A 144179-nucleotide genomic window follows, 5' to 3' on the forward strand; every position below is an offset into this window, starting at 1 on the left:
GAAACGGATTGTTGAGATTATAAAACCATTCCTATGCCACTTTATGTCCTACTAATTGAGCTACTTGGATTGCGCGAGCAATATAATTTTATTTAGCAATTAGCAATTAGCATTATAAAATATAATTTTAGATAGAGTTTGTTTTAATAGAATTTTAATACAAGGCATATAGTTATAAGAATACATAATAACAAAAATTAGGAATATGCTACAAATGATGACCTCTCTTAACATTTTCACTAAGGAAAAATTGTCTCCAAATGATACCAGAAATCTGCCATTAAAACTTTACCGCCAGTTTCTGGAACACCCTGTATATATAACGGCCTCCAAAGTTGAAATCATTAAATAAAATCAAATAGAATTAAGCTCGTTAGGGTAATTATTATCTTTCCATTAGTTTACTCTGTAGTTGGACAGCGGGCAAAAAATAAACAACAAATTTTTGGACACATCTCGATATATATATATTATATATATATATATATATATATATATATATATAAACATATATATGTTTATATATATATTTTATTTAATGGTTCTACTTTTACCTTGAAATTTTCCCATTTAAATAATATGGGAAATGCGGTTTTTCTCAATAAATTAGTCTTTATCAAAATCAATTAACACACCTCAAAATTTGGTCTCAGTAGTTACTATAGACCGTGTTGATAATTACTATAATAAAGTAAACTAAGGACGAAGTGGTAAAATAAATATAAACTTATTTAAAGTATTAAAAAAGTGCATGATTTTTGCATTTTTTTATTTTTATTTATTTTTTTAACATAAATAATATGATTATTATTTAAACGGTTATTTCGCATATTTTAGTTTGCAAAAAAAAAAAAAAAAATTTTTTTTTTAAATATAAGTATAATTAAATTTTTATTATTGATGCATGCAGTCAGATCTTACTAAATAAAGTTTTGTAAATGTACAGAGGCATCGAATAGTAATACATCTAAATAATAATTATAAACAATAATTAAAGCAGTAAATAAAATAGTAAATATATAACATAAACATTACTTATATGAAGTATGTCCACGTATGCAAAGATGACATTTTTGATAACGACACATTATAGAATAAATCTTTCAAAATACTGCTTTCGTCTTCTGATTTGACCGTTCCGATTACTAATTTGTCTTAATATGTAGTCATATAAGTTAATCTTCTTTATCAAAATGTCACTCTAAAATAAATCGTTTTATTAATTATAAAATAATTAAACAAATTGTAATCTCATTCCGCATTTTAACAATGTAATATTGTATATAAAATAAAAAAAATTTGCACAATATAATCAACAATATATTTGATTTAAAACAAATAAGACATAAGTGAAAATAAGATTCAAGAATTGATAAGATTGGACAATATTTCTCTTTCTTTCGCTTTCCATAATAATATTTATTAAATTTACCTCTTTTATTTGATGTATTTCAAATAAACATTCTGTGTTATTCACTTTAATTACGTTAGCGTCGAAAATACGTCCAACATACACTAATATTCGCTACAATGCATTATTTTTCTAACATTATCAAAATTATTTTAAACGTTAAATAATAATAATTAATATCGCATTATTATCACATTTTGTATACATATTTAAACAAGTAAAATTTTTACCTGTAATAAATTGTCGGAATAATTATTATTAATAATAATAATTAATGCTGCAATTATATTAATCTCTCTATAAAAATAAAAAAACAGATGTATATATAATACACATAATAAACTTCTATATACAATAATTATAAAAATGTCACCTTACTTTGGTTTTACTTCATTAAAATGATCTAATATATACTTTAGTATAGTTGGATTCTTTGCATGCTTCGTAATAATATGTAAGAAACTGTTAACATCAAGTTGATATTCCCGTTTTATAGAATGGTACCGTTTATTTTTTAAATAATAGATGATGACATCAATATCTTCAGGGCAAGCCAAGTATTCCAAAAATTTAGCGTCAGATTTAAACACTCCTATAGCAAACACTAATTCCCAAGTGGTCTCGTTTATGGTAGTTATCATCAAACCATTACAATATATCCATTCCTGCTGCCATGGCAAAAAACTAAAACATAAAAAAATTAATTTTTCTTATTAAAGCTTAACATATCGATTTTTTGATTAAATTATTTGAACATTATAAGCGATACCTACAAGAAAATTTGAATAAAAAAGGTTAAAAATTTATAACAATATTTACCTGCGCAATTTTATATCTATGATATATTGTTTTAATTTATTGTTGGCTTCTTTCTTACAAGTGATATCACCGAAAAAACATGCCCATCTTGCAGCTTCATATCGTAAACAGTTTCTAAGAAAGGCTTGATCAACAACTTCGTATCGGATTTTTCTAAGTACATCGAATAATATGGCTCTTATTCTTTCCTAAAAATCGTTAAATATTTATTTCTCTGGTTAATTAATATATTTTAGATTTGCGTTTAGCTCAAGTGCAACTTTTGGTCGAACGTCCCTGGACTATGAATTATATTCCCTAAAATGTTGCGTCCGCGGACCGATTTTAATAAACACTCAAACCGTGCGACACAATTGGACCTCTCCTCAAAAATTAGATTAAATTTGTAAGAAATGTTTATAAGTATAAATCATTGACAAAGATTGTAAACACCATATCCAATAATCAAAAACAATGTCATATATATCAATAATATTGGCAGTAGTGAAAATCAAACACTTTGGGTCCTGTTCTTCACGTGAGTAATCATTTAATTTAATTTATTTGCACATTTATTTGCAACATAATTAATAGTATGCAAAAGTTTATCGTTGCGGTATATTATATATTTTTCTGAGTATTTGAACTTCTTGTAGTGAATGAATGTATATATGCAAATAACTGAAATATAACACTTTCATTGAAATCTATTAACATTTACCTTAACATTGTTACATTGTTCGCCAAACGCTGAAAAGGTACCGAACATGTATTCCAGAGCTTTAAACATAGGATACCAAGCTATATAATCTTCTTCTTGATGTAAATACCCTATGATATCCCAGAATATATATGATCCGAGTTGGTCTGCTATCATTAAATGAAATGCATCATCAATAATTTGGGCACGATTAAGAACATGAATTTTCGTGTAATTTTCAGAGTGTAGATAATGTGAAATCCTTTGCCAATTCTCGATATCGTAGTTCACGCGGTAATATCCTGTCGAATAGAATATAAATGTTAACAATTTTTATTGTTTTGAATAATTATAAAATTATGATAACATTATATTGTATTTATTTCCAAAAATGTCTGTTTCATACTTTTGTTTATGTAAATTTATATTAACAACGTATTAAAAATTTAATGTATATAAAAAGCATATACATGTAGAAAAGTTATTACAAATGAAAAATAAAATTGTACAAGATATTGTTAAATAGCATAAAATAAAATTGATTCTAATTGATCATAAATCATGTAATATTTATTTTATATTAATCAGTAAAATTTCTGTAACATATAACTTCACAAAAATTGTATGTTTTACTTGTTATTATTGTTTCACTAATTTTATAAAAATTGTTAATTTTTTATAATTTTTATTATAATTAGAATAAAATATTTGTAAACATATAACTTGAAAATTAATTGATATTATAATAGAAAACACCAATGTATAACATATAATTATATATGGTAATAATTTCATCAAACATATCTGGCTATAAGTAATATTTATTAACTAACAGTGAGTTCGTAACACATTATCATGACATTACATCACGTCATGACTTAAGATCAAATAAGTAGTGTTTGTTATAATAAGGCGGTATTATGTAGCACTTGATAAGGGTTAAAACCCATGGTCGAAACGTCATAAAATTTTAATAAATATTATTCATAGCCAGATATGGTTGATGAAATTAATACCATTTTTAATTATTAACTGGTGACTTCTTAGTTTATATATATATATATAATTATATATAGATAATGCAGATTATTACATAAAATATTTAAGAATTAACATAGTTATATAATGAATATCTCAGATTTTTATAGAACAATAAATATAATAGATAATAATATAGAATAATGTCAATTATGTGTGTGTAAAATAAAGACGAGAAATAAGTCATAATAAATTCCTTGGTCGATATTATTAAATAAAATACATTATCGACTTACCAACTTGTTGTACATTGAATATCATCCAACCAGGCTGATTAAATGCTAATGATAATTTTAAATTCTTTTTCACGCATAACATATGATGAGTAAAATTGTTAAAATTGGGAGACGCTTCCGTAGTAAAAGTTACAGGAAGGCAGTCAATTTTTAATGTGTCGGTATTCTGTATCAATACAATCACTTCGCTCACAAAATGCAAACTATGATCATCTGTATGATTACGTATTATTTTTATGATAGGACAATGCGTTTCTAATTGCCAATTATTTATTATTCGAATTGCAAAATGTGTTTTTCCTACAGCGGTATCAATTTCTTCCAAAAAATGCAGCAAACTTTGACTAAATTTACACAATATGTAAAATATATAAAAGAACATTAGAAATATGTTGAAATTGTCTGTATAATTATATATACATATATATATATATATATTTATATATATTTATTATTTATATTATGATTATAGAGAATATAACAATTTTGAATAAAATTTAATAATTTTATTAAATTTTTTATGCATTATTAGCATAATATATAATAGATTATCTTTAAGCAAAGTATTAAAAGAGTTATGAAATAATTAAAAGAAAAATAAAACACATTGGAAGTGACAAAACAAGAATTTAAACAATTAATATAAAAAACATTGATTTACAAAAGTCGAAAATAAAGACAGAGAAGTAATGGAAAAAAATATAAATTTTATATATTTAAAAATCTATTAAATAAAAAACATAAACAACAAATGTAGCACAAAATGCAATTATAAGAAACAAAATTACAAAAATTATAGACGATATAAAACATAAAAAAAATAATAAAAAAATAATAATAATAATTTATAAATATTATTTTAAAAAATAACAAATCAGGAAACAATAATAAAAGGGACAACAATAGATATGTAAATGAAAAAGTGACAAACACAACGATAAAACAACAGTTTCTTTCTGCAAAAGCAGTTTTGTAGTAAAAGTAATGAAATCAAATATAAATCTAATACAGGAGCTAGAAAAATAAAAAAAAAACTAAAAACTTGTTAAACTAAAGAAACTCTGAAATAATGTCAGAAGCTGAAAAATAAAATACATTTTACAAAACTAATATTATTATAAATTATTTAGGGTTTACACAATTTTATTTTTTTTTAATTTATATTCTATATTATATCACTTACTTGCTAAATGCATATGGGAGGACGCTTTTCCAAAATAATTCTTCGGTTAAGGCGTGTTGTATCATGCGCAGTAAAAAAGGTGCTACAATTTATATCAAAATTATAAATTAGAAATATTATAAATATTTAATTATTTTAAATGTTACATGTAAACATAATGATTATAAAAAGAAATTAAATTTTATATGTATACAAGGTAGTAATCGCGTAACAGTGAAATGAAATTTCTCTTTAATTCTGACGAAGATAGCAAGACATTAAAGGATCAATTTAATTAAATAATTTTCGAGTTATAAAGGTTAGAAGTTAAAGATTTTTTGACAAAATGTAAAATATCCTGCAAAATCATTCAGTTTGCGGTAATCATATTTCAATACATTTACGTATATATGAAATATATACATACATATATACAAACTATTTTATTATTAAATGTCCTTACAATGATTTCTTGAACAATTTATTTTGGAGAGAAACGTTTTATATAAAAATTGTATGATTTCTAATAAGAAACAAGTAAACACTACTGACATTTTTTAAAAGGTCAAGTTTTACGGTCATATAAAATTCACTTAATTTTTTTGAATGGATTTACTTTAATTTTTTTATATATCGATTTCTCGCAATATTCATTATTGAAACAATAAGTTGTAAGAATAAAATAATCATAAAGAAAATATTTTGTAGGATATTTTATACCTCTAACACATTATTTTACATAAACGTAAATATATCTCAAAAAATATTCATTTTTCCTTGTCATATCTTAATAATTTTGTATATAAAATACTGAGAATAATCAATATTTTAGCATAAAACCATATTATTTTGGAAGAAAACTATGTAGAGCTGTTAGTTTCAAATTACATACACACATCTATATTGTTTGTGCATTTTTATAAAATTGATATATTATTAATAAGAAAATAAAAGTAATTATCTTACAACTTTTACACATTTTTATAATTTCAATGATTAAAAAATTTACGCGGATTATTTTATTATATTACGTCTTACCCCTGATGGATTTGCGAATGTTAAATAAACTATCATCTCGTACAGAAGAATTCCACATATGATAATCACTATCCAAAGAAAAAGAATTATGTTGATTTTGAACAACAAATAAATTCATTATTCGATATCTTGGATAAATCTATAAAAAAAATTATTAAATATATCGATATAACTGTTTGGAAAATACTTGCAATAGTACCAAATACTAATATTATATTAATGTTCTTTATATGTTAATTAGAAAATTTAAAAAAAAAAACATAAATAAATATAATATATCTAAAATTTTGTATTAATATAATTAGCAATTAAATATTGTATACTTTAAAAATAATTATGTCATGATATTATGTAGCAGAGTTCTCTTTATCAAACTAATTAAAATAAATATCGTGTGTACTATTTTTAATTAATTAATTTAATTCTAGATTTTATATAAATTCTAAAATATTTAATAAAAAGGTGTTAAAAAATAAAAGTTTTAATAATTTACTTTATTATAATTATATGTATGTAACAGAGTGAGAAAAATATTTTTTAGAAAACAGATTAGTATTTTATATAATATTAAATATTTCTAAGATAATTTACAAAAAATTTATGTGCATTTTGTAAATAAAATTTGATATACGAACATCTTGCAATATAAATGCCTAAGGTTGTTATCATTTTCAAGAAAGTGGGAGCGAGATAGCTTTGAAGATAGAATTACCGTATCGACAGCAATTGTTGCAAGCAATCCAGTAAGACCTTCATTAAACCAAAAAGTCGACCGAAACGGATTGTTAAGATTATAAAACCATTCCTGTGCCACTTTATGTCCTACTAATTGAGCTACTTGGATTGCGCGAGCAACTGGATATAATACTGTATTAAAGATGATATCTACTTCCCTGAAAGTTACATTTAAATGTCAAGACTGAAAAGTTACATAAAAAATAAAACTTAATTTTTGTTACAATTTTTAATTTTAATCTAAAGTTACGATTTACAAACTCATGGGTACAATTTAGCACACCAGTATTGTAAATTGTCTAATAATTTTTTTTTTTAATTTTTAATTTAATATATAAAAAGATTACAAATTTGTGTTAATACGTATATCATTGATAAGAATTATTGGTCTAAATGAATAAAATATTGTGATTTCTTTTATAATTCTATTGTAATTTTAATATTTATTGTAGAGGGTACGATTTAGCATATATGCTTTTCCCTGTATGTACGTATTACAACGGTAAATTTCAACTTTCAGAATATTGCAAATAAATTAATTTTTATTTAAATTGTTTGTTTTTAACTTTTCTCATGCATACTTTCAAAAGTTTACAAAAACAACCTATATGTACATGTTTATAAATTTTATAAATTTCCATACTAATATAATTTTATTTTTTATGTAATCTCAAGCACTTATATTCACCTATAAAGAACAAGTCCGAATACTATGATGCTTTTATCATGGAAATTAGGAATTACAGCATGAGTGACGTGCGTAATACTGTTAGAACGATTCCAATAAGTTTGAAAATACAACGTGATATCTTCAGCTACACTTTCTGCATATTGTATGTCTAATCTAGATTCGCGTCTGCCCCACATGTTAATTCCTCGAGTTTTGTCATCAAGATTGATTAGATTATTAGATAGAAGCATTGTTACGAGATTAGGCGATATTGCACGTGTGGTATTGAAGTGTGTCCATAACACATTGTTCTTATCTCTTTCAATATTTGGCAATGGCATATTTGACAAAGCCACGCATTGATTACATTTTATAGATATGCTAAATGTTGCTTCTAATGAATATTGGTAATTCCAACATGGAATTAATTGTTGAGAGCCTATTATGTGGAAATGCAGAGCAGCTATCCTACTATGTTTCAAAGAAAATGAATTATTAAAACATTTAATAAACATGTAAATGTAATATGTATAAATGTAATATTAAAAATTTATTACATACGTTGTTTTTCTTTTCACATTAAAAATTCCGAAGCTTTTATCAAATTTACCAGAATATTCTATATATAAAGTATAATTTCCTGGTGATAATTCAACTCCAAAGACAATATTAATTGTGTCTTCATTACGATTATATGTTGGTTTATATACTGCATCTTTCTCATTCTCATAATTTCTATTATTTGTAAATAAATATATATTGTAAATACATAATTTTTCTAACTGCAAATATATGTGTTGCGTTTTGTTAAGAATGTTTATGCTGATATTGTATTCTCCATAGAAAATATTTTCTTCAATTTCTGATTTAAACTTGATATCGTAATGTATTGGTTTTACATATTTTGGTGGTTCATAACATCGAGATTCATTACGAATGAAAGCCGTCGCAGCGATAAAAATTAATCCGCTACTTAATAATAGTTTCAAGAATATCATCATGTCGGAAAAAAGTAATATGTATTTGAGATCTCGAAAACACACTCTGGAAAAGATAAATAAAGAATATATATTTAGCTTTAATGTATTTTTAAATAAATTTCGTATATAAACAAAAATTAAAACAATGAAAATATTAAAGTTTATAATAGAAGAACTATTCTAATTAATGAAATATTATATGGTGGAGAAGCAATACGCAAATTTTTATTTGCACAATCTTTTAATATGAAAATATATGTGTGTGTGTGTGTGTCGCGCGCGCGCGGGTGTGTGTGTGTGGAAAGGGGAGGTGTTGGTGTGGGTATGTGTATATTTCAGAGTCGCACATATTGTAATTGACAGAAATAAACAAAAATTAGATTTGTAATAATTTATATTTCTATAAATAATTATTCTTATTGTCAGATGATTATATACATCTAAAATTTTTAGAATATTATTTAGAAGGATTTGTAGTGTATAAAGTTTTTTGGCTGCGACAAATTATTTTTATAAACACAAGAGCCGTTATTTTTACATACATATATACCTGTGTCTACACTCATAACAATTGTTCTATTTTTTTATTTTATTTTTATTATATACGTTATCTTTAACAGCAAAATTATCTAATTCCTTTTCTTGGCAACAGATATTTTTTACTTAATGTTAGCACAACTTAAAATTATTCTAAGTAATAAAATACGCATATAGATATTTTTTTTATAAAAAATAAATTTAACAAATTGTAGAAAATAAAATTTTAATAATTTAATAATAAAAAGATAGTTAAAAGTGTCTATAATATTTATTATTGGTTATGTAAATTTTAGCATTTTTAAATTTAAATAATAATTAATTTATTATAAAACATTTGTAAATCCACGATTATTTTAACATTACATATCATTAAATATTATAATATATTACACTATTTGAAATTATAACTGGATTAAAATAACAAGATAATTTTGAATGTAACTATTCTTTTTATGCTTATTTGTTAGACTTTTTTTAAAATTCCGTTATACTCTATGATTAAATTCTTTTGTATTTGAAGACAAATATATGTTTTTATATTTTAAACTTATTTTGACTTACCTAATATTTCGGAATAGTATGTTAAATGCAAAATTATATTGAAAAAAATTATATATTTTTAAAATTACTGCAGCAAATTAATGCTTTAGCAGTATGCAATGGTCGAAGAATATATTTATTCACACACACTTTATTAAAATTATTGTATCTACCACGATGTGGTTCAAAAGACCACGAAAGGCTGACTGATTCTCTGTACGTGTCGTCATGATAAATATTTGTTAGGTCGACAAAACTTAAGAGGTCGTTATATATATATATACACAAAATATCCCAGGATTGGCAAAAATATTCTTAATGGCAGATTCATGGTATCATTTGGAGACGATTTTTCCTCAGCGAAAATATTGAGACACTTATAATTTTCGAATTATAATAATTGAAAATTAAAGCTTTTTGGAAACTAATATAAAATATTAACTGAACTACATTTTTCAGTTAATTTTAGATACAGTTTGCTTTAATAGATTTCTAATACAAGGCATATAGTTATAAAGATACATAATAACAAAAATTAGGAATAAGCTACAAATGATGACCTCTCTTAACATTTTCACTAAGGAAAAATTGTCTCCAAATGATACCAGAAATCTGCCATTAAAACTTTGCCGCCGGTCCTGGGACACTCAGTATATATAACGATTTCGGAAGTTGGAATCATTAAATAAAATCAATTAGAATTGGTTTGTTAGAGTAATTATTATTTTTCCATTAGTTAACTCTTTAGTGGACAGCGGGCAAAAAATAAACAACAAATTTTTGAACACACCCTGATATATATATATGTTTATATATATATTTTATTTAATGGTTCTACCTTTACCTTGAAATTTTCCCATTTAAATAATATGGGAAATGCGGTTTTTCTCAATAAATTAGTCTTCATCAGAATCAATCAAAGCACCTCAAAATTTGGTCTCAGTAGTTATTATAGACCGTGTTGATAATTACTATAACAAAGTAAACTAAGGACAAAGTGGTAAAATTAATATAAACTTATTTAAAGTATCAACAAAGGTGCATGATTTTTTAGTTTATATCTATTTTTTTAACATAAATAATACAACTTTTATTTAAACGGTTATTTTGCATATTTTAGTTTGGAGAAAGAATAAAAAAAAATTTTTTTTTTAAATATAAGTATAATTAAATTTATATTATTGATGCATACAGGTCATATCTTACTAAATAAAGTTTTGTAAATGTACAGTGGCATCGAATAGTAATACATCTAAATAATAATTATAAACAATAATTAAAGCAGTATAAGAAATAGTATATATAAAACATAAAATATTACTCATATGAAAAATGTCCACGTATGCAAAGATGACATTTTTTTACAACCACAGATTATACAAAAAATCTTCCATAATAATGTTTTTGTCTTTTGATTTGACTCTTCCGAATCATTATCTGGTCTAATATGTAGTCATATAAGTTAATCTTCTTTATCAGAATGTCACTCTAAAATAAATCGTTTTATTAATTATAAAATAATTAAACAAATTGTAATCTCATTCCGCATTTTAACAATGTAATATTGTATATAAAATAAAAAAAATTTGCACAATATAATCAACAATATTTTTGATTTAAAACAAATAAGACATAAGTGAAAATAAGATTCAAGAATTGATAAGATTGGACAATATTTCTCTTTCTTTCGCTTTCCATAATAATATTTATTAAATTTACCTCTTTTATTTGATGTATTTTAAATAAACCTTCTGTGTTATTCACTTCAACTAAGTTAGTGTTTAAAATACGTGCAACATACACTAATATGCGCTAAAATGCATTATTTTTCTAACATTATCAAAATTATTTTAAACGTTAAATAATAATAATTAATATCGCATTATTATCACATTTTGTATACATATTTAATCAAGTAAAATTTTTACCTGAAAAAGATTGTCTGAATAATCATTATTAATAATAATAATTAATGCTGCAATGAAATTAATCTCTCTATAAAAACAAAAAAAAACAGATGTATATATAATACACATATTAACTTCTGTACACAATATTTATAAAAATGTCACCCTACTTTGGTTTTATTTCATTAAAATGATCTAATATGTACTTCAGTATAGTTGGATTCTTTGCATGCTTCGTAATAATATGTAAGAAACTGTTAACATCAAGTTGATATTCCCGTTTTATAGAATGGTACCGTTTATTTTCTAAATAATAGACGATGACATCAATATCTTCAGGGCAAGCCAAGTATTCCAAAAATTTAGCGTCAGATTTATTCACTCCTATATCAAACACTGATTCCCAAGTGGTTTCGTTTATGGTAGTTATCATCAAACCTTTACAATATATCCATTCCTGCTTCCATGGCAATCGACTAAAACATAAAAAAATTAATTTTTCTTATTAAAGCTTAACATATCGATCTTTTGATTAAATTATTTGAACATTATAAGCGATACCTACAAGAAAATTTGATTAAGAAAGATTAAAAATGTATAACAACATTTACCCGCGCAATGTCAAATCTATGATATATTGTTTTAATATATTGTTGGCTTCTTTCTTACAAGTGATATCACCGAAAAAACATGCCCATCTTGCAGCTTCATATCGTAAACAGTTTTTAAGAAAGGCTTGATCAACAACTTCTTTGTATCGGATTTTTCTAAGTATACCGAATAATATGGCTCTTATTTTTTCCTAAAAATCGTTAAATATTTATTTCTCTGGTTAATTAATATATTTGAGATCCGCGTTTAGCTCAAGTGCAATTTGTGGTCAAATGTTGCTGAACTATAAATAACATCCCCTAAAATGTTGCGTCCGCGGACCTATTTCAATAAACACTCGGACTGTGCGACACAATTGAGGCTCTCCTCAAAAATTAGATTAAATTTGTGAGAAAGTTTTATAATTATAAATCATTTACAAAGATTGTAAACACCCAGCTACATATCCAAAAACATGTTATATATATCAATAATATTGGCAGTTGTAAAAATCAAACACTTTGGGACCTGTTCTTCACGTGAGTGATCATTTAACTGAATTTATTTGCACATTTATTTGCGACATAATTAATAGTATGTAAAAGTTTATCGTTGCGGTATATATTTTTTTGAGTATTTGAACTTTTTATAATGAATGTGTATATATGCAAATAACTAAAATATAACATTTTCATTGAAATCTGTTAACATTTACCTTAACATTGTTAAATTGTTCGCCCAACGCTGAAAAGGTACCGAACATGTATTCCAGAGCTTTAAACATAGGATACCAAGCTATATAATCTTCTTCTTGATGTAAATACCCTATGATATCCCAGAATATATATGATCCGAGTTGGCCTGCTATCATTAAATGAAATGCATCATCAATAATTTGGGCACGATTAAGAACATGAATTTTCGTGTAATTTTCAGAGTGTAGATAATGTGAAATCCTTTGCCAATTTTCGACATCGTAGTTCACGCGGTAATATCCTGTCGAATAGTAAATAAATGTTATCGATTTTTATTGTTTTGAATAATTATAACATTATATTGTATTTATTTTAAAAATTGTCTGTTTTATACTTTTGTTTATATAAATTTATATTGAAAACGTATTAAAAATTTAATGTATATAAAAAGCATATACATGTAGAAAAGTTATTAAAAATGAAAAATAAAACTGTACAAGGTATTGTTAAATAGCATGAAATAAAATTGATTCTAGTTGAGCATAAATCATGTAATATTTATTTTATATTAATCAGTAAAATTTCTGTTACATATAACTTCACGAAAATTGTATGTTTTACTTGTTATTATTGTTTCACTAATTTTATAAAAATTGTTAATTTTTTATAATTTTTATTATAATTAGAATAAAATATTTGTAAACATATAACTTGAAAATTAATTGATATTATAATAGAAAACACCAATGTATAACATATAATTATATATGGTAATAATTTCATCAAACATATCTGGCTATAAGTAATATTTATCAACTAACAGTGAGTTCGTAACACATTATCATGACATTACATCACGTCATGACCTAAGATCAAATAAGTAATGTTTGTTATAATAAGGCGGTATTATGTAGCACTTGATAAATGTTGAAACCCATGGTCGAAACGTCGTAAAATTTTAATAAATATTATTCATAGCCAGATATGGTTGATGAAATTAATACCATTTTTAATTATTAACTGGTGACTTATTAGTTTATATATATATATATATATATATATATATATAATTATATATAGATAATGCAGATTATTACATACAATATTTAAGAATTAACATAGTTATATAATGAAAATCTCAGATTTTTATAGAACAATAAATATAATAGATAATAATATAAAATAATGTCAATTATGTGTGTGTTAAATAAAAACGAAAAATAAGTCATAATAAGTCCTTTGGTCAATATTATTAAATAAAATGCATCATCGACTTACCAACTTGTTGTACATTAAATATCATCCAACCAGGCTGATTAAATGTTAATGACAATTTTAAATTCTTTTTCACGCATAACATATGATTAGTAAAATTGTTAAAATTGGGAGACGCTTCCGTAGTAAAAGTTACAGGAAGGCAGTCAATTTTTAATGTGTCGGTATTCTGTATCAATACAATCACTTCGCTCACAAAATGCAAACTATGATCATCTGTATGATTACGTATTATTTTTATGATAGGACAATGCGTTTCTAATTGCCAATTATTTATTATTCGAATTGCAAAATGTGTTTTTCCTACAGCGGTATCAATTTCTTCCAAAAAATGCAGCAAACTTTGACTAAATTTACACAATATGTAAAATATATAAAAGAACATTAGAAATATGTTGAAATTGTCTGTATAATTATATATACATATATATATAAATATATAAATATATATATATATTTATATATATTTATTATTCATATTATATATGATTATAGAGAATATAACAATTTTAAATAAAATTTAATAATTTTATTAAATTTTTTAGGCATTTATTAGACATATTATTAACATAATATATAATAGATTATTTTTAAGCAAAGTATTGTGAGAGTTATAAAATAATTAAAAGAAATTTGAAACATATTAAAAGTGACAAAACAAAAATTTAAACAAATAATATTAAAAACATTGATTTACGAAAATCGAAAATAAAGATAGAAAAGTAATGGAAAAAAATTTTTATATATTTTTAAAAAAAGTTTTATATATTTCAACATTTATTAAATAAAAAGATTAAAAAACAAATGTAGCACAAAATGCAATTATAAGAAAAGAAACTATAAGAATTATAGACGATATATAACATAAAAGAAATAATAAAACAAAAATAAAAATAAATTATAAATATTATTTTAAAAAATAACAAATCAGGAAACAAAAATAAAAGGAACAACGATGGATGTGTAAATGAAAACGTGACAAACACAACGATAAAACAACAGTTTCTTTCTGCAAAAACAGTTTTGTAGTAAAAGTAATGAAATTAAATATAAATCTAATACAGGAGCTAGAAAAATAAAGAAAAACTTAAAACTTGTAGAATTAAAAAAAATATAATATAATGTCAGAAGCTAAAATATAAAGGACATTTTACAAAACTGGCATTATTATAAATTATTTAAGGTTTACACATATTAATTTTTTTAAATTATATTCTATATTATATTACTTACTTGTCAAATGCATATGGGCGGACGCTTTTCCAAAATAATTCTTCGGTGAAGGCGTGTTGTACCATGCGCAGTAAAAAGGGTGCTAGAAATTACATCAAAATTATAAATTAGATATATTATAAATATGTAATTATTTTAAAGGTTACATGTAAACATAATGATTATAAAGAGAAATTAAATTTTATATGTATACAAAGTAGTAATCGCGTAACAGTGAAATGGAATTTCTCGTTAAATCTGACGAAGATAGCAAGACATTAAGGGATCAATTTAATTAAATAATTTTTGAGTTATAAAAGTTAGAAGTGAACAATTTTTTGACAAAGTGTAAAATATCCTGCAAATTTATTCAGTTTGCGGTAATCATATTTCAATACATTTACGTATATATGGAATATATATATACATATACACAAACTATTTCAATATAAAATGTTCTTACAATGATTTCTAGAATAATTTATATTAGAGGAAAACGTTTTATATAAAAGATGTATTATTTCTAAACAAGTAAACACTACTGCAAAAGGCCAAGTTTTTTGGTTAAATAGTATTCACTTAATTCTTTTGAAAGGATCTACCGTAATTTTTTTATAAATCGATTTCTCGCAATATTTATTATCGAAACAATAAGTTGTAAGGATAAGATAATTATAAAGAGAATATTTTGTAGGTTATTTTTTACTTCTAACACATTATTTTACATAAACGTAAATATATCTCAAAAAATATTTATTTTTCCTCGATCATATCTTAATAATTTTGTATATAAAATAATGAGAATAATCAATATTTTAGCATAAAACCGCATTATTTTGGAAGAAAATTATGTAGCTGTTAGTTGCAAATTACATACACACATCTATATTGTTTGTGTATTTTTATAAAATTAATATATTATTAAGATAAAAAAAAAGTAATTATTTTATAATTTTTATACATTTTTATAATTTTAATCATTAAAAATTTACGCGGACTATTTTATTATATTACGTCTTACCCCTGATGGATTTGCGAATGTTAAATAAACTATCATCTCGTAAAGAAGAATTCCACATATGATAATCACCATCCAAAGAAAAAGAATTATGTTGATTTTGAACAACAAATAAATTCATTATTCGATATCTTGGATTCATCTATAAAAAAAATTATTAAATTTATTGATATAATTGTTTAGAAAATACTTGCAATAGAAACAAATACTAATAATATATTAACGTTACTTCTTTGTTAATTAGAAAATTTTCTCATTTTAATAAAACACATATAAATAAATATAATAAATCTAAAATTTTGTATTGATATAATTAGCAATTAAATTTTATATACTTTTAAAATAATTATGTCATAATATTATATAGCAGAGTTCTCTGTATCAAACCAATTAAAATAAATGTCGTATGTACTATTTTTAATTAATTAATTTTATCTTAGATTTCATAAAAATTCAAAAATATTTAATAAAAAAGTGTTAAAAAATAAAAGTTTTAATACTTTACTTTATTATAATTATATGTATGTAACAGAGTGAAAAAAATATATTTTAGAAAACAGATTAGTATTGTATATAATGTTAAATATTTCTAAGATAATTTACAAAGAATTTATGTGCATTTTGTAAATAAAATTTGATATACAAACATCTTGCAATATAAATGCTTAAGTTTGTTATTATTTTCAAGAAAGTGGGAGCGAGATAGCGTTGAAAATAGAATTACCTTATCGACAGCAATTGTTGCAAGCAATCCAGTAAGACCTTCATTAAACCAAAAAGTCGACTGAAACGGATTGTTAAGATTATAAAACCATTCCTGTGCCACTTTATGTCCTACTAATTGAGCTACTTGGATTGCGCGAGCAACTGGATATAATACTTTATTAAAGATGATGTCTACTTCCCTGAAAGTTACATTTAAATGTCAAGACTAAAAAGTTACATAGAAAATAGAACTTAATTTTTGTTACAATTTTTAATTTTAATTTAAAGTTATGATTTACAAATTTATGGGTACAATTAAGCACACCAGTATTGTAAATTGTATCTAATAATCTTTTTTTTTTATTTTTTAATATAATATATAAAAAGATTATAAATTTGTGTTAATGCGTATATCATTGATAAGAATTATTGATCTAAATGAATAAAATATTGTCATTTCTTTTATAATTTTATTGTAATTTTAATATATATTGTAGGGGTTACGATTTGGCATATATGCTTTTCCCTGTATGTACGTATTACAACAGTAAATTTCAACTTTCTAAATATTGCAAATAAATTAATTTTTATTAAAATTGTTTGTTTTTAACGTTTCTCATGCATACTTTCGAAAGTTTACAGAAACAACCTATATGTTGATGTTTATAAATTTTATAAATTTGCATACTAATATAATTTTATTTTTAATGTAATTTAAAGCACTTATACTCACCTATAAAGAACAAGTCCAAAAACTATGATGCTTTTATCATGGAAATTAGGAATTACAGCATGAGTGACGTTCGTAATACTGTTAGAACGATTCCAATAAGTTTGAAAATACAACGTGATATCTTCAGCTACACTTTCTGCATATTGTATGTCTAATCTAGATTCGTGTCTGCCCCACATGTTAATTCCTCGAGTTTTGTTATTAAGATTGATTAGATTATTAGATAGAAGCATTGTTACGAGATGAGGCGATATTGCAGGTGTGGTATTGAAGTGTGTCCATAACACATTGTTCTCATCTCTTTCAATATTTGGCAATGGCATATTTGACAAAGCCACGCATTGATTACATTTTATAGATATGCTAAATGTTGTTTCTAATGAATATCGGTAATTCCAACATGGAATTAATTGTTGGGAGCCTATTATGTGAAAATGCAGAGCAGCTATCTTACTACGTTTCAAAGAAAATAAATTATTAAAACATTTAATAAACATGTAAATGTAATATGTATAAATCTAATATTAAAAGTTTATTACATACGTTCTTTTTCTTTCCACATTAAAAATTCCGAAGTTTTTATCAAATTTACCAGAATATTCTATATATAAAGTATAATTTCCTGGTGATAATTCAACTCCAAAGACAATATTAATTGTGTCTTCATTACGAATATATATTGGTTTATATACTGCATCTTTCTCATTCTCATAATTTCCATTATTTGTAAATAAATATATATTGTAAATACATAATGTTTCTAACTGCAAATATATGTGTTGCGTTTTGTTAAGAATGTTTATGCTGATATTGTATTCTCCATAGAAAATATTTTCTTCAATTTCTGATATAAACTTGATATGGTAATGTATTGGTTTTACATATTTTGGTGGTTCATAACATCGAGATTTATTACGAATGAAAGCTGTCGCAGCGATAAAAATTAATCCGCTATTTAATAATAGTTTCAAAAATACCATCATCTCAAAAAAAAGGAATATATATTTTAGATCTCGAAAACACACTCTGGAAAAGATAAATAAAGAAATTAAATATAGCTTTACTGTATTTTTAAATAATGATTGTACATAAACAAAAAATAAGACAATAAAAATATTAAAGTTATTAATAGAAAAACTATTCTAATTAATGAAATATTATATGGTGGAGAAGCAATACGCAAATTTTTATTTGCACAATCTTTTAATATGAAAATATATGTGTGTGTGTGTGTCGCGCGCGCGCGGGTGTGTGTGTGGAAAGGGGAGGTGTTGGTGTGGGTATGTGTATATTTCAATGTCGCACATATTGTAATTGACAGAAATAAACAAAAATTAAATTTGTAATATAATTTATATTTCTATAAATAATTATTCTCATTGTTAGATGATTATATACATCTAAAATTTTTAGAATATTAGTTAGAAGGATTTGTAGTTTATAAAGTTTTTTGGCTGCAACAAATTATTTTTATAAACACAAGAGCCGTTATTTATACATACATATATACCTGTGTCTTCACTCGAAGCAATTGTTCTATTTTTTTACTTTTTTTTATTATATACGTTATCTTTAACAGCAAAATTATTTAATTCTTTTTTTTGGCAACAGATATTTTTTACTTAATGTTAGCACAACCTAAAATAATTTTAAGTAATAATATATGCATATAGATATTTGTTTATAAAAAATAAATACGACAAATTGTAGAAAACATAATTTTAATAATCTAATAATGAAAGACCAGGTAAAAGTGTCTATAATATTTATTATTGGTTATGTAAATTATAGCATTTTTAAATTTAAGTATCAATTTATTTATTATAAAACATTTGTAAGTCCACGATTATTTCAACATTACGATTCATTAAATATTATAATATTGGCATTATTTGAAATTATATCTGAATTTAAATTTAAAGATAATTTCGAATGTAACTATTCTTTTTATGCTTATTTGTTAGATTTTTTTTTAAATTCCGTTATACTCTATGATTAAATTCTTTTGTATTTGAAGACAAATATATGTTTTTATATTTATAACTTATTTTGACTTACCTAATATTTCGGAACAGTATGTTAAATGCAAAATTATATTGAAAAAAATTATATATTTTTAAAATTACTGCAGCAAATTAATGCTTTAGCAGTATGCAATGGTCGAAGAATATATTTATTCACACACACTTTATTAGAATTATTGTATCTACGTCGATGTGGTTCAAAAGACGACGAAAGACTGACTGATTCTCTGTACGTGTCGTCATGATAAATATGTGTTAGGTCAACAAAACTTTGAGGGTCGTTATATATATATATATATATATATATATATATATATATATATATATATATACAAGGTATGCCAGAACTGGCGAAAATATTTTTAATGGCAGATTTATGGTATCATTTGGAGACAATTTTTCTTCAGCGAAAATGTTGAGACACTAATATTTTCAAATTATAAGCAGTTGAAAATTAAAGTTTTTTTGGAAACTAATATAAAATATTAACTAAACTACATTCTTCAGTTAATTTTAAAAAGATACATAATAGCAAAAATTAAGACTATGCTACAAATGATGACCTCTCTTAACTCTTTCATTAAGAAAAAATTGTCTCCAAATGATACCAAAAATCTGCCATTAAAACTTTGCCGCCAGTTCTGGGACACTCTGTATATATAACGATTTCGGAAGTTGGAATCATTAAATAAAATCAATTAGAATTGGTTTGTTAGAGTAATTATTATTTTTCCATTAGTTAACTCTTTATTGGACAGCGGGCAAAAAATAAACAACAAATTTTTGAACACACCCTGATATATATATATGTTTATATATATATTTCATTTAATGGTTCTACCTTTACCTTGAAATTTTCCCATTTAAATAATATGGGAAATGCGGTTTTTCTCAATAAATTAGTCTTTATCAAAATCAATTAAAGCACTTCAAAATTCGGTCTCAGTAGTTACTATAGACCGTGTTGATAATTACTATAACAAAGTAAACTAAGGACAAAGTGGTAAAAGTAAAATTAATAACAACTTATTTAAAGTATTAAAAAAAGTGCATGATTTTTGCATTTTTTAATTTTTATCTATTTTTTTAACATAAATAATACGACTATTATTTGAACGGTTATTTCGCATATTTTAGTTTAGAGAAAGAATAAAAAAAATTTTTTTTTTAAATATAAGTCATTTATTAAATATAAGTTTAATTAGTGTATTCAATTTTTTCGGTATACAATAAACGCTTTGCATGCCCATAGATTGTATTAATCTCGAAACATCTTTACTTAGTGCTTTGACGTACAGTAATTTTATGTTGCGGTCAAATTTTGCACTAACTAAATTATCATTGTCAACATTGCAATCGTCGTTATTTCGTGTCTTAAGCAATTTTAGCCTGTTTTTTACAAACTTATTAACAATATTCGACGGAAAACCATTGTTCATCAGTATTGATTTTACTTTAACAATGTTCACTTGATGAAAACTGTCGTTCGATAATAAAATCGCATGATCGACAAGACTAAAAATGGTATTCTTTTTGTATTTAAAAGGATGATTAGAATAATAATTGATATATCTACCCGAACAAGTGGGTTTTATAAACCAATTAGTTAATAAAATACCATTTTTTCTGATCACAGTAGTGTTTAAAAAATTAATCGAGTCGTCACTTTCAATTTTATGAGTTAATTTTAAACTCGGATGGTAATCATTAAAAACCGACAAAATTTCATCAACACTCCCACATGAGATAATTGTGAAAATATCATCCACGTATCTGTAAAACAACAGGGTTTTGAACCCCGAGGCACTTCTGGACCTAATTATGGAGTTTGTCCCAAACGTTGGTTTTTTTAGTATAATTTCCACACGGTATGTTAATTACTACACGACCCTCTTAAAATCTTGGATTATTACAAAAAAGAGGATTCTTATTTGTAACCAGCAGCTAATATTTTTACTACGATGCAGGACGTATGACATTCTACCATCACACGTCGATAATTTGAGAAACGGAATAAGTTTATATAGCGGCCATTTTTGTCGAAGGTTTGAGTGTAATTTTAAACATTATAAATTTAGATTATTGAGACTCGAGATAAAGGATATTAATGTTCACTTGAAATATTTACATACGAAAATAGCATATATCGAGCGTAGACTTTTTGACTACCTCGACAGTTACTTACAAATTTTATAGAACTTAATAGGGATAGAATTTTGGTTTTTAAAAATATGACAAAGAACAAATTAATTAACAAATTCAATGCATTGCTACGTAAATATAATGTAGTCGTGAATCCTTTCATTAATATTGACAAATCTAAGTGGATTGTTAATCTCAGTAATAAAGTATTATAATACCAGATAATGTATTTGACTTATTAAGCCTTGGCGATAGTTTCGGTTTACCAATACAACAAGGTGTTGAGAGGGATCGTGTTAGTACCGCACTTGAGATAGTTAAAAGTCTAGAGGTGAGTATTGACAAGATTCCTTCTAACTTACGTGAAACAACTGGGATTTCGGTAGCTAATTCTATCCGGAATTTTTTAATCACACAAAAGCATACTAATTGTATAGATAAATGTATCGTCAGATGTTTCTCTGAGTCAAAAAAATTTCTAAAGGATAACGACGATATTATTGTTACTAAGGCTGACAAAGGACAAACGACGGTGATTCTTAATAAAATCGACTACATGGAAAAAATGGAAGCTTTATTAAATGACGAATCGACTTATAGAAAAATTAATAAAAATCCTGTTAAAAAGTTAACTAACAAAATGCAATTCTCTTATTAAGTCTTGGCTCGATAATGAATTGATAGACATGACTACTTATAATTATTTAAACGTAACTAACGGGAATTTACCACGATGTTACGGGTTGTCGAAAATCCCCAAAATTGATTGTCCATTGCGAATTATAGTATCTTCATTATGTAACCCGTTATATAATCTGTCGAACTACATCCATAATATACTTACTAATTCTATTAAGAAACCGAGATCGTTTGTTAAAGATGGTTGGTCCTTTGTCGAGAATATTAAGAACAAGGTAATTATTGATGATGAAGTACTAATATCATTAGATGTTACCTCATTATTTACGAATATCCCGAAAGAGTTAGTAATTAGCGGCGTAAAAAAACGTTGGATGGATATTTCAACTAATACGAAATTCAATCTTTCCCAATTTTTATATGTGATTGAGTTCATTTTAGACTCTACACTTTACTCCGTGGCGTTTTGAATGGCGTGTAAAGTAATAAGTAACTGAGTTGTGGCGTGAATATTTATAAAGTCATCTATTTAACAGATTCAATAGTAAGCAATTTTCATTGTAATATTCAAAAAAATTTTTCCTAACAGTAGTCATTAAAAAGTGTGTCATTTTATATAGAAACGTATAACAATTAAGGGAAACTAAGACAATTCCACGCTTTCGAACGATGGAATGCCAAGAGTTTTCTCACCTTTAAAATCAGCATTGGAAATAATCCGCATTAACATCTTGAAATGATCCAAGAACAATATAGTGATGTATCCAGCCTCAAAATCGTACATGCTACACATCATCAAAAGTTGTAATCGTTCGCATCACCCAAGTTATTTTATATATGATGATAATTAACAGTAGAAATTGCAATCGTTAGCATTGTCGAAATGTTTTTTAAATTTTATAATTGACTAATATTATATGACTCCACTGATGAAGACTGCGTACAGTCGAAACGTTTGTGATTCAATTGTATTAATATGTTTTAAAGTTTTTTTATATGATATAATTGGGAAACAATAAAAATTTATAATATTCATTAACATCCTAATTATTTATGCTCTTAAGTTGGCCTGTACTTACATTAATTTTACAATTTATTTCGATATATAAGAGCGTTATAATTTTTACTAATTTATTATATTAATATTTATATTATATATTTCTTTTTCAAAGGAGAAAAATGCAGAGTACACCTAAATAAAATAGAAATCCAAGCATCTCATAATCATTTAATTCAATTTGTTACACGCAAAATTTTTAATTGATTAAATTATAAAAAAATAAATCATAAAAACAGAAAGCCTGTACATGAATCGCGATATACATATATTTCTTTCAATGATCTCTGACATTTATCTTTGACCTTTATTTCTATTTCGTTAAATAATTTCGATTAATTATATGCAAGGCATATTATCAGCGAGTCATTTGCTGATAAAAAATGATTCAATAGAGACTTAAAGTATCTATCTGTGTTTGCTTTTATTATTATTTTATATTTATTAAAAATAAGTATTTTGTTAACTAAAAAAATGCGCAACTATTATAATTTTAATTGTATGTTATAGATATGAGTGGTATATTAAGATTATTTTATCTTAATTATACACCTTTTTTCTATCTCTGTCTTTATCTTGAACATTTCGAATTTAAAATTACCCAGAAATTATCTCATGAGTTACGAATATTAATAAGGATGTTATTATATTGAGAAAGCCTATCTAACACAGTTGAAAAATGTGTTGTTTTATTAAACACGGTCTTCGTTAAATTTTTTGTATTAAATATTTAACATATTTATGTGTTAATTTAACTTATTATTGCTGTTGTTGTTAATTGAATTTAATTGTTAAATTATTATAACAACTGTGAAAAAAATGTGAATATAATACAATGTGTATCTATTTTTAATTTTAACAATAAATACGTTCCGTATTATTAGTGACAAGATTTATCTGTTAAAATTTTGAAAACATATTTTGATTTTATTTTACAATATAAGAACTGAAAAAAAGCAAAATTAACATTTTTTAATTAATTTTTACATTAAAACTCTATAACAATTTTACAAAAAATTGATTTTAAGTTTACTTGAAGCTTGAATTTATTCTATGTTAAAATATTGTAACACACTATTTATTATTATTATTATTATGTGTCACAATATTTAACATATTTAACATATTCGTATATTGTGTTAAATTAACACTAAAATTTCTGTGGATATTTAGGAGAATGGATCTTTTTATGATTTGTATTTTTAACATAAATTTTTCACCTGTAAATAATTAATTGTCTGTGTTGGAAAAAGGGAGGAATTGATTTTTTTCAAACCTAGAAATACACACTTGCGTGTACATACAAATAAATAAATATATATATATATATATATATATACATATTGTGTGTGTGGCATAAACATATAACATTATTAATTAACGTAAAAGAATTAAAAACAAATCAATATATAATTCAAATTAAATAGATGAACATTTAGGCGCGCTTATGATTTTACAAGCATATTAATACATTTATATTTACACATTTATATTATTATATTATGTCCAACAGTAAAATTTATTATAATATTATATGGCTATATATAAAACATAAAAAATTACTCATATGAAGTATGTACACGTATGCAAAGATGACATTTTTTTTAACAACCACAGATTATACAAAATATCTTTCAAAATACTGTTTTTGACTTCTGATTTGACCGTTCCGATTAATTATCTGTTTTAATATGTATTTATGTAAGTTATTCTTATTTATCAGAATGTCACTCTAAAATAAATCGTTTTATTAATTATAAAATAATTAAATAAATTGTAATTTTATTCCGCATTTTGATAATGTAATATTGTATATAAAATAAAAAAGATTTGCACAATAAAATCAACATATATTTGATTTATAACAAATAAAACATATGTAAAAATAAGATTCAGAAATTGATAAGATTGAACAATATTTCTCTTTCTTTGCTTTCCATAATAATATTTATTAAATTTACCTCTTTTATTTGTTGTATTTTAAATAAATCTTCTGTGTTATTCACTTCAACTAAGTTAGCGTCTAAAATACATCCAGTTAAGTTAGTTTGCAAAAAAAAATAAAAAAAATTTTTTTTTTTTAAATATAAGTATAATTAAATTTTTATTCTTGATGCATGCAGTCAGATCTTACTAAATAAAGTTTTGTAAATGTACAGAGGCATCGAATAGTAATACATCTAAATAATAATTATAAACAATAATTAAAGCAGTAAATAAAATAATATATATATAACATAAACATTACTCATATGAAGTATGTCCACGTATGCAAAGATGACATTTTTGATAACGACAAATTATACAACATATCTTTCAAAATACTGCTTTCGTCTTCTGATTTGACCGTTCCGATTAATTATTTGTCTTAATATGTAGTCATATAAGTTATTCTTCTTTATCAGAATGTCACTCTAAAATAAATCGTTTTATTAATTATAAAATAATTAAACAAATTGTAATCTCATTCCGCATTTTGACAATGTAATATTGTATATAAAATAGAAAAGATTTGCACAATAAGATCAACATACATTTCATTTATAACAAATAAAACATATGTAAAAATAAGATTCTGGAATTGATAAGATTGAACAATATTTTTTTTTCTTTTGCTTTCTATAACAATATTTATTAAATTTACCTCCTTTATTTGATGTTTGTTAAATAAATCTTTTGTGTTATTTACTTCAATTAAGTTATTGTTTAAAATACCTCTAACATTTCTTGATATTTGCTAAAAAATATTATTTTCTTAACATTATCAAAATTATTTTAAACATTAAATAATAATTATTAATATTGTATTATTATTACATATTGTATGCATATTTAAACAAGTAAAATTTTTACCTGAGATAAATTGTCGGAATATACGTTGTTGATTATAATAATTAATGCTGCATTTAAATTAATCTCTCTATAAAAACAAAGAAAAACATATGTATATATAATACACATAATAAACTTCTGTACACAATATTTATAAAAATGTCACCTTACTTTGGTTTTACTTCATTAAAATGATCTAATATGTACTTCAGTATAGTTGGATTCTTTGCATGCTTCGTAATAATATGTAAGAAACTGTTAACATCAAGTTGATATTCCCGTTTTATAGAATGATACCGTTTATTTTTTAAATAATAGACGATGACATCAATATCTTCAGGGCAAGCCAAGTATTCCAAAAATTTAGCGTCAGATTTACTCACTCCTATATCAAACACTGATTCCCAAATGGTCTCGTTTATGGTAGTTATCATCAAACCTTTACAATATATCCATTCCTGCTTCCATAGCAATCGACTAAAACATAAAAAAATTAATTTTTCTTATTAAAGCTTAACATATCGATTTTTTGATTAAATTATTTGAACATTATAAGCGATACCTACAAGAAAATTTGAATAAAAAAGGTTAAAAATTTATAACAATATTTACCTGCGCAATTTTATATCTATGATATATTGTTTTAATATATTGTTGGCTTCTGTCTTACAAGTGATATCACCGAAAAAACATGCCCATCTTGCAGCTTCATATCGTAAACAGTTTCTAAGAAAGGCTTGATCAACAACTTCTTTGTATCGGATTTTTCTAAGTACATCGAATAATATGGCTCTTATTCTTCCCTAAAAATCGTTAAATATTTATTTCTTTGGTTAATTAATATATTTTAAATTTGCGTTTAGCTCAAGTGCAACTTTCGGTCGAACGTCCCTGGACTATGAATTATATTCCCTAAAATGTTGCGTCCGCGGACCGATTTTAATAAACACTCAAACCGTGCGACACAATTGGACCTCTCCTTAAAAAGTAGATTAAATTTGTGAGAAATGTTTATAAGTATAAATCATTGACAAAGATTGTAAACACCATATCCAATAACCAAAAACAATGTCATATATATCAATAATATTGGCAGTAATGAAAATCAAACACTTTGAGTCCTGTTCTTCACGTGAGTAATCATTTAATTTAATTGATTTGCACATTTATTTGCAACATAATTAATAATGCAAAAGTTTATCGTTGCGGTATATATTTTTCTGAGTATTTAAACTTTTTGTAGTGAATGAGTGTATATATGCAAATAACTGAAATGTAACACCTTCATTGAAATCTATTAACATTTACCTTAACATTGTTAAATTGTTCGCCAAACGCTGAAAAGGTACCGAACATGTATTCCAGAGCTTTAAACATAGGATACCAAGCTATATAATCTTCTTCTCGATGTAGATACTCTATGATATCCCAGAATAGATATGATTCGAGTTGGCCTGCTATCATTAAATGAAATGCATCATCAATAATTTGGGCACGATTAAGAACATGAATTTTCGTGTAAGTTTCAGAGTTTAGATAATTTGAAATCCTTTGCCAATTCTCGATATCGTAGTGCACGCGGTAATATCCTGTCGAATAGAATATAAATGTTAACAATTTTTATTGTTTTGAATAATTATAACATTATGATAACATTATATTGTATTTATTTCCAAAAATGTCTGTTTCACACTTTTGTTTATATAAATTTATATTGAAAACGTATTAAAAATTTAATGTATATAAAAAGCATATACATGTAGAAAAGTTATTACAAATGAAAAATAAAACTGTACAAGGTATTGTTAAATAGCATAAAACAAAATTGATTCTAATTGAGCATAAATTATGTAATATTTATTTTATATTAATCAGTAAAATTTCTGTAACATATAACCTTACGAAAATTGTATGTTTTACTTGTTATTATTGTTTTACTAATTTTATAAAAATTGTTAACTTTTTATAATTTTTATTATAATTAGAATAAAATATTTGTAAACATATAACTTGAAAATTAATTGATATTATAATAGAAAACACCAATGTATAACATATAATTATATATGGTAATAATTTCATCAAACATATCTGGCTATAAGTAATATTTATTAACTAACAGTGAGTTCGTAACACATTATCATGACATTACATCACGTCATGACCTAAGATCAAATAAGTATAGTGTTTGTTATAATAAGGCGGTATTATGTAGCACTTGATAAGGGTTGAAACCCATGGTCGAAACGTCGTATAATTTTAATAAATATTATTCATAGCCTGATATGGTTGATGAAATTAATACCATTTTTAATTATCAACTGGTGACTTCTTAGTTTATATATATATATATATATATAATTATATATAGATAATGCAGATTATTACATAAAATATTTAAGAATTAACATAGTTATATAATGAATATCTCAGATTTTTATAAAACAATAAATATAATAGATAATAATATAGAATAATGTCAATTATGTGTGTGTAAAATAAAGACGAGAAATAAGTCATAATAAATTCCTTGGTCGATATTATTAAATAAAATACATTATCGACATACCAACTTGTTGTACATTGAATATTATCCAACCAGGCTGATCAAATGCTAATGATAATTTTAAATTCTTTTTCACGCATAACATATGATGAGTAAAATTGTTAAAATTGGGAGACGCTTCCGTAGTAAAAGTTACAGGAAAGCAGTCAATTTTTAATGTGTCGGTATTTTGTATCAATACAGTTACTTCGATCACAAAATGCACACGATGATAATCTTTATGATTACGTATTACTTTTATGATAGGACAATGCGTTTCTAATTGCCAATTATTTATTATTCGAATTGCAAAATGTATTTTTCCTACAGCAGTATCAATTTCTTCCAAAAGATGCAGCAAACTTTGACTAAATTTACACAATAGGTAAAATATATAAAAGAACATTAGAAATATGTTAAAATTGTCTGTATATATATATATATATATATATATTATATTTATCTTATGATAGTAAGGAATATAACAATTTTGAATAAAATTTAATAATTTTATTAAATTTTTTATGCATTATTAGCATAATATATAATAGATTATCTTTAAGCAAAGTATTAAAAGAGTTATGAAATAATTAAAAGAAAAATAAAACACATTGGAAGTGACAAAACAAGTATTTAAACAATAAATATAAAAAACATTGATTTACAAAAGTCAAAAATAAAGATAGAGAAGTAATGGAAAAAATATAAGTTTTATATATTTAAAAACCTATTAAATAAAAAACATAAACAACAAATGTAGCACAAAATGCAATTATAAGAAAATAAATTACAAAAATTATAGACGATATAAAACATGAAGGAAATAATAAAAAAAAATAATAATAATTTATAAATATTATTTTAAAAAATAACAAATCAGGAAACAATAATAAAAGAAACAACAATAGATATGTAAATGAAAAAGTGACAAACACAACGATAAAACAACAGTTCCTTTCTGCAAAAGCAGTTTTGTAGTAAAAGTAATGAAATCAAATATAAATCTAATACAGGAGCTAGAAAGATAAAGAAAAACTAAAAACTTGTAAAATTAAAAAAAATATGAAATAATGTCAGAAGCTAAATATAAAGGACATTTTACAAAACTAGCATTATTATAAATTATTTAAGGTTTACACAATTTAATTTTTTTAAATTATATTCTATATTATATTACTTACTTGTCAAATATATATGGGCGGACGCTTTTCCAAAATAATTCTTCGGTGAAGGCGTGTTGTACCATGCGCAGTAAAAAGGGTGCTAGAAATTACATTATACAAAATTATAAATTAGAAATATTATAAATATTTAATTATTTTAAATGTTACATGTAAACATAATGATTATAAAAAGAAATTAAATTTTATATGTATACAAGGTAGTAATCGCGTAACAGTGAAATGGAATTTCTCGTTAAATCTGACGAAGATAGCAAGACATTAAAAGATCAATTTTATTAAATAATTTTTGAGTTATAAAAGTTAGAAGTGAACAATTTTTTGACAAAGTGTAAAATATCCTGCAAAATTATTCAGTTTGCGGTAATCATATTTCAATACATTTACGTATATATGGAATATATATATACATATACACAAACTATTTCAATATAAAATGTTCTTACAATAATTTCTTGAACAATTTATATTAGAGGAAAACGTTTTATATAAAAGTTGTATTATTTCTAAACAAGTAAACACTACTGCAAAAGGCCAAGTTTTTTGGTTAAATAGTATTCACTTAATTCTTTTGAAAGGATCTACCGTAATTTTTTTATAAATCGATTTCTCGCAATATTCATTATCAAAACAATAAGTTGTAAGGATAAGATAATTATAAAGAGAATATTTTGTAGGTTATTTTTTACTTCTAACACATTATTTTACATAAACGTAAATATATCTCAAAAAATATTCATTTTTCCTCGATCATATCTTAATAATTTTGTATATAAAATAATGAGAATAATCAATATTTTAGCATAAAACCGCATTATTTTGGAAGAAAATTATGTAGTTGTTAGTTGCAAATTACATACACACATCTATATTGTTTGTGCACTTTTATAAAACTAATATATTATTAATATGAAAATAAAAGTAATTATTAATAGTAGATATCTTGTATCGCCAGTGATGAATAAAATTAAAAATAACTGTGAGACGACCCAACTGGCTTAATTTAATTCTTATTATTATTAGTTTGATTCCATATACAAGAAAAGACAACGTTTCGATTTTAGGTTTAGGTCCTTATCAAGTCTAAAATTAACATTAAAAAATACAATAGATGTACATGCAAGAATTTCGATTTTTAAGAAAGCAAAGCGCAAACCAAGATTGTAATAACAAATTAAAACGTACCTTACAAATTCTTTAGTGCAATATATACTTAATTTTTTTATTTTACATATTTCAATATAAATACTGTGTTACGTGAACGTTCAGTATGGATGGTAAAGACGAACTAAGTTAAACAGCTTTGATTATTCTATCATAGATCGGATTCAAGTCACTGGCGATACAAGATATCTACTATTAATTTTACTGCACATTGACCGAATGATGGTGCTTACACGGAGAGGTGGTTTTTTTTCAAACAATCTCCGATCATTATGGTTTTAACTACACATTATTGCTGAAATCATGGATTGATACTAAGAAGAAGCTATTTACATCGAAACATCAACTAATTTTCCTGCTTCGATGCAGAAGATTGGATTTACTTCCACCACACATCAAGAAATTGAAATTGAACATCTTTTTCTACAGTAATAGCGTAAACCAAAAATTTGATTATTTTTTCTAGACGAACTCGAATTAGATTGTTGAACTTAGAAATTAAAGATTTAAATTATAACATAAAGTTCTTACATTCCAAACTTTATAACATCGAAAAAAGGATGTCTGACTTACTTCCACGTACTTTAATTGACAGATTTTTTGAACTTAATTATCATAAATTATTTATTTTTAATAAAACGAAAAAGGATAACGCGATTAAAAAGTTCAATAATTTAATACGAAATAATAATGTTTCACTTAACCCCTTTAGTAAAATTGACAGATCGAAATGGATAGTAAATTTGAGTAATAAAATTATTCCAGAGAACATTCTAGATTTTTTAAGCTTAGGTGATAAATTCGGGTTGCCTGTCTCACAGAATTATAAGAATGACCGCACTAACATTGTTATCGATATAGCTAAAAACCTAGAAATTAATTGCACTAAGATTCCTAATGCTCTTGTTGAATCGACAAGAAACGAGGTAACTAAAGCGGCGTATGGATTTCTTAGCAAAAAGAAACACACTAGCTACATAGATAGATACATTATAAACAACTCTAAACAATGTCATAGTTATCTACGCGATAACGATGACATTTTAGTTACGACAGCCGATAAGGGTCAAACTACAGTTATTATGGACAAAAAAGACTATATTGACAAAATGAATGTTTCACTGAATGATCAATATACATATACTAAACTGAAAAAAGATCCGTTCAAGAAAGTTTCGGGTAGAATCAATTCTTTAATCAAATCATGGCGAGATAATAAATTGATTGATGAAATGACATATAAACGTCTTAATACCACGAATGGGAACCTTCCACGATGTTACGGTCTACCGAAAATTCACAAAGTTAACGCGCCCTTACGTATAATTGTTTCGTCACTTGGGAGCCCGGTTTACAGTATAGCGCGTTTTTTACATGATATATTGGAACGATCAGTTACGAAACCTACCTCACATATTAAAGACGGTTGGACGTTCGCAAATAAAATCAAGAATTTGAGTATTGAAGATAATGAAATGTTAATTTCTCTTGACGTCACATCTTTATTCACAAACGTTCCTAAGGAATTAGTTTTAAAAGCTATTGAAAAACGTTGGAGTGATATTTCATGTAACACAAATTTTAGTTTGGCACAATTTTTATATGGAATCGACGCTGTATTAGAATCTACTAGTTTTCGTTTCAACGATCAATTTTATGAACAGATACATGGTACGCCAATGGGATCCCCCCTTTCACCTATTTTAGCAGACTTATTGTTAGTTATGGCTGATCTTGAGACAGAATGTTTAAGCTCTTTACAATTTGACATTTCAGTTTATTATAGGTACGTTGATGATATTTTTACAAATAGTACCACGCAATAAAATGGATAACATTTTGACTACGTTTAATAAATACCATCACCGTTTGCAATTTACACATGAAACAGAGATAAATAACAAGATTAACTTTCTGGATACATTGGTTTTTAGAAACAATGGTAAACTATTGACTAGTTGGTACCAGAAACCCACCTTCTCTGGTAGATATTTAAACTACCATTCTAACCATCCGTTTAAATACAAAGTTAACACGATTAATAACTTAGTCGACCACGCTATTTTGTTATCGGATAAACGATTTCATAATGAGAACTTACAGATGGTTAAAAAAATCTTGTTGAATAATTGTTTCCCTAGGACGGTCATCGAGCGATATATGTATAAAAGAACATGTTTTTTAGAAAATTCTCATAACGTAGTTGACAAAAATAATGTATTTGATATTTCGTCTTGTATTTTAATGCCGTATGTTAAGAACCTAAGTGAGACTATTGAGAGATCTATTAAGAAAACAGGCTTAAGTGTTATTTATACGATTCCAAAAAAACTTGATACGTTTATTAAACCCCGAAAAGACAAATTACCTAAAGCCGATATGACCGAAATAGTTTATAAAGTTGACTGCAATGACTGTGACGCCACATACATCGGACAAACTAAAAGACACCTTAATACTCGGATTAAAGAACATATGAATAATATAAAAATGCATGTCAGCAATCAAAATGTTATAAGCAAACATAGAAATGATTTTTCGCATGACTTTAAATGGACAAACTTAAATATTTTACATCGAGAAACAAACACTAGGAAAAGAGAGATTGCTGAAATGTTTTTTATAAAAAAATTTAATAACACGATCAACCTACAGAAAGACACAGAGAATTTGAATCCGATCTATGATAGAATAATCAAAGCTGTTTAACTTAGTTCGTCTTTACCATCCATACTGAACGTTTACGTAACACAGTATTTATATTGAAATATGTAAAATAAAAAAATTAAGTATATATTGCACTAAAGAATTTGTAAGGTACGTTTTAATTTGTTATTACAATCTTGGTTTGCGCTTTGCTTTCTTAAAAATCGAAATTCTTGTATGTACATCTATTGTATTTTTTAATGTTAATTTTAGACTTGATAAGGACCTAAACCTAAGGTCGAAACGTTGTCTTTTCTTGTATATGGCATCAAACTAATAATAATAAGAATTAATTTAAGCCAGTTGGGTCGTCTCACAGTTATTTTTAAAATTAATTATCTTTTAATTTTTACACATTTTTATAATTTCAATGATTAAAAATTTACGCGGACTATTTTATTATATTACGTCTTACCCCTGATGGATTTGCGAATGTTAAATAAACTATCATCTCGTAATGAAGAGTTCCACATATGATAATCACCATCCAAAGAAAAAGAATTATGTTGATTTTGAACAACAAATAAATTCATTATTCGATATCTTGGATAAATCTATAAAAAAAATTATTAAATATATCGATATAATTGTTTGGAAAATACTTGCAATAGTACCAAATACTAATATTATATTAACGTTCCTTATATGTTAATTAGAAAATTAAAAAAAAAAACATATATAAATATAATATATTTAAAATTTTGTATTAATATAATTAGCAATTAAATATTGTATACTTTAAAAATAATTATGTCATGATATTATATAGCAGAGTTCTCTTTATCAAACCAATTAAAAGAAATATCGTGTGTACTATTTTTAATTAATTAATTTAATTCTAGATTTTATATAAATTCTAAAACATTTAATAAAAAAGTGTTAAAAAATAAAAGTTTTAATAATTTACTTTATTATAATTATATGTATGTAACAGAGTGAAAAAAATATTTTTTAGAAAACAGATTAGTATTTTATATAATATTAAATATTTATAAGATAATTTACAAAGAAATTATGTGCATTTTGTAAATAAAATTTGATATACAAACATCTTGCAATATAAATGCTTAAGTTTGTTATCATTTTCGAGAAAGTGGGAGCGAGATAGCGTTAATAATAGAATTACCTTATCGACAGCAATTGTTGCAAGCAATCCAGTAAGACCTTCATTAAACCAAAAAGTCGACCAAAAGTGATTGTTAAGATTATAAAACCATTCCTGTGCCACTTTATGTTCTACTAATTGAGCTACTTGGATTGCGCGAGCAACTGGATATAATACTGTATTAAAGATGATATCTACTTCCCTGAAAGTTACATTTAAATGTCAAGACTGAAAAGTTACATAAAAAATAAAACTTAATTTTTGTTACAATTTTTAATTTTAATCTAAAGTTACGATTTACAAACTCGGGGACAATTTAGCACACCAGTATTGTAAATTGTCTAATAATCTTTTTTTTTAATTTTTAATTTAATATATAAAAAGATTATAAATTTGTTTTAATGCGTACATCATTGATAAGAATTATTGGTCTAAATGAATAAAATATTGTGATTTCTTGTATAATTTTATTGTAATTTTAATATTTATTGTAGAGGGTACGATTTAGCATATATGCCTTTCTCTGTATGTACGTATTACAACGGTAAATTTCAACTTTCTGAATATTGCAAATAAATTTATTCTCATTAAAATTGTTTGTCTTGAACGTTTCTCATGCATACTTTCGAAAGTTTACAGAAACAAGCTATATGTACATGTTTATAAATTTTATAAATTTGCATACTAATATAATTTTATTTTTAATGTAATCTCAAGCACTTATATTCACCTATAAAGAACAAGTCCGAAAACTATGATGCTTTTATCATGGAAATTAGGAATTGCAGCATGAGTGACGTGCGTAATACTGTTAGAACGATTCCAATAAGTTTGAAAATACAACATGATATCTTCAGCTACACTTTCTGCATATTTTATGTCTAATCTAGATTCGCGTCTGCTCCACATGTTAATTCCTCGAGTTTCGTCATCAAGATTGATTAGATTATTAGATAGAAGCATTGTTACGAGATAAGGCGATATTGCAGGTGTGGTATTAAAGTGTGTCCATAACACATTGTTCTCATCTCTTTCAATATTTGGCAATGGCATATTTGACAAAGCCACGCATCGATTACATTTTATAGATATGCTAAATGTTGCTTCTAATGAATATCGGTAATTCCAACATGGAATTAATTGTTGGGAGCCTATTATGTGGAAATGCAGAGCAGCTATCCTACTACGTTTCAAAGAAAAGGAATTATTAAGACATTTAATAAACATGTAAATGTAATATGTAATAATATGTTTGAAAGACAAAGATTGTTTGTTTTTATAATTAAATTGCACGATATATAATAACTTTTTGCACATTTAATACATAAATATTATGTTAATTACAATGTTTTGTGTAATTGCATATTGTATACCATTTAATGAACATTTATTAAAAATTTATTACATACGTTGTTTTTTTTTTCGACGTTCAAAATTCCGAAGCTTTTATCAAATTTACCAGAATATTCTATATTTAAAGTATAATTTCCTGGTGATAATTCAACTCCAAAGACAATATTAATTGTGTCTCGACTACGATTATATGTTGGTTTATATACTGCATCTCTATCATTCTCATAATTTTCAATATTTGTAAATAAATATATATTGTAAATACATAATTTTTCTAACTGCAAATATATGTGTTGCGTTTTGTTAAGAATGTTTATGCTGATATTGTATTCTCCATAGAAAATATTTTCTTCAATTTCTGATGTAAACTTGATATCGTAATGTATTGGTTTTACATATTTTGGTGGTTTATAACATCGAGATTCATTACCAATGAAAGCCGTCGCAGCGATAAAAATTAATCCGCTATTTAATAATAGTTTCAAGAATATCATCATGTCGGAAAAAAGGAATATTTATTTGAGATCTCGAAAACACACTCTGGAAAAGATAAATAAAGAATATAAATTTAGCTTTAATGTATTTTTAAATAATTTTCGTATATATAAACAAAAAATAAAACAAAGAAAATATTAAAATTATTAATAGAAAAACTATTCTAATTAATAAAATATTATATGGTGGAGAAGCAATACGCAAATTTTTATTTGCACAATCTTTTAATATGAAGATATGTGTGTGTGTGTGTGTCGCGCGCGCGCGGGTGTGTGTGTGGGAAGGGGAGGTGTCGATGTGAGTATGTGTATATTTCAGTGTCGCACATATTGTAATTGACAGAAATAAACAAAAATTAAATTTGTAATATAATTTATATTTCTATAAATAATTATTCTCATTGTTAGATGATTATATACATCTAAAATTTTTAGAATATTAGTTAGAAGGATTTGTAGTTTATAAAGTTTTTTGGCTGCAACAAATTATTTTTATAAACACAAGAGCCGTTATTTTTACATACATATATACCTGTGTTTACATTTAAAGCAATTATCCTATTTTTTAATTTTTTTTTATTATCTACGTTATCTTTAACAGCAAAATTATTTAATTTTTCTTATATGTAACAGATATTTTTTACAATTTTAGCACACCTTAAAATTATTTTAAGTAATAAAATATGCATATAAATATTTTTTTTATAAAAAATAAATACGACAAATTGTAGAAAACATAATTTTAATAATCTAATAATGAAAGGATAGTTAAACGTGTCTATAATATTTATTATTGGTTATGTAAATTATAGCATTTTTAAATTTAAGTAATAATTTATTTATTATAAAACATTTGTAAGACCACGATTATTTCAACATTAAAATTTATTAAATATTATAATATTGGCATTATTTAAAATCCATATCTGGATTAAAATTTAAAGATAATTTCGAATGTAACTATTCTCTTTATGCTTATTTGTTAGACCTTTTTTAAAATTCCGTTATATGGTATGATAAAATTCTTTTGTATTTGAAGACAAATATATGTTTTTATATTTTTAACTTATTTTGACTTACCTAATATTTAAGAACAATATGTTAATTGTAAATTTATATTAAAAAGAATTTTATATTTTTAAAATTACTGCAGCAAATTAATGCTTTAGCAGTATGCAATGGTCGAAGAATATATTTATTCACACACACTTTATTAGAATTATTGTATCTACCACGATGTGGTTCAAAAGACCACGAAAGACTGACTGATTCTCTGTACGTGTCATCATGATAAATATGTGTTAGATCAACAAAACTTAAGAGGTCGTTATATATATATATATACAAGATATTCCAGAACTGGCGAAAAAGTTTTTAATGGCAGATTCATGGTATCATTCAGAGAGGATTTTTCCTCAGCAAAAAAGGTTGAGACACTAATAATTTTTGAATTATAAACAATTGAAAATTAAAGCATTTTTGGAAACTAATATAAAATATTAACTGAAGTACATTCTTGAGTTAATTTTAAATAGAGTTTGTTTTAATAAAATTTTAATACAAGGCATATAGTTATAAGAATACATAATAACAAAAATTAGGAATATGCTACAAATGATGACCTCTCTTAACATTTTCACTAAGAAAAAATTGTCTCCAAATAATACCAGAAATCTGCCATTAAAACTTTGCCGCCAGTTCTGGAACACTCTATATATATAACGGCCTCCGAAGTTGAAATCATTAAATAAAATCAATTAGAATTAGTTCGTTAGGGTAATTATTATCTTTCCATTAGTTTACTCTTTAGTTGGACAGCGGGCAAAAAATAAACAACAAATTTTTGGACACACCTTGATATATATATATATATGTTTATATATATATTTTATTTAATGGTTCTACCTTTACCTTGAAATTTTCCCATTTAAATAATATGGGAAATGCGGTTTTTCTCAATAAATTAGTCTTTATCAAAATCAACTAACACACCTCAAAATTTGGTCTCAGTAGTTACTATAGACCGTGTTGATAATTACTATAATAAAGTAAACTAAGGAGGAAGTGGTAAAATAAATATAAACTTATTTAAAGTATTAAAGAAGTGCATGATTTTTGCATTTTTATCTATTTTTTTAACATAAATAATACGATTATTATTTAAACGGTTATTTTGCATATTTTAGTTTGCAAAAAAAAAAAAAATTTTTTTTTAAATATAAGTATAATTAAATTTTTATTATTGATGCATGCAGTCAGATCTTACTAAATAAAGTTTTGTAAATGTACAGAGGCATCGAATAGTAATACATCTAAATAATAATTATAAACAATAATTAAAGCTGTAAATAAAATAGAGTATGTATAACATAAACATTACTCATATGAAGTATGTCCACGTATGCAAGATGACATTTTTGATAACGACAAATTATACAATAAATCTTTCAAAATATTGCTTTTGTCTTCTGATTTGACCGTTCCGATTACTAATTTGTCTTAATATGTAGTCATATAAGTTATTCTTCCTTATCAGAATGTCACTCTAAAATAAATCGTTTTATTAATTATAAAATAATTAAACAAATTGTAATCTCATTCCGCATTTTAACAATGTAATATTGTATATAAAATAAAAAAAATTTGCACAATATAATCAACAATATATTTGATTTAAAACAAATAAGACATAAGTGAAAATAAGATTCAAGAATTGATAAGATTGGACAATATTTCTCTTTCTTTCGCTTTCCATAATAATATTTATTAAATTTACCCTCTTTATTTGATGTATTTTAAATAAACCTTCTGTGTTATTCACTTCAACTAATCGTAAGTTAGTGTTTAAAATACGTTCAAGATACACTGATATTCGCTAAAATGCATTATTTTTCTAACATTATCAAAATTATTTTAAACGTTAAATAATAATAATTAATATCGCATTATTATCACATTTTGTATACATATTTAAACAAGTAAAACTTTTACCTGAGATAAATCGTCGGAATAATCATTATTAATAATAATAATTAATGCTGCAATTAAATTAATCTTTCTATAAAAACAAAAAAAAACAGATGTATAAATAATACACATATTAACTTTTGTACACTAAATTCATAAAAATGTCACCTTACTTTGGTTTTACTTCATTAAAATGATCTAATATGTACTTCAGTATAGGTGGATTCTTTGCATGCTTCGTAATAATATGTAAGAAACTGTTAACATCACGTTGATATTTCCGTTTTATAGAATGGTACCGTTCATTTTTTAAATAATGGATGATGACATCAATATCTTCAGGGCAAGCCAAGTATTCCAAAAATTTAGCGTCAGATTTACTCACTCCTATATCAAACACTGATTCCCAAATGGTCTCGTTTATGGTAGTTATCATCAAACCTTTACAATATATCCATTCCTGCTTCCATAGCAATCGACTAAAACATAAAAAAATTAATTTTTCTTATTAAAGCTTAACATATCGATTTTTTGATTAAATTATTTGAACATTATAAGCGATACCTACAAGAAAATTTGAATAAAAAAGGTTAAAAATTTATAACAATATTTACCTGCGCAATTTTATATCTATGATATATTGTTTTAATATATTGTTGGCTTCTGTCTTACAAGTGATATCACCGAAAAAACATGCCCATCTTGCAGCTTCATATCGTAAACAGTTTCTAAGAAAGGCTTGATCAACAACTTCTTTGTATCGGATTTTTCTAAGTACATCGAATAATATGGCTCTTATTCTTCCCTAAAAATCGTTAAATATTTATTTCTCTGGTTAATTAATATATTTGAGATCCGCGTTTAGCTCAAGTGCAATTTGTGGTCAAATGTTGCTGAACTATAAATTACATCCCCTAAAATGTTGCGTTCGCGGAACTATTTCAATAAACACTCGGACCGTGCGACACAATTGAGGCTCTTCTCATAAATTAGATTCAATTTGTGAGAAAGTTTTATAATTATAAATCATTTGCAAAGATTGTAAACACCCAGCTACATATCCAAAAACATGTTATATATATTAATAATATTGGCAGTTGTAAAAATCAAACACTTTGGGACCTGTTCTTTACGTGAGTGATCATTTAACTAAATTTATTTGCACATTTATTTGCGACATAATTAATAGTATGTAAAAGTTTATCGTTGCGGTATATATTTTTTTGAGTATTTGAACTTTTTATAATGAATGTGTATATATGTTATGCAAATAACTAAAATATAACATTTTCATTGAAATCTGTTAACATTTACCTTAACATTGTTAAATTGTTCGTCTAACGCTGAAAAGGTACCGAACATGTATTCCAAAGCTTTAAACATAGGATACCAAGCTATATAATCTTCTTCTCGATGCAGATACTTTATGATATTCCAGAATAGATATGAATCGAGTTGGCCTGCTATCATTAAATGAAATGCATCATCAATAATTTGGGCACGATTAAGAACATGAATTTTCGTGTAAGTTTCAGAGTTTAGATAATTTGAAATCCTTTGCCAATTCTCGAAATCGTAGTTCACTCGGTAATATCCTGTCGAATAGTAAATAAACGTTATCAATTTTTATTGTTTTGAATAATTATAACATTATGATAACATTATATTGTATTTATTTTAAAAACTGTCTGTTTCATACTTTTGTTTATATAAATTTATATTGAAAACGTATTAAAAATTTAATGTATATAAAAAGCATATACATGTAGAAAAGTTATTACAAATGAAAAATAAAACTGTACAAGATATTGTTAAATAGCATAAAATAAAATTGATTCTAATTGAGCATAAATCATGTAATATTTATTTTTTATTAAATCAGTAAAATTTCTGTAACATATAACTTCATGAAAATTGTATGTTTTACTTGTTATTATTGTTTCACTAATTTTATAAAAATTGTTAATTTTTTATAATTTTTATTATAATTAAAATAAAATATTTGTAAACATATAACTTGAAAATTAATTGATATTATAATAGAAAACACCAATGTATAACATATAATTATATATGGTAATAATTTCATCAAACATATCTGGCTATAAGTAATATTTATTAACTAACAGTTAGTTCGTAACACATTATCATGACATTACATCACGTCATGACCTAAGATCAAATAAGTAGTGTTTGTTATAATAAGGCGATATTATGTAGCACTTGATAAGAGTTGAAACCCATGGTCGAAACGTCGTAAAGTTTTAATAAATATTATTCATAGCCAGATATGGTTGATGAAATTAATACCATTTTTAATTATCAACTGGTGACTTCTTAGTTTATATATATATATATATATATATATATATATATATATATATAATTATATATAGTTAATGCAGATTATTACATACAATATTTAAGAATTAACATAGTTATATAATGAAAATCTCAGATTTTTATAGAACAATGAATATAATAGATAATAATATAAAATAATGTCAATTATGTGTGTGTTAAATAAAAACGAAAAATAAGTCATAATAAGTCCTTTGGTCAATATTATTAAATAAAATGCATCATCGACTTACCAACTTGTTGTACATTGAATATCATCCAACCAGGCTGATTAAATGTTAATGACAATTTTAAATTCTTTTTCACGCATAACATATGATTAGTAAAATTGTTAAAATTGGGAGACGCTTCCGTAGTAAAAGTTACAGGAAGGCAGTCAATTTTTAATGTGTCGGTATTCTGTATCAATACAATCACTTCGCTCACAAAATGCAAACTATGATCATCTTTATGATTACGTATTATTTTTATGATAGGACAATGCGTTTCTAATTGCCAATTATTTATTATTCGAATTGCAAAATGTGTTTTTCCTACAGCAGTATCAATTTCTTCCAAAAAATGCAGCAAACTTTGACTAAATTTACACAATATGTAAAATATATAAAAGAACATTAGAAATATGTTGAAATTGTCTGTATAATTATATATACATATATATATATTTATATATATTTATTATTTATATTATGATTATAGAGAATATAACAATTTTAAATAAAATTTAATAGTTTTATTAAATTTTTTAGGCATTTATTAGACATATTATTAACATAATATATAATAGATTATTTTTATGCAAAGTATTGTGAGAGTTATAAAATAGTTAAAAAAAATTTGAAACATATTAAAAGTAAAAAAACAAAAATTTAAACAAATAATATTAAAAACATTGATTTACGAAAATCGAAAATAAAGATAAAGAAGTAATGGAAAAAAATATAAGTTTTATATATTTAAACATTTATTAAATAAAAAGATTAAAAAACAAATGTAGCACAAAATGCAATTATAAGAGAAGAAATTATAAGAATTATAGACGATATATAACATAAAAGAAATAGTAAAACAAAAATAAAAATAAATTATAAATATTATTTTAAAAAATAACAAATCAGGAAACAAAAATAAAAGGAACAACAATGGATATGTAAATGAAAACGTGACAAACACAACGATAAAACAACAGTTTCTTTCTGCAAAAGCAGTTTTGTAGTAAAAGTAATGAAATTAAATATAAATCTAATACAGGAGCTAGAAAAATAAAGAAAAACTTAAAACTTGTAAAATTAAAAAAAATATGAAATAATGTCAGAAGCTAAATATAAAGGACATTTTACAAAACTAGCATTATTATAAATTATTTAAGGTTTACACAATTTAATTTTTTTAAATTATATTCTATATTATATTACTTACTTGTCAAATATATATGGGCGGACGCTTTTCCAAAATAATTCTTCGGTGAAGGCGTGTTGTACCATGCGCAGTAAAAAGGGTGCTAAAAATTACATTATACAAAATTATAAATTAGAAATATTATAAATATTTAATTATTTTAAATGTTACATGTAAACATAATGATTATAAAAAGAAATTAAATTTTATATGTATACAAGGTAGTAATCGCGTAACAGTGAAATGGAATTTCTCGTTAAATCTGACGAAGATAGCAAGACATTAAAAGATCAATTTTATTAAATAATTTTTGAGTTATAAAAGTTAGAAGTGAACAATTTTTTGACAAAGTGTAAAATATCCTGCAAAATTATTCAGTTTGCGGTAATCATATTTCAATACATTTACGTATATATGGAATATATATATACATATACACAAACTATTTCAATATAAAATGTTCTTAATAATTTCTTGAACAATTTATATTAGAGGAAAACGTTTTATATAAAAGTTGTATTATTTCTAAACAAGTAAACACTACTGCAAAAGGCCAAGTTTTTTGGTTAAATAGTATTCACTTAATTCTTTTGAAAGGATCTACCGTAATTTTTTTATAAATCGATTTCTCGCAATATTCATTATCGAAACAATAAGTTGTAAGGATAAGATAATTATAAAGAGAATATTTTGTAGGTTATTTTTTACTTCTAACACATTATTTTACATAAACGTAAATATATCTCAAAAAATATTCATTTTTCCTCGATTATATCTTAATAATTTTGTATATAAAATAATGAGAATAATCAATATTTTAGCATAAAACCACATTAGTTTGGAAAAAAACTATGTAGCTGTTAGTTGCAAATTACATACATACATCTATATTGTTTGTGTACCTTTATAAAATGTAATATATATTATTAAAATCAAAATAAAAATGTAATTATCTTATAACTTTTACACATATTTTTATAATATTAATAATTAAAAATTTACGCGGACTAATTTATTATATTACGTGTTACCTCTGATGGATTTGCGAATGTTAAATAAACTGTCATCTGGTAAAGGAGATTTCCACATATGATAATCACCATCCAAAGAAAAAGAATTATGTTGATTTTGAACAACAAATAAATTCATTATTCGATATCTTGGATAAATCTATAAAAAAAATTATTAAATATATCAAGTAATAATATATGCATATAGATATTTGTTTATAAAAAATAAATACGACAAATTGTAGAAAACATAATTTTAATAATCTAATAATGAAAGACCAGGTAAAAGTGTCTATAATATTTATTATTGGTTATTTAAATTATAGCATTTTTAAATTTAAGTATCAATTTATTTATTATAAAACATTTGTAAGTCCACGATTATTTCAACATTACGATTCATTAAATATTATAATATTGGCATTATTTGAAATTATATCTGAATCAAAATTTAAAGATATTTTCGAATGTAACTATTCTCTTTATGCTTATTTGTTAGACTTTTTTTAAAATTCCGTTATATTCTATGATTAAATTCTTTTGTATTTGAAGACAAATATATGTTTTTATATTTATAACTTATTTTGACTTACCTAATATTTCGAAACAGTATGTTAAATGCAAAATTATATTGAAAAAAATTATATATTTTTAAAATTACTGCAGCAAATTAATGCTTTAGCAGTATGCAATGGTCGAAGAATATATTTATTTACACACACTTTATTAGAATTATTGTATCTACGTCGATGTGGTTCAAAAGACGACGAAAGACTGACTGATTTTCTGTACGTGTCATCATGATAAATATGTGTTAGGTCAACAAAACTTTGAGGGTCGTTATATATATATATATATATATATATATATATATATATATATATATATATATACAAGGTATGCCAGAACTGGCGAAAATATTTTTAATGGCAGATTTATGGTATGATTTGGAGACAATTTTTCTTCAGCGAAATTGTTGAGACACTAATATTTTCAAATTATAAGCAGTTAAAAATTAAAGTTTTTTTGTAAACTAATATAAAATATTAACTAAATTACATTCTTCAGTTAATTTGAAAAAGATACATAATAGCAAAAATTAAGAATATGCTACAAATGATGACCTCTCTTAACTCTTTCATTAATGAAAAATTGTCTCCAAATGATACCAAAAATCTGCCATTAAAACTTTGCCTACAGTTCTGAGACACTCTGTATATATAACGACCTCGGAAGTTGGAATCATTAAATGAAATCAATTAGAATTGGTTTATTAGAGTAATTATTATCTTTCCATTAGTTAACTCTTTAGTGGACAGCGGGCAAAAAATAAACAACAAATTTTTGAACACACCCTGATATATATATATATATATATATGTTTATATATATATTTTATTTAATAGTTATACCTTTACCTTAAAATTTTCCCATTTAAATAAAATGGGAAATGCGGTTTTTTTCAATAAATTAGTCTTCATCAAAATCAATTAAAGCATCTCAAAATTCGGTCTCAGTAGTTACTATAGACCGTGTTGATAATTACTATACCAATAAGTAAACTAAGGACAAAGTGGTAGAAGTAAAATTAATAACAACTTATTTAAAGTATTAAAAAAAATGCATGATTTTTGCATTTTTTAAATTTTATCTATTTTTTTAACATAAATAATACGACTATTATTTGAACGGTTATTTTGCATATTTTAGTTTAGAGAAAGAATAAAAAAAAATTTTTTTTTTAAATATAAGTATTTTATTAAATATAAGTTTAATTAGTGTATTCAATTTTTTTGGTATACAATAAACGCATTGCATGCCCGTAGATTGCAATAATCTCGAAACGTCTTCACTTAATTCTTTGACGTATGGTAATTTTATAATGTGGTCAAATTTTTCACTGACTAAATTATTATTGTCAACATTGCGATCATCATTTTTTCGTGTCTCAAGTAATTTTAGCCTATTTTTTACATACTTATTAACCACATTCGACGGAAAACCATTGTTTATCAGTATCGATTTAACCCTAGCGATGTTTGCTGGATGAAAACTGTCGTCCGATAATAAAATCGCATGATCGACCAGACTAAAAATGGTATTCTTTTTGTATTTAAAGGGATGGTTTGAATAATAATTGATATATCTACCCGAACAAGTGGGTTTCATAAACCAATTAGTTAGTAGAATACCATTCTTTCTCATCACAGTAGTGTTCAAAAAATTAATCGAGTCGTTACTTTCAATTTCGTGAGTAAATTTTAATCTAGGATGGTAATCATTAAAAACCGACAAAATTTCATCAACACTCCCACATGAGATAATTGTGAAAATATCATCCACGTATCTGTAGAACAACAGGGTTTTGGACCCCGAGGCACTTCTGGACCTAATTATGGAGTTTGTCCCAAACGTTGGTTTTTTTTATATAATTTCCACACGGTATGTTAACTACTACACGACCCTCTTAAAATCTTGGATTAATACAAAAAAGAGGATTGTTATTTGCAACCAGCAGCTAATATTTTTACTACGATGCAGGACGTATGACATTCTACCACCACACATCGATAATTTGAGAAACGGAATAAGTTTATATAGCGGCCATTTTTGTCGAAGGTTTGAGTGTAATTTTAAACATTATAAATTTAGATTATTGAGACTCGAGATAAAGGACATTAATGTTCACTTGAAATATTTACATAAGAAAATAGCATATATCGAGCGTAGACTTTTTGACTACCTCGACAGTTATTTACAAATTTTATAGAACTTAATAGAGATAGAATTTTGGTTTTTAAAAATATGACAAAGAACAAATTAATTAACAAATTCAATGCATTGCTACGTAAATATAATGTAGTCGTGAATCCTTTCATTAATATTGACAAATCTAAGTGGATTGTTAATCTCAGTAATAAAGTATTATAATACCAGATAATGTATTTGACTTATTAAGCCTTGGCGATAGTTTCGGTTTACCAATACAACAAGGTGTTGAGAGGGATCGTGTTAGTACCGCACTTGAGATAGTTAAAAGTCTAGAGGTGAGTATTGACAAGATTCCTTCTAACTTACGTGAAACAACTGGGATTTCGGTACCTAATTCTATCCGGAATTTTTTAATCACACAAAAGCATACTAATTGTATAGATAAATGTATCGTCAGATGTTTCTCTGAGTCAAAAAATTTCTGAAGGATAACGACGATATTATTGTTACTAAGGCTGACAAAGGACAAACGACGGTGATTCTTAATAAAATCGACTACATGGAAAAAATGGAAGCTTTATTAAATGACGAATTGACTTATAGAAAAATTAATAAAAATCCTGTTAAAAAGTTAACTAACAAAATGCAATTCTCTTATTAAGTCTTGGCTCGATAATGAATTGATAGACATGACTACTTATAATTATTTAAACGTAACTAACGGGAATTTACCACGATGTTACGGGTTGTCGAAAATCCCCAAAATTGATTGTCCATTGCGAATTATAGTATCTTCATTATGTAACCCGTTATATAATCTGTCGAACTACATCCATAATATACTTACTAATTCTATTAAGAAACCGAGATCGTTTGTTAAAGATGGTTGGTCCTTTGTCGAGAATATTAAGAACAAGGTAATTATTGATGATGAAGTACTAATATCATTAGATGTTACCTCATTATTTACGAATATCCCGAAAGAGTTAGTAATTAGCAGCGTAAAAAAACGTTGGATGGATATTTCAACCAATACAAAATTCAATCTTTCCCAATTTTTATATGTGATTGAGTTCATTTTAGGCTCTACACTTTACTCCGTGGTGTTTTGAATGGCGTGTAAAGTAATAAGTAACTGAGTTGTGGCGTGAATATTTATAAAGTCATCTATTTAACAGATTCAATAGTAAGCAATTTTTATTGTAATATTCAAAAAAATTTTTCCTAACAGTAGTCATTAAAAAGTGTGTCATTTTATATAGAAACGTATAACAATTAAGGGAAACTAAGACAATTCCACGCTTTCGAACGATGAAATGTCAAGAGTTTTCTCACCTTTAAAATTAGCATTGGAAATAATCCGCATTAACATCTTGAAATGATCCAAGAACAATATAGTGATGTATCCAGCCTCAAAATCGTACATGCTACACATCATCAAAAGTTGTAATCGTTCGCATCACCCAAGTTATTTTATATATGATGATAATTAACAGTAAAAATTGCAATCGTTAGCATTGTCGAAATGTTTTTTCAATTTTATAATTGACTAATATTATATGACTCCACTGATGAAGACAGCGTACAGTCGAAACGTTTGTGATTTAATTGTATTAATATGTTTTAATGTTTTTTTATATGGTATAATTGGGAAACAATAAAAATTTATAATATTCATTAACATCCTAATTATTTATGCTCTTAAGTTGGCCTGTACTTACATTAATTTTACAATTTATTTCGATATATAAGAGCGTTATAATTTTTACTAATTTATTATATTAATATTTATATTATATATTTCTTTTTCAAAGGAAAAAAAATGCAAAGTACACCTAAATAAAATAGAAATCCAAGCATCTCATAATCATTTAATTCAATTTGTTACACGCAAGATTTTTAATTGATTAAATTATAAAAAAATAAATCATAGAAACAGAAAGCCTGTACATGAATCGCGATATACATATATTTCTTTCAATGATCTCTGACATTTATCTTTGACCTTTATTTCTTTTTCGTTAAATAATTTCGATTAATTATATGCAAGGCATATTATCAGCGAGTCATTTGCTGATAAAAAATGATTCAATAGAGACTTAAAGTATCTATCTGTGTTTGCTTTTATTATTATTTTATATTTATTAAAAATAAGTATTTTGTTAACTAAAAAAATGCGCAACTATTATAATTTTAATTGTATGTTATAGATATGAGTGGTATATTAAGATTATTTTATCTTAATTATACACCTTTTTTCTATCTCTGTCTTTATCTTGAACATTTCGAATTTAATATTACCCAGAAATTATCTCATGAATTACGAATATTAATAAGGATGTTATTATATTGAGAAAGCCTATCTAACACAGTTGAAAAATGTGTTGTTTTATTAAACACGGTCCCCGTTAAATTTTTTGTATTAAATATTTAACATATTTATGTGTTAATTTAACTTATTATTGCTGTTGTTGTTAATTGAATTTAATTGTTAAATTATTATAACAACTGTGAAAAAAATGTGAATATAATACAATGTGTATCTATTTTTAATTTTAACAATAAAAACGTTTCGTATTATTAGTGACAAGATTTATCTGTTAAAATTTTGAAAACATATTTTGATTTTATTTTACAATATAAGAGCTGAAAAAAAGTAAAATTAACATTTTTTAGTTAATTTTTACATTAAAACTCTATATCAATTTTACAAAAAATTGATTTTAAGTTTACTTGAAGCTTGAATTTATTCTATGTTAAAATATTGTAACACACTATTTATTATTATTATTATTATGTGTCACAATATTTAACATATTTAACATATCCGTATATTGTGTTAAATTAACACTAAAATTTTTGTGGATATTTAGGAGAATGGATCTTTTTATGATTTGTATTTTTAACATAAATTTTTCACCTGTAAATAATTAATTGTCTGTGTTGGAAAAAGGGAGGAATTGATTTTTTTCAAACCTAGAAATACACACTTGCGTGTACATACAAATAACTAAATATATATATATATATATATATATATATATATATATATATATATACATATTGTGTGTGTGGCATAAACATATAACATTATTAATTAACGTAAAAGAATTAAAAACAAATTAATATATAATTCAAATAAAATAGATGTATATTTAGGCGCGCTTATGATTTTACAAGCATATTAATACATTTATATTTACACATTTATATTATTATATTATATCCAACAGTAAAATTTATTATAATATTATATGGCTATATATAAAACATAAAAAATTACTCATATGAAGTATGTACACGTATGCAAAGATGACATTTTTTTTAACAACCACAGATTATACAAAATATCTTTTAAAATACTGTTTTTGTTTTTTGATTTGACCGATTAATTATCTGTTTTAATATGTATTCATGTAAGTTGTTCTTATTTATCAGAATGTCACTCTAAAATAAATCGTTTTATTAATTATAAAATAATTAAATAAATTGTAATCTTATTCCGCATTTTGATAATGTAATATTGTATATAAAATAAAAAAGATTTGCACAATAAAATCAACATATATTTGATTTATAACAAATATAACATATGTAAAAATAAGATTCAGAAATTGATAAGATTGGACAATATTTCTCTTTCTTTGCTTTCCATAATAATATTTATTAAATTTACCTCTTTTATTTGTTGTATTTTAAATAAATCTTCTGTGTTATTCACTTCAACTAAGTTAGCGTCTAAAATACGTCCAACATACACTAATATTTGCTAAAATGCATTATTTTTCTAACATTATCAAAATTATTTTAAACGTTACATAATAATTATTAATATCGCATTATTATCACATTTTGTATACATATTTAAACAAGTAAAATTTTTACCTCTAATAAATTGTTGGAATAATCATTATTAATAATAATAATTAATGCTGCAATTAAATTAATCTCTTTATAAAAATAAAAAAACAAATGCATATATAATACACATAATAAACTTCTCTCCTCAAAAATTAGATTAAATTTGTAAGAAATGTTTATAAGTATAAATCATTAACACAGATTGTAAACACCCAGCTACATATTCAAAAACATGTTATAAATATATATATATATATATATATATATATATATATCAATAATATTGGCAGTTGTAAAAATCGAACACTTTGGGGCCTGTTCTTCACGTGAGTGAATATTTAACTGAATTTATTTGCACATTTATTTGCGACATAATTAATAGTATGTAAAAGTTTATCGTTGCGGTATATATTTTTCTGAGTATTTGAACTTTTTATAGTAAATGTGTGTATATATGCAAATAACTGAAATATAACATTTTCATTGAAATCTATTAACATTTACTTTAACATTGTTAAATTGTTCGCCCAACGCTGAAAAGGTACCGAACATGTATTCCGGAGCTTTAAACATAGGATACCAAACTATATAACCTTCTTTTCGATGCAGATTCTGTATGATACCGTATGATATCCCAGAATAGATACCCTATGATATCCCAGAATAGATATGATTCGAGTTGGCCTGCTTTCATTAAATGAAATGCATCATCAATAATTTGGGCACGATTAAGAACATGAATTTTCGTGTAAGTTTCAGAGTTTAGATAATGTGAAATCCTTTGCCAATTCTCGATATCGTAGTTCACGCGGTAATATCCTGTCAAATAGTATATAAATGTTATCAATTTCTATTGTTTTGAATTATTTTATCATTATATTGTATTTATTTTCAAAAATGTCTGTTTTATACTTTTGTTTATATAAATTTATATTAAAAACGTATGAATACGTTAATATATATAAAACGCATATACATATAAAAAAATTATTATAAACGAAAAATACAACTGTGCAGGATATTATAGTATAGCATAAAATAAAATTGATTTTAGTTGAGCATAAATCATGTAATATTTATTTTATATTAATCAGTAAAATTTCTGTAACATATAATCGTAAAAAAACTGTATGTTTTACTTTTTATTATTATTTTACTAATTCTATAAAAATTGTTAACTTTTTATAATTTTTATTATAATTAGAATAAAATATTTATAAACATATAATATGAAAATTAATTGATATTATAATAGAAAACACCAATGTATAACATATAATTATATATAGATAATGCAGATTATTTCATAAAATATTTAAGAATTAACAAAGTTATATAATGAATATCTCAAATTTTTATTGAACAATGAATATAATATATAATAATGTCAATTATGTGTGTGTAAAATAAAGACGCGAAATGGGTCATAATAAGTGCCTTGGTCGATATTATTAAATAATATGCATTATCGACTTACCAACTTGTTGTACATTGAATATCATCCAACCAGGCCGATTAAATGTTAATGATAATTTTAAATTCTTTTTTACGCATAACATATGATGAGAAAAATGTTAAAATTGGGAGACGCTTTCGTAGTAAAAGTTACAGGAAGGCAGTCAATTTTTAATGTGTCGGTATTCTGTATCAATACAATCACTTCGCTCACAAAATGCAAACTATGATAATCTGTATAATTTCTTATTATTTTTATGATAGGACAATGCGTTTCTATTTGCCAATTATTTATTATTCGAAGTGCAAAATGTAGTTTTCCTACAGCAGTATCAATTTCTTCCAAAAAATGCGGCATACTTCGGCTAAATTTACACAATATGTAAAATATGTAAAAGAACAATAGAATTATGTTGAAATTGTCTGTATAATTATATATATATATATATATATATATATAATATTTATATTATAATAATAGAGAATATAACAATTTAAAAAAAAAATTAATAATTTTATTAAATATTTTAGGCATTTATTAGGCAAATTATTGGCATAATATATAATAGATTATATTTAAACAAAGTATTGAGAGTATTATAAAATAATTAAAAGAAAATTAAAACATATTGGAAATGACAAAACAAAAATTTAAACAAATAATATAAAAAACATTGATTTACGAAAATCGAAAATAAAAATGGAGAAGTAATGGACAAAAATTTTATATATTTAAAAATCTATTATATAAAAAAATTAAAACACAAATGTAGCATAAAATGCAATTATAAGAAAAGAAATTATAAGAATTATAGACAATATAAAACATAAAGGAAATAATAAATAAAAAATAAAAATAATTTATAAATATTATTTTAAAAAATAACAAATCAGAAAACATAAATAAAAAAAACTACAATGGATATGTAAATGAAAAAGTGACAAACACAACGATAAAACAACAGTTTCTTTCTGCGAAAGCAGTTTTGTAGTAAAAGTAATAAAATTAAATATAAATCTAATACAGGAGCTATATATATATAGAAAAATAAAGAAAAACTAAAAACTTGTAAAACTAAAAAAAATTTGAAATAATGTCAGAAGTTGAAAAATAAAGGACATTTTACAAAACTGGTATTATAATGAATTATTTAAGTTTTACACAATTTTAATTTTTTAAATTATATTTTGTATTATATTACTTACTTGCCAAATGCATATGAACGAACGCTTTTCCAAAATAATTCTTCGGTGAAGGCGTGTTGTACCATGCGCAGTAAAAAGGGTGCTACAATTTACATCAAATTTATAAATTAGAAATATTATAAATATGTAATTATTTTAAAGGTTACATGTGAACATAATGATTATAAAAAGAAATTAAATTTTATATGTATACAAGGTAGTAATCGTTTAACAGTGAAATGAAATTTTTCGTTAATTCTGACGAAGATAGCAAGACATTAAAAGATCAATTTAATTAAAAAATTTTCAAGTTATAAAGGTTAGAAGTTAACAATTTTTTGACAAAGTGTAAAATATCCTGCAAAATTATTCAATATGCGGTAATCATATTTCAATACATTTACGTATATATGAAATATATACATACATATACACAAACTGTTTTATTATAAAATGTCCTTACAATGATTTCTTGAACAATTTATTTTAGAGAAAAACGTTTTATATAAAAGTTGTATGATTTCTAAAGAGAAACAAGTAAAGATAAAGATACATAAAATCAAAAATTAGGAATATGCTACAAATGTTGACTTCTCTTAACATTTTCACTAAGGAAAAATTGTCTCCAAATGATACCAGAAATTTGCCATTAAAACTTTGCCGCCAGTTCTAGGACACTCTGTATATGTAACGACCTCTGAAGTTGGAATCATTAAGTATAATCAATTAAATATAAATTTAACGTATAAGACGGGCAACAAGAGCCAAATCGCGGATGACAATGCGTTATCCTAACGAAACTAAATAATTTTCCGTTAGAATTAAATACCGGTGCACAAGGCACCAAATTTTTACTTGGACACGGCCAAGATTTTAAATATGAAATAATCTCATATTTGAGATTTAATTTCAATACCCCCTTTAACAGTTTAGTTTCGTTAGGATAACGCATTGTCATCCGCGATTTGGCTCTTGTTGCCCGTCTTATACGTTAAATTTATATTTATATTACAGAGCCTTGTTAAAACTCTTATATAATCAATTAAAATTGATTTGTTAGGGTAATTATTATCTTTCCACTAGCTAACTCTTTAGTTGGACAGCGGGCAAAAAATAAACAACAAATTTTTGAACACACCCTGATATATATATATATATATATATATATATATATATATATGTATATATATATATATATATATATATATATGTATGTATATATATATTTTATTTAATGGTCCTATCTTTACCTTAAAATTTTCCCATTAAATAATATGGGAAATGCGGTTTTTCTCAATAAATTAGTCTTTATCAAAATCAATTAAAGCACCTCAAAATTCGTTTTCAGTAGTTACTATAGACAGTGTTGATAATTACTATAACAAAGTAAACTAAGGACGAAGTGGTAAAATTAATAAAAACTTATTTAAAGTATTAAAAAAAGTGCATGATTTTTGCATTTTTTAATTTTCATCTAATTTTTAACATAAATAATACGATTATTATTTGAACGGTTATTTCGCATATTTTAGTTTGGAGAAAGAATAAAAAAAATTTTTTTTTTTAAATATAAGTATAATTAAATTTATATTATTGATGCATGCAGTCATATCTTACTAAATAAAGTTTTGTAAATGTACAGAAGCATCGAAAAGTAATACATCTAAATAATAATTATAAACAATATGTAAAGCAATAAAAAAAATAATATATATAAAACATAAAAATTTACTCATATGAAGTATGTCCACGTATGCAAAAATGACATTTATTTCAAAACCACATATTATACAAAAAATCTTCCAAAATAATGTTTTTGTCTTTTGATTTGACTCTCCCGATTCATTATTTGTCTTAATATGTTGTCATATAAGTTATTCTTATTTATCAGAATGTTACTCTAAAATAAAACGTTTTATTAATTATAAGATAAAAAATAAATGTGAGACGACCCAACTGGCTTAAATTAATTCTTATTATTATTAGTTTGATGCCATGTACAAGAAAAGACAACGTTTCGACCTTAGGTTTAGGTCCTTATCAAGTCTAAAATTAACATTAAAAAATACAATAGATGTACATACAAGAATTTCGATTTTTAAGAAAGTAAAGCGCAAACCAAGATTATAATAACAATTTAAACGTACCTTACAAATTCTTAAGTGCAATATATAATTAATTTTGTTCCATTTTACATATTTCAATATAAATATTGTGTCACGTAAACGTTCGGTATGGATGGTAAAGACGAACTAAGTTAAACAGCTTTGATTATTCTATCATAGATCGGATTCAAATTCTCTGTGTCTTTCTGTAGGTTGGTCGTGTTATTAAATTTTTTTATAAAAAACATTTCAGCAATCTCTCTTTTCCTAGTGTTTGTTTCTCGATGTAAAATATTTAAGTTTGTCCATTTAAAGTCATGCGAAAAATCATTTCTATGTTTGCTTATAACATTTTGATTGCTGACATGCATTTTTATATTATTCATATGTTCTTTAATCCGAGTATTAAGGTGTCTTTTAGTTTGTCCGATGTATGTGGCGTCACAGTCATTGCAGTCAACTTTATAAACTATTTCGGTCATATCGGCTTTAGGTAATTTGTCTTTTCGGGGTTTAATAAACGTATCAAGTTTTTTTGGAATCGTATAAATAACACTTAAGCCTGTTTTCTTAATAGATCTCTCAATAGTCTCACTTAGGTTCTTAACATACGGCATTAAAATACAAGACGAAATATCAAATACATTATTTTTGTCAACTACGTTATGAGAATTTTCTAAAAAACATGTTCTTTTATACATATATCGCTCGATGACCGTCCTAGGGAAACAATTATTCAACAAGATTTTTTTAACCATCTGTAAGTTCTCATTATGAAATCGTTTATCCGATAACAAAATAGCGTGGTCGACTAAGTTATTAATCGTGTTAACTTTGTATTTAAACGGATGGTTAGAATGGTAGTTTAAATATCTACCAGAGAAGGTGGGTTTCTGGTACCAACTAGTCAATAGTTTACCATTGTTTCTAAAAACCAATGTATCCAGAAAGTTAATCTTGTTATTTATCTCTGTTTCATGTGTAAATTGCAAACGGTGATGGTATTTATTAAACGTAGTCAAAATGTTATCCATTTTATTGCGTGGTACTATTTGTAAAAATATCATCAACGTACCTATAATAAACTGAAATGTCAAATTGTAAAGAGCTTAAACATTCTGTCTCAAGATCAGCCATAACTAAGTCTGCTAAAATAGGTGAAAGGGGGGATCCCATTGGCGTACCATGTATCTGTTCATAAAATTGATCGTTGAAACGAAAACTAGTAGATTCTAATACAGCGTCGATTCCATATAAAAATTGTGTCAAACTAAAATTTGTGTTACATGAAATATCTTTCCAACGTTTTTCAATAGCTTTTATATACTAAACTGAAAAAAGATCCGCTCAAGAAATTGATACTGCTGTAGGAAAACTACATTTTGCACTTCGAATAATAAATAATTGGCAAATAGAAACGCATTGTCCTATCATAAAAATAATAAGAAATTACAGATTATCATAGTTTGCATTTTGTGAGCGAAGTGATTGTATTGATACAGAATACCAGTATAATTGAATTTTGTGCATGTTTCGTAACAATATGTAAGAAACTGTTAACATCAAGTTGATATTCCCGTTTTATAGAATGGTACCGTTTATTTTCTAAATAATAGACGATGACATCAATATCTTCAGGGCAAGCCAAGTATTCCAAAAATTTAGCGTCAGATTTATTCACTCCTATATCAAACACTAATTCCCTAGTGGTCTCGCTTATGGTAGTTATCATCAAACCTTTACAATATATCTATTCCTGCTGCCATGGCAAACGACTGACATAAAAAAAGTAATTTTTCTTATTATAGTTTAACATATCGATCTTTTGATTATAAATTATTTAAACATTATAAGCGATACCTACAAGAAAATTTGATTAAAAAAAGTTAAAAATGTATAACAACATTTACACGCGCAATTTTAAATCTATGATATATTGTTTTAATATATTGTTGGCTTCTGTCTTACAAGTGATATCACCAAAAAAACATGCCCATCTTGCAGCTTCATATCGTAAACAGTTTTTAAGAAAGGCTTGATCAACAACTTCGTATCGGATTTTTTTAAGTACATGAAATAATATGGCTCTTATTCTTCCCTAAAAATCGTTAAATATTTATTTTTCAGGTTAATTAATATATTTTAGATTTGCGTTTAGCTCAAGTGCAACTTTCGGTCGAACGTCCCTGGACTATGAATTATATTCCCTAAAATGTTGCGTCCGCGGACCGATTTTAATAAACATTCAAACCGTGCGACACAATTGGAGCTCTCCTTAAAAATTTGATTAAATTTGTGAGAAATGTTTATAAGTATAAATCATTGACAAAGATTGTAAACACCATATCCAATAACCAAAAACAATGTCATATATATCAATAATATTAACAGTAGTAAAAATCAAACACTTTGGGTCCTGTTCTTCACGTGAGTAATCATTTAATTTAATTTATTTGCACATTTATTTGCAACATAATTAATAGTATGCAAACGTTTATCGTTGCAGTATATATTTTTCTGAGTATTTGAACTTTTTGTAGTAAATGAGTGTATATATGCAAATAACAAAAATATAACACTTTCATTGAAATCTATTAACATTTACCTTAACATTGTTAAATTGTTCGCCAAACGCTGAAAAGGTACCGAACATGTATTCCAGAGCTTTAAACATAGGATACCAAGCTATATAATCTTCTTCTCGATGTAGATACTCTATGATATCCCAGAATAGATATGATTCGAGTTGGCCTGCTATCATTAAATGAAATGCATCATCAATAATTTGGGCACGATTAAGAACATGAATTTTCGTGTAATTTTCAGAGTGTAGATAATGTGAAATCCTTTGCCAATTCTCGACATCGTAGTTCACGCGGTAATATCCTGTCGAATAGTAAATAAATGTTATCAATTTTTATTGTTTTAAATATTTATAACATTATGATAACATTATATTGTATTTATTTTAAAAACTGTCTGTTTTATACTTTTGTTTATATAAATTTATATTGAAAACGTATTAAAAATTTAATGTATATAAAAAACATATACATGTAGAAAAGTTATTACAAATGAAAATAAAACTGTACAAGGTATTGTTAAATAGCATAAAATAAAATTGATTCTAGTTGAGCATAAATCAGTAAAATTTCTGTAACATATAACTTCACAAAAATTGTATGTTTTACTTGTTATTATTGTTTCACTAATTTTATAAAAATTGTTAATTTTTTATAATTTTTATTATAATTAAAATAAAATATTTGTAAACATATAACTTGAAAATTAATTGATATTATAATAGAAAACACCAATGTATAACATATAATTATATATGGTAATAATTTCATCAAACATATCTGGCTATAAGTAATATTTATCAACTAACAGTGAGTTCGTAACACATTATCATGACATTACATCACGTCATGACCTCAAGATGAAATAAGTAGTGTTTGTTATAATAAGGCGGTATTATGTAGCACTTGATAAAGGTTGAAACCCATGGTCGAAACGTCGTAAAATTTTAATAAATATTATTCATAGCCAGATATGGTTGATGAAATTAATACCATTTTTAATTATCAACTGGTGACTTCTTAGTTTTTATATATATATATATATATATATATAATTATATATAAATAATGCAGATTATTACATAAAATATTTAAGAATTAACATAGTTATATAATGAAGATCTCAGATTTTTATAGAACAATAAATATAATAGATAATAATATAGAATAATTTCAATTATGTGTGTGTAAAATAAAGACAAGAAATAAGTCATAATAAATTCCTTGGTCGATATTATTAAATAAAATACATTATCGACTTACCAACTTGTTGTACATTGAATATCATCCAACCAGGCTGATTAAATGCTAATGATAATTTTAAATTCTTTTTAACGCATAACATATGATGAGTAAAATTGTTAAAATTGGGAGACGCTTCCGTAGTAAAAGTTACAGGAAGGCAGTCAATTTTTAATGTGTCGGTATTCTGTATCAATACAATCACTTTGCTCACAAAATGCAAACTATGATAATCTGTATAATTTCTTATTATTTTTATGATAGGACAATGCGTTTCTAATTGCCAATTATTTATTATTCGAATTGCAAAATGTGTTTTTCCTACAGCAGTATCAATTTCTTCCAAAAGATGCAGCAAACTTTGACTAAATTTACACAATAGGTAAAATATATAAAAAAACATTCGAAATATGTTGAAATTGTCTTTATAATTATATATATATATATATATATATATATATATTATATTTATCTTATGATAGTAAGGAATATAACAATTTTGAATAAAATTTAATAATTTTATTAAATTTTTTATGCATTATTAGCATAATATATAATAGATTATCTTTAAGCAAAATATTAAAAGAGTTATGAAATAACTAAAAAAAAATTAAAACACATTGGAAGTGTCAAAACAAGAATTTAAACAATTAATATAAAAAACATTGATTTACAAAAATCGAAAATAAAGATAGAGAAGTACTGGAAAAAAATATAAGTTTTATATATTTAAAAACCTATTAAATAAAAAACATAAACAACAAATGTAGCACAAAATGCAATTATAAAAAAATAAATTACAAAAATTATAGACGATATAAAACATAAAGGAAATAATAAAAAAAAAATGAAAATAATTTGAAAATATTATTTTAAAAAATAACAAAACAGGAAACAATAATAAAAGGAACAACAATAGATATGTAAATAAAAAAGTGACAAACACAACGATAAAACAACAGTTTCTTTCTGCAAAAGCAGTTTCGTAGTAAAAGTAATGAAATCAAATATAAATCTAATACAGGAGCTAGAAAAATAAAGAAAAACTAAAAACATGTAAAACTAAAAAAACTCTGAAATAATGTCAGAAGCTGAAAAATAACGTACATTTTACAAAACTAATATTATTATGAATTATTTAGGGTTTACACAATTTTTTTTTTTTTTAATTTATATTCTATATTATATTACTTACTTGCTAAATGCATATGGGAGGACGCTTTTCCAAAATAATTCTTCGGTGAAGGCGTGTTGTACCATGCGCAGTAAAAAGGGTGCTACAATTTACATCAAAATTATAAATTAGAAATATTATAAATATTTAATTATTTTAAATGTTACATGTAAACATAATGATTATAATAAGGAATTAAATTTTATATGTATACAAGGTAGTAATCGCGTAACAGTGAAATGAAATTTCTCTTTAATTCTGACGAAGATAGCGAGACATTAAAGGATCAATTTTATTAAATAATTTTCGAGTTATAAAGGTTAGAAGTTAACAATTTTTTGACAAAATGTAAAATACCCTGCAAAATCATTCAGTTTGCGGTAATCATATTTCAATACCTTTACGTATATATAAAATATATACATACATATATACAAACAATTTTATTATAAAATGTCTTTACAATGATTTCTTGAACAATTTATTTCAGAGAGAAACGTTTTATATAAAAATTGTATGATTTCTAAAAAGAAACAAGTAAACACTACTGACTTTTTTTAAAAGGTCAAGTTTTATGGTTATATAAAATTTAGTTAATTTTTTTTGAATGGATTTACCTTAATTTTTTTATATATCGATTTCTTGCAATATTCATTAAGTTTTGTAAGAATAAAATAATCATAAAGAGAATATTTTGTAGGATATTTTATACCTCTAACACATTTTTTTACATAAACGTAAATATATCTCAAAAAATATTCATTTTTCCTTGTCATATATTAATAATTTTGTATATAAAATAATGAGAATAATCAATATTTTAGCATAAAACCATATTATTTTGGAAGAAAACTATGTAGAGCTGTTAGTTGCAAATTACATACACACATCTATATTGTTTGTGCACTTTTATAAAATTAATATATTATTAATATGAAAATAAAAGTAATTATCTTATAACTTTTACACATTTTTATAATTTCAATGATTAAAAATTTACGCTGACTATTTTATTATATTACGTCTTACCCCTCATGGATTTGCGAATGTTAAATAAACTATCATCTCGTAAAGAAGAATTCCACATATGATAATCACCATCCAAAGAAAAAGAATTATGTTGATTTTGAACAACAAATAAATTCATTATTCGATATTTTGGATAAACCTATTATGTGAAAATGCAAAGCAGCTATCTTACTACGTTTCAAAGAAAATAAATTATTAAAACATTTAATAAACATGTAAATGTAATATGTATAAATGTAATATTAAAAGTTTATTACATACGTTGTTTTTCTTTCCACATTAAAAATTCCGAAGCTTTTATCAAATTTACCAGAATATTCTATATATAAAGTATAATTTCCTGGTGATAATTCAACTCCAAAGACAATATTAATTGTGTCTTCATTACGATTATATGTTGGTTTATATACTGCATCTTTCTCATTCTCATAATTTCCATTATTTGTAAATAAATATATATTGTAAATACATGATTTTTCTAACTGCAAATATATGTGTTGCGTTTTGTTAAGAATGTTTATGCTGATATTGTATTCTCCATAGAAAATATTTTCTTCAATTTCTGATGTAAACTTGATATCGTAATGTATTGGTTTTACATATTTTGGTGGTTTATAACATCGAGATTCATTACGAATGAAAGCCGTCGCAGCGATAAAAATTAATCCACTACTTAATAATAGTTTCAAAAATATCATCATGTCGGAGAAAAGGAATATGTATCTGAGATCTCGAAAACACACTCTGGAAAAGATAAATAAAGAATATAAATTTAGTTTTAATGTATTTTTAAATAATTTTCGTATATAAACAAAAATAAAAACAATGAAAATATTAAAGTTATTAATAGAAGAACTATTCTAATTAATGAAATATTATATGGTGGAGAAGCAATACGCAAATTTTTATTTGCACAATCTTTTAATATGAAGATATGTGTGTGTGTGTGCCGCGCGCGCGCGTGTGTGTGTGTGGGAAGGGGGGGTGTCGGTGTGGGTAAGTGTATATTTCAGTGTCGCACATATTGTAATTGACAGAAATAAACAAAAATTAGATTTGTAATAATTTATATTTCTATAAATAATTATTCTCATTGTCAGATGATTATATACATCTAAAATTTTTAGAATATTATTTAGAAGGATTTGTAGTATATAAATTTTTTTGGCTGCAACAAATTATTTTTATAAACACAAGAGCCGTTATTTTTACATACATATATACCTGTGTTTACATTTAAAGCAATTGTCCTATTTTTTAATTTTTTTTTATTATATACGTTATCTTTAACAGCAAAATTATTTAATTTTTCTTTGATGTAACAGATATTTTTTACTCAATTTTAGCACAACTTAAAATTATTCTAAGTAATAAAATACGCATATAGATATTTTTTTTATAAAAAATAAATTCGACAAATTGTAGAAAATATAATTTTAATAATTTAATAATAAAAGGATAGTTAAAAGTGTCTATAATATTTAAATTAATGGTTATGTAAATTTTAGCATTTTTAAATTTAAATAATAATTTATTTATTATAAAACATTTGTAAATCCATTATTATTTCAACATTACATATCATTAAATATCATAATATATTGCACTATTTGAAATTATATCTGGATTAAAATAACAAGATAATTTTGAATGTAACTATTCTCTTTATGCTTATTTGTTAGACTTTTTTTAAAATTCCGTTATACTGTATGATTAAATTCTTTTATATTTGAAGACAAATATATGTTTTTATATTTTAAACTTATTTTGACTTACCTAATATTCCGGAACAGTATGTTAATTGCAAATTTATATTAAAAAAAATTATATATTTTTAAAATTACTGCAGCAAATTAATGCTTTAGCAGTATGCAATGGTCGAAGAATATATTTATTCACACACACTTTATTAGAATTATTGTATCTACCACGATGTGGTTCAACAGACCACGAAAGACTGACTGATCCTCTGTACGTGTCATCATGATAAATATGTGTTAGGTCAACAAAACTTTAGAGGTCGTTATATATACAAAGTATCCTAGAACTGACGAAAAAGTTTATAATGGCAGATTCAAGGTATCATTCAGAGACAATTTTTCCTCAGCAAAAATGTTGAGACACTAATAATTTTCGAATTATAAGCAGTTGACAAATTAAAGCTCTTTTAGAAACTAATATAAAATATTAATTAAACTACATTTTTTAGTTAATTTTAGATAGAGTTTGCTTTAATAGAATTTTAATACAAGGCAAAGTTATAAAAATACATAATAGCAAAAATTATGAATATGCTACAAATGATAACCTCTCTTAACATTTTCACTAAGGAAAAATTGTCTCCAAATAATACCAGAAATCTGCCATTAAAACTTTGCCGCTAGTTCTGAAACACTCTGTATATATAACGACATCTGAAGTTGGAATCATTAAATAAAATCAATTAGAATGGTTCGTTAAAGTAATTATTATCTTTCCATTAGTTAACTCTTTAGTTGAACAACGGGCAAAAAATAAACAACAAATTTTTGGAGACACCCTAATATATATATATATATGTTTATATATATATTTTATTTAATGGATCTACCTTTATCTTGAAATTTTCCCATTTAAATAATATGGGAAATAAGGTTTTTCTCAATAAATTAGTCTTTATCAAAATCAATTAAAGCACCTCAAAATTCGGTCTCTGTAGTTACTATAGACCGTGTTGATAATTACTATAACAAAGTAAACTAAGGACGAAGTGCTAAAATTTATAAAAACTTATTTAAAGTATCAAAAAAGGTGCATGATTTTTGCATTTTTTATTTTTTATTTATTTCTTTATAAATAATACGACTATTATGTAAACGGTTATTTTATTTATTTTAGTTTAGAAAAAAAATAAAAATAAATTTTTTTTAAATATAAGTATAATTAAATTTTTATTATTGATGCATGCAGTCATATCTTACTAAATAAAGTTTTGTAATTGTACAAAGGCATCGAATAGTAATACATCTAAATAATAATTATAAACAATAATTAAAGCAGTAAAAGAAATAGTATATATATAACATAAACATTACTCATATAAAGTATGTCCACGTATGCAAAGATGACATTTTTTTATAACCACAAATTATACAAAAAATCTTTCAAAATACTGCTTTCGTCTTCTGATTTGACCGTTCCGGTTAATTATCTGTCTTAATATGTTGTCATATAATTTATACATATTTATCACAATGTCACTCTAAAATAAATTGTTTTAATAATTATAAAATAATTGAATAAATTATAATCTCATTCCGCATTTTGACAATGTAATATTGTATATAAAATAAAAAAGATTTGCACAATAAGATCAACATACATTTCATTTATAACAAATAAAACATATGAAAAAATAAGTTTCAGGAATTGATAAGATTGAACAATATTTTTTTTTTTTGCTTTCTATAACAATATTTATTAAATTTACCTCCTTTATTTGATGTTTGTTAAATAAATCTTTTGTGTTATTTACTTCAACTAAATTATTGTTTAAAATACCTCTAACATTCCTTGATATTTGCTAAAAAATATTATTTTCTTAACATTATCAAAATTATTTTAAACATTAAATAATAATTATTAATATCGTATTATTATTACATATTGTATGCATATTTAAACAAGTAAAATTTTTACCTGAGATAAATTGTCGGAATATACGTTGTTGATTATAATAATTAATGCTGCAATTAAATTAATCTCTCTATAAAAACAAAGAAAAACAGATGTATATATAATACACATAATAAACTTCTGTACACAATATTTATAAAAATGTCACCTTACTTTGGTTTTACTTCATTAAAATGATCTAATATGTACTTCAGTATAGTTGGATTCTTTGCATGCTTCGTAATAATATGTAAGAAACTGTTAACATCAAGTTGATATTCCCGTTTTATAGAATGATACCGTTTATTTTTTAAATAATAGATGATGACATCAATATCTTCAGGGCAAGCCAAGTATTCCAAAAATTTAGCGTCAGATTTATTCACTCCTATATCAAACACTGATTCCCAAGTGGTCTCGTTTATGGTAGTTATCATCAAACCTTTACAATATGTCCATTCCTGCTTCCATGGCAATCGACTAAAACATAAAAAAATTAATTTTTCTTATTAAAGCTTAACATATCGATTTTTTGATTAAATTATTTGAACATTATAAGCGATATCTACAAGAAAAATTGATTAAGAAAGGTTAAAAATGTATAACAACATTTACCCGCGCAATGTCAAATCTATGATATATTGTTTTAATATATTGTTGGCTTCTGTCTTACAAGTGATATCACCGAAAAAACATGCCCATCTTGCAGCTTCATATCGTAAACAGTTTTTAAGAATGTCTTCATCAACAACTTCCTTGTATCGGATTTTTTTAAGTACAGCGAATAATACAATTTTTATTGTTCTCTAAAAATTGTTAAATATTTATTTCTCTGGTTAATTAATATATTTGAGATCCGCGTTTAGCTCAAGTGCAACTTTCGGTCGAACGTCTCTAAACTATGAATTATATTCCCTAAAATGTTGCGTCCGCGGATCGATTTTAATAAACACTTAAACCGTGCGACACAATTAGAGCTCTCTTCAAAAGTTAGATTAAATTTGTGAGAAATGTTTATAACTATAAATCATTGACAAAGATTGTAAACACCCAGTTATATATCCAAAAACAATGTCATAAATATCAATAATATTAGCAGTAGTGAAAATCAAACACTTTGGGGCCTGTTCTTCACGTGAGTAATCATTTAATTTAATTTATTTGCACATTTATTTGCAACACTATTAATAGTATGTAAAAGTTTATCGTTGCGGTATATATTTCTGAGTATTTGAACATTTTGTAGTGAATGAGTGTATATATGCAAATAACTGAAATATAACATTTTCATTGAAATCTATTAACATTTACCTTAACATTGTTAAATTGTTTGCCTATCGCTAAAAAAGTACCGAATATGTATTCCAGAGCTTTAAACATAGGATACCAAGCTATATAATCTTCTTCTCGACGTAGATACCCTATGATATCCCAGAATATATATGATTCGAGTTGGTCTGCTATCATAAAATGAAATGCATCATCGATAATTTGTGCACGATTAAGAACATGAATTTTTGTGTAATCTTCAAAGTTCAGATAACTTGAAATTCTTTCCCAATTCTCGATATCGTAGTTCACGCGGTAATATCCTGTCGAATAATAGATAAATTTTATCAATTTCTATTGCTTTGAATAATTTTATAATTATAATGTATTTATTTTCAAAAATGTCGTATCAAAAATTTAATACATATAAAACGCATATACATATAGAAAACTTATTACAAATGAAAATTTAACTCTACTAGATATAATAATATAGCATTAAATAAAATTGATTCTAGTTGAGCATAAATCATGTAATATTTATTTTATATTAATCAGTAAAATTTTTGTAACATATAATCTTACGAAAATTGTATGTTTTATTTGTTATTATTATTTTATTATTTTTATAAAAATTGTTAACTTTTTATAATTTTCATTTTAATTAAAATAAAATATTTGTTAACATATTACTTGAAAATTAATTGATATTATAATAGATAACACCAATGTATGACATATAATTATATATAAATAATGCAGATTAGTACATAAAATATTTAAAAATTAACATAGTTATATAATGAAGATCTCAGATTTTTATAGTACCATGAATATAATAGATAAAAATATAAATTAAGTCAATTATGTGTGTGTAAAACAAAGACGAGAAATAAGTCATAATTAGTCCCTTGGTCGATATCATTAATTAAAATGCATCATTGACTTACCAATTTGTTGTACATTGAATATCATCCAACCAGGCTGATTAAATATTAATGATAATTTTAAATTCTTTTTCACACATAACATATAATGAGTAAAATTGTTAAAATTGGGAGACGTTTCCGTAGTAAAAGTTACAGGAAGGCAGTCAATTTTTAATGTGTCGGTATTCTGTATCAATACAATCACTTTGCTCACAAAATACGATCTATGATAATCTGTATTATTTCGTATTATTTTTATGATAGGACAATGCGTTTCCATTTGCCAATTAGTTATTATTTGAGTTGCAAAATGTGTTTTTCCTACAGCAGTATCAATTTCTTCCAAAAAATGCAGCATACTTTGGCTAAATTTACACAGTATGTAAAATATATAAAAGAACATTAGAAATATGTTGAAATTGTCTGTATAATTATATATACATATATATATATATATATATATTTATATATATTTATTATTTATATTATGATTATAGAGAATATAACAATTTTACATAAAATTTAATAATTTTATTAAATTTTTTAAGCATTTATTAGACATATTATTAACATAATATATAATAGATTATTTTTAAGCAAAGTATTGTGAGAGTTATAAAATAATTAAAAGAAATTTGAAACATATTAAAAATAACAAAACAAAAATTCAAACAAATAATATTAAAAACATTGATTTACGAAAATTGAAAATACAGATAGAGAAGTAATGGAAAAAAATATAAGTTTTATATATTTAAACATTTATTAAATAAAAAGATTAAAAAACAAATGTAGCACAAAATGCAATTATAAGAAAAGAAATTATAATAATTATAGACAATATAAAACATGAAGGAAATAATAATAAAATAATACAAAAATTTATAAATATTATTTTAAAAATTAACAAATCAGGAAACAAATATAAAAGAAACAACAATGCATATGTAAATAAAAAAGTATCAAACACAACGATAAAACAACAGTTTCTTTCTGCAAAGACAGTTTCGTAGTAAAAGTAATAAAATTAAATATAAATCTAATACAGAAGCTAGAAAAAAAAGAAAAACTAAAAACTTGTAAAACTAAAAAAAATCTGAAATAATGTCAGAAGTTGAAAAATAAAGGACATTTTACAAAACTGGTATTATTATGAATTATTTAAGTTTTACACAATTTAAATTTTTTAAATTATATTTTATATTATATTACTTACTTGCCAAATGCATATGAACGAACGCTTTTCCAAAATAATTCTTCGGTGAAGGCGTGTTGTACCATGCGCAGTAAAAAGGGTGCTACAATTTACATCAAATTTATAAATTAGAAATATTATAAATATGTAATTATTTTAAAGGTTACATGTAAACATAATGATTATAAAAAGACATTAAATTTTATATGTATACAAGGTAGTAATCGTTTAACAGTGAAATGAAATTTTTCGTTAATTCTGACGAAGATAGCAAGTCATTAAAGGATCAATTTAATTAAATAATTTTCGAGTTATAAAGGTTAGAAGTTAACAATTTTTTGACAAAATGTAAAATATCCTTCAGAATTATTCAGTTTGCGGTAATCATATTTCAATACATTTACGTATATATGAAATATATACATACGTATACACAAACTATTTTATTATAAAATATCCTTACAATAATTTCTTGAACAATTTATGTTAGATGAAAACGTTTTATATACAAGTTGTATGATTTTTAAAGAGAAACAAGTATACACTACTGACTTTTTGCTAAAGGCCAAGTTTTATGGTTATATATAATTCACTTAAATTTTTTGAATGGATCTATCTTAATTTTTTTATAAATCGATTTCTCGCAATATTCATTATCAAAACAATAAATTGTAAGGATAAGATAATCATAAAAATAATAATTTATATAATATTTTATACCTCTAACACATTATTTTACATAACCGTAAATATATCTCAAGAAATATTCATTTTTCCTCAATTATATCTCAATAATTTTGTATATAAAATAATGAGAATAATCAATATTTTAGCAAAAAACCACATTAGTTTGGAAAAAAACTATGTAGCTGTTAGTTGCAAATTACATACATACATCTATATTGTTTGTGTAACTTTATAAAATGTAATATATATTATTAAAATCAAAATAAAAATGTAATTATCTTATAACTTTTACACATATTTTTATAATATTAATAATTAAAAATTTACGCGGACTAATTTATTATATTGTGTTACCTCTGATGGATTTGCGAATGTTAAATAAACTGTCATCTGGTAAAGGAGATTTCCACATATGATAATCACCATCCAAAGAAAAAGAATTATGTTGATTTTGAACAACAAATAAATTCATTATTCGATATCTTGGATAAATCTATAAAAAAAATTATTAAATATATCAATATAATTGCTTGGAAGATACTTGCAATAAAAACAAATACTAATATTATAATAACGTTACTTCTATGTTAATTAGTAAATTTCCTCATTTAAAAAAAACACATATAAATGAATATAATAAATCTAAAATTTTGTATTAATATTATTAGCAAATATTATATACTTTTAAAATAATTTTGTCATGATATTATATAGCAGAGTTCTCTTCATCAAACCAATTAAAATAAATATTGTGTGTACTATTTTTAATTAATTAATTTTATCTTAGATTTAATAAAAATTAAGAAATATTTAATAAAGAGGTGTTAAAAAATAAAAAAGTTTTAATACTTTACTTTATTATAATTATATGTATGTAACGGAGTAAAAAAAATATTTTTGAGAAAACAGTTTAGTATTTTGTATAATGTTAAATATTTCTAATTGTAAGATAATTTACATCTTGCAATATAAATGCTTAAGTTTGTTATCATTTTTGAGATAGTGGGAGCGAGATAGCGTTGAAAATAGAATTACTTTATGGACAGCAATTGTTGCAAGCAATCCAGTAAGACCTTCATTAAACCAAGAAGTCGACTGAAATGGATTGTTCAGATTATAAAACCATTGCTGTGCCACTTTATGTCCTACGAATTGAACTACTTGGATTTCGCGAGCAACAGGATATAAAAATTTATTAAAGATGATATCTATTTCCCTGAAAGTTACATTTAAATGTCAAGACTGAGATGTTACATAAAAAATAAAACTTAATTTTTGTTACAATTGCTTAATTTTATTTAAAACTACGGTTTATAAACTCATGGGTACAATTTAGCAAACCAGTATTGTAAATTGTACCTAATCATTTTTTTTTAATTTTTAATTTAATATATAAAAAAATTATATATTTGTATTAATGCGTATATGTTTGATAAGAACTATAGATCTAAATGAATAAAATATTGTGATTTTTTAATAATTTTATTGTAATTTTAATATTTATTGTAGAGAGTACGATTTAGCATATATGCTTTTCCCTGTATGTACGTATTACAACGGTAAATTTCAACTTTCAGAATATTGCAAATAAATTAATTTTTATTAAAATTGTTTGTTTTTAACTTTTCTCATGCATACTTTCAAAAGTTTAAAAAAACAACCTATATGTACATGTTTATAAATTTTATAAATTTCCATACTAATATAATTTTATTTTTAATGTAATTTAAAGAACTTTTACTCACTTATAAAGAACAAGTCCGAAAACTATAATGTTTTTATCATGGAAATTTGGAATTACAGCATGAGTGACGTGCGTAAAACTGTTCGAACGATTCCAATATCTTTGAAAATCCAACGTAATATCTTCAGCTATATTTTCTGCATGTCTTATGTTTAATCTAGATTCGAGTCTGCTCCACATGTTAATTCTTCGAGTTTTGTCATCAGAATGGATTAGATTATTAGATAGAAGGATTGTTATGAGATAAGGCGATATTGCAGGTGTGGTATTGAAGTGTGTCCATAACACATGGTTCTCATCTATTTCAATATTTGGCACTGGCATATTTGACAAAGCCACGCATCGATTACATCCGATAGATATGCTAAAGCTTGCTTCTAAATATTGGTAATTCCAACATGGAATTAATTGTCGGGAGCCTATTATGTGGAAATGCAGAGCAGCTATCCAACTACATTTCAAAGAAAATTAATTAATAAAACATTTTTGGCTTGCATAAAAATGTTGGAAATTAATAAACATGTAAATGTAATATGTAATAATATATTCGAAAGATAAAGATTGTTCGTCTGTATATTTGAATTTTACGATACATAATAATTTTTTGCACATTTTTGACATAAATGATATATCAATTACAATATCTAATGTAATTGCATATTGTATACCATTTAATGACCATTTATTAAAAATTTATTACTTACATTGTTTTTTTTTCGATGTTTAAAACTTTGAAGATTTTATGAGCATTACCAAAATATTTTATATTTAAAGTATAATTTCCTGGTAATAATTCATCTCCAAAGACAATATTAATTGTGTCTCCACTACGATTATATGTCGGTATATATATTGTGTTATTATCATTTTTATATTTTCCAATATTTGTAAATAAAGTTATATTGTTAATACATATTTTATCTGACTGTAAATATATGTATTTTGTTTTGTCGAGAATGCTTATGCTGATATTGTATTCTCCATGGAAGAAATGTCCTTCAATGTATGATACAAACTTGATATCGTAATTTATTGGTTTTACATAGTTTGATGGTTTATAACATCGAGATTCATTACGAATGAAAGCCGTCGCAGCAATAAAATTTAATCCGCTACTTAATAATAATTTCAAAAATATCATCATGTCGGAGAAAAGGAATATTTATTTTAGATCTTGAAAACACACTCTGGACAAAAGATTAATAAAGAAATTAAATATAGCTTTAATGTAATTTTAAATAATTTTTGTATATAAACAATTAAATAAATAAACAATTAAATAAAATTATTCATTGAAAAACTATCCTAATTAATGAAATATGGTGAGGAAGCAATGTGCAAATTTCTATTAGCACAAATTTTTAAAACAAAATTATATATACATATGTATATATGTGTGTGTGTGTGTGTGTATGTGTGTGAGTGTATGTGGGTATGAGTGGAGGCGTGTGGGTGTGTGTAGATGTATGTGATAGTGTCTGTGGTTGTGAGTGCGGGTGTGAGTGTGTGTATATTTTAGTGTCGCACATATTGTAATTGACAGTAATAAACAAAAAGTAAATTTGTAATATATTTTATATTTTTTTTAATAATTATACTTATTGTCAAAATATTATGTACATCTAAAATTTTTAGAATATAATTTAGAAGTTATTGTAGTATATAAAGCTTTTTGGCTGAAGCAAATTACTTTTATAAACACAAGAGTCGTTATTTTTACATACATATATACCTGTGTCTACACTTAAAACAATGTTCTATTTTTTTATTTTTTTTTTATTATATACGTTCTCTTTAACAGCAAAGTAATATTTAATTTTTTATAAGCACAACTTAAAATGATTTTAAATATTAAAATATGCACAGATATCTTTATTATAAAAAATATATACGACATATTGTAGAGAACATAATTTTAATAATCTAATAATAGAAGGTTAATTAAAAGTGTCTATAATAATTATTATTTGTTATGTAAATTATAGCATTTTTAAGTTTCAGAGATAATTTATTCATTTAAAATATTTGTGAGTCCACGATTATTTCAACATTACAAATTTATTAAATTTTATAATATTGGCATTATTTCAAATTATATCTGAATTAAAATTTAAAGATAATTTAAATGAAACTATTCTCTTTATGCTTATTTGTTAGACCTTCTTTAAAATTCCGTTATATTGTATGATTAAATTCTTTTGTATTTGAAGACAAATATATGTTTTTATATTTTTAACTTACCTTGACTTACCTAATATTTCGGAACAGTATATTAATTGCAAAATTATATTGATAAAAATTATATATTTTTAAATTTACTGCAGCAAATTAATGCTTTAGCAGTATGCAATGGTCGAAGAATATAATTATTCACACACACTTTATTAGAATTATTATATCTACCACAATATGGTTCGAAAGGCCACGAAAGACTGACTGATTCTCTGTACGTGTTATCATGATAAATATGTGTTAGGTCAACAAAACTGTAGAGGTCGTTATATATATATATACATACAGGGTATCCCAGAAGTGGCAAAAAAGTTTTTAATGGCAGATTCCTGGTATCATTCGGAAATGATTTTTCCTTAGCAAAAATGTTGAGACACTAATAATTTTCGAATTATAAGCATTTGAAAATAAAAGCTTTTTTGGAAGCTAAGCCTTGTAGGTGTAAAATATTAACAGAACTACATTCTTTAGTTAATTTTAGATAGAGTTTGCTTTAATAGAATTTTAATACAAGGTTTGGTTATAAACATACATGATAACAAAAATTAGGATACTAAAAATGATGATCCCCTTTAACATTTTCACTAAGGAAAAATCGTCTCCAAATAATATCAGGAATCTGCCATTAAAAACTTTTCCGCCAGTTCTGGGACACCCTATATATATATATAACGACCTCTGAAGTCGGAATCATTAAATAAAATCAATTAGAGTTGGATTGTTAGAGTAATTATTATCTTTCCACTAGCTAACTCTTTAGTTGGACAGCGGGCAAAATTAAACAACAAATTTTTTTACATACCTTGATATATATATATATATATATATATATATATATATATACATATTTTTTTTTTATTTAATGATTCCACCTTTACCTTGCAATTTTCCCACTTAAATAACATGGAAATTGCGGTTTTCTCTCAATAAAATCGTCTTATCTTTATTTAAATCAATAAAAACAATTTAAAATTCGGTCTCATTGTCAGAGATTACTATATAGACCGTGTTGATAACTACTGCAACAAAGTAAAATGAGAGTAAAATAAAAACATTAATAAAAAATTATTTAAAAAATTAAAAAGAGCGATTTTTGCATATTTATAATTTTTATTTATTTTTTAAACATAAATAATACAATTATTATTTAAACGATTATTTTAGTTTAAAAAATCAGCAAAAAAATGTTTTTTAAAAATATAAGTATAAAAAAATTTTTATCATTGATGCATGCAGTCATAAAGTTTTGTAAATATATAGAAGCATCGAATAGTAATACATCTAAATAAACAATAATTAAAGCAGTAAAAGAAATAGTATATATACAATAAAAAAAGTTATTTATATGCAATATGTCCACGTATGCAATAATGACATTTTGTTTTATAACCACAGATTATACAAAAAATATTTCAAAATACTGTTTTTGTCTTCTGATTTGACCGTTCCGATTAATTATCTGTCTTAATGTGTAGTCATATAAGTTATACATATTTATCACAGTGTCACTCTAAAATAAATTGTTTTATTAATTATAAAATAAATAAATAAATTGTATTCTTATTCCGCATTTTGACAATTTAATATTGTATATAAAATAAAAAAGATTTGCACAATAAGATCATCATACATTTTATTTATAACAAATAAAACATATGTAAAAATAAGATTCTGGAATTGATTGAACAATATTTCTCTTTCTTTTGCTTTCTACAACAATATTTATTAAATTTACCTCCTTTATTTGATGTTTGTTAAATAAATCTTTTGTGTTATTTACTTCAACTAAGTTATTGTTTAAAATACCTCTAACATTCCTTGATATTTGCTATAAAGTATTATTTTCTTAACATTATCAAAATTATTTTAAACATTAAATAATAATTATTAATATCGCATTATTATTACATTTTGTATATTTAAACAAGTAAAACTTTTACCTGAGATAAATTGTCGGAATATACGTTGTTAATTAGAATAACTAATACTGCAATTAAATTAATCTCTCTATAAAAACAAAAAAACAAATGCATATATAATACACATAATAAATTTTTGTACACAATATTTATAAAAATGTCACCTTACTTCGGTTTTACTGCGTTAAAATGACGTAATATGTACATCAGTATAGTTGGATTCTTTGCATGCTTCGTAATAATATGTAAGAAACCGTTAACAAGAAATTTATGATCTCCTCTTGTAGAATGGTATTGTTTATTTTCTAAATAATGGATGATGACATCAGTATCATCAGGGCAAGCCAAGTATTCCAAAAATTTAGGGTCAGTTTTATTCACTCCTATATCAAACACTGATTCCCAAGTGGACTCGTTTTTAGTAGATATCATCAAACCTGTACAATAAGTCCATTCTTTCCACCATGGCAAAATTCTAAAATATGGAATTAAATTCTCTTATTAAAAATCAGTAAGTAACTTCTTGATTAAATTATTTGAATATAATAGGCGATATCTAATACAAGGATATTTTATTAGAAAAGGCTAAAAATGTTTAACAATATTTACCTGTGTGTTTGAAAATCTTTGATATGTTGTTTTAATTTATTGTTTGCTTCTTTCTTACAAGTGGTGCTACCGAGAAAACAATCCCATCTTGCAGCTTCTTGTCGTAAACACTTTCTAAGTTCGTCTTTCTCATGAATTTCTTCGTATTTGATTTCTCTAAGTACCTTGCCTAATATGTGTCTTGTTAGTTCCTAAAAATCGTTAATATTTGTTTCTCTGGTTAATTAATATGTTTAAGCCCGCGTTTAGTCCTAGTGCAACTTTCGGTCAACCGTCCCTGGACTATGAATTACATCCCCTAAAATGTTGTGTCCGCGGAGCGATTTTAATAATCACTCAAACCGTGCGACACAATTGAGGCTCTCTTCAAAAATTAAATTAAATTTGTGAGAAATGTTTATAAGTATAAATCATTGACAAAGATTGTAAACACCCAACTATATATCCAAAAAAATAAAAAATAAAAAACAATTAGAAAATAAATAATAAAAATAAATTAGAAAATAAAAAATAAATTAGAAAATAAAAAAATTAGAAAATAATAATACAATTTTTTACAAAAAAAAAACTCCCGACTGCTGCCAACTAAGTTTTAATGTTTAAATTAAAAAATAATGTTTAAATTAGAAAATAAATAAAAAAAAATAATAAAAAAATTAGAAAATAAAAAATAAAAAATAAAAAACAATTAGAAATAAATAAAAAATAAAAAACAAAACAAAAATTAAAAATAATAAAAGAACAAAAAAATTATAAGTATAAAAAATAAGCTTGTAAAAGTTGGAAATAATCACACATAAATAAAGTCTGTTGTTTATTATATAATTTTTCTTATTTAAATTTATTGTTATCATACATATTTAGCGCTATATAATTTACAAAAATTTCAGATTTTTGAATTCAAAAAATTTTTTTAATTATAATTATTATTATTAATTCTACAATTTACAAGAGCAGTCGGGAGACGCCGCGCGTCTAAAAACTGTAACGTCCGTTGAGTATCGATATTTGTGTTTGTGTCTATTTATTACATAAAACGTGCGCGTGCGTATATGTCTCAAATTTAGCGCGGCGTCTCCCGACTGCTCTTGTAAATTGTAGAATTAATAATAATAATTATAATTAAAAAAATTTTTTGAATTCAAAAATCTGAAATTTTTGTAAATTATATAGCGCTAAATATGTATGATAACAATAAATTTAAATAAGAAAAATTATATAATAAACAACAGACTTTATTTATGTGTGATTATTTCCAACTTTTACAAGCTTATTTTTTATACTTATAATTTTTTTGTTCTTTTATTATTTTTAATTTTTGTTTTGTTTTTTATTTTTTATTTATTTCTAATTGTTTTTTATTTTTTATTTTTTATTTTCTAATTTTTTTATTATTTTTTTTTATTTATTTTCTAATTTAAACATTATTTTTTAATTTAAACATTAAAACTTAGTTGGCAGCAGTCGGGAGTTTTTCTTTTGTAAAAAATTGTATTATTATTTTCTAATTTTTTTATTTTCTAATTTATTTTTATTATTTATTTTCTAATTGTTTTTTATTTTTTATTTTTTTTTTTAATTGTTTTTTATTTTTTATTTTTTATTTTCTAATTTTTTTATTATTTTTTTTTTTATTTATTTTCTAATTTATTGCTGTTCTTATGCTGTTTCTTCATTCTTTTGTCTCTCTGCTTCTTCATCCTACACATGTAAAAGTTTTTATTATGTAATATATATATTACAATGTATATAATATAATAATAATAATAATAAAGACACACATACACTCACCATGTGACTGCAATGTTCTATATTCTTTCCAAATATTTTTCTGCTACAATTTTTTTAATTAATATAATATAATATAAATAGAGAGATAAATAAAAAAAAATAGCTAGATAGATAGATTGATAGATAGAGAGAGACAGATGACAAAGACAGATGACAACAATATCTTATATCAAATACGTAAACTTGTACGCAGTTATAATTATGGCTTTGACAAATATATTAACTTTCTTATGGCTATATAAGTTTATACATTATGTAATCACAAGTAAGTTTATATATTTGTATAGCCTTAATTATTATTACATATGTGAATAATCTTTTGTAGTAGATAATTGACTATGTAAGTTAATATATTTGTCTGCATTGCCATAATTATTGGTGCGCTAATATCTTTGTATAACTATAAATATATTTGTATACATATTTTTAATTAATTATATAATTATTATATAATATACAAATAAGAGAAAAAATAACTATATACATTTATACAATTATATATGTGGATATTTATAGCAATGTGGCTACGTAGCAAATTTAATAGCAAATAAGTGGCTACGCAGACAAATATAAATTCATATAGCCATGTTATGACTACAACAGATTAATTATATTATTAATTATATTATATATTTTTATTAATTATTAATAACAAGATTTACTTGTTTTCTATTATTAATAATGTTTTCTTCTTCAGATATCTTCAAGCGAGTATCTTCTTCCTACATATAAATAAAGAAACAATAAATAAATAATAATAACAATATTCTAAATAAAGAAAAAAACAATAAATATAAAAGAAGAAACTTACTCCTTTATTTATATCTTCTTGAGATATATCCATAATAATACACTTCACTTAATATTGTTGTTGACAATAACACGCAACAGGTGACAGCTAACCTTTCCTATCAGTCCCGTCATTATTACTTCGAGATGTATATACCAATGTCACCAACATTCCCTATCCGGATACTACAACGAATCTCATTGGTGAATCATTTTTCCTCTTGGTTCACACAGCAGCCAATGAGAGACCGTATTGACGAAATAATACTCATTTTTCACTTTTTATTAATAGAATAAATAACGATAATAATACGCTTTAAACCTTCCTTGATTAATAAGAAACTTATGTTCCAAAGTTGATATAAAACTATGCAGTAGTTATCGAGAATTAAGGTCACGACCGATCCGGGCTCGATGAAACGCATACTTCCTCTCTTTTCGCCAACCTACGGTTGGCAGCAGTCGGGAGAAAAACAATGTCATATATATCAATTATATAATATTGGCAGTAGAATTTTTTATAATGAATGAGTATATTTATGCAAATAAATAAAATATAACACTTTCATTGAAATCTATTAACATTTACCTTAACATTGTTAAATTTTTCTCCCAACGCTGAAAAGGTACCGAACATGTATTCCAGAGCTTTAAACATAGGATACCAAGCTATATAATCTTCTTCTCGATGCAGATACTTTATGATATCCCAGAATAGATATGAATCGAGTTGGCCTGCTATCATTAAATGAAATGCATCATCGATAATTTGTGCACGATTAAGAACATGAATTTTCGTGTAATCTTCAAAGTTTAGAAAATTTGAAATTCTTTGCCAATTCTCGATATCGTAGTTCACGCGGTAATATCCTGTCGAATAGTAAATAAATTTTATCAATTTCTGTTGTTTTGAATAATTGTAGTATTATAATGTATTTATTTTCAAAAATGTCTGTTTCATAACGTATGAAAAATTTAATATATATAAAACGCATATACATATAGAAAACTTATTATAAATGAAAAATACAACTGTGCAAGATATTATAATATAGCATAAAATAAAATTGATTCTAGTTGAGCATTAATCATGTAATATTTATTTTATATTAATCAGTAAAATTTTTGTAACATGTAACTTTACGAAAATTGTATGTTTTACTTGTTATTATTATTTTACTAATTTTATAAAAATTGTTGACTTTTTATAATTTTTATTATAATTAGAATAAAATATTTGTAACAATATAATTTGAAAATGAATTGATATTATAATAGAAAACATCAAAATGTAACATATAATTATATATTAGGTGCGCAACTAAGTTCTCGCTGTTTTTTTTATGAAAATGCAACTTTATTGTGAAAAAATGGTTACAAATGAATCATTCAAAGTATTGCCCATCGTTAGCCACAACTTTTTCCCATCTTTCTGGCAGAGCTCGAATACCGTTACGGTAAAAGTATTCGTTTTTTGAGGCTATCCACAAATCAAGCCATTTTTTGATGTCTTCATATGAGCGGAACTGCTGATCAGCCAGACCATGTGCCATCGAACGGAACAAGTAATAATCGGACGGCGCAATATCTGGGGAATATGGCGGGTGGGGTAGGACTTCCCATTTGAGCGTTTCCACGTAAGTTTTAACGGGTTTGGCAACATGAGGCCGAGCGTTGTCATGCAGTAGAATCACTTTTTCGTGCCTCTGCTCGTATTGCTCGCTTGGAAATGGCTTGGCGGGTAACTCCTAATGCTGAAGCAAGCTGTTCTTGCGTTTGGCATGGATCCTCATCGAGCAATGCCTCCAATTCAGCGTCTTCGAAGGTTTTTGGCCTTCCTTTACGCGGACGGTCGTCAACATCGAAATCACCGTCTTTGAAGCGACGGAACCAATCACGGCACGTTGTTTCACTTAGAGCAGCATCTCCGTAAACTTTTTGGAGCTCTCGATGCGCTTCAGCCGCCGTTTTCTTCGAATGAAATAAGAAAATCAACACTTCCCGCAAATGACGATTATTTGGTACAAAATCAGACATTTTCACACAACTAAAAGTATATGACGCCAAAACAAAATCATTAACATGTCAAAGCGGTTTGTTTACCATATGTCTAAGCTTGGCTCGTGACGTTTTGGATATGTCAAAATCGACCAGCACTTACTACTGGAGCCATCTATAGACAAACAGCGGGAACTTAGTTGCGCACCTAATATAGATAATGCAGATTATTACATAAAATATTTAAGAATTATTATAGTTATATAATGAATATCTCATATTTTTATTGGACAATGAGTATAATAGATAAAAATATAAAATAATTTCAATTATGTTTGTATAAAATAAAGACAAGAAGTAAATCATAATAAGTCCCTTGGTCGATATCATTAAATGAAATTCATCATCGACTTACCAATTTGTTGTACATTGAATATCATCCAATAACTTTCATTAAGTGCTAATGATAATTTTAAATTCTCTTTCACGCATACCATATGATCTGTAAAATTGTTAAAATTGGGTAACGCTCCCGTAGTAAAAGTTACAGAAAGGCAGTCAATTTTTAATGTGTCGGTATATTGTATCGATATATTTACTTCGCTTATAGTATTCGAAATATTTCGTATTATTTTTATGATAGGACAATGCGTTTCCATATGCCACAAATTTAATATTTGTATAGAACGGTATGGTTTTTTTGCAGCATTAACAATTTTGTCTATAAAAAGCCCCATATGTTGTCTAAATCCATCCAGTATGTAAAATATAGAAAAGAACATTACAAATATGTTAAAATTGTCCGTATAACGTTATTATTACAAAAAATTTAAATAAATACTACGAAACAAAATGTAAAATTGCACTTTTATTTATATATTTATATTATAATAATAAAGAATATAACATAATGTTACATAAAAAAGTAATAGCAAATTTTGCCCATTTTTGGAACCTTGAATTTTACTCTTTTATGGCAAATAGTATTATTAGATGAAATATTAATCCCTGTAAAACCACCTCCGAAGATACAAGGAGATGAAAGTGATAAATTTTTAATCAGAGATGAGAAACTGTCACTTTCACTTCTTTATATTTCCGGAATCGTGCTTATGCTCATCTTGAAATTTCTCTGGATTATTGTCTCATCATATAGTACTATTTGACATAAAAAAAATTTGAAGATTGAGGTCCCAAAATTCGATTACATATAATGGGCAAAGAAACAGGTCTTTGTGCCATCACTCTCTAATAATTTTATTAAATTTTTTGAACATTATTAAAATAATATAGATTATATTAACTTAATATAGATTATATATGAGCAAAGTCTTGAGAGAGTCATAAAATAATTAAAACAAATAAGGAATTCAAGACAAAACGAAAATATAAAGATTAATATAAGGAAGATCGATTAACGAGAGACAAAAATTAAAATGGGAAAGTAACAAAAAAGAGATATAAGTATTAGATATTTGAAAACCTGTTAAATATCTGTTAAATAGATTAAAAAACAAATGTAGCACAAAATGCAATTAAAAAAAAAGAAATTATAAGAATAATAGACGATGTAATAAAATAAACGAAATAATAAAAAAATAAAAATAATTTATCAATTATTTTAAAAAATGACAAATTGTGAAACAAAAATAAAAGAACAATGAATATGTATATAAAAAAGTGACAACGATCCAACAACAATTTCTTTCTACCAAAACAGTTTCGTAGTAAAAATAATGAAATTAAATATAATAGTTTTACACAATTAAATTTTTTTAAATTATATTCTATATTATATTACTTACTTGCCAAATACATATGGGCGAACGGTTTCCCAAAAGAATTCTTCGGTGTAAGCGTATTGCATCATGCGTATTACACAAGGTGCTACAATTTACATCAAAATTATAAATTAAATATATTATAAATATATAATTATTTTAAAAATTACATATAAACCTAATGATTTAAAAAAAAAAAATTATATTTTATATGTATACAAAGTAGTAGTCGTGTAACAGTAAAATGAAATTTCTCGTTAATTCTTATGAAGACAGCAAAACATTAAGGGACCATTTAACTTCCTCTACCTACATATTCACGGTTGTTACCGTACACTTTATTTATAAAAATTATTAAAATTATTTATAACACACACACGCGCGCATGCATCTGTGCACACACACACTCACACACACAATATATAGAGAAGGGCAAAAGTTCCGGAACGACAATATAGCTCAGAAAATATTGATTTAATAAAAAAATTTTTTAAACAAAAGTAGTAAAACTTAGAAAAGTATATGGTGATATTATCTCTTTGACTTTGAGACGATCTTGAAAAGCACGGTCAATGTCAACTTTATAAGTTTAATCGGAATCTCCTATTTCGTATTACATATTCTCATAGTTAACGTCGAGACCTTACTAAAACACTATAATAAAACATTTTATTATTAAATACTTTTCGAGTTATAAAGATTTGAAGTTTATCTTGCTGAATAAAATATTATTAATAAAATATTAATTTTTCGGTAATCATATCTGAATACATTTATGTATGAAGTATATACATACATACACAAACAACTTTATTGTAAAATATCCCTACAATAATTTCTTGAACAATTTATTTTAGAAAAAAACGTTTTAAATAAATGTTGTATGATTGTTGTATGAGTGTTGTGATATCTAAAAAAAAACAATTGACCGCTACTGACTTTTTTTAAAACTAATATTTATGGTCATTTAAAACTTACTATTTTTTTAAGGGATCTACTTTATTTTTTATAAATCGATTTTTTGTAATATTCATTATCGAAACAATAAATTGTAAGGATAACATAATCATAAAGAAAATATTTTATAGGGTATTTTATACCTTTGATACATTATTTTACATAAACGTAAATATAACATCTCAAGAAACATTCATGTTTCTACGATCTCGTCTCATAATTTTGTATATAAAATAATGAGAAATGTCAATAATTTTGCAAAAAAACAACAGTTGTTTTTAAGGATATGTATGGAGCTGCTAATTGCAAATTACATATACACATCTATATTGTTTGTATGTGTGTATGTGTGTGTATGTACTTTTATAAAATAAACATATTACTAAAATCCAAATAAAGAATTATTTATCTTAAAACTTTTACACATATTTTTATAATATTTAAAATTAAAAATTTACGCGGACAATTTTATTATATTACGTCTTACCTCTGATGGATTCGCGAATTTTTAATAAACTGTCATCTTGTAAAGGAGAATCCCACATATGATAATCACCATCCAAAGAAAAAGAATTATGTTGATTTTGAACAACAAATAAATTCATTATTTGATATCTTGGATAAACCTTTAAAAAAAATTAATAAATATATCAATATAATTGTTTGGAAAATACTTGCAATAAAAACAAATACTAATATTATATTAACGTTTCTTCTATGTTAATTAGAAAATTTTTTCATTAAATAAAAAAACACATATAAATGAATATAATAAATCTTAAATTTTGTATTAATATTATTAACAAATATTATATACTATTAAAATAATTATGTCATGATATTATATAGCAGAGTTCTCCTTAACAAACCAATTAAAATACTTATCGTGTGTACTAGTTTTTAATTAATTAATTTTATTTTTGATTCCATAAAAATTTTAAATTATCTAATAAAATGTTATGAAATAATAAAAAAAATTTTTAATACTTTACATTGTAATTATATGTATATAACAAAGTGTAAACAGTATATTTAAAAAAAACAGTTTAAAATTTCATATAATGTTAAATTGATATAATGTCATTATTCATATAATGTTAAATATTTCTAAAACAATTTACAAAAAATTTATGCACATTTTGTAAAAAGAATTTGATATACGAACATCTTGCAATATAAATGCTTAAGTTTGTTATCATTTTCGAAAAAGTGGGAACGAAATAGCGTTGAAAATAGAATTACCCAATCGACAGCACCTATTGCAAGAAATGTAGTAAGACCAATATTAAACCAAAAAGTTGACAGAAACGGATTGTTCATATTATAAAACCATTGCTGTGCCACTTTATATCCTACAAATTGAGCAACTTGGATTGCGCGAGCAACAGGATATAAATATTTATTAAAAATGATATCTATTTCCCTGAAAGTTACATTTAAATGTCAAGACTGAGAAGTCATAAAAAATACGTAAAAAATAACACTTAATTTTTGTTACAATTTTTTATTTCATTGCTAGAGTTACGATTTACAAACTCAAGGGTACAATTTAGCAAACCAGTATTGTAAATTGCACTAAATAATATTTTTCAAATTTTTAATTTATAATATGAGAAAATGATAAATTTGTGTTAATGTGTATATCGCATTGATAAGAACTATAGATCTAAATGAATATAAAAAATGCCATTTCTTTTATAGTTTTATTGCTATTTAAACATTTACTTTTTAAGGGGTACGACTTATCATACCTTCTCTTTTATGTATGTATTAAAACAGTAAATTTCAATTTTTTAAATATTACGAATAAATTTATTCTTACTAAAACTGTTTGTCTTCAAAATTTTTTGTACTTTCAAAAGTTTACAGATATAAAATACATATACATGTTTTCAACTTTATAAATTTGCATACAAATATAATTTCATTTTTAATGTAATTTATAACACTTTTACTCACCTATAAAAAACAAATCCGAAAATTATGATGCCTTTGTCATGAAAATTTGAAATTGCAGCATGAGTGGCGTGCGAAGTATTGTTCAAACGCATCCAATGACTTTCAAAAACTGACGTAATAAGATTAGCTACACTTTCTGCAAATTCTATGTCAAATAAGGATTCGATCCTGCACCATATTTTAATTTTTCGAGGTTTGTTTTTATCAATGGTTAGGTCATTAGACACAAGCATTGTTACGAGATAAGGCGATATTGCAGGTGTGGTATCAAAGTGTGTCCATAACATACTGTGCTCATCAGTTTCCGTATTTCGCAATGGCATATTTGACAAAGCCGTGCATAGTTCACAACCTATAGATATGTTAAAGGTTGCTTCTAATAAAAATCGGTTATCCCAACAATCAATTATTTGTGGAATGTCTATTATCTGGAAGTTCAGAGCAGCTAGCCAACTACGTTTCAAAAAAAATAAATCATTGAAACATTTTTGGCAATATAATAATATTGGAAATTAAAAAATGTGTAAATCTAATATGTAATAATGTGTACTATAGATAAAGATTGTTTGTTCTTATATTTAAATTTTACGATATAATAACTTTTTTAGCATTTAATACATAAATAGTATATTAATTACAATGTTTTATGTAATTGCATATTGTATACTTTTTAATAAACGTTTTTTAAAAATTTATTACTTAATTCCGAAGATTTGATCAACTTTACCAAAATATTTTATATTTAAAGTATAATTTTCTGGTGACAATTTATTTCCAAAGACAATATTAATTGTATCTCCACTACGATTATATGTCGGTTTATATACTGTAACCTTATCATTCTTATGATATTTTTCAATATTTGTAAATAAAGTTATATTGTTAATACATATTTCTCCTGACTGTAAATATATGTGTCGCGTTTTGCTAAGAATGTTTATGCTGATATTGTATTCTCCATAGAAAATATTTGCTTCAATTTGTGATGTAAGCTTGATATCATAATGTATTGGTTTTACATATTTTGATGGTAGATAGCATAAAGATTCATTACGAATGAAAACCGTCGCAACGATAAAAATTAATCCGCTACTTAATAATAGTTTTATAATTATCATTATGTTGAAAAAAAGGAATATTTATTTTAGATTCGGAAAACACTCTGGACAAAAAATAAATAAAAAACTTAAATATAGCTTTGATGTATTTTTAAATAATTTTTGTATATAAACAAAGAAATAAACACTTTTTATAATACATTGCCCTTATAAGAGAATTTATCGAATACAAATTGTAAGCAGTTGTTCTATTTTTACTTTTTTTAATTCTATACATTATCTTTAACAACAAAGTTAATATTTGATTTTTGTTACTTGTTATAGTTAATTTATTAGTAAATTATAGTTAATTATTTAAGTATTAAAATACGCGCAGATGTTTTTTTATAAAATATAAGTACGACAAATTGTAGAGAATTATTATTGTAGAGAATTAATTTTAGTAATCTAATTGCGAAAGGATAATTAAAAGTGTTTTGCTATATATTATAATATTTATAATTTGTTACGTAAATTATAGTATTTTTAAGTTTTAAAAATAATTTATTCTATATCAAACTTTTATAGGTCCACGATTTTCTGTAATACATTACAATTCATAAAATATTATAATATCGACACTATTTGAAATTATCTCTGGATTATAATTTAAAGATATCCTTTTATACTAATTATATTTTCTTTATACTAATATGTTGGAAATTCTTCAAAATACCATTATACTGTATGATTAAATGTTTTTGTACTTGAAGACAAATATATGTTTTTATATTTATAACTCATTTTGACTTACCTAATATTTTGAATATTAACTGTAAAGTTATATTAATAAAAATTATATATTTGTTAAATTACTGTAGCAAATTAATGCTTTAATAATTTGCAATGTTCAAAAAATATAATTATACACACACTTTATTACATTCATTATATCGACCACAATATGGTTCAAAAGACCACGAGAGACTGACTGATTCTCTGTACATGTCATTATGATACATATGATGTGTCAAGTCAACAAAACTTTTGTTAAGGTTGTTATATACATATACAGGGTGTCACTTAATTGGCACCCAATATTTATATAGCGATATTCCTCGTGGAAAACTGAGTCGAAATGTCTTGCATCATTTTTTTATGTAAGGCATAATAAAATAGTGATTATTCAGTAATGTATAATTGTTACTGAATAATTACTACAAATAATTACTAAAAATATGAGTCCTAGAAAAAATATTAAGTGCTGGGTTTTTATGATTCTTTCCTGGCCATCTGAACGTCAGATAGCCAAGAAAAAATTATATATATATATATATATATATATATATACTGTGTCTGTATTAGAGTGTGTCAAAAAAAATTTTGTTCAATTTTTGTCCGCAGCTCAGCTAAAAAGTTCGAGAAGATAATAATTACTCTAACGTGCCAACTCTAATTAATTTTATTTGAAGATTCCACATACGTTTTGAAATTTTTCTATTTAAATAACAAATACGAGTTTTTCTCAAAAAATTTGTCTTTATCAAAATAAATTAAAACAATTCAAAATTTGGTCTTAGTACTGATACGACCGTGTTGATAATTATTATAAAAAAGTAAACTAAGGACGAAGTGGAAAAATTAATAAAAAATTTTATGATTTTTTTACATCCACAGATCAGTAATAAAATCTTTCAAAATATTTTATCTGTCTTTCGGTTTGATTGTTCCGATTCGTTATCTGTTTTGTAACGTGGTAATATAAGTCATCTTTATTTACCATAATGTCATTCATCTAAAATAAATCGTTTTATAAATTATAATATAATTAAATAAAATGTAATCTTATTCCGCATTATGACCATGTAATATTGTATATAAAATAAAAGATTCGCACAATGAAATTGACATACCTTTTATATAACAAATAAAACAAACATAAAAATATTATTCAGGAATTGATAAAATAAAACAATATTTCTTTTTCTTTCGCTTTTCATAATAATATTTATTAAATTTACCTCTTTTATTTGATGTATTTTAAATAAACCATCTGTGTCATTTACTTCAACTAAATTATTGTCTAAAATATCTCTAACTTTCCCTGATATTTGCTATAAAGTATTATTTTTCTAACATTATCAATATTATTTTAAACATTAAATAATAATTATTATTATCACATAATTACCATATTTTGTATACATATTTAAACAAGTAAAATTTTTACCTGAGTTAGATTTGTAAAATATACGTTATTAATCATAATAATTAATGCTGCAATTATATTAATCTCTCTATAAAAACAAAAAAACAAATGCATATATAATACACATAATAAACTTCTGTACACAATATTTATAAAAATGTCACCTTACTTTGGTTTCACTTCATTAAAATGATCTAATATGTACTTCAGTATAGTTGGATTCTTTGCATGCTTTGTAACAATATGAAAGAAACTGTTAACATCAAGTTGATATTCCTGTTTTATAGAATGGTACCGTTTATTTTTTAAATAATAGATGATGACATCAATATCTTCAGGGCAAGCCAAGTATTCCAAAAATTTAGCGTCAGATTTAAACACTCCTATATCAAACACTGATTTCCAAGTGGTCTCGTTTATGGTAGTTGTCATCAAACCTTTACAATATGTCCATTCCTTCCACCATGGAAAAAGTCTGAAATATAAAATTCAATTTATTTATTAAAGCTTAGCATATGAATTTTTTGACTAAATAATGAGAACATTATAAGCGATACCTGCAAGGAAATTTATTTAAAAATTGCTAAAAGTGTATAACTATATTTACTTGTGTATTTGAGAATGTTTGATATGTCGTTTTAATTTATTGTTGGCTTCTGTTTTACAAGTAAAGTCACCGAAAAAACATGCCCATCTTGCAGCTTCTTGTCGTAAACACTTTCTAAGTTCGTCTGTCTCATGAATTTCTTCGTATTTGATTTCTCTAAGTACCTTGCCTAATATGTGTCTTATTAGTTCTTAAAAATCGTTAATATTTGTTTCTCTGGTTAATTAATATGTTTGAGCCCGCGTTTAGTCCAAATCCAACTTTCGGTCGAATGTCCCTGGACTAATTGTAAGAATTACATCCCGTCATATGTTGCGTCCGCGAAACGATTTCGATAATCACTCGGACCGCGCGATATAATTAGGACCCCTCCTCGAAAATATAATTAAATTTGTGCGAAATGTTAATAATTATAAATCATTGACAAAGATTGTAAACACCCAGCTATATATCCAAAAACAATGTTATATATATATATATATATATATATATATATATATATATATATATCAATAATATTAGCAGTAGTGAGAATCAAACACTTTGGAGCCTGTTCTTCACGTGAGTGATTATTCAAACTGAATGTATTTACACATTTATATGCGACATAATAAATAGTATGTAAAATTTTATCGTTGCCGTATATATTTTTCTGAGTATTTGAACTTTTTGTAGTAAATGAGTGTATTACGCAAATATCTGAAATATAACATTTTCATTGAAATCTATTAAAATTTACCTTTATTTCCTCAATTTGTTTTCCAAACGCTGAAAATGTACCGAATATGTATTCCAGAGCTTTAAACATAGGATACCAAGCTATAAAATCTTCGTCTCGATGCAGATACATTATGATATCCCAGAATAGATATGAATCAAGTTGGCCTGCTATCATTAAATGAAATCAATAATTTGGGCACGATTAAGAACATGAATTTTCGTGTAATATTCAGAGTTTAAATAATTTGAAATTCTTTGCCAATTCTCCTTATCATAGTTCACGCGGTAATAACCTGTAGAATAGCAAATAAATTTTATACATTTTATTATTTTAAATATTATTTGAATAATTTTATCATTATGTACATTTTGTACATATTTATTATTTTAAATATTATTTAATAATTTTATCATTATAATGCATTTATTTTCAAATATTTTGGTTTCTTCCTCTTGTTTATATAAATTATAAATCAAAAACGTATTAAAAATTTAATACAAATAAATAAAATGCACATACATATGTAGAAAATTAATTACAAATAAAAAATAAAACTATGCAACATATTGTTGTATAGCATAAAATAAAATTGATTCTAGTTGTACATAAATTATGTAATAATTATTTTATTTTGTAACGTGTAACTTTACGAAAATTGTAGCTTTTACTTATATCTATATTACTATATTTTTATAAATATAATTAACATTTTATAATTTTTATTATTATTAGAATAAAATATTTGTAAAAATATAACTTTAAAATTGATTGATATTATAATAGAAAACACCAATAAATATCTTAAATTTTTAAAGAGCAATATATAAAATAAATAAAAATATAAAATAATGTTATTTTTGTGTGTAGAATAAAGACGAGAAACAAGTTATAATAAGTCCCTTGGTAGATATTATTAAATAAAACGCATCATCAACTTACCAATTTGTTGTATATTGAATATCATCCAACCACTCTCATTAGATGTTAATGACAATTTTAAATCCTTTCCCACGCACACCATATAATGAGTAAAATTTTTAAAATGGGGACACGCTTCCCTAGTAAAAGTTACAGGAAGGCAGTCAATTTCTAATGTGTCGATATATTGTATCGATACATTCACTTTGTTCATGGTATCCCCATAATTTCGTATTATTTTTATGATAGGACAATAATGCGTTTTCTTATACCGTCCAGTCATTAATTGCCGTGTAATATGTTTTCCTACAGCAGCCTCAAGTTTTGCCCCAAACTGCACCATACTTTCGCTAAATTTACAAAAATATTAAATATATAAAAAAACATTATAAATATATTAATAAAAACAAAATATAAAATTGCACTTCTATTTATATATTTATATATCTTATACTTACATTACGACAATAAAGAATATAACATATTTTTACATAAAAGAGTAATGGCAAATTTTGCTCATTTTTGGGACCTTACATTTCAAACTTTTTTTCATGACAAATAGTACTATTAGATGAAACATGAGCATTGGCACAGTTCCAAAGATACAATTGGATGCAAGGGTTAATTTCTAGTCAGGGATGAGAAACTTTCACTATCACTTATTTTTATCTCCAGAACCGTGCCTATGCTCATTTTTAAATTTTTTTAATTGTAAGATTAATGTCTCATCATATAGTACTATTTGAGGTCCCAAAATTCGACTCTATAAATTTGGCAAAAAACAGATCTTTTGTCATCACTCTTTATTAATTTTATTAGATTTGTTATTAGCCTAATATAGATTATATTAGCAGCATAATATAAATTAAATTTGAGAAAATTATTGAGAAAATTATAAAATGATTAAGAGAAGTAATAAAACATATAAAAAGTTGAAGACAAAACAAAAATAAGAAAAATAATATAAAGAAGATCGATTTACGAGAAACGAAAATAAAAATAAGGAAGTGGAAGTGTTATATATTTAAATACCTGTTAAATATTTGTTAAATATATTAAAAAACAAATGTAGTACAAAATGCAATTAAAAGAAAAGAAATTATTAGAGTTATAGACAATAATGAAATAAGGGAAATAATAAAGAAAAAATAAAAATAATTTATAAACTATTTAAAAAATGACAAATCGTGAAACAAAAATAAACAAAACAACAATGAATGCGTATATAAAAAAATGACAACGATGAAACAACAATTTCTCTTTCTACAAAAGCAGTTTTGTACTAAACGTAATGAAATTAAATATAATAGTTTTACATAATTTTATTTTTTAAAATTATACTGTATATTATATTACTTACCTGTCAAGTATATATGAGCGAACGCTTTTCCAAAATAATTGTTTGGTGAAGGCGTGTTGTAACATGCGCACTAAAAAAGATGCTACAATTTAAATCAAAATTATAAATTAGATATGTTATAATTATATAATTATTTTAAAGATTACATATAAACATAATAATTTTAAAAAGAAAAATTATATTTTATATGTATACAAGGGAGTAATCGCGTAACAGTGAAATGAAATTTCTCGTTAATTCTTACGAATATAGCAAGACATTACAGGATCATACAATTTAATTAAATACTTTTCGAGTTATAAAAGTTAAAAGTTAACAATTTTTTACAAAATGTAAAATATCTTGTAAAACATTCAGTTTTTAGTAATTATATTTGAATAAATTTATGTATAGAATATATACATACATACATACACTATTTCATTTTAAAATATCCAAACATTGATTTCTTAAACTTATTTTAGAAATTTTATTTTAGAAAAAATCGTTTTAGATAATAGTTGTTGAATTTTAAAGAAAAATAAGTAAACGCTATTGACTTTTTCCTAAAGGCCAATTTTTATGATCATTGAAAAATCACTTATATTTTTTCAATAGCTCTAGGTACCTTAATTATTTTATATGTCGATTTCTCACAATATTCATTAAGTTTTGTAAGAATAAGATAATCATAAAGAAAATATTTTGTAGGATATTTTATATCTTTAACACATTATTTTACATAAAGATAAATATATCTCAAGAAATATTCATTTTTCCTCGATCATATCTCAACAATTTTGTACATACATAAAATAATCATCTTACCTCTGATGGATTGGCGAATGTTTAATAAACTGTTATTTTGCATAGGAGAATTCCACATATGATAATCACCATCCAAAGAAAAAGAATAATGTTGATTTTGAACAACACACAAATTCATTATTTGAAGTTCTGGATACGTCTATAAAAAAAATTGTTAAGTATATCGAGATAATCGCTCTGAAAATACTTACAACAGACACAAATACTAATATTATATTAGCGTTACTTTTATCTTAAATAGAAACATTTTCTCATTATGAAAAACACATAAATAAGTATATGTAATAAATCTAAAATTATGTATTGACATAATTAACAAATATAATATATTTTTACAATTATTATATCGTAATATTATATAGCAGAATTGTCCTTATCATATACCAATTTGAATAAATATCGTATGTACTAACTTTTAATTATTTAATTTTATTCTAAATTTCATATAAATTAAAGATATCTAATAACGTGGTGATAAAAAAATAAAATATTTTTAATACTTTGCATTATAATTATATGAATAAAACAAAGTGAAAAAAAGTATTTTTAAAGAAATAATTAAATATTTTATACAATGTTAATTTAGCTACGACAATTTACAAAGAATTTATGTGCATTTTGTAATAAAAATTTAATATATGAAAATCTTGCAATATAAATGCTTAATTTTGTCATCGTTTACGAGAAAGTGGGAACAAGATAGCGTTTGAAATAGAATTACCCAATCGACAGCATCTATTGCAAGAAATGTAGTAAGACCCATATTAAACCAAAAAGTTGACAGAAACGGATTGTTCATATTATAAAACCATTGCTGTGCCACTTTATATCCTACGAATTATACTACTTGGATTTTGCGAACAACAGGATATAAAAATCTATTAAAGATGATATCTATTTCCCTGAAAGATGTATTTAAATGTCAAGACTGAGAAATTATGGAAAAAATGTAACTTTATTTTTTTACAATTTTTTCATTTTATTGTAAAATTACGATTTAAAAACTCATGGGTACAATTTAGCAAACCAGTATTTTAAATTGTATCAAATAAGTGCTTTCTTATTTTTTAATTTATTATATAAAAAAATAATAAATTTCTGTCAATTTGTATAACATTGATAAAAATTATAGACCAAAATAAATAAAAAATTGTCATTTCTTTTATAATTTTATTGCAATTTTAACATTTCCTTTAGGGGGTACAATTTAGCTTATATTTACATACTCTCTTCTTTATGTACGTATTAAAACGGTAAACTTCAACTTTTTGAATATTACGAATAAATTTAATCTTACTAAAATTGTTTGTCATCAAAATTTTTCATATTATCGAAAGTTTACAGAAACAAAATACATATACATGTTTTCAACTTTATAAATTTGCATACAATTATAATTTTATTTTTAATGTAATTTGAAGCACTTTTACTCACCTATAAAAAACAAATCCGAAAATTATGATGCTTTTGTCATGGAAATTTGGAATTGCAGCATGAGTGACGTGCGAAATATTGTTTGAATTATTCCAATATCTTTGAAAATCCAACGCGATATTTTCTGCTACACTTTCTGCAAATTCTATGTCAAATGCAGATTGGATCCTGCACCATATTTTAATTTTTCGAGGTTTGTTTTTATCAATGGTTAGGTCATTAGACATAATCATTCTTACGAGATAAGGCGACATTGCAGTTGTGGTATCGAAGTGTGTCCATGACATATTGTGCTTAGATGTTTCCGTCTTTTGCAATGGCATGATTGACAAAGCCGTGCATAGTTTACAACCTATAGATATGTTAAAGGTTGCTTCTATTAAATATTGTTTATCCCAACAATTAATTATTCGTGTGGAGTATATTATCTGGAAATGCAAAGCAGCTAGTTTTTTTCCCATGTTAAAAATTCTGAAACTTTTATCAGCAATACCAATATATTTTATATTTAAAATGTAATTTCCTGGTGATAATTCATCTTTAAAGGCAATTATAATTGTGTCTTTATTAATATAATATTTCGATTTATATATTGTATCTTTATCATTCTCCTGATTTTTGTCAATATTTGTCAATGTTCTTTATACATAATTTTTCTGACCGTAAATATATGTTTCGCCTTTTGTCACAAATGTTTATGCTGATATTGTATTCTTCATAGAAAATATTTTCTTTAATTTCTGATGCAAACTTGATATCGTAATGTATTGGTTTTACATATTCTGGTGATTCATAACATCGAGATTCATTACGAATAAAAGCCGTCGCAGCGATAAAAATTGATCCGCTACTTAATAATAGTTTCAAGAATATCATCATGTCGAAGAAAAGGAATATTTATTTTAGATCTTGAAAACACACTCTGGAAAAGATAAATAAAGAAATTAAATATAGTTTTAATGTATTTTTAAATAATTTTTGTATATAATAAAAAAAATTAAACAATAAAAATATTAACTTATTTTGACTTACTTAATATTTTGGAACAGTATGTTAATTGCAAATTTATATTAAAAAAACTTATATATTTTATAAAATTACTGCACCAAATTAATGCTTTAGCAGTATGCAATGGTCGAAGAATATATTTATTTACACATACTTTATTAGAATTATTGTATCTACCACGATATGGTTCAACAGACCACGAAAGACTGACTGATTCTCTGTACGTGTCATCATGATAAATATGTGTTAGGTCAACAAAACTTTAGAGGTTGTTATATATATATTTATATATATATACAAGGTATCCCAGAACTGGCGAAAAAGTTTATAATGGCATATTCATGGTTTCATTCGGAGACAATTTTTTCTCAGCGAAAATGAAGACACTAATAATTTTCGAATTATAAGCAGTTGAAAATTAAAGCTTTTTTGGAAACTAACATAAAATATCAACTGAACTACATCCTTCAGTTAATTTTAGATAGATTTTGCTTTAATAGAATTTTAATACAAGGCATAGTTATAAAGATACATAATAACAAAAATTAGGAATATGCTACAAATGATGATTTTTCTTAACAATTTTACTAAAGAAAAATTATCTCCAAGTAATACCAGAAATCTGCCATTAAAACTATGCCGACAGTTCTGGGACACCCTGTATATATAACGACCTCTGAAGTTGGAATCATTAAATAAAATCATTTAGAATTGGTTCGTTAGTGTAATTATTATCTTTCCATTAGCTAACTCTTTAGTTGGACAGCGGGCAAAAAATAAACAACAAATTTTTGGACACACTCTGATATATATATATATATATATATATATATATATATATATATATATATATATGTTTATATATATATTTCATTTAATGGTTCTACCTTTACCTTGAAATTTTTTCATTTAAATAATATGGAAAATGCGGTTTTTTTTCAATAAATTAGTCTTTATCAAAATCAATTTATACACCTCAAAGTTTGGTCTTAGTAGTTACTATAAAACGTGTTGATAATTATTATAACAAAGTAAATTAAGAAAGAAGTGGTACAAGTAATAAAAACTTATTTAAAGTATTAAAAAAATGCATGATTTTTGCATTTTTTTATTTTCATTAATTTTTTTAACATAATAATAATAATTAATAATTATATATAAATAATAATTATAAACAATATGTAAAGAAATAAAAAAAATAATATTTATAAAACATAAAAATTTACTCATATGAAGTATGTCCACGTATGCAAAAATGACATTTTTTTCAAAACCACATATTATACAAAAAATCTTGCAAAATAATGTTTTTGTCTTGTGATTTGATTCTCCCGATTCATTATCCGTTTTAATATGTCGTCATATAAGTTCTTCTTATTTATCAGAATGTCACTCTAAAATAAAACGTTTTATTAATTATAAAATAATTAAATAAATTGTAATCTTATTCCGCATTTTGACAATGTAATATTGTATATATAATAAAAAAGATTTGCACAATAAAATCAACATATATTTGATTTATAACAAATAAAACATTAGTAAAAATAAGATTCAGGAATTGATAAGATTGGACAATATTTCTCTTTCTTTTGCTTTCCATAATAATATTTATTAAATTTACCTTCTTTATTTGACGTATTTTAAATAAACCTTCTGTGTTATTTACTTCAACTAAGTTAGTGTCTAAAATACGTCCAACATACACTAATATGCGCTAAAATGCATTATTTTTCTAACATTATCAAAATTATTTTAAACGTTAAATAATAATTATTAATATCGCATTATTTTCACATTTTGTATACATATTTTAACAAGTAAAATTTTTACCTCAAATAAATTGGTTGAATAATCATTATTAATAATAATAATTAATGTTGCAATGAAATTAATCTCTCTATAAAAACAAAAAGAAAACAGATGTATATATAATACACATAATAAACTTCTGTACACAATATTTATAAAAATGTCACTTTACTTTGGTTTTACTTCATTAAAATGATCTAATATGTACTTCAGTATTGTTGAATTCTTTGCATGCTTCGTAATAATATGTAAGAAACTGTTAACATCAAGTTGATATTCTTGTTGTATAGAATGATACTGTTTATTTTTTAAATAATAGATGATGACATCAATATCTTCAGGGCAAGCCAAGTATTCCAAAAATTTAGCGTCAGATTTACTCACTCCTATATCAAACACTGATTTCCAAGTAGACTCGTTTATGGTAGTTATCATCAAACCTGTACAATACGTCCATTCTTTCCACCATGGCAAAATTCTAAAATATGAAATTAAATTCTCTTATTAAAAATCAGTAAGTAACTTCTTGATTAAATTATTTGAACATTATAGGCGATACCTAATACAAGGATATTTTATTAGAAAAGGCTAAAGATGTTTAACAATATTTACCTGTGTGATGGAAAATCTTGGATATGTTGTTTTAATTTATTGTTTGCTTCTTTCTTACAAGTGGTGCTACCGAGAAAACAATCCCATCTTGCAGCTTCTTGTCGTAAACACTTTCTAAGTTCGTCTTTCTCATGAATTTCTTCGTATGGAATTTTTTTAAGTACACCGAATAATACGAATTTTATTGTTCCCTAAAAATCGTTAAATATTTATTTTCCTGGTTAATTAATATATTTGAGATCCGCGTTTAGCTCAAGTGCAACTTTCGGTCAAACGTCCCTGGACTATGAATTACATCTCCTAAAATATTGCGTTCGCGGAGCGATTTTAATAATCACTCAAACCGTGCGACACAATTGAGGCTATCTTAAAAAATTAGATTAAATTTGTGAGAAAGTTTTATAATTATAAATCATTGACAAAGATTGTAAACACCCAGCTATATATCCAAAAACTATGTCATATATATCAATTATATAATATTGGCAGTAGTGAAAATCAAACACTTTGGGGCCTGTTCTGCACGTGAGTGATTAATTTATTTGCACATTTATTTGCGACATAATTAATAGTATGTAAAAGTTTATCGTTGCGGTATATATTTTTCTGAGTATTTGAATTTTTTATAGTGAATGAATATATTTATGCAAATAACTAAAATATAACACTTTCATTGAAATCTATTAACATTTACTTTAACATTGTTAAATTTTTCTCCCAACGCTGAAAGGGTACCGAACAGGTATTCTAGAGCTTTAAACATAGGATACCAAGCTATATAATCTTCTTCTCGATGCAGATACTTTATGATAACCCAGAATAAATATGAATCGAGTTGGCCTGCTATCATTAAATGAAATGCATCATCGATAATTTGTGCACGATTAAGAACATGAATTTTCGTGTAATCTTCAAAGTTTAGATAATTTGAAATCCTTTTCCAGTTCTCGATATCGTAATTCACGCGGTAATATCCTGTGAAATAGTATATAAATGTTATTAATTTCTATTGTTTTGAATAATTTTATCATTATATTGTATTTATTTGCAAAAAAGTCTGTTTCATATTTTTGTTTATATAAATTTATTATAAAAACGTACGAAAAATTTAATATAAAACGCATATACATATAAAAAAACTTATTATAAACGAAAAATACAACTGTGCAGGATATTATAGTATAACATAAAATAAAATTGATTCTAGTTGAGCTTAAATCATGTAATATTTATTTTATATTAATCAGTAAAATTTCTGTAACATATAATCTTAGGAAAACTGTATGTTATACTTGTTATTATTATTTTACTAGTTTAATAATAAAAATTGTTAAATTTTTATAATTTTTATTTTAATTAGAATGAAATATATGTAAACATATAATTTGAAAATTATGTGATATTATAATAGAAAACACCAATATATAACATATAATTATATATAGATAATGCAGATTATTACATAAAATATTTAAGAATTATTATAGTTATATAATGAATATCTCAGATTTTTATTGGACAATGAGTATAATAGATAAAAATAAAAAATAATTTCAATTTTGTTTATAAAAAATAAAGACAAGAAGTAAGTCATAATAAGTCCCTTGGTCGATATCATTAAATGAAATTCATCATCGACTTACCAATTTGTTGTACATTGAATATCATCCAATAACTTTCATTAAGTGCTAATGATAATTTTAAATTCTCTTTCACGCATACCATATAATCTGTAAAATTGTAAAAATCGAGTGACGCTTCTGTAGTAAAAGTTACAGGAAGGCAGTCAATTTTTAATGTGTCGGTATATTGTATCGATATATTTACTTCGCTCATAGTATCCGAAATATTTCGTATTATTTTTATGATAGGACAATGCGTTTCCATATGCCACAAATTTAATATTTGTATAGAACGGGATGGTTTTTTTGCAGCATTAACAATTTTGTCAATAAAAAGCCCCATATGTTGTCTAAATCCACCCAGTATGTAAAATATATAAAAGATCATTACAAATATGTTAAAATTGTCCGTATAACGTTAATATTACAAAAAAATTAAATAAATACTAAGAAACAAAATGTAAAATTGCACTTTTATTTATATATTTATATTATGATAATAAAGAATATAACATAATGTTACATGAAAAAGTAATGGCAAATTTTGCCCATTTTTGGAACCTTGAATTTCACTTTTTTTATGGCAAATAGTACTATTAGATGAAATATTAATCCCTGTAAAACCACCGTTCCGAAAATACAAGGAGATGAAAGTGATAATTTTTTAGTCAGAGATGAGAAACTGTTACTTTCACTTCATTATATTTCCGGAATCGTGCTTATGCTCATCTTGAAATTTCTCTGGATTATTGTCTCATCATATAGTACTATTTGACATAAAAAAAAATTGAAATTTTAGGTCCCAAAATTCGATTACATATAATGGGCGAAGAAACAGGTCTTTGTGCCATCACTCTCTAATAATTTTATTAAATTTTTTGAGCATTATTAAAATAATAGAGATTATATTAGCTTAATATAGATTATATTTGAGCAAAGTCTTGAAAGAGTCATAAAATAATTAAAACAAATAAGGAATTCAAGACAAAACGAAAATATAAAGATTAATATAAGAGAGATCGATTTACAAGAAACAAAAATTAAAATGGGAAAGTAACAAAAAAAAGATATTAGTATTAGATATTTAAAAACCTATTAAATATCTGTTAAATAAATTAAAAAACAAATGTAGCACAAAATGCAATTAAAAGAAAAGAAATTATAAGAATTATAAACGATGTAATAAAATAAAGGAAATAATAATAGAATAAAAATAATTTATCAATTATTTTAAAAAATGACGAATCGTGAAACAAAAATAAAACAACAATGAATATGTATATGAAAAAGTGACAACGATCAAACAACAATTTCTTTCTACAAAAGCAGTTTTGTAGTAAAAGTAATGAAATTAAATATAATAGTTTTACACAATTTTATTTTTTTTAATTATATTCTATATTATATTACTTACTCGCCAAATACATATGGGCGAACGGTTTTCCAAAAGAATTCTTCGGTGTAAGCGTATTGCATCATGCGTATTACACAAGGTGCTACAATTTACATCAAAATTATAAATTAGATATATTATATATATATAATTATTTTAAAAATTACATATAAACCTAATGATTTTAAAAAGAAAAATTATATTTTATATGTATACAAAGTAGTAGTCGTGTAACAGTAAAATGAAATTTTTCGTTAATTCTTGTGAAGACAGCAAAACATTAAAGGACCATTTAATTTCCTCTATCTACATATTCACGGTTATTACCGTACACTTTATTTATATAAATACACACACACACGCGCGCATGCACCTGTGCACGCACACACTTACACACACAATATATAGAGAGGGGCAAAAGTTCCGGAACGACAATATAGCTCAGAAAATATTGATTTAATAAAAAAAATTTTTAAACAAGATTTTTTTTATTAAATACTTTTCGAGTTATAAAGGTTTGAAGTTTATCTTGCTGAATAAAATATTATTAATAAAATATTCAGTTTTCGGTAATCATATCTGAATACATTTATGTATGGAGTATATACATACATACACAAACAATTTTATTGTAAAATATCCCTACAATAATTTCTTGAACAATTTATTTTAGAAAAAAACGTTTTAAATAAATGTTGTATGATTGTTGTATGAGTGTTGTGATTTCTAAAGAAAAACAAGTGACCGCTACTGACTTTTTCTTAAAGCCAATTTTTATGGTCATTTAAAACTTACTATCTTTTTAATGGATCTACTTTAATTTTTTATAAATCGATTTTCTGTAATATTCATTATCGAAACAATAAATTGTAAGGATAACATAATCATAAAAAAAATATTTTATAGGGTATTTTATACCTTTGATACATTATTTTACATAAACGTAAATATAACATTTCAAGAAACATTCATGTTTCTACGATCTCGTGTCATTAATTTTGTATATAAAATAATGAAAAATGTCAATATTTTCGCAAAAAACCACAGTTGTTTTTAAGGAAAATTATGGAGCTGCTAGTTGCAAATTACATATACACATCTATAGTGTTTGTGTGTGTATGTGTGTGTATGTACTTTTATAAAATAAACATATTACGAAAATCCAAATAAAGAATTATTTATCTCAAAACTTTTACACATATTTTTATAATTTTAATAATTAAAAATTTACGCGGACAATTTTATTATATTAGGTCTTACCTCTGATGGATTCGCGAATTTTTAATAAACTGTCATCTTGTAAAGGAGAATCCCACATATGATAATCACCATCCAAAGAAAAAGAATTATGTTGATTTTGAACAACAAATAAATTCATTATTTGATATCTTGGATAAACCTTTAAAAAAAGTTAATAAATATATCAATATAATTGTTTGGAAAATACTTGCAATAAAAACAAATACTAATATTATATTAACGTTTCTTCTATGTTAATTAGAAAATTTTCTCATTAAATAAAAAAACACATATGAATGAATATAATAAATCTAAAATTTTGTATTAATATTATTAACAAATATTATATACTATTAAAATAATTATGTCATGATATTATATAGCAGAGTTCTCCTTATCAAACCAATTAAAATACTTATTGTGTGTACTAGTTTTTAATTAATTAATTTTATTTTTGATTCCATAAAAATTTTAAATTATCTAATAAAATGTTATAAAATAATAAAAATAATTTTTAATACTTTACATTGTAATTATATGTATATAACAAAGTGTAAAAAGTATATTTAAAAAAAACAGTTTAGAATTTCATATAATGTTAAACATTTATTATGCATATAATGTTAAATTGATATAATGTCATTATTCATATAATGTTAAATATTTCTAAAACAATTTACAAAAAATTTATGCACATTTTGTAAAAAGAATTTGATATACGAACATCTTGCAATATAAATGCTTAAGTTTGTTATCATTTTCGAAAAAGTGGGAACGAAATAGCGTTGAAAATAGAATTACCCAATCGACAGCACCTATTGCAAGAAATGTAGTAAGACCAATATTAAACCAAAAAGTTGACAGAAACGGATTGTTCATATTATAAAACCATTGCTGTGCCACTTTATATCCTACTTTTTGAGCAACTTGGATTGCGCGAGCAACAGGATATAAAAATGTATTAAAGATGATATCTATTTCCCTGAAAGTTACATTTAAATGTCAAGACTGAGAAGTCATAAAAAATACATAAAAAATAAAGCTTAATTTTTGTTACAATTTTTTATTTCATTGTTAGAGTTACGATTTACAAACTCATGGGTACAAGTTAGCAAACCAGTATTGTAAATTGCACTAAATAATATTTTTCAGATTTTTAATTTATAATATGAGAAAATGATAAATTTGTGTTAATGTGTATATCGCATTGATAAGAACTATAGATCTAAATGAATATAAAAAATGCCACTTCTTTTATAGTTTTATTGCTATTTGAACATTTACTTTTTAAGGGGTACGACTTATCATACCTTCCCTTTTATGTACGTATTAAAACAGTAAATTTCAATTTTTTAAATATTACGAATAAATTTATTCTTACTAAAAATGTTTGTCTTCAAAATTTTTTGTACTATCAAAAGTTTACAAAAACAAAATACATATACATGTTTTCAACTTTTTAAATTTGCATACAAATATAATTTTATTTATAATGTAATTTAAAACCCTTTGCTCACCTATAAAAAACAAATCCGAAAACTATGATGCCTTTGTCATGGAAATTCGAAATTGCAGCATGAGTGGCGTGCGAAGTATTGTTCAAACGCATCCAATGTCTTTCAAAAACTGACGTAATAAGATTAGCTACATTTTCTGCAAATTCTATGTCAAATAAAGATTCGATCCTGCACCATATTTTAATTTTTCGAGGTTTGTTTTTATCAATGGTTAGGTCATTAGACACAAGCATTGTTACGAGATAAGGCGATATTGCAGGTGTGGTATCAAAGTGTGTCCATAACATACTGTGCTTATCAGTTTCCGTATTTCGCAATGGCATATTTGACAAAGCCGTGCATAGTTCACAACCTATAGATATGTTAAAGGTTGCTTCTAATAAAAATCGGTTATCCCAACAATCAATTATTTGTGGAATGTCTATTATCTGGAAGTTCAGAGAAGCTAGCCAACTACGTTTCAAAAAAAATAAATCTTTGAAACATTTTTGGCAATATAATAATATTGGAAATAAAACAATGTGTAAATGTAATATGTAATAATGTGTACTATAGATAAAGATTGTTTGTTCTTATATTTAAATTTGACGATATAATAACTTTTTTAGCATTTAATACATAAATAGTATATTAATTACAATGTTTTATGTAATTGCATATTGTATACTTTTTAATAAACGTTTATTAAAAATTTATTACTTACATTGTTTTTCTTTCCACGTCAATAATTCCGAAGATTTGATCAACTTTACCAAAATATTTTATATGTAAAGTATAATTTTCTGGTGACAATATATTTCCAAAAACAATATTAATTGTATCTCCACTACGTTTATATGTCGGTTTATATACTGTAACCTTATCATTCTTATGATATTTTTCAAAATTTGTAAATAAAGTTATATTGTATATACATATTTCTCCTGACTGTAAATATATGTGTCGCGTTTTGCTGAGAATGTTTATGCTGATATTGTATTCTCCATAGAAAATATTTGCTTCAATTTGTGATGTAAGCTTGATATCATAATGTATTGGTTTTACATATTTTGATGGTAGATAGCATAAAGATTCATTACGAATGAAAACCGTCGCAACGATAAAAATTAATCCGCTACTTAATAATAGTTTTATAATTATCATTATGTTGAAAAAAAGGAATATTTATTTTAGATTCGGAAAACACTCTGGACAAAAAATAAATAAAAAACTTAAATATAGCTTTAATGTATTTTTAAATAATTGTTGTATATAAACAAAGAAATAAACACTTTTTATAATACATCGCCCTTATAAGGAGATTTATCGAATACAAATTGAAAGCAGTTGTTTTATTTTCACTTTTTTTAATTCTATACATTATCTTTAACAACAAAATTAATATTTGATTTTTGTTACTTGTTATAGTTAATTTATTAGTAAATTATAGTTAATTATTTACATATTAAAATACGCGCAGATGTTTTTTTATAAAATATAAGTACGACAAATTGTAGAGAATTAATTTTAGTGATCTAATTGCGAAAGGATAATTAAAAGTGTTTTGCTATATATTATAATATTTATAATTTGTTACTTAAATTATAGTATTTCTAAGTTTCATAAATAATTTATTCTATATCAAATTTTATGGGTCCACGATTTTCTACATTACAATTCATAAAATATTATAATATCGACACTATTTGAAATTATCTGTGGATTATAATTTAAAGATATCCTTTTATACTAATTATATTTTCTTTATACTAATATGTTGGAAATTCTTCAAAATTCCATTATACTGTATGATTAAATGTTTTTGTACTTGAAGACAAATATATGTTTTTATATTTTTAACTCATTTTGACTTACCTTATATTTTGGATATTAACTGCAAAGTTTAATTAATAAAAATTATATATTTGTTAAATTACTGTAGCAAATTAATGCTTTAATAATTTGCAATGTTCAAAAAATATAATTATACGCACACTTTATTACAATCATTATATCTACCACAATATGGTTCAAAAGACCACGAGAGACTGACTGATTCTCTGTACGTGTCATCATGATAAATATGTGTTAGGTCAACAAAACTTTAGAGGTTGTTATATATATATTTATATATATATACAAGGTATCCCAGAACTGGCGAAAAAGTTTATAATGGCATATTCATGGTTTCATTCGGAGACAATTTTTTCTCAGCGAAAATGTTAAGACACTAATGATTTTCGAATTATAAGCAGTTGAAAATTAAAGCTTTTTTGGAAACTAACATAAAATATCAACTGAACTACATCCTTCAGTTAATTTTAGATAGAGTTTGCTTTAATAGAATTTTAATACAAGGCATAGTTATAAAGATACATAATAACAAAAATTAGGAATATGCTACAAATGATGACCTTTCTTAACATTTTTACTAAAGAAAAATTATCTCCAAATAATACCAGAAATCTGCCATTAAAACTATGCCGCCAGTTCTGGGACACCCTGTATATATAACGACCTCTGAAGTTGGAATCATTAAATAAAATCATTTAGAATTTGTTCGTTAGGGTAATTATTATCTTTTCATTAGCTAACTCTTTAGTTGGACAGCGTCTTGCATCATTTTTTTATGTAAGGCATAATAAAATAGTGATTATTCAGTAATGTATTAATGTTATTGAATAATTACTACTAATAATTATTAAAAATATGAGTCCTAGAAAAAATATTAAGTGCTGGGTTTTTAGGATTCTTTCCTGGCCATCTGAACGTCAGATAGCCAAAAAAAATTATATATATATATATGTATATATATATATATATATATATATATATATATATATATATACTGTGTGTGTATTAGAGTGTGTCAAAAAAAATTTTGTTCAATTTTTGTCCGCAGCTCAGCTAAAAAGTTAGAGAAGATAATAATTACTCTAACGTGCCAACTCTAATTGATTTTATTTGAAGATTCCACATACGTTTTGAAATTTTCCTATTTAAATAACAAAAACAATTAAATAACAAATTTTCTCAAAAAATTTGTCTTTATCAAAATAAATTAAAGCAATTCAAAATTCGGTCTCAGTACTGATATGACCGTGTTGATAATTACTATAACAAAGTAAACTAAGGACGGAGTGGAAAAATTAATAAAAAATTATTTAAAATATTAAAAAGGGTGGTTTTTGCATTTTTTAATTTTTATCTACATTAACATAAATAATATGACTATTATTTGAACGGTTATTTTGCATATTTTAGTTTGAAAAAAAAGCAAAAAAAAATGTTTTTTATAAATATAAGTATAATAAAATTTTTATTATTGCTGCATGCAGTCATAAAATTTTGTAAATATACAAAGGCATCGAATAATAATACATCTAAATAAACTATAATTAAAGCAGTAAAAGAAATAATGTATATACAATATGAAAAAATTTTTCATATGCAGTATATCCATGTATGCAAAACTGCAGTTTTCTTTACATCCACAGATCAGTAATAAAATCTTTCAAAATATTTTATCTGTCTTTCGGTTTGATTGTTCCGATTCGTTATCTGTTTTGTAACGTGGTAATATAATTAAATAAAATGTAATCTTATTCCGCATTATGACCATGTAATATTGTATATAAAATAAAAGATTCGCACAATGAAATTGACATACTTTTTATATAACAAATAAAACAAACATAAAAATATTATTCAAGAATTGATAAAATTAAACAATATTTCTTTTTCTTTCGCTTTTCATAATAATATTTATTAAATTTACCTCCTTTATTTGATGTATTTTAAATAAACCATCTGTGTCATTTACTTCAACTAAATTATTGTCTAAAATATCTCTAACTTTCCCTGATATTTGCTAAAAAGTATTATTTTTCAAACATTATCAATATTATTTTAAACATTAAATAATAATTATTAATATCACATTATTATCATATTTTGTATACATATTTAAACGAGTAAAATTTTTACCTGAGTTAGATTTGTAAAATATACGTTATTAATCATAATAATTAATGCTGCAATTATATTAATCTCTCTATAAAAACAAAAAAACAAATGCATATATAATACACATAATAAACTTCTGTACACAATATTTATAAAAATGTCACCTTACTTTGGTTTTACTTCATTAAAATGATCTAATATGTACTTCAGCATAGTTGGATTCTTTGCATGCTTTGTAACAATATGAAAAAAACTGTTAACATCAAGTTGATATTCCTGTTTTATAGAATGGTACCGTTTATTTTCTAAATAATAGATGATGACATCAATATCTTCAGGGCAAGCCAAGTATTCCAAAAATTTAGCGTCAGATTTAAACACTCCTATATCAAACACTGATTTCCAAGTGGTCTCGTTTATGGTAATTGTCATCAAACCTTTACAATATGTCCATTCCTTCCACCATGGAAAAAGTCTGAAATATAAAATTCAATTTATTTATTAAAGCTTAGCATATGGATTTTTTGACTAAATAATGAGAACATTATAAGCGATACCTGCAAGGAAATTTATTTAAAAATTGCTAAAAGTGTATAACTATATTTACCTGTGTATTTGAGAATTTTTGATATGTCGTTTTAATTTATTGTTGGCTTCTGTTTTACAAGTAAAATCACCGAAAAAACATGCCCATCTTGCAGTTTCTTGTCGTAAACACTTTCTAAGTTCGTCTGTCTCATGAATTTCTTCGTATTTGATTTCTCTAAGTACCTTGCCTAATATGTTTCTTATTAGTTCCTAAAAATCGTTAATATTTGTTTCTCTGGTTAATTAATATGTTTGAGCCCGCGTTTAGTTCAAGTGCAACTTTCGGTCGAATGTCCCTGGACTAATTGTAAGAATTACATCCCGTCAAATGTTGCGTCCGCGAAACGATTTTGATAATCACTCGGACCGCGCGATATAATTAAGACCTCTCCTCGAAAATATAATTAAATTTGTGCGAAATGTTAATAATTATAAATCATTGACAAAGATTGTAAACACCCAGCTATATATCCAAAAACAATGTTATATATATATATATATATATATATATATATACATATATATATATATATATATATATATATATATATCAATAATATTAGCAGTAGTGAAAATCAAACACTTTGGAGCCTGTTCTTCACGTGAGTGATTATTCAAACTGAATGTATTTACACATTTATATGCGACATAATAAATAGTATGTAAAATTTTATCGTTGCCGTATATATTTTTCTGAGTATTTGAACTTTTTGTAGTAAATGAGTGTATTACGCAAATATCTGAAATATAACATTTTCATTGAAATCTATTAAAATTTACCTTTATCTCCTCAATTTGTTTTCCAAACGCTGAAAATGTACCGAACATGTATTCCAGAGCTTTAAACATAGGATACCAAGCTATAAAATCTTCGTCTCGATGCAGATACATTATGATATCCCAGAATAGATATGAATCAAGTTGGCCTGCTATCATTAAATGAAATGCATCATCAATAATTTGGGCACGATTAAGAACATGAATTTTCGTGTAATATTCAGAGTTTAAATAATTTGAAATTCTTTGCCAATTCTCCTTATCATAGTTCACGCGATAATAACCTGTAGAATAGCAAATAAATTTTATACATTTTTGTTATTTTAAATATTATTTGAATAATTTTATCATTATGTAAATTTTATACAGATTTATTATTTTAAATATTATTTAATAATTTTATCATTATAATGCATTTATCTTCAAACATTTTGGTTTCTTCCTCTTGTTTATATAAATTATAAATCAAAAACGTATTAAAAATTTAATACAATTAAATAAAATGCACATATATATGTAGAAAATTAATTACAAATAAAAAATAAAACTATGCAACATATTGTTGTATAGCATAAAATAAAATTGATTCTAGTTGTACATAAATTATGTAATAATTATTTTTTTTTGTAACGTGTAACTTTACGAAAATTGTAGCTTTTACTTATATCTATATTACTATACTTTTATAAATATAATTAACATTTTATAATTTTTATTATTATTAGAATAAAATATTTGTAAAAATATAACTTTAAAATTGATTGATATTATAATAGAAAACACCAATGTATATCTTAATTATATGTAATATAGCAAAATATTACATAAGATAATTTAAATTATTATATTTACACAATGAATATCTTAAATTTTTAAAAAACAATGAATAAAATAAATAAAAATATAAAATAATGTAATTTTTGTGTGTAGAATAAAGACGAGAAACAAGTTATAATAAGTCCCTTGGTAGATATTATTAAATATAACGCATCATCAACTTACCAATTTGTTGTAAATTGAATATCATCCAACCACTCTCATTAGATGTTAATGACAATTTTAAATCCTTTCGCACGCACACCATATAATGAGTAAAATTTTTAAAATGGGGACACGCTTCCCTAGTAAAAGTTACAGGAAGGCAGTCAATTTCTAATGTGTCGATATATTGTATCGATACATTCACTTTGTTCATGGTATCCCCATAATTTCGTATTATTTTTATGATAGGACAATAATGCGTTTTCTTATACCGTCCAGTCATTAATTGCCGTGTAATATGTTTTCCTACAGCAGCCTCAAGTTTTGCCCCAAACTGCACCATACTTTCGCTAAATTTACAAAAATATTAAATATATAAAAAAACATTATAAATATATTAATAAAAACAAAATATAAAATTGCACTTCTATTTATATATTTATATATCTTATACTTACATTACGACAATAAAGAATATAACATATTTTTACATAAAAGAGTAATGGCAAATTTTGCTCATTTTTGGGACCTTACATTTCAAACTTTTTTTCATGACAAATAGTACTATTAGATGAAACATGAGCATTGGCACAGTTCCAAAGATACAATTGGATGCAAGGGATAATTTTTAGTCAGGGATGAGAAACTTTCATTATCACTTATTTTTATCTCCAGAACCGTGCTTATGCTCATTTTTTAATTTTTCTAATTGTAAGATTAATGTCTCATCATATAGTACTATTTGAGGTCCCAAAATTCGACTCTATTAATTTGGCAAAAAACAGATCTATTGTCATCACTCTTTATTAATTTTATTAGATTTTTTATTAGCCTAATATAGATTATATTAGCAGCATAATATAAATTAAATTTGAGAAAATTATTGAGAAAATTATAAAATGATTAAGAGAAGAAATAAAACATATAAAAAGTTGAAGACAAAACAAAAATAAGAAAAATAATATAAAGAAGATCGATTTACAAGAAACAAAAATAAAAATAAGGAAGTGGAAGTGTTATATATTTAAATACCTGTTAAATATTTGTTAAATATATTAAAAAACAAATGTAGCACAAAATGCAATTAGAAGAAAAGAAATTATTAGAGTTATAGACAATAATGAAATAAGGGAAATAATAAATAAAAAATAAAAATAATTTATAAACTATTTAAAAAATGACAAATCGTGAAACAAAAATAAACCAAACAACAATGAATACGTATATAAAAAAATGACAACGATGAAACAACAATTTCTCTTTCTACAAAAGCAGTTTTGTACTAAACGTAATGAAATTAAATATAATAGTTTTACACAATTTTATTTTTTAAAATTATACTGTATATTATATTACTTACCTGTCAAGTATATATGAGCGAACGCTTTTCCAAAATAATTGTTTGGTGAAGGCGTGTTGTAACATGCGCACTAAAAAAGGTGCTACAATTTAAATCAAAATTATAAGTTAGATATGTTATAATTATATAATTATTTTAAAGATTACATATAAACATAATAATTTTAAAAAGAAAAATTATATTTATATGTATACAAGGGAGTAATCGCGTAACAGTGAAATGAAATTTCTCGTTAATTCTTACGAATATAGCAAGACATTACAGGATCATACAATTTAATTAAATACTTTTCGAGTTATAAAAGTTAAAAGTTAACAATTTTTTACAAAATGTAATATATCTTGCAAAACATTCAGTTTTTAGTAATTATATTTGAATAAATTTATGTATGGAATATATACATACATACATACACTATTTCATTTTAAAATATCCTAACAATGATTTCTTAAACTTATTTTAGAAAATTTATTTTAGAGAAAATCGTTTTAGAAAAAAGTTGTTGAATTTTAAAGAAAAACAAGTAAACGCTATTGACTTTTTCCTAAAGGCCAATTTTTATGATCATTTAAAAATCACTTATATTTTTTTAATAGCTCTAGGTAACTTAATAATTTTATGAGTCGATTTCTTACAATATTCATTAAGTTTTGTAAGAATAAGATAATCATAAAGAAAATATTTTGTAGGATATTTTATATCTTTAACACATTATTTTACATAAAGGTAAATATATCTCAAGAAATATTCATTTTTCCTCGATCATATCTCAACAATTTTGTACATAAAATAATCATCTTACCTCTGATGGATTGGCGAATGTTTAATAAACTGTTATTTTGCACAGGAGAATTCCACATATGATAATCACCATCCAAAGAAAAAGAATAATGTTGATTTTGAACAACAAACAAATTCATTATTTGAAGTTCTGGATACGTCTATAAAAAAAATTGTTAAGTATATCGAGATAATCGCTCTGAAAATACTTACAACAGACACAAATACTAATATTATATTAGCGTTACTTTTATCTTAAATAGAAACATTTTCTCATTTTGAAAAACACATAAATAAGTATATGTAATAAATCTAAAATTATGTATTAACATAATTAACAAATATAATATATTTTTACGATTATTATATCGTAATATTATATAGCAGAGTTGTCCTTATCATATACCAATTTGAATAAATATTGTATGTACTAACTTTTAATTATTTATTTTATTCTAAATTTCATATAAATTAAAAAATATCTAATAACGTGGTGCAAAGAAAATAAAATATTTTTAATACTTTGCATTATAATTATATGGATAAAACAAAGTGAAAAAAAGTATTTTTAAAGAAATAATTAAATATTTTATACAATGTTAATTTAGCTACGACAATTTACAAAGAATTTATGTGCATTTTGTAATAAAAATTTAATATATGAAAATCTTGCAATATAAATGCTTAATTTTGTTATTGTTTACGAGAAAGTGGGAACGAGATAGCGTTGGAAATAGAATTACCCAATCGACAGCATCTATTGCAAGAAATGTAGTAAGACCCATATTAAACCAAAAAGTTGACAGAAACGGATTGTTCATATTATAAAACCATTGCTGTGCCACTTTATATCCTACGAATTGAACTACTTGGATTTTGCGAGCAACTGGATATAAAAATCTATTAAAGATGATATCTATTTCCCTGAAAGATGTATTTAAATGTCAAGACTGAGAAGTTATGGAAAAAATGTAACTTTATTTTTTTACAATTTTTTCATTTTGTTGTAAAATTACGATTTAAAAACTCATGGGTACAATTTAGCAAACCAGTATTTTAAATTGTATCAAATAAGTGCTTTCTTATTTTTTAATTTATTATATAAAAAAATAATAAATTTGTGTCAATGCGTATAACATTGATAAAAATTATAGACCAAAATAAATAAAAAATTGTCATTTCTTTTATAGTTTTATTGAAATTTTAACATTTCCTTTAGGGGGTACAATTTAGCCTACATTTACATACTTATTTCTTTATGTACGTATTAAAACGGTAAACTTCAACTTTTTGAATATTACGAATAAATTTAATCTTACTAAAATTGTTTGTCATCAAAATTTTTCATATTATCGAAAGTTTACAGAAACAAAATACATATACATGTTTTCAACTTTATAAATTTGCATACAAATATAATTTTATTTTTAATGTAATTTGAAGCACTTTTACTCACCTATAAAAAACAAATCCGAAAATTATGATGCCTTTGTCATGAAAATTTGGAATTGCAGCATGAGTGACGTGCGAAATATTGTTTGAATTATTCCAATATCTTTGAAAATCCAACGCGATATTTTCTGCTACACTTTCTGCAAATTCTATGTCAAATGCAGATTGGATCCTGCACCATATTTTAATTTTTCGAGGTTTGTTTTTATGAATGGTTAGGTCATTAGACATAATCATTCTTACGAGATAAGGCGACATTGCAGGTGTGGTATCGAAGTGTGTCCATGACATATTGTGCTTAGATGTTTCCGTCTTTTGCAATGGCATATTTGACAACGCCGTGCATAGTTTACAACCTATAGATATGTTAAAGGTTGCTTCTATTAAATATTGTTTATCCCAACAATTAATTATTTTTGTGGAGTATATTATCTGGAAATGCAAAGCAGCTACCCAACTATATTTCAAAGAAAATAAATTATTGAAACATTTTTGGCATACATAAAAATATGGGGAATTAAACAATGTGTAAATGTAATATGTAATAACGTGTAATAAAGATAAAGATTGTTCGTCTTTTTAAATTCGACGATATATAAACTTTTGGACATTTAATACATAAATAGTATATAATTACAATGTCTTATGTAATTGCATATTGTATACCTTTGAATAAATGTTTATTATTTACTTACGTAGTTTTTTTTCCCATGTTAAAAATTCTGAAACTTTTATCAGCAATACCAATATATTTTATATTTAAAGTGTAATTTCCTGGTTATAATTCATCTTCAAAGGCAATTATAATTGTGTCTTTATTAATATAATATTTCAATTTATATACTGTATCTTTATCATTCTCCTGATTTTTGTCAATATTTGTAAATAAGGCTATGTTTTTAATACAAAATTTTTCTGACCGTAAATATATGTTTCGCCTTTTGTCACAAATGTTTATGCTGATATTGTATTCTCCATTGAAAATATTTCCGTCAAAATGTGGTATAAGCTTAATATTATAATGTATTGGTTTCACACATTTTGATGGTAAATAGCATAAGGATTCATTACGAATGAAAGCCATCGCAGCAATAAAAATTAATCCGCTACTTAATAAAAGTTTTAAACATATCATCATGTTGGAGAAAAGAAATTTTTTTTTAGATCTGAAAAACAATCTGGCCTAAAAATAAATAAAGAAATTAAATTTAGCTTTGATGTATTTTTAAATCCTTTTTGTATATAAAGATAAATGCAAAAAACTATTAATATTATTAAATAAAAAATTATTCTAATTAGTGAAATATTATATGGTGATGAAGCAATATGCAAGTTTCTATTTGCATAATTTTTAAAAATAAAATTATATATATATGTGTGTGTGTATTTCAGTGTTGCACATATTTTTAATTATAAAAGTAAAAATTTAATTTGGATCATCAAATTTAATTTAAATATCAGAAACATTTCAGCTTTAATAAAGTAACTTATTAAATTTAAATGAACTATTGTTTATTCGTTTTTAATTTAATATTAACATGCGTTTGAAGTATTTCTATATGAAATATTTTGTATAAAAAATTTTCTAAGTGTAAATATATGTGTTCCCTTTTGTCAAGAATGTTTATGCTGATATTGTATTCTCCAGAGAAAATATTTTTGTTAATATGTGTTATAAGCTTGATATCCTAATGTATTGGTTTTACATATTTTGATAGTAAATAGCATAAAAATTCATTACGAATGAAAACCGTCACAGCGATAAAAATTAATCCGCTACTTAGTAGTAGTAAAAATGTCATTATGTCGGAAAAAAGGAATATTTATTTTAGATCTGGAAAACACACTCTGAACAAAAGATAAATAATGGAATTAAATATAGCTTTGATGTATTTTTAAATAATTGTTGTATATATAAACAAAAAAATTAATACAAAAAAACGTATTAAAATTATTAATTGAAAAATTAGCCTAATTAGTGAAATATTATATGGTGATGAAGCAATGTGCAAATTTCTATTTGCACGGTTTTTTAAAATAAAATTATATATACAGGGTGTCCCAGAACTGGCGAAAAGTTTTTAATGACAGATTCCTAATATCATTTGTAGACGATTTTTTCTCACCGAAAATGTCAAGACACCATTAAATTTCGAATTATTAGCAGTTGAAAATAAAGGTTTTTATGGAAACTAAGCCTTGCAGAAATAAAATATTAACAGAACTACATTTTTTAATTAATTTTAAGTTTGTTTTAATAGAATTTTAATATAAAACTTATTTATAAAGATATATATTAACAAAAATTGAAAACATGCTATAAATGATGGCCTTCCTCAACATTTTGACTAAAGAAAAATCGTCTGTAAATGATATCAGGAATCTGCCAATAAACTTTTCCGTCAGTTCTGGGACACCCTGTATATATATATATATATATATATATATATATATATATGTGTGTGTGTGTGTGTGCGTGCGTGCGTGCGTTTGTGTGTGTGTGTGTGTGTATTTCAGTGTCGCACATATTTTTGATTGTAAAAATAAAAATTAAATTTGAATCATTTAATTTAATTTAAATATTTGAAACGTTTCAGCTTTAATAGAGTATCTTATTAAATCGATATAAATTATTGTTTATTCATTTTTAATTTAATATTAACATACGTTTTGAGTATTTTATATGAAATATTTTATATAAAAAATTTTACATAAAATAATTAGTATTCTGTCTATTTCAATTTATATGATTAATTTAATTTTACTTATTTTTAAGTGTTATATTTATATATTTATATCTTACTTAATAAAATTAATTTGTTCACACTTTTTATAATACATCGTCCTTATAAGGGGATATATCAATTACAAATGTAAAGCAATTGTTTTATTTTTTATTTTTTTTTTATTATCTACATTATCTTTGACAATAAAGTTAATGTTTAATTCTTCTTTCTTGTTATAGTTTTTTTTTACTCAATGTCAGCACAACTTAAAATTATTTTAAGTATTAAAATACGAACAGATATTTTTTTTATAAAAAATAAATACGACAAATTATAGAGAACATAATTGTAATAATCTAATAATGCATGAGAAGACAATTAAAAGTGTTTATAATATTTATTATCTATTATGTAAATTATAGTATTTTTATAAGTTTCAGAAATAATTTATTTGATATCAAACTTTTGTGAGTCCACAATTATTTCAACATTACAATTCATAAAATATTATAATATTCGCATTATTTGAAACTATCTCTTAATTAAAATTTAAAGATAATTTTAAATAAAACTATTTTTTACACTAATATGTTGGACATTTTTAAAAATTCCGTTATACTGTATGTTTAAATTTCTTTTTTATTTATAAACAAATATATGTTTTTATACTTTTACTTATTTTGACTTACCTAATATTTCGGAACAGTATGTTAATTGCAAAATTGTATTGATAAAAATTATATATTTTTTAAATTATGGCAGCAAATTAATGCTTTAACAGTATGCAATGTTCAAAGAATATAATTATTTACACACACTTTATTACAGTCATTATATATATCTACCACGATATGGTTCGGAAGGCTACGAAAGACTGACTGATTCTCTGTACGTGTCCTCATGATAAATATGATGTGTTTGGTCAACAAAATTCCTGAGATCGTTATATATATATATATACACACACACAATATTGTATATAGGTATATATTATATTTTGCTTCACAATACACGGAGGAAGATTGACGTAAATATATATATATATATATATATATATATATATATATATATATATATATACAGGGTGTCCGGTAACTAACGGACCAATAATTAAGGGCGGATTCTCGGGTCAATTTGGAGACGATTTTTCCTTAGCAAAAATGTTGAGAAGTCAATAATTTTCGAGTTATAAACAATTTTAAAAAATGGGTTTTTTGAAAACTAAACGTTTTGGAGTTAAAAGTCTAACATAATTACATTCTTCAGTTAATTTCAGGTAGAGTTTACTATAATAAAATTTTAATTTGAGGCTTAGTTATAAAGATACATAATGACAAATATTGGAAAGTTGTAAAAAATGATGACCTTTTTCGACATTTTTGCTGAGGAAAAATCGTTCCCAAATTGACCAAAGAATCCACTTGTAATCGTTGGTCCGTTAGTTACCGGACACCCTGTATATATATATATATATACACGAAATTGCCGGTCGCTCGAGAGAGTCGGGCGGGTACCGTTTTTATGGGATTCTTTTTACGACTTATGCGACAGTCCTATGCGTTCTACTTTGCGTTTACGTCATACGCGACCCTCGAGCGTTTACGCCACTATTGCTTGAAAGAGGAGTAGGCAGGAAAAGGAAGGGAGAAGCCCGGGAGAGATACGCGAGGGCTGTTATACTTCTTCGTCGCGGTATCGAATGTATGTATGTATGTGCTCTTTCTCTCTCTCTCTCTCGGAAATTTCTATCTTCCTTGCTTTCCAAATTCTGTAAAAGTGTCCCACGTGTGCTCATAAAACGCTCTCCTCCCCCTTCATCCCCCTCTCATTGCGTCACTCTGTCCGCGTTTCGGAGTCGTAATTCTAACGCGGCGCGCGATAAAACGCAGAATTGCATTAATAAAATATTGTTATATAGAATATGTGCCTGTATGTATATGTATATGTATATTTATATATATGTATAGGATGTTGAAAAAAGGGGTGAAATGCTCTAAAAGGATTTTTTAGAACCTAAATACAAATCCAAAAATTTTAATAAACATTTTGCATCCGGTAACAAAACGTTTTTTTTTTAGATATTTTTAATTTTATATACATATATTTTTTTATAATTTTAATTTTTTATTATAAATTTATGCGAAACACAATAGCTGGTATTTTACCTTATCTTAAAAAAGATGACCTCTTTCCTATGTCTAATTGTAAGGAAATATTTATAATATTGCAAGTATCTCGAAAATGACTCGCAAAAGACATTTTAATTTGCTTCGATGCATATTAAATCTCCTTAAAATATTTTACCTTTCTTTAACAGCCTGTATATGTATGTATATAAAATTGCAACGAAAGCTATATTTTAATATTTTGTCTGTTTTTTAATTATCTAACTATTTAAGAAATAAATAATATTTTATGTGTCATAATATATGACGTGTCAAAGAAATTTTATTGCAATCACATACAATTAAAAATATTTTATTTTTCAATTTTTAAAACAAATTTTCAAAAGAAACTTGAAGTTTATTACAGAAGAATTAATCATTGTAAGATTTACTAAATATTTTTTAATGTTTATTCGCAATAAATGAACGATACATGACGTTCCTGATGGATTCGCGATAATATAATCCTCGAGGAAGGCCAAAGAGAGAGAGGTAGATGTCGCTCCCATCGCCTTCGACCTCGGCATCCCCGCGAAGACGAGTCGAAGAACGAGGATGACGCGGCCACACGTAGTCGAGCGTTTGAGCGACCCGCTTTCCGGGAACACGAGTGTAAATCACGATTTTATTGCAGATAATTTTACGAGCAGCCGGGAATCGCCGTCGTCGTCAACGACGAGTCTCACGAAGCTGCTTCTTAAGAGTCTGTAATCGCGTCACTTGCTTCGGAAACGCGTTGCGCCGCGAAGATCCTTAGCGAATTAGCGAGATGAACGAGAGGATGAGATAAACTAGATGTCAGAATAAAAAGAAATCTCGGACTCTCTTGTGACGATAAGAAGAGAATTGATGCACTTCTTGATTCTTTGATGCGCAAGAAAATATGTAATCGAGTGCATATTAAAAAAGGAGATGCATTTATGAATTTTAATATCATAATTTATTAAAACAGCAAAATTTTTGTTAAATTATTTTATTTGAAAAAGAAAAATTTATTTTGAAAAATTTTGTTCTCCTTCAATTAAATAAGAATAAAAGGGAATCTGGGACTCTCTTGTGACGATAAGAAGAGAATTGATGCACTTCTTGACTCTTTGGTGTACAAGAAAATAATCGAGTGCATATTAAAAAACGAGATGCATTTATGAATTTTAATATCATAATTTATTAAAACAGCAAAATTTTTGTTAAATTTTTTTATTTAAAAAATAAAAATTTATTTTGAAAAATTTTGTTCTTTTTCAATTAAATAAGAATAAAAAGGAATCTCGGACTCTCTTGTGACGATAAGAAGAGAATTGATGCACTTCTTGACTTTTTGGTGTACAAGAAAATAATCAAGTGCATATTAAAAAACGAGATGCATTTATGAATTTTAATATCATAATTTATTAAAACAGCAAAATTTTTGTTAAATTATTTTATTTGAAAAATAAAAATTTATTTTGAAAAATTTTGTTCTCCTTCAATTAAATAAGAATAAAAAGGAATCTCGGACTTATCTTGTGACGATAAGAAGAGAATTGATGCACTTCTTGATCTTTTGATGCGCAAGAAAATATGTAATGGAGTGCATATTAAAAAAGGAGATGCATTTATGAATTTTAATATCATAATTTATTAAAACAGCGCAATTTTTGTTAAATTCTTTGATTTAAAAAATAAAAATTTATTTTGAAAAATTTTGTTCTCCTTCAATTATACCATAAATATGCTAAATAAAATAATATATATGATTTTATTAAAGAAATATTTTTTCGACAAATGGTTCTACAAAATAAAAAATTTTAAATTTACCTTATGTCAAATTTAAATATAAACTGCATAATTATCTTATTTTTTTTCTTCATGTATTATAATAATATTAATTAATCCGTCTCTTCTATTAGCTTATACTCACTTGTCAAAAAAAAACGTAAACAAACTAGGCATACAAATAAAAAGGAACGATCTCGGACTTCTCTTCTGACGATAAGAAGAGAATGGAAAATAGTAGACACATAAGTTTGTACATTTTCGCTCTTCTTTGATACACAAGGAAAGAATCAAGTGCATATTAAAAAAAAAGATGCATTTATGAATTTTAATATTATAAATATTAAAACAGCAAAATTTTTGTTAAATTCTTTTCTTTGGAAAATAAAAATTTTGCTTTTCTTTAATTATATGCTAAATAAAATAATATATATAATTTTATTAAAGAAATATTTTTTCGAGAAATAGTTGTACAAAATAAAAAATTTTAAATTTACCTCTTGTCAAATTTAAATAAAAACTGCATGATTATCTTATTTTCTTTTTACATAATAATAATAATATTAATTAATCCATCTCTTCTATTAGCTTATATTTATTCGTCAAAAAAGGGTAAACGCAGTTTTCACACGCTTGAATTCACACAAAAAAAGCAAAAAAAAAATTAAAAAAAATTGAGAGAGAACTAATTTTGCCGCCATGAATTATTGATCTCGCGAATGAGTTCGTATCCGGCGACTCAATTAAGTTTGATTACCTAAAAGTTCGTTTCGCGAGTAAAATTCAGCATAAATTCGGGGGCGATCGACTCGATCCATACATATATATATATATATATGTCACGAGCAGTTTCGATATGTCACTTCTTGTTTCCGTCTCCTTCTCCTCCAGCGGAAGCGGAATTTTACGATCGCCCATACGCAAGACGTTTTATCGGAATTAAGATTCCGGGGGCGGAAAAGCGTGAGGAGGGTGAACGTCCCGAGCACGTCTGACACTTTAAGCATCCCCTTAAGTCCGCGATGGAGCGCGGTAAATTATTCCGGCGCGACGCACGTCGCTCCTTATAAACGCCTCCATTTACATATAGGCTGATTTTACAGCGGGCGAAGAGGCGCGTATTTTACATTATTTCATAGTAAAACTTACAGCCTCTCGCGCGGAAAATGCGAGAGCACGCAAACGTAAATAAATATTTTTTTTATATCTATAAAAAGGGTGTATCTAAATAAGTGCGAAAAATTTTAGGAGATGATTCTTTGTTGAAAATTAAGGGAACTTCCTTATGTAAATATAATATATACTCTCTTACATCCCTCCCTGAGGAGTTACATTTTTCCAGGGTTGGGTAATAACTAGTTACTTAGTTCAAAGTTGAAACAAAAGTTGAAAAGTTAATAACTTTTAACTTAGCTTAGATAATTTAAAATGTATTCATTTTTAACTTTAACTATTTTTGACCTTAAACTGATTAAATTTTTTCCTAACAAGAAGTTAAATTTTTTTATGTCTGAATACCATTATTATTTTTTTATAAGTTATAAACGTATTATTTTTAATAATAAAAGTGTAACTTGATATTTGAAAAAAATTTCCTTTGGTACAATATGTGTATTTAAATTTCATATCACTCATGTTTAACCAATTCTATATGTCTAAAACAAAAGGTTAAAATATTTAAAAAACCTTATTAATAAAATTGTAAATTATTACAAAAAATACAAGAGAGAGAAGTTATAGAAAATCTTACGATCCCTTATATGAGGAAAAAGAAGGTGATAAAAAATCAAAAAAGGCCTTACGTAATTTAAAAATAATTCCTTATCGAATACCGAATACCTCAATATATGATAAATTTTAGAGGTATCAATTGATATCTATTTTGACTTTTTCTCCTGTCAAATAAGATCAAATCGAAGTCAAATTACGGAGACGTATCGGAATTGAAATGAATTTTTTTCAGCGCCACTTATCATTTTTTTTTCTCGTCTTATTACACGTGCGACCAACTTTTAATCTAAGGATCTTCCGTCAAGGATTTCAACGACCGCAGAAATGTCGGTTAACACGTGTATCGGACCGCTGGTGGTCCCTGGTTCTGTCAAGATTCACTTGACCTTGAAAGAGGCATTACTCGTCGATACTTCCTTCTTGGTCGTCCACGAATTTCGCGATGTAGATGCCATTTCGATGCGTAATGTGGTACTTGAAATTCACGACGAGTGAATTTTTGAAAACTTGTTTCTTTTTGTCACAAAAATAAAAATCGACAATTTTTATCCATTTTTATTGAAAGCAAGACTATTTAATTATTTATCGTATTCAACGTAAGATTTTAAGTAATTGTATAATAATAATTTATTATAATAATTTGTAATATGCAATTTTATAATTTTAAAATAAATTGTAAAATAATATTTATATAATTTAAAAATAATTTAAAAATAATTTATTATAATAATACAATTTTATAATTGTAAAATAAATTGTAAAATAATATTTATAATTTAAAAATAATTTATTATAACAATACAATTTTATAATTGTAAAATAAATTGTAAAATAATATTTATAATCTCATAATAAATAATTATAATTATTACATCGCTAATAATTAATAATTAGTAATACACGACAGCAGCATTTTTAAATAGAAATAAATTGAAATCAACACTTCTCGATCGATCGATCCGGCATGCGTGTCCGATCCTTTCCTCGATCAATGATCCGCGACAGGGAGGAATCAAAGTGTCGCGGGATGAAATGAGTAAGATGAGCGCAAAGCGAGAAGAAGCGTTCTTTGAGAGAGAGCCGGCCTCTTAAAGAGGATGTATGGGATTAAGATAATAGTCTCGAGAGAGGGAAGGAACTCGGAAGAGGTGGAGAAGGCGGAGAAGCAAAAACGAGCGATATGATGTGGGTCAAAGTCTTCGGGACTGGGTCGCCACCGTTGGGTTCCTTCGTCGTGGGTCGAGTCCCTCTCGCAAGCTTCTTCGGGATCGACCTTACTCCGGCCGTCCCGCCTGTTCTCTCTCTCTCTCTCTCTATCTCCGGAGAGGTGGTCTCAATTCCCACGACGAGGACGACGTCATCGGACTTCCGATACTCATGAATGCCGCCAATGTCACGGCCGGAAGTTCCGGGGAATTCGTCGTAATTCCACTAATGCGATAGCGAGCGTACCTTTTATTGCCTCGTCGTTCATAAAAATCCGCGTCTTCTATATTTAACAAGGCTTGGAAAAAGAAATTGAATTTTTTAAAGAAAATTAAATTTGTTACGTCTTGACAGGTGTTTTAAATTCGATTAAGAGAATGTTGATTAGGTCTGTTTTATCGACAAATATTATTTTTAATTAACTCTTTATTAGTTATACGGAATGAAAAATCCTTTACGAATCTTTTATTGCCTCGTCGTCCAGAAATCCGCGTCTTCTATATTTAACAAGGCTTGGAAAAAGAAATTGAATTTTTTAAAGAAAATTAAATTTGTTACGTCTTGACAGGTGTTTTAAATTCGATTAAGAGAATGTTGATTAAGTCTGTTTTATCGACAAATATTATTTTTATTTAACTCTTTATTAGTTATACGGAATGAAAAATTCTTTACGAATCTTTTATTGCCTCGTCGTCCAGAAATCCGCGTCTTCTATATTTAACAAGGCTTGGAAAAAGAAATTGAATTTTTTAAAGAAAATTAAATTTGTTACGTCTTGACAGGTGTTTTAAATTCGATTAAGAGAATGTTGCTTAGGTCTGTTTTATCGACAAATATTATTTTTAATTAACTCTTTATTAGTTATACGGAATGAAAAATCCTTTACGAATCTTTTATTGCCTCGTCGTCCAGAAATCCGCGTCTTCTATTTTTAACAAGGCTTGGAAAAAGAAATTGAATTTTTTAAAGAAAATTGAATTTGTTACGTCTTGACAGGTGTTTTAAATTTGATTAAGAGAATGTTGATTAAGTCTGTTTTATCGACAAATATTATTTTTAATTAACTCTTTATTAGTTATACGGAATGAAAAATCCTTTACGAATCTTTTATTGCCTCGTCGTCCAGAAATCCGCGTCTTCTATTTTTAACAAGGCTTGGAAAAAGGAATTGAATTTTTTAAAGAAAATTGAATTTGTTACGTCTTGACAGGTGTTTTAAATTCGATTAAGAGAATGTTGATTAAGTCTGTTTTATCGACAAATATTATTTTTATTTAACTCTTTATTAGTTATACAGAATGAAAAATCCTTTACGAATCTTTTATTGCCTCGTCGTCCAGAAATCCGCATCTTTTATTTTTAACAAGGCTTGGAAAAAGGAATTAAATTTTTTAAAGAAAATTGAATTTGTTACGTCTTGACAGGTGTTTTGAATTCGATTAAGGGGATGTTGATTAGGTCTGTTTTATCGACAAGTATTTATTTTTATTTAATTCTATAGTTATACGGGATAAAAAATTTTTTACTAGAATTAAAGTATTCATAATAACAAATCTGGCTTATTATATGTATATAAAGGAAAACCAAGAAAATTAAATAATTATAGTTTTCTTACTGTTTAGGTTAGGTTGACCCAAAGCAAAAGACTCATAGAAAAACTGTAATTATTATTTAGCTTTCTTGTTTTTTATATATAGTATAGTAGCCCAGATTTGTTACTTTAATTCTAGTCAATGATTTTTTGTTCTGTATAGCCAATAAAGAGTTAAATGAAAATAAAGAACCTAATATTGGTGTTATTTATCTCTAGAAGAGTCTAGAATCGCGAAATAATTTTGTCGTGCCCTCTTCAGGAAAGAAATGAAATCTCATCATAGGTCTGTGACAGATTCATTATCGCGAAAGATGAGAAGAGAAAACGATGGGGTGATTTTTCGGCGATGACCGATGATCCGTGGGGTAGGTTCTCTCCTTCATTTCTCTCCCTCGTGTCGTCATCCACAACAGGAGTCTCCGTTATGTCCTTAATAAGATAACGCCATCATAAGACTATAACACATCTCAATCCTAGGGAAACCAATTTAGGCCGGAAATCGCGAGAGATAAACGCCTGGAAAATTCTTTTTCGCTTCATTTCTTCATCTCGATAAATAAAATTGTTCGACGAAAAGTGGCCCATTCCTTTAATCTGTCAGTAAGCTTCTTAAAAGTGCGTGTGATTTATTTTCAAGCATATTATCTTTCTCTTAATTAGTAACTTAATTTTCAGATATTTAATGTTAATCAAAAAATTAAAGACAAAAAATAGTATTCTATTCGGACACAGAAGCTGATCCAAATAAAGGAGAAAAAACTTGTGACACACTTTAATAATTAAGATTAATCATAAATTTAATTAAACATTTATCTGTTTTGAAAATAAGGATCTTCTTATATCAAATAAATTTTTTTTACATCAAATCAATATTATTAATCTTGGCCGTGTCCAAGTAAAATTTGGTGCCTTGTGCACCGGTATTTAATTCTAACGGAAAATTATTTAGTTTCGTTAGGATAACGCATTGTCATCAGCGATTTGGCTCTTGTTGCCCGTCTTATACGTTAAATTTATATCAATATTATTAATTTCAAATAAAAATTAATTATTTATTAGGCAGTATTGAAATAAATATTTATTTGAATCCAATAAGTCTTCTTTACAGTGCATCCACCCTGTTTGTGAATAAGAAAGATTAATGTAGAATTTAATTAACTCTTCGTAAATATATTACTTATTTATCTTTCGAGGAAAAAAAATTTCTGGACGAACAAACTCTATAAATTCTTCATATTAATAAAAAAAAAAAAAAATTAACAAACATTAAAAAATTTAAATATTTATCTGTTTTAAGAAGGATTGTCTTATATCAAATAAATATTTTTCACATCAAATCAATACACAAATTATTTCTTAGGCAGTATTGGAATAAATATTTATTCGAATCCAACTCATCTTTTTTTCAGTGCATCCACTCTGTTTGTGAATAAGCAAGATTAACGTAGAATTTAATTAACTCTTCGCAAATATTATTTCAAGGAAAAAAGTTTCTGGACAAGAACAAACTCTATAAATCCCCTATATTAATAGCAATAACGACTAGTAGCGTAATTACGTTAATTACCTTATCGCATTCGACGAAAGCGGCGCGCGGTACACAGTTGGGCACGCAACGCAAACTTTACCTATTCGCGGGAAAGCCTGAGCTTGCAATTATCAGCGTGGAAAATGGAAATGGAAGGAGGTAGAGGAACCGCGGTTCTGTTCCGGCGCGGCCGCGAAATTTCACTTTCCACCCTTTCCCATTCTCGGCCAGAGCGCTACACACATTCTATCCTATCTTCCAGCGCTATAAATTAATACTAATCTCGGCGAGCGAGCGAGTGCAGGGTGGCTTCCTAGGCCGCGAGGGGTTGGATTTATTGGGATTCGAGTAACTCGCTGCGACGTTATCGTCGCCCTGGTGCACCGGCCGTAAGTGTCGTCGCTAATCGTGCTACCGAGTTGTAGAGCCACGTTCAAGGTCACGCCGTGAAAGCTCTACACGAGATCTCTCCCTCGTCTATCAAAATGTCAAAAGTCTTACTTCACTTTTGAGCAGATCATTTTTGGAGAACTTTTTTTTTTGGAGGGAATACTCTTGAGATTTGTAACTATTTATTAAACGTATTTATAATTATTTATTATTTAAATAATTCATAAAATTTATACATATTTAAAAAAAAAAGTAAGACTCTTCTCTCGACCGTACTGGCAAATATTATTTATTAAATCACAACGTTTCGACCCTTCTTTGAGTCCTTATCAAGTGATCTAGATATACCATACATAGAGAAGAAATACAGTACAGGGATTAATACAATAAAAAAATTACTTCACTTAACAATATTACAAAATAATAAAAAGAAGCGAAACATACTTGTGAAAGTAAAAATAAAATTATAATTTTAAGATGTCAAGAACGAACATAGTGTCGGTTTGACAACACGTCAAGACTCTTAGACGAGTTATGAGAGACTAAACGACCTTTATTATTTTGTCGTAGATATTACTTAGATTGTCGGTATCCTTTTGTAAATTAATAGCGTTATTATTTTTTTTAATAAAACACATTTCAGCGATTTTTCTTTTTCTTATACGTGTTTTTTACTGTGCAAAATAACCGGCGAAATCCAGTCAAAATCGTGATCGAATTCAATTTTATGTTTGCTGATAACTGATAAATTACTCGAATGCATTTTGATGTTGCTGAAATGTTCCTTTACACGTGTACATAGATGTCTCTTTGTTTGTCCGATGTATGACACGTTGCAATCATTACAATTAATTTCGTAAACTACTTCTTTTTATCTGTAGGCAGTCTATCCTTGCCGAGTGTAATTAAAAAAAAAAATGATTCGGTTTTTTAGAAATATTATGAACAACATTAAATCCGATATTTTTAAAAATTCGATCGATATCGCCTAAGCTATTAACATAAGGTAGTGAAATAAAAGAAGATTTATCAACAATATTTCGCTCATTACTCGATTCATTCATGTTTCTGTGTTTTAAAAAATTAATTCTTTTATTAACCCAACATATTTTTAAATATTTTTTTACTTTTTTCTAAGATTATTGCAGTTCATTTTTTTCTTTTATGATAATTATTTAATTAATACGAATTATAATATACATTTTTAGATTGTGTATTGTATTATAATGTAATGTAATAAATTATTTAATAAATAATTATTGTATTATAGTTTAACACGTATAAAAATATATTATTTTGCTACATTTTTTATTATAATAATTCTTTAATATAATAAATACTCAACAAATAATTATTATATAATATGATGACATAATTATTAAATAAAAACTTAACTTATTGCATAGAAATTCAAGCTTATTAAAATAATGCAATAGAATTAATATATAAATCCTTAAATAAATAATTGTTATATTATAATTCAACACGTACAAAAATATATTATTTTAGTAAATTATTATTTTAATTCTTTAATATAATAAACATTGAATAAATAAATATATAATTGTGTTAACGCAAAATTAATAATTAAAAACTCAACTAATTACATAGAAATTCAAGATATTTATAAAAATTCAAAGCTTATTAAAATAATAGAATTAATAAATCCTTTGCATTAAAATGCTGATTTATAGTAGAAACCACGAAACTATGGCGAAAGAATTTTTGCCGGAAAACACTTGCGTTATATTCTCCGGGAATCTCAAGCTCGCTTCAGCTATAGTTTAGTAAAATTAGAACTTTGACTTCAAAAAAATTATAATCAAGCTGAATTTTGTGGAGACCTTTATTTCGATGTTCTAATGAAATTCTCATTATACTTTTTTCGTGGAATTAATCGTTTCGAAGATATAAAGCAAATTAAGTCTAAAAGAAAATGTGCACATTTACTATAATATTATATGTGACTAATAATTGTAATTGTAAGAGGTGCAGAAAAATTATATTAAAAATATTGCAACTTTACCGTACGTTCTAACTCAAAAACGATTAGTTCTACGAAAGAAAGTATAATGACCTTTTTTGTAGAGAATTTTATAAGCTACAATTTTGATAATAACTATTTTTCTCGAAAAATCGACGGTTTTCGAGATAATGGTAAAAAACTAAAAGTCACCCCTTTTTACTCTTCATAAAGGGGTTTTAAACACATTTGGAGCTTTTCCCAAAATTTCGCGAAATTATTGAAATTAAGTATTGTAGAAGTATTTTTCAAAATTTCGTTTATTTAGCCTCGATCTTAGTTTTTATTTAAAATATTTTAAAATTGATTTTTTATTATAACGTCAGAAATCATCCCCTTAATGTATTTTTCTTTCATGGATATGTTATTTTTTTAAATTAAGAATACTTTTCAGAATTTCATTAGAACATCGAAATGAAGGTCTCCAGCAAAATTCAGCTTCGTTACAATTTTTTTCCAATTTGACTGGACTACTAAGATCGCAAGACGAACGAATGAGCACCGCTGCAGCGTGTCTAACGTAAGCGAAGGCGGAGGTGAGAGTGAACGTGCGTAGCCAAGGGGGCGGCTCGGACTTCGAGGTCCTCCACCCTCGCCCTCATCCCGCGGCCGCAGCCCATCTCGTGTCTACCTCACCGCCATCCCTCACATCCACCGTCGCACTTTCTCGCCGCCTCTTCCTCCCTCGACGACCTCCAGGAAAACGGGCAGGGGTGGCTTCGCGACGAGGAGGCCGAGGAGAGACGGTCGGGGTGGAAGGGGGTTAAGTCTGAGCCTAGATCAATACTCGCATCTCTCCTGCCGGCTGGACCAGGCCGGACATTGCGTTCCGAAGCTCACCTTCTCGCCGATATCCACCCTTCCGACGAAACCTTCTACCACCCCCGGGCCGCCCTTCTCTTGCTTCCTCTTGGCCGGCCAACCCTCTCTGAGCGACCCCTCGCGATTTGCATCCGCCGAGACGAGGCTCTCGCAGGGAAGAACATTTTTCGCTTCGCCCCGAAAGACGATCTTGCTCGATCTACTATCGTGGATGGATCCCGCAAAGTGAGATTATAAGATAATTTTGGTAACAGCTCTTGAAAAATTAATATACATGTAAAAGGCAATAAGAGATAATGAAGTTCTTTCATTAATATTTATTTGTGGAAATAACAATGTTATTCAATGTATACAATGATTTTATAGACATATTAATTTTGCTGTTATCAAAAGTATGTGCAGCAAAATGCTCATGCTTTAAAAATGCGTTGATTTTGTTAAAAAAAAAAAAAAATAGCTTGACGTTCTTTTATTAATATTTATTTGTGGAAATAACAATGTTATTCAATGTACACAATGATTTTTTAGACATATTTACAATTGCTGTTATCAAAAGTATGTGCAGCAAAATGCTCATGCTTTAAAAATGCGTTGATTTTGTTAAGAAAAAAAAAATAGCTTGACGTTCTTTCATTAATATTTATTTGTGGAAATAACAATGTTATTCGATGTACACAATGATTTTATAGACATATTAATTTTGCTGTTATCAAAAGTATGTGCAGCAAAATGCTCATGCTTTAAAAATGCGTTGATTTTGTTAAAAAAAAAAAAAAAAAATAGCTTGACGTTCTTTCATTAATATTTATTTGTGGAAATAACAATGTTATTCAATGTATACAATGATTTTATAGACATATTAATTTTGCTGTTATCAAAAGTATGTGCAGCAAAATGCTCATGCTTTAAAATGCGTTGATTTTGTTAAAAAAAAAAAAAAAAAAATAGCTTGACGTTCTTTCATTAATATTTATTTGTGGAAATAACAATGTTATTCAATGTATACAATGATTTTATAGACATATTAATTTTGCTGTTATCAAAAATATGTGCAGCAAAATGCTCATGCTTTAAAAATGCGTTGATTTTGTTAAAAAAAAAAAAAAATAGCTTGACGTTCTTTTATTAATATTTATTTGTGAAAATAACAATGTTATTCAATGTATACAATGATTTTATAGACATATTAATTTTGCTGTTATCAAAAGTATGTGCAGCAAAATGCTCATGCTTTAAAAATGCGTTAATTTTGTTAAAAAAAAAAAATAGCTTGACGTTCTTTCATTAATATTTATTTGTGGAAATAACAATGTTATTCAATGTATACAATGATTTTATAAACATATTAACAATCGCTGTTATCAAAAGTATGTGCAGCAAAATGCGTTAATTTTGTTAAAAAAAAAAAAAAAATAGCCTGACGTAGTTTTATGCGAATAACTGTGTTTCTGTATAGTTTTATTATATTGACAGTTAAGAATAATTGATTGTTAATTTCTATTAATCTGTAATTTTAAATGATGCGCTGAAGAAGGTTGAAAGAGGCAACCGAAACGTTCGAATTTATTTCTGTCTAATATTTTATGTTATAAATCTTTTTCCACAAATAAATATTAATGAAAGATCTTAATTAGCTCTTATTGCTTTTTATATGTATATGAGATTATAATGTTGCTATAGGAGATAGATATATGGTGTTTCGGTGAGATCGAGACAAGAGTATATCTAGTCGGAGATTTAGTATTATTTTAAATTTTTAATTATTTAATTACTTGTTTAACGATAACTGAGTATTTGTTTTTTTTAGGCAAAATTTGGAGCTTTTCTCAATTTTCATCGAATTTTGAAATTATTAGAGTTAAGTAATGTAAAAAAGTTTTAATATTTTAATAATTTCTATATTGCAGAAAATTAATTTTAACATATACATAAAAGAAAAATACATAAAGGGGATAATTTCTGACGTTATAATTAAAAATCAATTTTAAAATAATTTAAATAAAAAATGAGATAAAGGGAATTTTTTTAAATTTCTTTTATTTAGTCTTTTTGAGTCCTATAGTCTCATTTTTTATTTTGAATATTTTAAAACTCATTGATTTTTTATTATAACGTTATATAGACGAGAAATCATGCAAATTTCCTTCATTTTTGGAAAATACGTCAAAATAAATTATTTTGTCTGCAACATAGAAATTAGTAAAATATTAAAAATTTGTTTAGATTCTCCGGAAAATAATTATTTAACGAATAGCTCAAGTCTCTGCCTGTTTACTCAAAAACGATTAGTTGTACGAAAGAAAGTATAATGATCTTTTTTGCAGAGAATTTTATAAGCTACAATTTTGATAATAACTATTTTTCTCGAAAAAATGACGGTTTTCGAGATAATGGCAAAAAACCAAAAGTCACCCCCTTTTACCCCTCATAAAGGGGTTTTAGACACATTTGGAGCTTTTCCCAAAATTTCGCGAAATTATTGAAATTAAGTATTGTACAAGTATTTCTCAAAATTTCGTTTATTTAGCCTTTTCTTGTGCCTTGATCTTAGTTTTTATTTAGAATATTTTAAAATTGATTTTTTATTATAACATCATAAATCATCCCCTTTATGTATTTTTCTTTTATGTATATGTCAAAATAAATTAATTGTCTGCAATATATAAATTATTAAAACATTTAAAAAATTTTTTTAGATTCTCCAAAATAATCGAAAATGTTGTTAACTTGTTATAAGATATATCTTTACTTGAAATTATGTGTAAGATAAGTGTACAATGAACTGCATATGCATTTATTAATGCATGATGCTAAAAAGGAGTTTATTTTATTTTTTATCAAACGTAAATAGCAAAAGTATTTTTCAAAATTTCGTTTATTTAGTCTTTTGGAATGCCTTGATCTCATTTTTTATTTAGAATATTTAAAAATTGATTTTTTATTATAACGTCAGAAATCATCCCCTTTATGTATTTTTCTTTTATGTATATGTCAAAATAAATTAATTATCTGCAATATTAAAATATTAAAAAAATGTTTGTAGATTCTCCAAAGACAAGAAGGAAATTAATGAATGTCAATAAATTTCTCGAAAAAAAAAAAAACACCACCCGTCGCCTCTAGCATAATTCGATACTTCGACTGCGGGGATGAAAAGACTTAAAACGCTTCATAAAACATGTGTGACATATGTCTCGCGCTCCATTTGAAAATTATGGCCAGTTTATATATAGACCCCAGGACACCCCGGTATCTCGGGGTCAAAAGGAATGGATCTCCCTTGAAGAAACAAGGCTGGCCAGCTTCCACGGAGCTGCAGAGAACCACTGCCACGTCGGTCAATTTCCTCTTAGTTTCGCCTCTCGCGCGTGCTAGGAAGGATGGCCGCTCGCCTTCTCGAATACGACGTTCTCTCCACGTGTCCCTACGTAAACGTACGCACGAGAGAAGACAGAGAGAGAGAGAGAGAGAGAGAGAAGACACGTATTTATATACGAACACATCGAAACGCGAGCGTCGAGAAATTCGAGCGTCGGTCCATTTGCATGCTCGTCTTTTCCCGATCTCGGATATTCCCTTCTTTCGAATTCCGTCTACGATGCGGTCGTCCAATAACCAAAAAATTTCTCACCACTTCCAGCCCCTTCTCTTTCCTGGAGAGCTCGGCCACCCGATATTCGGGCGACTCTCTCTCTCTTCCTCCTGAATATTATTCACGCCTAAGATAAAAGTATCAGACGGGATTTTCTCACGTCGGATCTTTCAATGCCGATTTTGCCAAAACTCGATCCCTTTCGCTTCAATTAAGAGCGAATTTATTAAATTCAATAAATGTTTAAATTATATATTGATTAAAAAATAAATGGGTTAGATAAATGTGATGAATGAGGAAATTAATTTTTTTTTTATAAATTTATTATAAAATTTAAATATAAATAAATTTTTATAAAAAAATATGTATTTAAAAATTTAAATAATTTTTAATGATTTATATTAATATTTAAAATAATTATTTTAATAAAAATTATAATAGATAATTTTATTTATATTATTAATAAATTTAGGTGCCAGCTATTGCGGTTAGACTGATGACAAGAATAAATGAGTTTTAATAATTTAAAGATATAAAAAGAGAATTTAGAATAGTTTATTTTTTTTTAATTTTATTTATAGTGAAATGTAATAATTTTAATTAGTAAAAGAATTTTATTTTAAAAATGTATTTTTAATTAAGTTTAAAAAGAAATTAGAATTAGATACCCTATTATTTAAGTAAAGATAAGATTAATTAAATATTAAATGTAAAACATTAAAAATAAAAAATTTGGCGGTAATTTATTATATTAGAGGAACTTGTTGATTAATTTGATAATCCACAAATGGATTAACTTAATTAACTTATTTTATATATTGTTGTTGTAAATTATAAATTAAGAGATTTTAATTATAAATTTATATTTTAAATTAAATTCAAATCAAAATGTAGAATTATTAAGATTTAAATGAGTTATATTGAAAAATATTTTTTTTGTAAATAATATTTAAAGTTATTATTTAAAAAGGATTTAATTGTAAATTTATAAAAATTTATAAGTTGTATTATATTTAAATTATGTACAAATTGCCCGTCATTCTTCTTTAAACTCATCAGTCTTAGTCTAGTTCGAGTGAAAATAATGCCTTTTAATGGGTTCGTTGTTCTGTTTAAGAATGTACAAACGTAAAACACATCGTTTTTCGAAGACACATCTATCTTTTCTAGAAATATTTGTGATTTTTTATAGAATTTTTTTTGTTAAACAATTTTATTTAAAAGAAATCTTCAATTTTTCAGTAGACGGAAATATTTATCTTTAAAATGCATTTATATTAAACATGTTAAAAATATTATACGCTAATTTATTGTAATATTTAAAGATCGGATATTATTATAATTAATTATAACAGTTACTTTCACATATGTAATCATTTTTACTTAGACAGATTTTTTTAAATTTTAAAATGCAAATGTTTAATATTTTTTTTGGTGATTCTGTATTAAAAATTTTTTTTTTATTTAAAAAAAATCTTTAACTTTGACAGGAAAAAATATTTATCATTGAAATATATTTATGTCAAATATGTTAAATATATTAAATATATTATACGTAAAATTTTTGTAATATTTGGAGTCCAACAATATAAGAATAATTTATAAAGATCGAATGTTTAGAATAATATGATTACAATTAATTTTAGCAATTACTTTCACTTTTGCAAGATGTTTTGACAGATTTTTTATTTGCTAAAATGCAAATGTCAACCGCTCCATTTTAATGCAGATGTGCGCGAGTATATGAAGAGTAAACACACGTATTCCTTCGAAAACGTCTGAGCGAGAGAGCTCAGAGTCGCTGATACACTCGTTTGTCGGGTCCGCGATAAAAAGCGTGGAAATTGGCAGTCTGCAGAAGAAGAAAGCTAAAAGGACTGATTGCCATTCTCTAGATACATGTGTGTCCGAAGCAAATACAAACGTAATTGCATGCATTGACGAACGACGCGCCATTATTGCAGCTTGCGTGCAATTTATGCGACGTGCAATTGTGCACTGTGCGGAATTGCATTCGAAAAATCAAAGGAATTTCTGTCCAATTCATCTTAGAGAGCAATAGAAGAGAGGCAAAAAAGGCCTGAAAATAGATGCGAATAGTAAGTTAAAAAATATTTTCTTCTTACTAATACAAATTCTATTCTTCTACATAAGAAGAAATATTTCTCTAATTAATTAATATCATTCTACAAAAAATTATTTTCTCGATGTACGATCTTAAATTTTATTCATCTGATATAAATGCATTTAATAATATATTATTAATACATCATTTAATATATATTAATATATTTCAGTAATTACTAATTTTTTTTATAATATATTATATTATATTATAATATACAGGGTGTATCTAAATAAGTGCGAAGAATTTTAAGAGATAATTCTTTGTCAAAAATTAAGGAGGGTTTCTCATATAAACACATACTCTTATATCCCTCCCTGAGAAATTACACTTTTCTAAAGAAAGAGGTAAAAAAATTATAAGTTTTTATTGTTAAAAAATATTAATAAATATCCTTTTTATTAATGAAAAATATCCACAAAGTTTCATGTTATTACTCCGAAATTCGAGAAAAAAATTTAATTTTTATAAAATATTTTTATCAAATAAAAAACCCCCTTAATTATATATATATATATATATATATATATATATAATTATTAAATAAAATTTAATTTTTATAAAATATTTTTATCAAATAAGAAACCCCCTTAATTATATATATATATATATATATATATATATATATATATAATTAAGGGGTTTTTTTTATTTGAAAATATTCTATAAAAATTAAATTTTTTTTCTTGAATTACAGAGTAATAAAATGAAACTTTGTGGATATTTTTCATTAATAAAAAGGATATTTATTAATATTTCTTAACAATAAAAACTTATAATTTTTTTACCTTTTTCTTTAGAAAAGTGTAATTTCTCAGAGAGGGATATAAAAGTATGTGTATATATATATATATATATATATATATATATATATATATATATATATATACAGGATGTATCTGAATAAGTGCGAAAAATTTTAGGAGACGAGTATGTCAAAAATTAAGGGTATTTCTTATTTGATAAAAATATTCTATAAAAATAAAATTTTTTAATTTCATAAATAATGACAGAGCGAAGCGCCTATCCAGAATCATGGCCTTCCTTCTATTATACCAATTAATATAATTGTCACTTCAGCCATAGCTTATATCGTCGTCAAGTAAATCCGTTTAAACGGGGAAAATCGATTTCGCGGAAGAAAACCTAGAAAACACCAGGTTGGCCACCACTGTTCACTTTCTCCGGGCGAGAGAACCCTTTAGCGTCTCATCCCCTTTGGCTCGGCACCGGCAATCCGACTCACTCTCGCTCTCGTTTCGCTCTCACTCACCTTCCCCCTTGAGCCCTACCGCCCTTCCCCCTCCCTCCGCCACCCCCGGCGTTGCACCCTTCTACTACATCAACCCTCGCCCGGCGTCTTCTCCCCCTCCCTCCCTCCTCCTCCTCTCCTCGGAGGCAAGTGAGAGTGGACCTTGGTCCAGCGCTAAATCGACCCTCTTTGCAACCCTCCGCTCGCTCGTTCCTTCCTTTCCACCCCCGTCATCCCCCGCCGTCGACGACGACGACGACGACGACGACTTCTCCGCGCCACGTCGCCGCACCCTAATCCCCATCTCGAAGATACGTCTACCCTCGAAACTCCGTATCGATTGGCGGAAGCATCGCCAGAGAGCGCCACCTGAAAACCACCCTTATGTGCTCGCTCGTTTCCTGCTGGCCGCCCCTGAAATTTCGAGGAAGACGCGCAAGTTTTCGGTTTCTCGCACGCTGGGCGAATTTGATTTAGGAACGTTATTATTTATTTTTCGGAGGAATTTTCCGAGCTGGTTTTTCCGTGATATTTATTTCAAAAATGCAAGCTTAATAGAAAACATAATCAAATTCGGAAGTTTATTATTAGATCAGTAATAAAAAATGATAATAATAATTGTAAGAATTTTAAAGATTCTCTATATTAAGAGGATACTGCCGTAGTTCTGTTTTACCGACTTTACGTTAGGTTAGGTTCACTTTTTATTGAATATACAGATTGAAAAATTTTTTACAATGAAAGTACTATTCTTGTGTATTAATCTTTCATGTCATCTCTATTGAGAGCGCCATATTTTGTGCACAAATAAACCGCAGAATTTTTGTATTAAATAACTATTGTTATGAGCTGATGCAAAAAGTCGATAAAAAAACTGTAATTTTTTAATTGTGGAGAAGGATCTTTTTCAATCTGTATAGCCAATAAAAAGGAAAGCCCTTGAATTCAAAATCGATAAAACAGTCATGCTCAGCATTTCTTTAATTTTTACTAATTATAAATAATTATTTTGTATTTAAAAAAATTGTGATTATTTTTAAATTAATTACCACAGCACACATTTTTTGCAATCCCAAATTTATTTTCCAAAAACAAACTTTATTTATACTTATCTCATACATGTTTATCATTTATAATTAATAATTATTCTTTAAAATTAAATGGATTTGTGTTATTAAGACAATTATTAAAAATTACCTAAATTTCACAAACTTCATACATATAAAATATTTTAACTATCTTGTATGGGAAAAGATTTTTCAATCCATATAGCCAATAAAAAGAAAAACCCTTGAATTCAAAGTCAGTAAAACGGACATGGTCAGCATTCCCTTATAAATATAAATTAAAATTGTAGCAGAAAGAGAGAAAGAGGATGAAAAATACATAAAATTCGCGGAAAATTGTTAAATACAACAATGAGAAACTTTATTAATTTTTTATATTCTATCATATTTAATTCTCTTCTCACCCTCACAGGGATCCTAAATTTAAATTCAGTTTCACTTAATAAATCTTGCTACGTTCGCGAATGTATTCGGAAAGACACACATTTGTCCGATACTAATTCGCAGTGTCCTCGTTCCTGCAGGCTGCTTCTGGCAAGCAATTAAACGGTGTTGCGGGCCACTTTCGTACGAATTTTCACCAGTGCGGCCAGTGCGGTGGTAGTTCGAGTAAATGCTGGGATAATTGGTGCGAATCATGCGAGGTACTGGCCTTTTATCGGCCAACCCGGGACTTCTCTCACTCGCGGGCCCCGAAATGCGCCCGCGAATGCCAGGAATGCGGCCGTCGCGGCTTCAATTTTAACGACGGAATCGCAAGAATGTCGCAAACAACATAAACGCCATAACACGAAGCATTCTATCCAATACTGACATTATGTATTACGAGATGTTTCTTGACTATATAGCTTAACTAGAGAGAGAGAGAAAGAGAGAAAGAAATTTTTTCTGTTTTAGAGGCTCAATTTTTTTCTATTTTTTTTATTATAAAAAAAAACAAAAAAAAAGAAAATCAAAAAAGCTACCAATAGGTCGTAACTATATTTTTTTATAAGAAAATATTTTTCCTTTTCAGTTAAAATTAATTTACAGTGCTAAATCATGCAGATGCTGGAACTATAGTCATAAAAATTAATTGAATTAATTAAATCATTTTTTATAAAAACTTAATAATTTTTTATATACATGTATATAAATACACTTAAATGTGTGAAGAATAAAATAAAAAATCCTATATTAATTATAATGTGATTTACTGAAAAAAATTCCGAAAACAGGTCATTTTTACGCGCGACAAAGATATCTACCCCCTCAATGATAAATTTATCTTGAGATCCCTCGTCAAAAAGAATACGCTGCATTTATTTACGTGACGTTGCAGTGTAACGTGCAATCTTTTATCTTTCAGTTTGGTTTTATTTTTAATCGCAAAAATCTCTCGTGTAAATATTCAGAATACACGGATTACTTCGCGGATTTCGTTGAAACCTGGACTGATAGCTTTGTGTAATTTTTGCCGCCAAGTCCAAAAATGTGACGGGAAAGAAATAAATCAAGGGATGCGTAATCCGATATAAATTTAAACGCCTATCAAAAATTTTCTAAAATTCGTTCGCTTCGAAATTCATGCTTTTATTTAGAAAAAGAGTGCATCGAAGAAGATTGAAGAATAAAGTCGCGGCGTCTTGTCTTAACTATCTTTGAAGGCCCACCCGGAATTTATCTAGAGAACTGTCCAGTATTAACGATCACGCTGACATTACAGGCACGCCGATATTAAAAAAAACATTATTAGATTCATTAGTTGATTTTACTACCCGCCGACGAGAGCAGGTAGGTCGTCCTCTTCGAGCACAAAGTAAGTTCAGCATTGACAGCGGTCGAAAACACACCCACTCGTCAATATCACGAAAATATAACGCCGATCGAAATACAGTAAAAATCCCTCTGGCCCCACTTCCGGTCGCGGATTCGTTCAGGTGGTCATTAAAAAAAAAAAAAAAGAAATAAAAAGAAAGCAATTAGCGTCGGAAGCGTTTGATCGCGTCGTAAAATCGGCCGGGTCCCGCCCATTTTTAAGGAGTCCCATTCGCCTCTTCTTCCGGCGCGACCGTTAACGAAAACGGCAATTTAACAGCCGATAAAGTCCGTCTTCTCTCGCGGCCGGACGGAGGATATAGATAAGGCTTTCTGATGGCGTCCCGAGGATAGGAAGAAACATTATGACGAATTAGGCCACCCTCGCACCCGACAGAAAAAGGGAGAGTGAGAGAGAAAGAGAGAGAGAGAAACCTACCCTACCCCAACGAGAGATATGTTCGGGGCGTCGTTAGCTAGGTCGATGGGCGATTTATTTGATGCTGTCTGCGGCCCGAAGGTGATGCGTTACTACTGTGTGTGCTTAACGAGGTAAACCCTTCAGTCGCACGAATCCCCCGGATTGACCTCCGTGATTGTGACTTCAGGTTTTTGGAAGCCAGAACTCCTGTCGCGGACATCACAATAAATTCCTGCGGCTCTTCTTCTTCTATACAAATCATATTAAAATGAAGCTAATGAGGAAAATTTCTATTATAGTTTAATTATTTAATTATATAATATAATTTTAATGTAATTATTTTTTAATAAGATTACAGAATATTATTATAACACATATAATAATTAATGGATATATATATTTTTAAAAAATTAAAAATTAGTGAAAAATTTAGCTTTAAAATGCGATCCGTCTTTATTATACTTTTTAAATCTATTAAAAAATAATATAATATAATATATTAATATAATAATAATATAATATAATAATATAATATAATATAAAAATAATATAATATAACATAATATATATATATATATATATATATATATATCATATATAATATATCACACACACAAACACACACATATATAATATATAATATATCATATATCATATATAATATATCATATATAATATATCATATATTATATTTCATATATAATATAATAATATCATTATATTATTATGTTATTATCTTTTACTGAATTTAAAAATTATAATAAAGAGAGATCGAATTTTAAAGCTATATTTTTCACCAATTTCTAATTTTTAAAAAATATATGTATGCAAGTTGCTTTTAAAAGAAGCCTCGTAATTCGATGCAATCGCAGTCGAGATGTAGCGCTCTTGAATCGTCTGACGTCTGCGTTAACTCTATTTGAGATTTTAAAATTCAATCTGAATTGCTGACTATAGGCGGTTCTCTCTGTGCGAAAGCTCTGTACGAGGAGGAGGAAGATATTTGGGGAAGAAACGAGACAGAAAGGGAGTGCTCTCTTTGTGACAGGGCCTCCCTCTCGGAATCTTCTCGGCAGATCAAAAGCATCGAGTCGACGATCGACTTTTCGATTGAACGTCCTTAATCGTACGGAGATTCGTTCTGTCGACATTTGCGAAATTTCCCAATTAATGAGATATGTCTCGATTATACATTCTTGTACGAAAATCAATTTGCTTATTTAACTTTAATCGTTTTCTGATATTTTTCAATTTTACGGTTAATCAGACAATAAAGAAGATTTTATTTTCACCTCCTTGTAATTAATTTATTTTTTTCTTTATTTAAATTCTTAAGAAGTTAAAAAGTTTGTAAATTGTAATTTTGATACTTTGTGCTTATCATAAAACTTCAATTTTCATACCTTTCATGGAAAATATATAGCGTCAGATTAAGCTTTCAATAATCAGAATAATAATTTTGCTCGCTATATTGGAAAAGTTTGCTGTAACGAGAATAAATTTAATACTCGCAGTTGTAAATTTAAAACGACGACAATCTCGTATGCCCCATTGTGTAAAATGGTGAAAGATCCTAATATTTTAATATTATTACATAATATATGATATAATATATTATTATTATATATTTATATACACACACAACTTCTCTCAAAATAATTAAAGGATCAAAAAAATTGTCAAAAAATATGCAAATTTTAAGTAGCTGTAACTTTGTTTTAAAAAATGATAATTTAAATTTTAAAAAAGGGTTTTAAAGCTTGCAATCTCTACTTTCGAAAGATCATAGCTATTTTCATTTTCTTCAATTCTGATATTTTTTACATACAGAAAACGACAAACGTAACAAAATGGAAAATTCTTTCTCACTTTGTAGACATGTCGCATACACAAGAAGATTTAAAAAAACTTTTTGACATTTTCACGTTAAAGCCTGCGATTTTCCCTGCAAAATCGTTTTTTTAAATTTAAATTTTGATCTTTTCTTATCAAGTAATCGCAAATTAAAGAGAAAATGCCATTTTTACTTTGATCGTTTATAACTCCGTTAAAAATCATCGTACAACAATTTTAAAAATGGATTTTTAAAGCTGAAACTTTGCTCTAAACTATGATATAGAGGCCGAATTTATTTAACTCGTGAACTTTTTACTACATAGATGAAAATAATGAAGAAATTTGCGAATTTTCACCTTTTTGTTTAAACTTTGAAAAAAGTTACGTAAAGTGACTAAAAAAATTTTATCGACTGAAGTTTTTGTGCCTCCTAGTACCTCAAACTTGTTAGCATTACAGACTTGTAATGTTTTGCCAAGTTTGGGATAGGCACAAAAATTTCAATCGATTTCAAGTTACAAAACCCTTTTTTAAAATTTAAATTATTATTTTTCAAAACAAAGTTACAGCTATTTAAAATTTTTTGTACAATTTCTGCATCCCTTAATTATTTTGAGTGTTAATATATTATATTATTAATATATTATAATATATTATTATTATAATATATTAAAATTATTAAATATTTATATATTATATTATTACGTATTATATTGATAATATAATATATTATTATTATTATTGCTATTATTTGCCAATTATAATTAGCAAATTATGTGCAAAATGGGAGAACGACGCGCCTTGTTTTAACAAAGGGATTTCGTTACACAAAGGGATGATGCGACGACACTCCGAGATTATTTCGTCGGGCGCTTCCTCACGCGAGAATCCGGCATCTATGTAGGAAATTATCCCCCCGTAATCGTTACCAGCCCCGTCATCCCCTACGGTCGGTAGTAAATTCTTGAGAACCGACCAAGAGGTGTCGGCCGATAACGACCGGCCGTTTAGCGGGCGTATAAATGAAAAAGTGAGAGTTCCGCACACCGCGACTGGAAGCTCGTAATTCTGGAGCGCACCCCCATCGGACTTCTAATAAATGCCATAAGCCGTTCGGCGAGAGAGCGAACATAATTCACCCCCTCCCACCCTCCTTCCACCCCCTGTGTTATGTAAGCGCGCACACACACATACAAGCGCGCACGCGTAATCCAATAAACGCCTGCGCGCACGTGTGTCCCGCTCCTTAATAAATTTGCCCAATAAATCGCGTCAATGTAATGCGACAGTTACATAATCGTATTTCAATCAGAACGAGGCGAGGAAGAGGAAGGGAAGTTTGGACCTCGATATCGGTAGCTTGCGGAATATTCGAGAGCGCTCGCAATCTCGAATCTCACACTTGTCCTATAAATTCTCCAGCTTTTTCCATAATACATAAGTAATATATTATAATGAGGGAGATTACGGTATAAATTATAATTGGGACAATTTTTGACAGATGTGTACTAAAAAATCTGCATTTGTAATAATAATATTATTTAATAATAAATAATATAGAATTTAATAAATTTTTTTTTTATATAATAATTAAGTTACAATATATTTAATTTAAATTAATAGAAACGACGCAAAAAATTTGTCAGGTAATTTTTTGTATTTTTTTGGATAGATGTATGTGTGAGATCAAAGGCAAAATAGTATTAATATATAAATATTTTTCACATAGGATTTAAAAATATTTATATAAATTATTTTCCTTTCTGGAATTAACTATAAATCATTAATGCAAAATAATTAATTTTTATTTGTCAATTAAATTTTATTTAAAATATTTAATCGATTTATGAGTCAGATGCAAGAATTGCTTGTTACAGATTTCAAGAGAAAAAAATTATCATTAGAAATAATTATTTCTAATGATAAATTTATTTTAATTATTAACAATTAAATTAAATTGGAAGGTGTATATGTGTTCTGTTATTTTTTGAATTATTTTCTTCATTACACAATATTTGAAATAAATTTCAAATAGTTACTTAATTCAAATGTCTCTCACAAACACAGAAAAATTATAAAAAATATTTAATATAAAGTGTAAAACTGTCATTTCACACGTGTTCATGTGTCATCTCGTATCTATAGATGTA

General features: G+C 25.4%; 11 protein-coding genes across 21 annotated transcripts; all 11 read right to left on the minus strand.

Annotated features, from left to right (window-relative positions):
* Positions 1-907: 907 nt before the first annotated feature.
* On the minus strand, positions 908-10036 carry LOC114938942 (aminopeptidase N-like). Of its 2 annotated transcripts, none has more exons than XM_085484717.1 (13): positions 9870-10036; positions 8350-8832; positions 7807-8256; positions 7096-7276; positions 6384-6522; positions 5367-5448; positions 4184-4527; positions 2931-3211; positions 2231-2418; positions 1790-2095; positions 1642-1708; positions 1433-1525; positions 908-1201 (listed from the first exon to the last, which is right to left on the minus strand). In XM_085484717.1, the coding sequence occupies exons 2-13, from the start codon at positions 8787-8789 to the stop codon at positions 1088-1090; spliced, it is 2685 nt and encodes an 894-aa protein (XP_085340843.1). In that variant the 5' UTR covers positions 8790-8832; positions 9870-10036; the 3' UTR covers positions 908-1087. The 2 variants fall into 2 exon arrangements, with proteins under 2 accessions (XP_085340843.1, XP_085340842.1); XM_085484716.1 differs by having other exon boundaries at positions 7807-8259.
* A 1004-nt stretch (positions 10037-11040) lies between these two features.
* Positions 11041-18376, minus strand: LOC114938982 (aminopeptidase N-like). The gene is made up of 11 exons (XM_085484719.1): positions 17985-18376; positions 17271-17451; positions 16550-16688; positions 15550-15631; positions 14320-14663; positions 13062-13342; positions 12367-12557; positions 11926-12231; positions 11777-11843; positions 11568-11660; positions 11041-11336 (listed from the first exon to the last, which is right to left on the minus strand). The coding sequence occupies exons 1-11, from the start codon at positions 18305-18307 to the stop codon at positions 11223-11225; spliced, it is 2121 nt and encodes a 706-aa protein (XP_085340845.1). The 5' UTR covers positions 18308-18376; the 3' UTR covers positions 11041-11222.
* Positions 18377-25773: 7397 nt separating this feature from the next.
* LOC114938954 (endoplasmic reticulum aminopeptidase 1-like) lies at positions 25774-64294 on the minus strand. Its single transcript, XM_085484718.1, has 11 exons — positions 64084-64294; positions 62569-63051; positions 36110-36562; positions 35401-35581; positions 30405-30486; positions 27987-28267; positions 27291-27481; positions 26850-27155; positions 26700-26766; positions 26491-26583; positions 25774-26260 (listed from the first exon to the last, which is right to left on the minus strand). Exons 2-11 carry the CDS (start codon positions 63006-63008, stop codon positions 26147-26149), a joined length of 2208 nt encoding a protein of 735 aa, XP_085340844.1. The 5' UTR covers positions 63009-63051; positions 64084-64294; the 3' UTR covers positions 25774-26146.
* Positions 39402-62472, minus strand: LOC114938973 (aminopeptidase N-like). 2 transcript variants are annotated; one of them, XM_085484720.1, is made up of 12 exons: positions 62308-62472; positions 61300-61381; positions 54197-54278; positions 44984-45122; positions 43974-44055; positions 42788-43131; positions 41508-41788; positions 40808-40998; positions 40367-40672; positions 40218-40284; positions 40003-40101; positions 39402-39771 (listed from the first exon to the last, which is right to left on the minus strand). In XM_085484720.1, the coding sequence occupies exons 1-12, from the start codon at positions 62423-62425 to the stop codon at positions 39658-39660; spliced, it is 1905 nt and encodes a 634-aa protein (XP_085340846.1). In that variant the 5' UTR covers positions 62426-62472; the 3' UTR covers positions 39402-39657. The 2 variants fall into 2 exon arrangements, with proteins under 2 accessions (XP_085340846.1, XP_085340847.1); XM_085484721.1 differs by lacking the exons at positions 54197-54278; positions 61300-61381; positions 62308-62472 and adding an exon at positions 45556-45724 and having other exon boundaries at positions 39405-39771.
* On the minus strand, positions 55929-60505 carry LOC146722464 (aminopeptidase N-like). Of its 2 annotated transcripts, none has more exons than XR_014925144.1 (3): positions 60126-60498; positions 56323-59166; positions 55929-56221 (listed from the first exon to the last, which is right to left on the minus strand). XR_014925144.1 is itself a non-coding variant. In XM_085484715.1 (3 exons), exons 1-3 carry the CDS (start codon positions 60205-60207, stop codon positions 58187-58189), a joined length of 555 nt encoding a protein of 184 aa, XP_085340841.1. In that variant the 5' UTR covers positions 60208-60505; the 3' UTR covers positions 56944-58186. The 2 variants fall into 2 exon arrangements, 1 of the variants encoding a protein (XP_085340841.1); XM_085484715.1 differs by lacking the exon at positions 55929-56221 and having other exon boundaries at positions 56944-58378; positions 58886-59166; positions 60126-60505.
* A 957-nt stretch (positions 64295-65251) lies between the features above and the next one.
* On the minus strand, positions 65252-74094 carry LOC114939069 (aminopeptidase N-like; the record flags this gene model as incomplete). The annotated part of the gene is made up of 13 exons (XM_085484744.1): positions 65252-65548; positions 65777-65869; positions 65986-66052; positions 66136-66441; positions 66577-66767; positions 67273-67553; positions 68181-68524; positions 69376-69457; positions 70396-70534; positions 71077-71257; positions 71787-72236; positions 72490-72612; positions 74027-74094. Coding segments are annotated over 13 exons (2439 nt in total), but the record flags the coding sequence as incomplete, so codon positions are not given.
* A 1283-nt stretch (positions 74095-75377) lies between these two features.
* Positions 75378-79592, minus strand: LOC114939078 (uncharacterized). Its single transcript, XM_029313317.2, has 7 exons — positions 79148-79592; positions 78999-79058; positions 76546-76736; positions 76106-76411; positions 75958-76024; positions 75753-75845; positions 75378-75527 (listed from the first exon to the last, which is right to left on the minus strand). Exons 1-7 carry the CDS (start codon positions 79178-79180, stop codon positions 75414-75416), a joined length of 864 nt encoding a protein of 287 aa, XP_029169150.2. The 5' UTR covers positions 79181-79592; the 3' UTR covers positions 75378-75413.
* A 935-nt stretch (positions 79593-80527) lies between these two features.
* On the minus strand, positions 80528-85223 carry LOC114939039 (uncharacterized). The gene is made up of 5 exons (XM_085484747.1): positions 85104-85223; positions 84349-84487; positions 82929-83010; positions 81539-81867; positions 80528-81331 (listed from the first exon to the last, which is right to left on the minus strand). Exons 1-5 carry the CDS (start codon positions 85179-85181, stop codon positions 81225-81227), a joined length of 735 nt encoding a protein of 244 aa, XP_085340873.1. The 5' UTR covers positions 85182-85223; the 3' UTR covers positions 80528-81224.
* Positions 85224-88889: 3666 nt separating this feature from the next.
* LOC114939098 (aminopeptidase N-like) lies at positions 88890-94374 on the minus strand. 4 transcript variants are annotated; one of them, XM_085484731.1, is made up of 9 exons: positions 94201-94374; positions 93480-93618; positions 92673-92754; positions 91334-91662; positions 90413-90686; positions 89674-89842; positions 89236-89541; positions 89088-89154; positions 88890-88971 (listed from the first exon to the last, which is right to left on the minus strand). In XM_085484731.1, the coding sequence occupies exons 1-5, from the start codon at positions 94276-94278 to the stop codon at positions 90568-90570; spliced, it is 747 nt and encodes a 248-aa protein (XP_085340857.1). In that variant the 5' UTR covers positions 94279-94374; the 3' UTR covers positions 88890-88971; positions 89088-89154; positions 89236-89541; positions 89674-89842; positions 90413-90567. The 4 variants fall into 4 exon arrangements, with proteins under 4 accessions (XP_085340857.1, XP_085340856.1, XP_085340858.1 ...); XM_085484730.1 differs by having other exon boundaries at positions 89674-89955; XM_085484732.1 differs by having other exon boundaries at positions 89674-90686; positions 92673-92742.
* Positions 94375-97152: 2778 nt separating this feature from the next.
* Positions 97153-105316, minus strand: LOC114939018 (aminopeptidase N-like). Of its 2 annotated transcripts, none has more exons than XM_029313249.2 (12): positions 104820-105316; positions 104117-104569; positions 103401-103581; positions 102621-102759; positions 101382-101463; positions 99989-100317; positions 99040-99320; positions 98346-98536; positions 97942-98211; positions 97755-97821; positions 97546-97638; positions 97153-97315 (listed from the first exon to the last, which is right to left on the minus strand). In XM_029313249.2, the coding sequence occupies exons 1-12, from the start codon at positions 105257-105259 to the stop codon at positions 97202-97204; spliced, it is 2640 nt and encodes an 879-aa protein (XP_029169082.2). In that variant the 5' UTR covers positions 105260-105316; the 3' UTR covers positions 97153-97201. The 2 variants fall into 2 exon arrangements, with proteins under 2 accessions (XP_029169082.2, XP_029169075.2); XM_029313242.2 differs by having other exon boundaries at positions 97906-98211.
* Positions 105317-107382: 2066 nt separating this feature from the next.
* LOC114939057 (aminopeptidase N-like) lies at positions 107383-117592 on the minus strand. 4 transcript variants are annotated; one of them, XM_085484734.1, is made up of 13 exons: positions 117415-117592; positions 114695-115182; positions 114004-114456; positions 113291-113471; positions 112570-112708; positions 111768-111837; positions 110429-110757; positions 109430-109710; positions 108669-108859; positions 108231-108536; positions 108083-108149; positions 107874-107966; positions 107383-107656 (listed from the first exon to the last, which is right to left on the minus strand). In XM_085484734.1, the coding sequence occupies exons 2-13, from the start codon at positions 114709-114711 to the stop codon at positions 107594-107596; spliced, it is 2190 nt and encodes a 729-aa protein (XP_085340860.1). In that variant the 5' UTR covers positions 114712-115182; positions 117415-117592; the 3' UTR covers positions 107383-107593. The 4 variants fall into 4 exon arrangements, with proteins under 4 accessions (XP_085340860.1, XP_085340859.1, XP_085340861.1 ...); XM_085484733.1 differs by having other exon boundaries at positions 107384-107656; positions 111768-111849; XM_085484735.1 differs by lacking the exon at positions 114695-115182 and having other exon boundaries at positions 107384-107656; positions 111768-111849; positions 114004-114355.
* Between the last annotated feature and the right edge of the window lie 26587 nt (positions 117593-144179).

This window comes from Nylanderia fulva, unplaced genomic scaffold (genome assembly GCF_048542155.1).
Source record: "Nylanderia fulva isolate GAGA-0341 unplaced genomic scaffold, ASM4854215v1 Scaffold31, whole genome shotgun sequence".
Lineage (NCBI taxonomy): Eukaryota > Metazoa > Arthropoda > Insecta > Hymenoptera > Formicidae > Nylanderia > Nylanderia fulva.

Excerpts from the sequence above, each read along its gene's own strand:
- LOC114938942 (XM_085484716.1), bottom strand. The coding sequence starts at position 8,789 with ATGATGATATTCTTGAAACTATTATTAAGTAGCGGATTAATTTTTATC. Across the intron at positions 5,449-6,383 it reads CATTCGCAAATCCATCAGGG|CACCTTTTTTACTGCGCATG; the intron begins GTAAGACGTAAT and ends TATAAATTGTAG. Across the intron at positions 4,528-5,366 it reads CTCCCATATGCATTTAGCAA|TCAAAGTTTGCTGCATTTTT; the intron begins GTAAGTGATATA and ends GTGTAAATTTAG.
- LOC114938982 (XM_085484719.1), bottom strand. The coding sequence starts at position 18,307 with ATGCCATTGCCAAATATTGAAAGAGATGAGAACAATGTGTTATGGACA. Across the intron at positions 17,452-17,984 it reads TTTGGACTTGTTCTTTATAG|GGAAGTAGACATCATCTTTA; the intron begins GTGAGTATAAGT and ends TGTAACTTTCAG. Across the intron at positions 11,337-11,567 it reads AAATACATCAAATAAAAGAG|AGTGACATTCTGATAAAGAA; the intron begins GTAAATTTAATA and ends GATTTATTTTAG.
- LOC146722464 (XM_085484715.1), bottom strand. The coding sequence starts at position 60,207 with ATGTTATGCGTTAAAAAGAATTTAAAATTATCATTAGCATTTAATCAG. Across the intron at positions 59,167-60,125 it reads ATTCAATGTACAACAAGTTG|GATATTACCGCGTGAACTAC; the intron begins GTAAGTCGATAA and ends ACTATTCGACAG. Across the intron at positions 58,379-58,885 it reads AACAATTTAACAATGTTAAG|GGAAGAATAAGAGCCATATT; the intron begins GTAAATGTTAAT and ends AACGATTTTTAG.
- LOC114938973 (XM_085484720.1), bottom strand. The coding sequence starts at position 62,425 with ATGAATTTATTTGTTGTTCAAAATCAACATAATTCTTTTTCTTTGGAT. Across the intron at positions 54,279-61,299 it reads CTCCCATATGCATTTAGCAA|CACCCTTTTTACTGCGCATG; the intron begins GTAAGTAATATA and ends TGTAAATTGTAG. Across the intron at positions 39,772-40,002 it reads AAATACATCAAATAAAGAGG|AGTGACATTCTGATAAGGAA; the intron begins GTAAATTTAATA and ends GATTTATTTTAG.
- LOC114938954 (XM_085484718.1), bottom strand. The coding sequence starts at position 63,008 with ATGATGATATTTTTGAAACTATTATTAAGTAGTGGATTAATTTTTATC. Across the intron at positions 28,268-30,404 it reads CGCCCATATATATTTGACAA|GATATTACCGCGTGCACTAC; the intron begins GTAAGTAATATA and ends TCTATTCGACAG. Across the intron at positions 27,156-27,290 it reads ATAGATATAAAATTGCGCAG|TCGATTGCTATGGAAGCAGG; the intron begins GTAAATATTGTT and ends TTTATGTTTTAG.
- LOC114939078 (XM_029313317.2), bottom strand. The coding sequence starts at position 79,180 with ATGGATATATCTCAAGAAGATATAAATAAAGGA. Across the intron at positions 79,059-79,147 it reads AAGAAGATATAAATAAAGGA|GAAGAAGATACTCGCTTGAA; the intron begins GTAAGTTTCTTC and ends ATTTATATGTAG. Across the intron at positions 76,412-76,545 it reads AAAGATTTTCAAACACACAG|AATTTTGCCATGGTGGAAAG; the intron begins GTAAATATTGTT and ends TCCATATTTTAG.
- LOC114939039 (XM_085484747.1), bottom strand. The coding sequence starts at position 85,181 with ATGAACAATCCGTTTCTGTCAACTTTTTGGTTTAATATTGGTCTTACT. Across the intron at positions 83,011-84,348 it reads AATTCGCGAATCCATCAGAG|CACCTTGTGTAATACGCATG; the intron begins GTAAGACGTAAT and ends TGTAAATTGTAG. Across the intron at positions 81,332-81,538 it reads ATTCAATGTACAACAAATTG|GTGCGCAACTAAGTTCCCGC; the intron begins GTAAGTCGATGA and ends TATCTATATTAG.
- LOC114939098 (XM_085484731.1), bottom strand. The coding sequence starts at position 94,278 with ATGAACAATCCGTTTCTGTCAACTTTTTGGTTTAATATGGGTCTTACT. Across the intron at positions 92,755-93,479 it reads CATTCGCCAATCCATCAGAG|CATCTTTTTTAGTGCGCATG; the intron begins GTAAGATGATTA and ends TTTAAATTGTAG. Across the intron at positions 91,663-92,672 it reads CGCTCATATATACTTGACAG|CGAAAGTATGGTGCAGTTTG; the intron begins GTAAGTAATATA and ends TTGTAAATTTAG.
- LOC114939018 (XM_029313242.2), bottom strand. The coding sequence starts at position 105,259 with ATGATAATTATAAAACTATTATTAAGTAGCGGATTAATTTTTATCGTT. Across the intron at positions 97,822-97,905 it reads TTTAATGAAGTAAAACCAAA|AGAGATTAATTTCATTGCAA; the intron begins GTAAAGTGACAT and ends TTGTTTTTATAG. Across the intron at positions 97,639-97,754 it reads ATTCAACCAATTTATTTGAG|CGCATATTAGTGTATGTTGG; the intron begins GTAAAAATTTTA and ends AATGCATTTTAG.
- LOC114939057 (XM_085484733.1), bottom strand. Across the intron at positions 109,711-110,428 it reads ATTCAATTTACAACAAATTG|GTTATTATCGCGTGAACTAT; the intron begins GTAAGTTGATGA and ends GCTATTCTACAG. Across the intron at positions 108,150-108,230 it reads TTTAATGAAGTAAAACCAAA|AGAGATTAATATAATTGCAG; the intron begins GTAAGGTGACAT and ends TTGTTTTTATAG.